This window comes from Mustelus asterias, chromosome 2 (genome assembly GCF_964213995.1).
Source record: "Mustelus asterias chromosome 2, sMusAst1.hap1.1, whole genome shotgun sequence".
NCBI classification, from domain to species: Eukaryota; Metazoa; Chordata; class Chondrichthyes; order Carcharhiniformes; family Triakidae; genus Mustelus; species Mustelus asterias.
Window position 1 is genome coordinate 105,428,918 of NC_135802.1, and position 125,734 is coordinate 105,554,651.

A 125,734-nucleotide genomic window follows, 5' to 3' on the forward strand; every position below is an offset into this window, starting at 1 on the left:
GCTGCTCGAGTTTAAGAGAGGGCATCAGTTGGAGCACTGCACTCCAAAAGGGCAGGGCCGCGCTTAAATCAGTGTTGCACCTGATTGACCTCATGATCTGCCTGCTCTACATACTTCCAACAGACATTAGTTGTGCGCGTGCTAACACCCTCATCAAGATAGAATAAGCATCATTCGTGAAAAGTGTGCATACAGTGGTCACCAATTTGGCCCTCGAATGCCAACTGCAGTCAAATAGTGGATGCTGCTGAACACAATTTCACACCCAGATGTCGGAACAGTGCTCCTAAATGTTATGTAATTAAAAGAAATTAAGTTTAGGTAAGATAGCTTCACACTGCTCATACGATTTTCATAGAATCAAGAAGTCCCAGAATGTTATAGAATAGAAGGAGGATATTTGGCCTGTCATGCTTGTTCTGATCCTTTTAAAGAGCTGTCCAATTTAATTCCACAATCCAGCTTTCCCTAATAATCCTGCAAATTAGACCCCTTCAAATACATGTCCAGCTTTTGAAATTCCGATGAAATTTGCTTTCAGACAGACACAGCAAGAAGTCTCATAACACCAGTTAAAGTGATCAGGTGAAGGGGCAGCACCCCGAAAACTCATGCTACAAATAAACCTGTTGGACTTTAACCTGGTATTGTGAGACTTCTCACTGTGCCTACCCCAGTCCAATGACGACATCTCCACATCATGGCTTTCAGATCTAGATTCTAGATCTTACTAACCAATAAACACAGGAAGGACTATGTTGGAGAGTGTATTGAAAAGGATTAATTCAATGTCGAGTCAGCTACAGAAAGAAAAATAATGGGAGAGTCAGAAAGATTGGATTAAGGGAAAGTGATAAAAAAAAACAATGGATAAATGTAAATTAAAAATTCAACTTTTAAAAAATTTGCCTGAAAAATTCAAAACCTTAAGAAATGACATTCCAGATTTGTAATAGTTAATTTTTGGGGCCAGGGGTGTTGACTGATAGTCATCAACATTTATCATATCGTTAAAAGGGTATGTATGTTTGTAACTACTGGCTCTAAATATATATATGGTAGGTTCTGTTTATATTTACTGCTCAAATACTGCAACTTTGCAACATTCAATGCATGGGGTGGAAGCAATTTGATGCTGTTCTTGTGAACCTAAGAATGCAGTTGCACACTGCAGACAGCAAAATTTGGACATTTGCATTCTCCTGCACATCTGTTGCTCACCTGAATTTGCTAGACCATTTAGGCAAAAATAGCAATGAGTGTCATTAGCCTCACAAGTTATTTTGACAGTAAATTCTGGCCTAATAATTCAAGAAATTTAATGACGCAGAGCTCCAGTATCAGTGTTATTAAGCCAGAGAATTTGAATTGAAGCATGTACAGACCTCCTCTGCAACCCATAACAGAGTCAGATTGCCCTTTATGACATGATGTGAAATCCATATACACAACTGACTTAGTATTCCAGTGTTTGTAGCTCTGATTACCTTACAGCTACTTTTAATGCTAATAGTTCTACTTCAGTCTATAAATCTAATGTAAAAATAAGGAACCAGGATTTATTATAACAGGTGAATGAGACCTGTGTTTATAGGCCAGGGCAAGCAACAGTGAAGTATTGTGAAATGAACAGCATAGAGACTGAACCAGGAGTGTAAGTTAGAACAGCAACTTCAATGTCAAATAACGTATTGAATAAAGGGAGGGAAAGAAAGACTGGATTAAACAAGAGAGAGAAAAGAGAGGCAAAAAAAGTCCAGATCGCACTCTATATCTTCGACAATTAAACAATAAAGAAATAAGATTCTGAAATTTTCAGAACTAGAGAGGCAGTAAATAAGACTTGTCACACTGTTAACAAGGATACTTGGACTGGAATGGACAAACCCTAACTTTCAGTAATGAATTTAATTTGTATCTGCTATGTAATACGCAAACATCATGTCGTTCAATATATTTGATTGGTAATTAAGACAGTGAGATGTGATTTTTGCAAACCTACATCCTGGACAGTGACTTCTGGATTTTGGCGTTTAACCACATCTCTGTCTTTGCCTGAATTTGCTATGCAAATTGTGGCAAATAATGGTGGCAAACACCATTAATCTCACCATTATTGTGACAGAAGATTCCAACCCATTAAGAAAAAGAATGGAGGCCTATTTCAAACATTATCAGGGAAGGAGTTGTGGCCAGTACCTTTCCCCTTTAACCACATTATCCTAGATTAAGGACCAGATACTAATGCTGTCAGCCCTCTGTAGCATACTGCCTCCATCTAGTGGTCACTGTGCAGTGATTCCAATTTCCTCCAGTCTGATACCACATTTGCTGATATTCAAATTTCAATTGAAAGCACACAGGACCATGTTTTATCGAGTTTGCAATAAATTCTTTAGTTTCTGCACTCTACTTTCATCTATAGGTAGCGCTAAAATATCTAGGAATAATCTATCTTGCACAGATTATAAATGGTGGTTACCTATGCTGAAGGTTTATTAATTCACAATACTTTGCTGATACCGAATATACATTGAGATATGAATTGTTTGCTCATGTATAATCTATAATTAATAACCTATTCACTTGTGCTGCTTAGCATTTATCTTGGCTTAAAATGAGGTATATCTCAAATCTCTGTAATTAAGGGGGAGAATGTTCCCACAGTTTAGGCATTTTAAAGCTAAAAGTAATTTTTGTAGTGGGATAATCTGGCAGAAGCCATATCTGTACAGTTTTTCTGCACTTTTTGGTCCTTCCTGGGGCCTGTCTTCTACATTTCTGACAATGAAAGCCACTACAGTATTCGGGGCAATTTTAACTAAGAATTATGTGGTGTTGCTACTGCTAGCACTAAGTGGAACAGGTATAATGGCATTATTTCTGATTTGGAAGAGTCTGAAAAGCCTCACTAATGATTTCTGTAGCAGGGAAATACTTTTTGGAGTGCTATGTTCGCCATTCAGACCTGAATTTACTCCTCACTATTTCTGTTTTTAAAGTTTAGTTTATTAGTCACAAGTAGGCTTACATTAACACTGCAATGAAGCTATTGTGAAAATCCCCTAGTCACCACACTCTGGCACCTATTCGTGTACACTGAATTTAGCATGGTCAATGCACCTAACCAGCACGTCTTTCAGACTGTAGGAGTAAACCGGAGCATCCGGAGGAAACCCATGCAGACATGGGGAGAATGTGCAGACTTTGCACAGACAGTGACTCAAGCCAGGAATCGAACCCAGGTCCCTGGTGCTGTGAGGCAGCAGTGCCAATCACTGTGTCACAATGCCTCACCTTCTAACAAGGTGAGACCAGAGACAGAACTTAGCCTTGCTTACCTACTGTAAGAGCATAAAAGGAACAGGTATAATATTTGCTACCATTATCATGGAGAAAGACATGGGAACAGGAGGAGGTCATTTAACATCTTGAGCCTGTTCCTCAATGCATTTTCAGCGATATAACTCCATATTTCACCTTTGCACCATATCACGTAAAACCTTTGAGTAACAAAAAAACATCAGTCTCAGATTTAAAATTTACAACTTATGTAGCATCGACTGTCATTGATGAAAGAGAATTCCAACCTCCTACCATTCATTGCTTGGAGAAATGTTTCCAACTTTCACTCCAAAGACGTCTGGCTTGAATTTTTATACTATGCTCCTATTCTCGGTCCTAGACCACCAAACCGGGAGAAATTGTTTCCGCCTAGTTTATCTGTTCCCCTTAGTATTTTGAGGACTTCATTCAAGTCTGCCCTTTAATGTTCTAAATTCCAGAGAATACAACCTTAGTTTGTACAATCTCTCCTTGTAATGTAACCTTTGGAGAAGGTATCATACTGGTCAATCTATGCTGCACTACCTCCAAGGCCCAAGGTGTGGTGCCCAGAATGGTTCACAATACTCCAGCTGTGATCTAACCAGGGATTTGTAAAGCTACAGCATAACTTACATTACCATGTATCCAGTCCTCTAAATATAAAGGCCAGCATTTCATTAGCCTTTTTGATTATTTTTGTACCTATTCACAACATTTGAATGATCTATGGATCCACATATCTCTTTGGACGTTCAGTCTTGCTAGCTTTTCACCATTTAGAAAGTGTCTTGTTATATCCTTTTTAGGTCCAACTATCCCATTTATCTATGCTGAAATTAATTTGCCACAGTTTAGCCCATTTAGTTAAGGGATAGAGGCATGAGATGCATTAAAGAAGAGGCAGGCAGCATGTGAGTAACCCTTGTTAGCCCTTTAATTGATAGGGAGTGCACTGCCAATATTCATGTGCACCCACCAACCAAAATATCACGAAACAGAGCAATGAACATTGGGAAGCCCTCACAATATCATCACCCCCATTTTGCACTGCGCCGGGACTGCTGCACACCCGCATTGCAAACATAAAATTCTAGCCATGGTCAATGATGGGTAAATGCTGCATTGAGATGACTGAATGGCTCCATCACAGTGCCATTCCAGCAGGGTGGTATTGCACATTTACACTGCCTCAGAGTGACCAGCACAGATGTGCCATGAAAAGGAGGGACACTATGTATATCTATGCTTACAGAAGAAACACATTCATAATTCTAGGGAGCATCAGACTAGGGAAGGTGGACTGTCTTTCATTGTTGTGGTGACATTGATGAAGGAGGGGCAGACCATGGAGATTAGATGGGTCACAGTGAGCAAGCCTGTCATTGGTGGCAAGGCAGGTTTAGAAGCTATGGAGAGTGAATAAAATAATGATTGCATCCATCATTTCCTTGACTATGTGTGAATGGTGGCACCTCTGTGGGCCTTTAATGGCACTGGAAACTCCTGATCAAGGGGGGTGCCAGGGGTTGGTTGAAGGAGCAGTTGTTTCAGTTAAGTTCATGTCTCTCTAGCTGGTAGAGTGCTGAAGAAGAAGAGATGAAGGCTCCAGCTACAGTAGAAAACTCAGAAGATGCAACGCCTTCTCAAGACAGTCCATCACTTGATTCCTGCACATCTTCCACCAGCACAGATATACTCACATTGATGGGCTTTGTTGCACATTTAGAACAGGTGACACAATCTGGTAAGAAGGAGGTAACAGAAACTATTTCCTTTTGGAGGAGTGAGGAAAGGCTCTTCTTCATGCAGATGGCGAGTCTCTGGTATCGTCAGCAAACCTGCAGATGGTTCATCAGCAATGCCAAACGCGTGAAAATCTGTCAAAGTTTCTGGAGACTACAGGAGGAGCAAAGCCATGAGTGGCCTCATTTCTCTGGCCTGTCAGTATTTTCCACTGAGAGTGGTGACCCAGAGTCAGTTCAGGGGTGAGCACAGACCTACATAGGATTCTATGAAGGAATAGATGGGCGAAGTCAGCCAGCCATGCAACTCCCTGTTGCCAAGAGCTGAATCAATCCAGGCAACCATGGGAGTGCATCCGTGTCCTGAAGTGGCTGAGGAAAGGCAGGTTGAGGCCAATGGGGCCTCCATTCAAAGCCATTCAATAGTTGAAGACAGATCCTTGGTCCCTTTGAAAGTGACACTAATTCTGGATGCCGGTCTGATAACTGAGGCAGCCGCTGCACAGATGCACGGGGTCCCAAATGTGCTGGGCCCCAGTAGAGCTCAGGCACTCAGAGGAAGTAAGCAATGGTTATCTAATTTACCAGAGTAAGAATGGCAGCAGCTCACTTCCACATCAACTCCATGCAGAGCAGAAGTTACCACAAGCGAATCCATAAATGCATAATACTAGTTTTGCTAAATGTAGAAACTGTTCATGTTTTATGAGAGATGAAAGTCTTGACACTCAATATATATTCAGTACTAAGATGAGGAAAAATGTCTTCACTCAAAGGATAGTGAACGTGTGGAATTCTCTACCACAGAAGCCTGTGGAGGCCAAGTTACAATGTATCCAAGAAAGAGATAGATAATATTTTAGATTTTAATGGCATCGAGGGGTAGGGGAGAAAACAGGAATATGGCATTGAGTTAGAGGATCAATCATGGCCATATTGAATGGCGGAACAGTCTCAAAGGGCCGAATGGCCTACTCCTGCTCCTAATATCCATAAAGGTGAGCACCTCATTGAGGGCTTGTGGGAACAGAAGGCCTTGGCATATGGATACAGAGATGATGAGGGTTTCTGATGAAAGATCAGCAAGGCTGCTTCTGGGAGGGAACTTCTTTGTTTCATGCCACTTGCACTTGTATTCATGAGAAGCATCTGCTGTTAATAGAGTTGTGAATCTCTCTGCCCTGTGAACACCACAGCACCATCTGTACTGGTTGGAACCTTTTGAGTTGAATCATTGGGGGGTGAAGCGATCTTATCGGCTCATCACGCTGGTCAATCAGCATGGTGAGCCGGTAAATCGTGAAGAGAGGCGAAAGCCAGATTTGCGCCCGGTTTCTCGCCTCTTGCGATGATACCGGCCCTGAATTGCCAGCGTGATCAGCCTCTCACCCAGTAAGGGCACAAGGCCGATTTTAATAATTAAATTTAAATTTTAAAATATTCAATGACCCCATTTCCAAACCCTTCTGAGGCAAAGAATTCCAAAGTCGCACAACCATCTGAGAGAAAATGTTTCTCCTCATCTCGATGCTAAAGGGTGACCCCTAATTTTTCAACAATGACCCCTAGCTCTGGACTCATCCAGAGGAAACATCCTTTCCATTCCACCTCGTCAAGACCGTTCATCATCTTATATACTTCAATCAAGTACATAAACTCGAGCAGAAACAAGCCCAATCTGTCCAATCTTTCCTCATAGACAACCTGCTTATTCCAGATATTAATCTAATAAACCTTTGAACCATCTCCAATGGATTTACATCCTTCATTAAATAAAAAACTGCACACTGTATTCAAGATGGGGTCTCACCAATGACCAATATAATTGAATCATAATATCCTTATTATTATGTTCAACTTCTCTCATAACAAATAATAGGATTCCATTAACCTTCTTAATTACATGCTGCATCTGCATACTAACTTTTTGTGACTCATGGTCGAGAACGCCTAGATCCCTCTGTGGCCTGTGACAAGCGGTGTTCCACAAGGATCAGTGCTGGGGCCTCTGTTGTTTTTAATATTTACAAATGATTTGGAGGAAAATGTAGTAGTCTGATTAGTAAATTTGCATTTGATATAAAAATTGGGGGGGTAGTGGATAGTGAGGAGGATTATCAGAGGAAACAGCAAGATATAAATTGGCTGGAGCCCTGAGCCGAAAGATGGCAGATGGAATTTAACCCGGACAAATGTGAGGTGATGCAATTTGGAAGGTCTACTGCAGAAGGAAAGTATACAGTAAATGGTGGAACCTTTAGAAATATTAGCATCCAGAGGGAACTTGGTGTGCAGATCCACTATTCCCTGAAGGTGGTAACTCAGGTGGAAAAGGTGGTCAAGAAGGTGTATGGCATGCTGGTCTTCATCGGTCGGGGCATTGAGTATAGGAATTGGAAAATCATGTTGCAGCTGTATAAGACTTTGGTTAGGCTGCATTTGGAGTATTGTGTACAATTCTGGTCACCACACTACAGGAAGGATGTTGAGGCATTGGAAAGGGTGCAGAAGAGATTTACCAGGATGTTTGCTGGTTTGGAGGATATGGACTATGAAGAAAGATTGAACAAACTTGAATTGTTTTCATTGGAACTTTGGAGGATGAGACTTGATAGATGTTTACAAGATTATGACAGGGTTGGATAGGGTGGATAGTCAAAATCTTTTTCCCAAGGTCGAAGGGTCAATTACTCAGGGGCATAGGTTGAGAGTGAGAGGGGGAAAGTTTAAAAGAGATATGGTGGTGGAGCTAACATGGATTCCTCAACTGACACTAATTGATAGTATTACACAGCACTGGAGGAGGCCATTTGGCCCATTGTGTCAATGCTGGAATAATCTGGTCATTTATTTCATCTGTTTTTTTGGAAGCTTCCACATACAAATCAGTTGCTGTGTTCACTACGTTTGCAACAGTGACTAGACTTCAAACATTCTTCAGGCGGCACAGTGGTTAGCACTGCTGCCTCAGCATCAGAGGCTCAGGTTCAATTCTGGCCTTGGGTGACTGTCAGTGTGGAGTTTACATGTTCTCCCCTTGCCTGCGTGGGTTTCCTCCACAGTCCTAAAATGTGCAGTTTAAGTGGATTGGCTGTGTTAAATTGCCCCTTAGTGTCTAAAAAATGCACAGGTTGGATGGATTAGCCATTGTAAACGTTTGGGGTTGCAGAGAAAGAATGGGGGGGAAAAAGGGCTTGGGTTAGAGAGTCGGTGCAGACTTGGTGGGCTGAATGGTCTCTTTGTGCACTGTAGGGATTCTATACACATGATGTTCTCTGGTTCTTCCTCTCTGCAACTAACGACACCACCCCCCTTTTACACATTTGCTCACTTCAAAAACCATTGTTCAGTCAGCCTAATTTCTGCGGTTTGTAGATCCAGAATATTTATATTACTGCCAAGTGACTCAGGTTTTTCTGTCAAAGGCGCTATATCAATGCAAATGTTTTTTGCTGTTAATCTGCTCTGTAGTATCAGAAAAGGGCACTGCAGAGATTGTGGAGGTTAGTTGTGTTAAAATAGCCAAAGAGTAAGCTGACCCCTGCTGGATAACCTGCTGTCTCAGTCGCTGCTGCCCCGCTCCTGGTTTCGCTTCCCTGCCTTGTGCAATCTCCCCGGCCCGGGACACAGGAAGAAGCGGCGAACTGAAGAGGAAGCTCAGAGGAAGAGGCCGCAGCTGAAAGCCGGGTGAGTTTGCTGCTATCCGGGGGGGGACCCTGTCTCTGCCAGAGGTGGGGGTGTCTGGCATCGAGAGCTCAGCCTCACCCAGTGAAGGACTGATTTGAATGTGATTTAAAGGGGCAGGATGCGGCTTTTAATTATCAAGGGCTAATAACTCAAGATTCCCAATTCCTGCCTGTTTCATGTTTCTCTGTTCCAGATAGCAATACTGTCCTGGCTGCACCATCTCAAGCTGTTCTACCCTTTTGAAACCAGACCCGGAAAATTGTACGGTTATGTGGGTGGGAGCTGATATATGGACCCGGAAAATTGTACGATTATGTGCAATTATGTGCTGATACATGCACTCATTGACCGCTAGGTTTCTTTCCCCCCTGTCCACTCGACGATTGGATTGGAGTCAGCCTATTGTGCTCTTTTAAATTGCTGTGCAAAGGATCTCTTCCTGGAGAACGGGAAATGATTGTCTATTATAGACCTCAGGTGTGCCTTCAGTAGTGGAACGGGGCCATGTGTTGGGAATGCATTAGAACGCGTGCTTGTGCTTAAAATTTAAATACTGCTGGGGGAAAAGACAAGAGTTGCATTTATTTAGCAGCTTTCATAACCACTGGACACCCCAAAGCATTTCACAGGCAATAACGTTTCGAATTATAGTTACAGTTGCAATGAAGGAGAAGTGCAGCCAATTTGCCTGTAACAAACTCTCACAAATGGCAATATGGTAATGACAGTAAGAAGTTTAACAACACCAGGTTAAAGTCCAACAGGTTTATTTGGTAGCAAAAGCCACACAAGCTTTCGAAGCTCTAAGCCCCTTCTTCAGGTGAGTGGGAATTCTGTTCACAAACAGAGTTTATAAAGACACAGACTCAATTTACATGAATAATGGTTGGAATGCAAATACTTACAACTAATCAAGTCTCTAAGAAACAAAACAATGGGAGTGGAGAGAGCATCAAGACAGGCTAAAAAGATGTGTATTGTCTCCAGACAAGACAGCCAGTGAAACTCTGCAGGTCCACGCAACTGTGGGCGTTACAAATAGTATGACATGAACCCAATATCCCGGTTGAGGCCGTCCGCGTGTGTGCGGAACTTGGCTATCAGTTTCTGCTCAGCGACTCTGCGCTGTCGTGTGTCGCGAGCAGAAACAGACAAGACAGCCAGTGAAACTCCAACGCCGGCATCTCCACATCATCAATATGGTAATGATCAGATAACTTGTTTTTGTGGTGTTGATTGAGGGATAATTATTGACCAGGACACTAAGGTAATTTCCCTGTTCCTCTTTGAAATAATTCCTTCATAAAAGTAAGTGTCACGAGGCCAATTTGTTGCCCATCCTTAATTAATGTCATAGGATCTCTTATGTTTGTTGTACAGGGCAGCTGGGACCTTAATTTGAACATGTCATTGGAAGCTGGCATTCCGGACACGATGTGGAGATGCCGGCGTTGGACTGGGGTAAACACAGTAATAAGTCTCACAACACCAGTCCAACAGGTTTATTTGGTAGCACTAGCCAATTGAGTTTGTGTCTTTATATGCCCTGTTTGTGATCAGAACTCCCACTTACCTGATGAAGGAGCAGCACTCCGAAAGTTAGTGGCTTGTGCTACCAAATAAACCTGTTGGACTTTAACCTGGTGCTGTGAGACTTGTTACTATGTTTACTCCGGACACTGCAGCATAATGTCAACGTGGATTCTTCTGCATTCAAGCCCTGGAGCTTACTGAGCCCCATGCCTAGGGTTAAATTTTAAAAGCAGTTTGGCTACAATGAAGGCCAGTAATAATGCTACTTGAACTAAAACCTAGCATTACAATGGTAATCTGTGAAAGTACAGTACTATGTTTCTAAACTATTTTCTTTTTGAAGGTGGTTTCTCATTCTGGTGAATGTTTCTGAGTGCCCCCAATTCCTGTATATTTTGTTCAAGTTTTATTAAGATTACTAAATCTGGTTGAATCTAATGCTGGATGTTTCATTATGTGGGCTGTGATCATATGAACCTGATCATGTGATGCTTGATCACATCATTTCATCATGTGACATTTGCTCACTGTTGCAAATGTTGCTGCACTTACCAACAGTAAATTTCCCAGTCCCACCAATTGCAAAATAAAATCATTTTTTTGCTTTCATAGAATCATAGAAACCCTACAGTGCAGAAGGAGGCCATTCGGCCCATCGAGTCTGCACCGACCACAATCCCACCCAGGCCCTACCCCCACATATTTACCCGCTAATCCCTCTAACCTACACATCTCAGGGGCAATTTTAACCTGGCCAATCAACCTAACCCGCACATCTTTGGACTGTGGGAGGAAACCGGAGCACCCGGAGGAAACGCACGCAAACACGAGGAGAATGTGCAAACTCCACACAGACATTGACCCGAGCCGGGAATCGAACCCAAGACCCTAGAGCTGTGAAGCAGCAGTGCTAACCACTGTGCTACCGTGCCGCTTTGTAGAATAGAAAGCAATCAGTGAAACAAATTGCAACATAATTGATAAAGGAAGGACACAAAAGAGATTTAACCATAAGTATAAAAGCAAATTACTGCAGATGCTGGAATCTGAAACCAAAAGAGAAAATGCTGGAAAATCTCAGGTCTGGCAGCATCTGTAAGGAGAGAAAAGAGCTGACGTTTCGAGCCCAGATAACCTAACTCAGGAGCTCTTAGGTCATCTTAGGAGATGACCCTTTGACAAAGACCCTTTGACAAAGGGTCATCTAGATTTGAAATGTCAGTTCTTTTCTCTCCTTACAGATGCTGCCAGACCTGCTGAGATTTTCCAGCATTTTCCCTTTTAGTTTAGCCATAAGTAATTTTACAATAAAAATTATTTCTGATGTTCGTACCCTGTCAATTGCAATGGAAAATACCAAATAAATTCAGCTGAAAATTCAGGGGTGACACGGTGGCACAGTAGTGAGCACTGCTCCAGGGACCTGGGTTCGATTCCTGGCTTGGGTCATTGTGTGGAGTTTGCACGTTCTCCCCGTGTCTCCGTGGGTTTCCTCCGGGTACTCTGGTTTCCTTCCACAGTCCAAAGATGTTCGGGTTAGGTGGATTGGCCATGCCAAATTGCCCCTTAGTGTCAGAGAGACTAGCTAGGGTAAATGCATGAGGTTATGGGGTAGGGCCTGAGTGGGATTGTGGTAAGTGCAGACTCGATGGGCCGAATGGCCTCCTTCTGCACTGTAGGATTCCATGATTCTGTAAAAACATAATTGACATAAAATTGTACAAAATCTTTAGTTAGTACTTATGAATTTTACAAGACAAAGCAGCTTTGATTTGTCACATTGCTTGCTCAACATGCAAAATTAGATGAGCAAAAATTTCCTCCAACTAAATATTGGAAAGGCCAAAGCAAATATGCACAATCCCAGCCATAATTTCCATTGCCTAGCCATTGACTTCATCCCAGGCCATTGCAACCTGTGTCGTAGTTGATCCTGAACTAAGCTTCCAACCTACATCTCTCCATCACCAAGATTGCTTACTTCCATCTCGATAATATCAACTGTCTCCACTGATCTGCTTCGAAAGCCCAAATCCATTCTTTTGTTACGACTACTCTTTATTATTCCAATCCATTCCTTGTCATACTCTTACATTGCATCCTCTGGAAAAATGTGCTTATCCAAGACTCTGCTGTCTAACTCACATAAGTCCCATTCACCCATCACCCGAGACCATGTGGCAACACCGCGATTTTAAAATTGTTCTTGTTTTCATATCACTCCATGGCTATGCTTCTCTCTTTCTCTGTACCTGCTCCAGCTATACAACCCCTCCTGAAAGGTCTCTGTGCTCTTCCAATTCTCATTTTTTGCATATTACCAAATTTAATCACTTCCATTAGTGGCTGTACTTCTACAGCTTCAAGCTCTAGAAGTGGCTCCTTAAACCTTTACACTTAGCTATTTTTTCTCCTTTAAGCTGCTCCTTAAAATCTATCTGTTTGACTAAGTTTTTGGTCAACTTTGTTAATATCTGCTTACATGGCTTTGTGTGAAATTTCATTTGATAATGCACTTATGAAGTGCATTAGGAGTAGTTTACTATTTTAAAGGCACTACAATAATGGAAGTTGCTATTGAGCTATAGATTGCTTCATTAACATGCTGTATATAATTATGCAGAGCAAGAATTCTGATATTTAATAACATTTAATCCCTATTTATGCCAAGTGGCATAAATCATGGCTTTGAATTTCAATCCTGTGACAACTGTGGTTCAGTTGGTAACATTTTGGTCTCTGTGTCGCAAGTTTTCAGTTTCAAGTTCCACTCCACTCCAGGGATTGAGAACAAAAATCAAGGCTGAAGCTCCAATGCAGTACTAAAGGAGTGCTGCACTGTTTGAGGTGCCATCTTTTGGATGAGATTTTAAAGCGAGGTACTATTTGCCTGCTCAGGTGGATGTAAATTATCCCTACTTTGAAGAAGAGTATGGCAGTTATTTATCCCACTGTCCTGGCTATTTACCCCTCAAACAAAATCGCAAAAACAGAGCATCTGGAAATTATTACATTGATGTCAGTGAGAGTTTGTTGTGCACAGATTGGTTGCTGCATTTCCTACATTATAACATTGGTTGTAAAGCACTTTAGGAATCCAGTGTCCATGAAAGGCACTATATTAAATGGAAGTCTTTCTTTTCTTCTATTCATGTACTCAAATACAAAATATAAACAAAATTAAAGTTCTCTTCAAGTTGATTTTTTTTCTTAAAATTTTCCCAGACTGTTAAGTTTTTGAGTTCATTAATAAGGATGCCTTAATTAGGGCATTGCTTCCTGTTTTGTCTTTCAGCAATACTCAGGATCATATCAATTACAACAAACTTTTACATGTTATTCTAATTTATAGATCGTAGTTCCCCTTTTCTTGTTCACTCTGTACTATGTGGTATCCTTCCACCCCCACCATATCTTCATTAGAAATGGAACAAGGGTCTATGGAATGCTGCTTGGTTACCAATCATGCCAGCCAGGGACTGTGTTGTGAATCATGTTTTTTCCTGGGTTGACCAGGGGACCAGTCACCCATTCTGGGATCTCCTGGGCAATCCTGGAGGGTTGGCAATCTCAAGTCTTCCAAACATCAGAGTGTTAGACCCACTCCTTTAAATTACAGACTTTTCATAAAATTAAGTATGAATTAAAGCACTTGAGATTCAAGATATGCAGTAGGCCTTGCTGAATAAAAGAGGAATAACCATGCGGTTACCACAGGTTGTGATGACTGAATATATACATTTGAAAAGTTGACATTTTGGCCAGAATTCTCTGGTCTCGTTTGCCCTGCCAGTGAGAGTGGAGGATTTGGCGCTCAGCTAAATCTCCATTCACAGCAGATGGACTGGAGAATCCCATCAAGGTCGGTGAATTCCAGCCTTTGTGATCCGAACAGCACATTTTTCTATTTAAATACCTGTTGGTATTCCCTGAGAGCTGTATGTGTCACAGGACTGTGCTTCCATTTCACAGTAAAAGTATCAGGATTGATGCTTGGCACGACAGTTAAAACCTGGCAATGCAAAGTACCCACATGTCTACTTGTTAATATTGAGTGTTAAGACTAAAATGGGAGGAAAGGACATTACTGGCATTGTCAGTTTAGTACAAAGGAATGGCTTATTGAGATTGCCACTTGTTTAAAACTTGGTTTGTATTGGAGTTATTAGAACAGTGTAATCTTTTATGTTGTTCGTTTAGCTGTGTAAAACTGATGGTTGCAGAATTACAATACCATCTCTTGAACATTATTGTGTATTCTAATCTGAAGCTTCAGATCTAATTATTGTATTATTTTGAGGAACCTTTTGTGGTTTTAAGTGGCTAGAATAGTGCAACTGAACATTGCAACATTGAACTCTCCTCCGGTGGTGACATCCCTGGTGTTCTTATTTATAGTATTGTTTTGTTGCGTGGTAGCAGTTTTAAAAAGGGGCAGAATTTTATGCTCCTCCCAAAGCGGGTTCTGAGGCGAAGAGAGCATAAAATTGAATGGACGGGCTTCCCCTCCAAGGAACTTGCTGTCAAAACCCAGACACAATGTCACGCTTGGACAAGCAGCGCTTCAGGTGGCCCTTGAGACCCTTAAACGGCCAATTAACAGCCACTTAAGCATCAGATCCCGCACAACCTCTATTTTTAGGCTGGCAGGTGCAGGTAGAGGTGGGGTGGGGTGGGGGGGGGGGGGGGGGGGGGGCGGGGGAGTGACATTTACACGTTTCTCCATGTCGGGCCAGAAAAGGGGGCCCCTGCAGAAAAGGAGTTCCTCAAAATAATACAATAATTAGATCTGAAGCGTCAGATTAGAATACACAATAATGTTCAAGAGATGGTATTGTAATTCTGCAACCATCAGTTTTACACAGCTAAACGAACAACATAAAAATATTACACTGTTCTAATTACTCCAATACAAGCCAAGTTTGAAACAAGTGGCAATCTCAATAAGCCATTCCTTTGTACTAAACTGACAATGCCAGTAATGTCCTTTCCTTCCATTTTAGTCTTAACACTCAATATTAACAGGTAGACATACCAGGACTGTTGTTAAGCATCAGTCCTAATACTCCTCCCCCGCCACCTCCCCTACTTTCCCATCCCCGGAACTTACTTTTTTAAATGTCCAGGGACTTAGTCCTTGGTAGAACATGCAGTACCATTTCTAATGCAATGCTGCTGTGCCTCGCCAAGCTGAAGAGCCGGGACATCGCTGTACAGTTCTCGGGCACAGCCCCCTGGCATTGCCGACTTGGCAATGAAAGGTTGGAACTGTCAATGTGTGAGAGGGCAGTGCCAGGTTGGTTCTGCCAAGGAGGTGGGCCTGAAGTGGGTGGAGCCTTTGGTGACTCCCATTGCAGAATGTTGCTCACTTTGGGGAGAATGATGCAAGAATGGGGGAGGGGGGTTTGAGTCACCTGCATTGTGGGGAGGTGGATGACCCAAGCATTCAGTGGTCTGTGGGTGGGTTGAACTCCCTCTGTGTTCTGAAAGATTGGGGTGTTCCCCTTGTCTGCAAGGGGCGGGGGGGGGGATGGGTCATGATGAATTTGGGGGTTGGGGCGAGCTGTCACTGTTCTTTGAGATCAGGGCACCCTCTGAGGAAAGGAACCTGTCGCATGTTTAGACCCTGCCCCCCTTGAGGCCAGTGGAAATCACGCCCCTCTCCAAAAAATTTCCAAGTGCTGATTAGTGCTGCCAGGGCCAATGGGAATGCATTGACTTTTCCACTGGTGGTAGCACTTTGTTTTGGGGAATTGTGGGCAGAAGTTTTATGTAGCAGATCCACTCACAGCACTGGGTGTGGAGGGGAGCCAGCAATAGGTGGGAAATAAGTTTGCTTCAGCAATGGGATTTGTTGTGACTGTCTAATCAAACTAAACCCAGTTTCTAAGCAGAGTAGGGGCATGAGGGTGACCCACACCTGTAAATTGAAGAATCCCTTTTTAAAGTGACATTGGCAGGGGTCAGAACTACTCCACTGAGATTCTTTGTTAAGTATGCAGTAACCAGAAGGATGGGAAGTAACCAGTAACCAGCAACTTGGGAAGGCTGTCTCTGGGTTTTCTGATGCTTTCCCAGAATTTATGCTATGGGTTGACAGCAGGGTCAGGGAGAGAAATCATGTTTCCAGGCCCCCTTATCCCTGCCCACTTTAACCATACCTCTCACATCCTTCAGCTGCCCATATTTGTGAACCAAAGTCACAATGGGGTTGAATTGTTTCTTATAGGTTTAGCAAAACTTCTTGGCTTTGTACTGTATGCTCCTATTTATAGAACCAATCAAAAACTCAGGTTTCTGTATGGTGCACAACCATGACTTTATCAGACAATTACACATAACCACATATTATGCAACCAGTTCACTTCTTTGATCCTGGCCTGAACCAATAATCCCTTTACAAATAAGAATATCTTGAACTAACAGTGAACTATTTTACTGGAGTAGTATTTCTAAGATTTCCAGTGAATTAGCATTTAACCAATTCACTGGTGCTGGAAGCTGATCCTGGAACAGAGTGCCCATCATGTGCTTGTTTGGGGGCAAAATAAAGCGACTGAAGAGAGGCATCAATGCTGCCCAAGCCCAGGCCCCCAGAAGGCATAGGCTGATTAACACCCTCCCCCGCTGCCTTGCGTCCTGGCAGTGAGCACTCAGAGCAAAGCATTGGTCTCTTTGGATAAGAAGAAGAGGCCAGTCTTGCAAACCAAACAGGTGAAGAAGTAGCTGAAGAAGTAAGGAGTGCAGTGCCTTGCAGCTGAATTCAGTGCCCCAAGAAGTGCAATGGCCTCATTAGGGAAGGAAAGGTGAGTGGGGGTCCCATTTTCAGACTCCAGCCCTCAAGCCTAACTCCTGAATTCCTCAGCATTCCCCAGCACTCCTCAGCAGCACACATTGTGGCTCCACTGATTCCTCTTAATCAAGGCATCTCATCATAGAATCCCTACAGTGCAGAAGGAGACCATTCAGCCCATCGAGCCTGCACCGATCACAATCCCTCCCCACTGCCTTTCAAACATCTCTCCCCAAGAAAGAGAAAGAAAAAATACTTGCATTTAATATTGCACCTTTCGCAATCAGCGGACGTCCCAAAGCTCTTCAAAGCTAATGAAGTACTTGAAGCATAGTCCCTGGTGTAATGTAGGAAATACAGCAGGCAAATTGTGCACAGCAAACTCCGACAAAACACAGGTCATAATGACTTGATAATCTGTGATGTTGACTGAAGAATAAATATTGGTTAGGACACCAGGGATAACTGCCCGACTCTTTGAAATAATGCATTGGAATATTTTCCATCCACCCGAGGTGTCAGACAGAGCTTTGGTTTAATGTTTCAGCTGAAAGATGGCACCTCTTACAGTGCAGCACTGGGCTATCAGCCTTGATTCTTGTTCTCATGTCCTGGGGTGGAACTTGAGCCCACAACCATTGAATTTGAAGCCAAGTGTGCTATTGATTGAGCCAAGGCTGAAAGTGCCCACTACCATCATCTTCATTAATGTTGAATGATTAAGCATCCATTCTTTATTTTATAATCTTATAATTAACAATTCAATTATATCAAACTGTTTAACTACAATTTAATGTATAACTTCACAGCTTCAAAGAACAAAAAAAGTGAAACTTTTTCTCCTAAAACTGAACAACGTTTCTGTCCATTTGCTTTAGGATGTGGTACACACGACTCTTGGTCATTGCACTCACTTCCATTCAGATCTGTGGTATCTCTGGAAAGTTCACTTTTCTCCGCTACATGTTTAAAGGTGTCAGAGTTTCTACTCCATTAAAGGCAGATCCTGGGAAACCCCTCTTTCTCACTCCTTACCTGGAATCTGGAGAAATTGAGAAAGGTGAGAATAAGTAATGACCTATACTCGAAAGAATTGCAAATCGCAACTTGTTTAACTCCAACTTGAAAGGTTACATTTAGAATTTTCCTATTCCCTTAATTTTCAAGTTAGTTTCTTTTGATTATAATTAATTATGAAAAATCTTTGAATGTGAATTATAGACTAATGGGTTTTTAGCAGTCCATTTCATAATTCTGGTATTCAACTGAGTATTTCAATGGCGAGCTAAAATGAATGAAATTGGAATGTTTTATTAATGTTGACAGACTCCAAAGATTGAATTATTTTCACTTAATTCATTTTCAGGTAATTGAAAGGAGAAACTGTAGCTCATCTGGCCATTCCCAATACCCCATTTGTTGTGTAGTTTAATACTTTAAAACAACAACAACTACATTTAAATAGCATCATTTATGTAGCAATATATCCCAAAGTACTTCACAGGAGCATTTTGCGTCAAACAAAATTTGACACAAAACCACGTAAGGAGACATAAGGACAGATGACAAAAAGCTTGGTCAAAGATGTAGGTTTTAGGAAGTGTCTTGAAGAAAAGTACAGTAGTAAAGTGGGGAGATTTAGGGAGAGAATTCTTAAGCTTGGGCTTGGGCAGCATTGCTGCCTCTTTTAAGTGGCTTTATTTTGCTCCCAAACGGCTTGGATAGCTAAAATTGGGACTGCATAAAAAGATCAAAGTTGTAGGACTGGTGATGTTTCAAAGGGTGGGAAGGCTGGAGGAGGTTACAGGGATAGGGAGGGATGAGACTGGACAGATTTGAAAGCAAAGATGACAATTTTAAAATTGAGGTATTGCTCGATCAGGAGCCAGTGTAGATCAGCAAGAGCAGGGATGATGGTTAAATGGAACTTGGTGTGAGTTAGGATATGAAGAGCAGAGTTTTGGATGAGCTTAAGTTTATGGAGGATGGAAGGTTAGAGGCCAGCCAGGAGTGTACTGCAACAATCATTTCTGGAGGTAACAAAGACATTGATTAAGCTTTCAGCAGCTGTTGAGTAGGTGAATCCCTTCTCTTAAACTTTACCCTTGGTATCTAATTGTAGAATGTGATCCCAAAGCACTAATTTGAAAGTCCTGAAATTCAATGTAATAAAGTGGAATTTACCTTACTTAGTGACCTCACAACAAAGGCCCTGGTTGTGGGACTTTATTTAAGGCTGTTTTCCAGTTGTGTAGTTTGAACTGTTGGCTTACTTTGAGTTTTGTAAATTGAAAACTGTGAAGAAATTATGACCTTTCAATAAATATAGAGTCACTTTAGGCTATTGTGTAAAAGTATTAACTTTGTTCACTTTTTCAGCTAGGGAACTGAGTTTAGTGGGCCCTCTAGAAGGTCCACCTGTGAAGAGCTACTCTGGATTTTTGACAGTGAATAAGACCTACAACAGCAACCTTTTCTTCTGGTTTTTCCCTGCACAGGTAAATATTCAGCATAGCATGTAGCAATGAAAAATCTTTCTCAAAATACTCCAGAAAATGTGTAACAAGAGTTGAGTGTCGATTTTTTTTGACTTGTTCAGATTTGTATATCAAAACTTTGATAAAAATTCCAAGTTTAGAAGGGTTGAAAAGGAAACTTGCTATGCTGACATTGAAAGTAATAATCTTCTTACAGTGTACATAATGCAGGGAATGTTTATCTGGGAGTGTTGAAGTTAGGGGAAATTTTTGACCACTTTGCAGCTGAAGTAAGAAAAAAAATCACCCAGGTTAATGTCAAAACTGAATAGTGGTAAAATTTAGAACATGACTTTTTCTTTCTTGCAATGTGTATTTTCTTGTTTAAATAGTTATTTAACTTTGCCCTTGTTAGTTCCTCCTTACGATGCTTTTATCTACCACATGGGCTGCGACCCTGAAAAAGACAAGGTTCACTGTATCTAGGAAGTGAATATCTGTAAACTATGAAGTTATCAGACCTCTAGCCAAGGTCACTGTCAGCAATTGCAGCGTTTCAAGAGATTAGAAAGCTCAGATATCAAATATTTGCATAACAATTGTTGCATTCACCAATTACGAACATGCTAACCAATTAACATCTGGTGACCTGTACATATGTTATGCAGTAATATTAATCCAGATTTTTAACCTGACCTGCATAGGGAGAATGGGACAGATTTGGAACCGATGCCTGATTTACACTCTATCTGATTTTATTCTATGTTGACTTTAATGATGTGTATAATCAGATGGATTGTAAGTATCTCACATAACCCAACTTTTTCTCGCTGAGCAGGTACAGTTCAAATTGAGGCTATAGTATTTAACTTTGTTCTTGTAATCTTGAATGAATTCTAAAAACAATACTGGAAATCTATATTTTTTGAAAGCCAAATAATTTTACATTTTTCAAAGAGCCAATGCATGAAATGATGCATGATTTTAAAAAAATTGCTAATCCAGAGGGATAGTATAGCTACACGAGCATAATATAACTAGTTTTGTCAACCAGTTATCTGGTTATGTAATATAACATGTGGCTTTGTAAAACGCCAGCACTGACAGAACATTGGCCTGGAGTTTTGTGAGGATATTTCAGGTCAAAACCTAAGTAATTCAGCCTGAGTAATTCAACACAAAGTGTGGTGGAATTTCAAGTGCCGATCACATCCGTCAGAAATTGTGTTTCTGTGATCTTCATGATAGTTTAAAAAGCATCACACTGGATGCCAGCCAGCCACAGTCCCACCCACTAAACTGACCACAACCCCAGTCCATATAATCATCATGGACAAGTTTCCACTAATTGCACCAGTTTGTGAGCCTTTGAGGAGGATCTTCAAATTAGGCTTTTAGGTTGCAAAGGTATTGTTAGGCCTACTATTCTTTTTAATTTGCTAAGAACCTGATTACAGGACACCAAAGAAATTAATAAATGGTTTTGTATAGTCTTTTAAAGTCATTTTCAGTATTTCAAATTGGGGTATTCATAGGTTGTTAAATGGCCATTAATTAATAAAATAATAAATCTATTGTCAGCTGTATTACTAAATCTACACCAGGTTACCACTCTGAAATAAATATATCAATATATGTAATGCAATTTTTTTAGATTGATTTCTAATATATGTTGCATGATTGTGCTGGTTCATGACAGATTTTTACATTGGGTAGTGCATAAATGAGATTGAACAGAGACTTGAGCAAAAAACTCTGTGCAAACTAACTCAATTTTAAGTGCAGTTTACACCCAGATTGCTGATTGTGCCCAAAATGGAAAGCCTTGGTATAAGTCTATAAGCAATGTAGTCATAACAATTTTTTTTTTTTTATACTTTTCCAATTCAATCAAATCAAATCCAATTCAGAGTCTCAACAAGTTGAGACATTTCAGATCCAGGCTGACAAGACAGGACGGGAGACCAAAACCACCCTGTCCTGGGCCTGATCTACATGAGTCAAGCTGATTGGAGAAGGGGGAGGATCCTCCTCCAAGACTTGAGCTCATTTGCATCTTAGCCAAAAGGCCGAGATGCCGCTTTTAAAAATTGCTTCATATGAAACATATGAAGCCTCAGCGTAACCCAATGACCTCAACCAAGTGCGGCCGACAATGGGGTGCCGACACTACACTTGATCTTAGCCAAAAGGCCGAGAAGCGTAACAATTGCTCAGGCAATGTATGGTTACAACACTCTAACCTCTTCCTTCTGCATTCATTCTCTCTCTCATGTAGCCATACACCACCTCTCTCTGATATGCAATTTTGCGTTCTTCTGTAGGATATTAATTAGAATTTTGCATTCTGCTTTTGAAAACAAGAAATTGCATCTATAAAGTGCTTCACATTCAATTAATTACTTCTGAAGTGTCGCCTTGACAACAATAGAGTCAAGTGCAGTAGCCAATTAGCATGTGCAAAGTGGAGCTACGTTCAGGGAAATGAGTTGTTTATTCTCAATTGGAGAGGTGTGTGATGATGAGTTAGAGCTGAAATACAGTGGTGAACTTTAACCCTCCCCCCCCCCCCCCCCCCCAAACAGGTCAGGTATGATGTAAAAATTTAAAACATTTCAAACCTGACTCCAACCAGCCCCTTCTGGCATTAATGGAGCCAGGACAAGGGGTTCGCAGCCAATTTAAATACTGTTTTTTAACAAGAGCAGCAGTCTCTGAATTAACCTATTTTGTAGGTTTAACGTTGTTTGCCCATGTTTCTCATACTGTGGCAAACTTGGAGGCTGAAGGGTGGCAAGGACAGCTTTAGGTGAGCACGTAATTGCCTTTACAGTACTGCCTATGGACCAAGAATTGCAGCGGTACTTCCTCCCATCCCAAAGCTCCATCTGCATCAAACATTCCCGTACAAAGACCTCTGAGATTGAGGAATAGGGCCATATATCCCACACTGGGGTCCTAGTAACAGCGACAGATTTTCTGCCTGCTCCTGTGGTCTGCCGTGGAGTCCAAGATGCCCAACTCTCAATCAAGCTGACTTGCAGGCCGGGGGGAGCTTGTCAGAGAGACAAGTTGAAATCTACAGCAAGCTGAGAAATCCACAATCCGCTTTGTTAACAATGTGACTACAGATGCAGGACTGTTTAATTTTGCTCATACCACAATTTATACATTTTAATGCTGAACTGGTAATCAGAGTTAATCTATGCTTCTAAAATTGAAACTGTTTATTTCTTGTATTGCACAAATAGTCATGATACTTTAGGTTTAATCTATAAGCATAGAGTGAGCGCATGCTTTAAAAGAAATCCAGGAATATCACCTTCAGAAGAACAAAATTCATTTCTTCAGTCTTGCTAAACTTTCCACCAGAGGGCAGTAATAGGTTACTCCCATCACTAGGGCACATGCCCTACAGCTTTTGCACAATGATTTGCTTCCCAGACATTATAGGCAATTGCCTATAGTAGCTTAGAGCTCATATGTTTGTCTATTTATATTTATAATTCACACAATATATTAAAAGATATTTTTAAAATAGATTCCCTTCCTGCCCGTGGTATCTCCGGTCCAACCAAGGATGATCCTCCGTGGTAGGTTCCCAGCGTTGTCGTAGCCCCCTGCCAGTGAGGTAATGGGATTCCCATCATTCATCATTTATAATACATTTGAATTTCATTATCAGGCCTCTGTCTGAATCATCCACTCTGTAAGAAAATCCATTTACATCAGCGTGAGGGCAGACTAGTGTCTCACATGGTCTCCCATGTTATGCGCCATGCAAATGCATCGCTTGGGAGGACAGGGGGCAATGCCAGGGCAATGTGTAGGGGGATGGTGGGGGGTTCTATATGGCAGAGAAAGCTGCTGGCAACACCATTTTTCCCACTGCTGCATTCTGCCAAATACAGGCAAACTTCTGCCCATAATCTCGGACCTAACATCCTCAGTTGTCTTTGTATCATTTTCCACTTCATTTTGTTTCTTCTGTCTTCTCACCTCTATTTCTCTCCTGTTTCATCTTCTGTCTTTTCTCTGCTGCTCATTTTCTTTATTATTCTGCTATCTTGCATGGGAGTTGGTGGATAGCATAACATGGAAGGGAGTCAGTAAGGGTGCAGTTTGTACTGAACAGATGTGGGCTGGGATTCTCCCAAAAAAAAATTCCAAGTCTCCAATTCACGTGAAAACGGGAGTAACTCCTGCCGATTTTTTATTTTCAGCATGATTTTCAGAATGAATCTCCGATACTCTGTGCATCAGAATGCCCTAACAGGATTTCCCTTGAAAATCTGTGGGTGGGACCTATTCCCACCCAGGGCCGGCAGCACAGTGCTGAATGGGCCACTCCGTGTGCGCCAATCTGTCAGCATCAAGGTCGGCGCATGCGCAGTGGCCCCACACTGCTGGCCTCCAGATCACTAACCAGTCCGACTCTTTCCCCCCCCCCCCCCCAATCCCTGGCCCCCTGGTCATTCCTGGGCCAGCCCCATTGCCTCCCTCTGCCAATGTTTCTGAATGCAGAGTGGCAATGGGACACCCCCACCCCCACTGATTGCACCCCCCAATAGGCCCTGTCCCCTTGGCACTGCCTGATGCCCAGTGGTGCCCGGCTGGCACTGCCCAAGGGGCAACCCCCCATTGCTCTTGACCTCCTGGGAGTGGGCCTCAATGGCCTCTGTTCCCTCCAGTGGGGTTGGCCACCCGTTCCCCATTTGTGGGGAGCAGTTGTAAACCCATTGGAGTGAACCACTCCTGGCAGAGGTGGGGGAGATGCTAGTGAGCCTGGAGACTTCAGTCCTGGGGCCACTAATGACATGGAAATGAAGATTTCCATATTGTAATCAACTCTGCACTGATTTCTGGCGTGGAGTTGATGACCTAGAAATCTTCAGCTGGGAGCTGCGCGGAGGCCCAGATGCCTAGTGGGTATCTGTGAAACGGTCTCCACTGATGTCTTCCTAGAGAGCAGTGCAGCGGGTCAGGAGAATCGCCCCCCGTGGTGCATATGTATCATTCTCATCAACTCCCTTCTCATCCACTCTAGTGTCTTTCCTACCTCTAACCCACTACCTTTCCCATCTTTTAGATTAAATATTAATCTGAGGTCTTATCTACCTACTTGGATTCCACAGCATTATTGGAAGAAGAGCAGGCACATTCTCCCTGGTGTCGAGGCCAACCAACATCATTCAAAATCAAATGATCTGGTCATTCATCACATTTATGCTTGTGGAACCTGACTGCACAAATTACTTGCTACATTACACAATGCCTACACTTCAGAAAGGTACTTCATTGGCAGTAAAATGCTTTGGAACATCTGAATGTTGTGGAAGTCAATACATAAGTGCAAATATTTCTTTTTATTACTATCCCCTTGAACTACATGCTTATCCCAACCCAACAGCCCAGTTGAAATCCATCTTTGCCTAATGGGATAAAACAGATGAAGTGTTCTGACATAAAATTAGTTTGGGGCTTCTTGAGCTAGATTCTTATGCACCTGGCTGTATCTTACCCACGCAAGGGCTGCTTGACTGAATGATGAATGTGGGACTGGGTGGTGAAGAGAAGTATTTCACTCCACAGAACTAATATCTTTCAATCTGATCCACAAAAGCAAACAAAAATCCTATTATTGACTGCATGCTATGGTCAATCCTTCCCCATAAAGAAGCACTGAAATTTGCAGAGTCTATAAAGCCTCTTTTATGTGTTACACTCCTTTCCCAGGTTGCGAATTAAACTTACTATCTGCTAGTTCCTGTCCATTGTCTTCAGGGGTTGTTTTGAAGAGTTCTTTTGTAGATGCAATTTAAATAGGTTTTAATGCTGCACAACCATTTCTTCCCCTTATCCTCAAAGGCATTTTCTGCAAACCCTGTGCTGTTCATCATTTTAGTGTTTTTATTTGTGATTTTAATGATAACTATATATATATATATATGCTTTTACAGACACTCCCACAGAATGCCCCTGTTTTACTATGGCTTCAAGGTGGCCCTGGAGGCTCATCAATGTTTGGGCTTTTTGTTGAACATGGGCCATATGTTGTTACTAAAAATCTTACATGTAAGTATAACTTTGATCTTATAAGGTGGATGTGTTGACTCAATATCCCAAAATCTAACTGTTATTCTTTTGAGATGTGTATTTTTTCCATGAATGCTTTGAAGAGACTGTTCAGTTATTTTTGAAAAATCACTTGTTTGACCTTTTCAATTTATTCTGAATTATTGTTTCCTGCTTTAATGTAAAATGCTAAGCTGAAATGTATATAAGTCGCTAACTAACTTTGAATTATATACTTTTTAACCATGTTGTTCAGGAAAGGAGCTACAATAATTATTTTTTTGTAAGTGCTTGTTTTCTGTTTGGACATTGCTCTTTTTAAAATTCATCTATGGGATGTGGGTGTTGCTGGCAAGGCCAGACATTTATTGTCCATCCTTAGTTGCCCTTCAGAAGGTGATGGTGAGCTGCTGCCTTCTTGAGCCGCTGCAGTCTCTGAGGTGTAGGTACACCAACAGTGCTGTTAGGGAGGGAACTCCAGGATTTTGACTCCGTAACAGTGAAGGAACGGCGATATATTTTGAAGTCAAGATAATGAGTGACCTGGAGGGGTATTGATGTTCCCAGATATCTGCTGCACTTGTCTTTCTCAATGGTAGTGGTTGTGAGTTTGGAAGGTGCTGCCTAAGGAACCTTGATGAGTTCCTCCAGTGCATCTTGGAGACGGCTGCCACTGTTCATTGGCGGTGGAGGAATTGAATGTTGGTGGAAGGGGCAGCAATCGGGCACACTGTTTTGTCTTGGATGTTGTTGAACTTCTTGAGTGTTGTTGGAGTTGTACACACCCAGGTAAGTGGAGGTATTCCATTACACTCCTGACTTGTGCCATGTACAAAAGCAGTGCAACATGATACATTTTTAATTTGTTTGATGTAGTATAAGTGAAGAACTGTCATTCACTCTACATCTCCAACACTGCACCCCCCCCCCCCACCCCCGCAACCACTCACTGTTGAAAAAAATATAATTATAGAGACTTTGGGTTTTGTTGACGCTGTGTCTTCGCTAACAAGTGTATGCTTTTTCAGATTGGAGGGTAGCAAATGTGACTGATTTATTTAAGAAAGGAGAGAAAATGGGGGACTACAAATCTGTTAGCCTGACATCTGTAAAAGGGAAAATGCATGAATCTGTCCTGAACGATGTGATAACTGGGCATTTAGAAAATATTGGTGAGATGGAGCAGAGTTAACATGGAAGGGAAATTATGTTTAACAAACCTGTTGGAGATTTTTGATGATGCTACTTGCAGGATAGATAAGGGAGGACTAGTAGATGTGGTGCATTTGGATTTTCAGAAGGCTGTCAATAAGGTCCCACACAGGAGGTTAATAAGCAAAATTAGAGCTCATGGGATTAGGGCATATAAACTACCATGGATTGAGAATTGGTTAATGGACATAAAGCGGAGTTGGGATAAACAGATCATTCTCAGGTTGGCAGGTTGTGATTGAGGTACCGCAAGGGTCAGTGCTTGGGCTGCAACTATTCATAAGCGATATCAATGATTTGGATGTGAAGTTCAAATGTAATATTTCCAAGTTCGCCGATGACACAAACTTTGTGGGAATGTGAGTTGTGAGGAGGGTACAAAGCAGCTTTAAGGAGATTTAGACAGGCTAAGTGAGTGGGCAAGAACTTGGCAGATGTAATATAATGTGGAAAAATGTGAAGTTATCCGTTTTGGCAGGAAAAACAGAAATGCAGACTACTTCTTAAATGGAGTGAAATTGAGAAGTGTTGATGTCCAAAGGGACCAGGGTGTCCTTGTCCACAAGTGGGCAGCATCTTCCAAACTCACTACCTCTACCATCTAGAAGGACAAGAGCAGGAGACACCACTAACTGGAGGTTCCCCTCCAAGTCACTCATCATCTTAACTTGGAAATATATTGCTACTCCTTTACTGTCGCTGGGTCAAAATCCTGACATTCTCTTCTCCACAGTACTGTGGATCTACCTGCTACACCTCAGGGACTTCAGCGGTTCAAGAAGGCAGCTCATCACCTTCTGAAGGGCATCTAGGGATGGCAATAAATTCTGGCCTAGCCAGTGACCTCCACATCCCGTAAAAGAATTTCAAAAAAAGAAAGCTCATAATGTAGGTACGACAAGCAATTATGAAGGCAAATGAAATGTTAGCCTTTATTGCAAGGGGATTTGAGTACAGGAATAAGGAATTCTTGCTGCAGTTGTGTGGAGCCTTGGTTAGAGCACACCTGAAGTATTGTGTGCAGTTTTGGTCTCCTTACGTAAGAAGGCTATACTGGCCATAGAGGGGGTTCAGAAAAGGCTCATTAGACTAATCCCTGGGATTGCCCAAGAGGAAAGATTGAGGAGACCAAGCCTGTACTCTCGAGAGTTTAGAAGAAAGAGCGGCGATCTTATTGAAGAGTACAAAATTCTTTAAGGGATCAACAAGGGTGGCTCTCGGAAGGATGATTCCCTTGGTTGGGGTTTCAAGATCCAAGGGACACAGTCTCAGAATAAGAGGTAGGCTATTTAGGACCGAGATGAGGAGGGATCTCTTCAGTCAGAGGATGGTAAATCATTGGAATCGCTTTCCCAGAAGGCTGTGGAGACTTAGTCATTGAATATGTTCAAAGCAAAGGTTGATAGGTTTCTTGATACCAATTACAGGATACAGGGAGGATGCAGGAAGATGGTATTGAGGTGGATGATCAACCATGATCTAGTTAAATAGCGGAGCAGGTTTGAAGGGCTGAATGCCTACTCCAGCTCCTATGTTCACATTCTTCCATGTTCATTAATTAATTTTAAGAGTATAGAACTCCTTATATGTGTGAAAAGTATAATACTGTTGGGGCATATATCCAACAACTAGGGGGCAATTCTCCCAACCTGCCACGCTAATTTTCTAGCGCAGCGTGCTGGGACAATCTCATGTCCAAGCATGCACGGGATTCGCGCATGCATTCCCGCCATGCACGCATCTCCCAGCATCGGATTTCCAGCACCGGAAACCAGCAGGAACACCAGGTAAGTACTTTACATCTTATTTTAATGTGATTAGCGGGCCCGGGATTGAATTTTCCAGGCCCACTAGCATCTCTCACCCCGTCAGGAGTATTTCACTCTATAGGGGTTCAAACTAGCTCCCCACTTCCGGGGAACTAGAGGCCTGACCCTGCTGGAGTGAAGGAGGCAACTGGGGGCCCCCCCGGGGGTTTGGTGGCGGGGGGTGGTGCCCTCTGGGCATGGGTACCCTGGCAGTGCCAGCTTTTGCCCACGGAGCAAAGTGCCCATGCTGAGGGGGTTCCTTGGCACTGCCAGCAAACGGGGAGGCCTTCAGTTCAGGGCTATTGGGCATGCACAGAGGCCCGCTGATTTCAGCCTCTCCCAGCGTGAATAGGCCCCACCCCCTGAAATTTAATGATATTTGCGCTGGTGGCCTCTGCATTGCACAGGGTGTGGGAGATTCCAGTGTGAACTCCCACTGAAAAAAACAGCATGAATTACTCTAGTTTTCCCACGAATTCGACACTTAGAATCTTTTTGAGAGAATAGAAACAAATGCTCCAAATTATGGTGCAGATTGGGAATTTCAAGTTGCAGAAATGCAGCTGGTGCCGGTAGTATTATCCACATTTGTGAATCTTTATGAAAAGCTTTCATTGCAGTTGAATATAAGGCTACTGCCTTAAAAATAGTGGTGTTGAAATTCAGGAGCTGATCTGAACTTTGCTGCTCTTTCCGTTCTTGGCAATCATTTTCTTCATGGGATTAGTCAGGCTGGATATTAGCATATCGACACATCACTGGGTGCAAAACTGGATTCCCCAGTTAAACCTTAGGTTTAAGTCATAAGTCCTCAAAAGAAATTTGACCAAACTTATAAAAATGTAAAGAACCAGCAATTGTGTTAGCTCTGATAAATATTCATCAAGGACTAATCTTTCAAGTTTTAAAATCAGTGATTTTTGCTTGCTAATAATTTAAAAAAATATTTGTGTATATATATTATGTTTACATCTAGTGGAGGCCCGAAAGGTACCATGGACATCAAAATATTCAATGCTGTATATCGACAATCCCGTAAGTTTTCTTACTATTATATAGTTTTAGTTGCACAATTTACTTAGCGGCAGGTTGTATGTCCAAGAGGTGGTTTTATGAGATGAGATTGTATCAAGAGCTGCCTAAAACAAAGTGGCGCTGAAAGAAAATCATGTTGTGACTCTACTTGGGAATTTTCTTGATTGATGAGAAATCCCTGTTTCCAATTTCCTGCACTTCAGTCAGTATCCTTCAATATCTTAATTAAAGCTCTGCAAACATCGGCTGTGGTTTACATTACAATCCTGGTGCTTCAAACTATAAAAACTGCAATAATGTAATAAATACTGCAATATTTGGTATATTAGTGGCATTCACAACTTCTTACGTGCTTCTCAAATTTAGAATTCGACCAGCTGATAAAGCAAAACCCCCAAATTTACATTTATTTCAAAATCTGAGTGAAAGTGTAACAGATAGCAGACTTTACAGTTACACCTTAAAATCAGCAGGTTGGAGAGAAAAACATCTGCATCCATGTTACTGAGCTTAACTGTTAAAGGTTTCCTTCATCAATGTTGCAGGAAAATATGTTTACATAGAACGCAAGCAAGTCAAGTATCCAGAAAGTTAAGCCAGAATTTTCCGGGTCCTTCAAGAGCAGGCAGGAAGGTATGAGAGCTGACAAAATAGCAGGGTAAGACATGAGATGAATGCCCAATGTCTTCTTGCTGTCATGCCATACTGCCAGCTGTGGCAAATTGGTGCCTGCTGTGTGGTCAATTAAGGATTACTGTCCACCTCCAGGGTCATTTTGCCAGTGGGGAACGGGATTTATAAACTACTCCCACAAGTAACTTCTTAGCTTTGCTATTCATTATCTCTTCCCAAACTGACTATGGGTGGAATTTTCTCCAAAAAAATTCGAAGTGTTGAACGGGTGAGAAAACAACAGGTTTTCTTGCCATTTTTTCAGCGAGGTAAGTAATGGGAATTTGCAGCATTCTGTGCACAACAGAAACTGTAATGCAAATCTCGCCAGTGTAGGGGCGGCAGAGGGATGGGCTGGGAGCTTCAGCTCACCTGAGAAACCAGCTGCTGAGCTCTAGGGACATGTATACAGTATATTGGGAGATTTGTCGCCCCAGCCCCCCTCCCTGATTGCTGCCCAGTCAATTCCCTCCCCTCCCATGGAGCTCCCTGCTTCACCTCACAGGTCCACTCCCTTGGTGTCAGGCTGGCACTGCCAGAGTGCCAGGCTCGCACTGCTCCATGGGCACTGCTTCAATGGCCTTCAGTCCCACCAGTGAGGCCATCATGCCTGGTCCCCATTGGTCAAGGCCATCTGTGTTGCAGTTGAGAACCACGATCGGTGAGGTAAGTAAGCCTGGACAATAGCGTCCGGGGTTCGTAAATGACATGTTATTAATATTAAAATCAGCCTTAAACCCTTCCTGGATGTGAGGCTGATTTCCCTGGCAAAATAGGGCCGGCAAGATCGCGAGAGGTGAGAAACCGGGGATGAACCCGGTTTTGTTTTTGCCTCTTGCCCTATCTTACTGGCTCACCACGCTGGTCGATTGGCATGGCAAGCCAATAAGATCGCGCCCCACACCTTGATCTTTAGAGCCAAGTTCATCTCTCACTATCGTACTAATGTCACCCTTAATTAACAGAGCTACCCCAGCACCTTTTCCTAGTTTACTCTCCTTCCAGTATGTCAAGTACTCTTGAATACTTTGGTTCCAGCCTTGGTGACCTTGCAGCCAAGTCCCTGTTGGCCCTCAGACCATCCATATTTATTTCTATATGAATTGACAATTCATCTGTTTTGTTATGAATGCAATGCACATTCAGATACACAGCCTTTAGTTCTGTCTTTTTAAATGTTTTTGCAACCTCTGGCCTTATCTGCAGGTGCACTCTTAAGTTTGTTTGCTCTGTCCCTTTCTGTTGCACTGCTACCTTGCTCTCTTGCCTTGTCCTCTCCCTTTTATCACATCTAGCTTCACTTGAACCCTCACCTCCCACTATTTAATTTAAAGTCCTCTCTACCAGCCTAAGTTATATCACTCATGAAAATTGTGGTTCCATCATGGTTCAGGCGGAGGCTGTCCCAACGATACAGCTCCCACTTTTCTCAGTACAGATGCAGTGCCCCATGGATCGAAACTCATTTCTTCCATACCAATCTTCGAGCTATGCATTCAACTCTCTAATTTTATTTACCCTATGCTTATTTGCTCGTGGCTCAGGTAGTAATCCAGAGATAATCTTTGAGATTCTGCTTTTCAATTTATCCCCGCGCTGCACATACTCCCTAAATTAAACCTGTTTCCTATGTTGTTGTTACCTATATGAACCATGACAACTGGATCCACCCTCTCCTACTGCAACCTCCTCTCCAGCCCTGCAGATGTCCTGAACTCTGCACTGGGGAGGTAACACAGTCTTCTGGACTCTTGCTCTTTGCTGCAGAGAATTGCGTTTATCTAAGCAGTTGTTAGTCCATTTGCTAATGAAAATGGGAACCTATTACTTGTTTGAGGCACCACTGCAAGATTGGTTGGGAAAACAAGGGCTACAGGTGACCTAACGGATGACCTGCAGTCAAAAAGAAAAGCTATTAAAATGTGTTTACTTCAATGTGAAACCAAGAGGAACAGTCCTCCTTATCCAACATTCAAGGAACCTGAGCCCATTCCACTACTGCCCCTTGCTATCCCTATCTCCACCATCAGCACAGCACCGCTTCATCCCACTCCTGGGTTTGACATTTCGCTCTGATGCGGGTGTTCAGAGTCAGGAACTCTCCCAGCTCACTGCACCTACCTTGGGGAAAAAAAGTGGGGGGTGGTAGGTGCGGAATGGAGTCGGGCCTACCAGCCCTGGATGCAGATTGGAGGTGACAACAGGCTGCTTAGAGCCAAGCCAGGTTGGTTGATGAAGATGAGCCCACCTTCATCACAGTTGCCTTCATAAATATTAGGCCCCCTTAGCATGACACCTCACACACCCTCGCCTCCACCCACTCCCCCATCCCCATACATGCCAACTTGTGCCAACCAATGTTCCCAATTGCCCCCATGACCCCTTGTAGCCCCTATGCCAATTCATTCTCTCCTACCAATTATACCCTTACACCCTATGCTAACTCGCCCAGTATCCACCATGGCAGACCTCAGGAGCCAATCTGAGATTAAATTAAACAAAGTTCTCAATATTTATTATAAACTTCACTGTGTTAAAAACACTCATTCATGTAAGCCTATTTAATACATCTAAATCCCCTCAAATACTTAATCCCTTATAAAAACAAACATTTATATTCATATTTCCATATCAAAGATAGCTAATCGTTTAATAACTCTTTTTTGACTGTGAATCAAACTGAACATAAAAACCCCCAATATTGACACTGATGAGTTGTAGAAAGCCATCAAGCAGTAATAATCCTATATACTTAGGGTTATGTCAACAAAACCTTGTTGAAACTGCTGATATTTTGAACTCCCAGCCACAGGCAGCCAGTTTTTTCAATTCTAGTAGGGCAACTTTTTAAAATGCACTGCAGAGATCACTAGCATTTATATCATTAAAAATCTGAGGGTGTGGCCTATTCTCACTGGAGAAGCTGAAATCAGCGCGCTGAGCAGGTCACTGCGTATGCACCAATCTGTAAGTGCCGAGGTTGGTGGCGCATGCACAATATCCTGCACTGCTGGCCTCCTGATTGCCAGTCAACTCAATCCCCGGCCCTTCGCACCCCCCCCTCCTCATGGTCGATCGCTAGCCCCGTAGTCCTCCTCAGCTGCTGGCCCTTCGATCATTCCCAGGTTAACTCCAAACTTACCCCACCCCTCCACCGGTCAGCCCCGATCTGCAGCCCTCCCCCGATCGCTGGCCTCCCTCCTTTCCTCCCCCCATCGATCCTGTCTGCAGAGTGGCTGTGGGATCCCCCACCCCTACCGATTAGCACATCAGGTCCCGCCCCTTGCCACAGGCCCCACCCCTTGCCACAGCCCCATGCCTGATGAGCACTGCCAGAGTGCCCCCGGGAATTGGCCTTTGCCCTTGGGCAGTGCCAGGGGGCTCAGGCTGGTGCTGTCAAGGTGCCAATGCCCAGGGGGCATCCGATTGCCCCCTTTCACCCCAACACGGTTGGGCTGCTAGTTCCCTGTTAGTGGGGAGCTACTCTTAAACCCCACTGGAGTGTACCACTCAGGCTGGGGAGGGGGAGAGATGCTTGCAGGCCTGGAGACTTTAGTCCAGGGCCCACTAATTACATTTAAAGTATATTAAAAATGACCATTTAAATGGTCTTGGTGCCGCCCTGTCGATTTCCAGCGTGGAACTGACACCGCCAGAAATCCGGCGCTGGGAGACGCAATCAGGGCGTGAATGCATGCGCGAACTCCGTGAATCAGCCGACGCGAGAATCTCCCGGATGGGAGAATCACTCCTCATATCACTCCCCTGGCTGGGAATAAAGTCATGATGTGGAGATGCCGGCGTTGGACTGGGGTAAACACAGTAAGAGTTTTAACAACACCAGGTTAAAGTCCAGCAGGTTTATTTGGTAGCAAATGCTACCATATTTGCTACCAAATAAACCTGTTGGACTTTAACCTGGTGTTGTTAAAACTCTTACTGTGGGAACAAAAGACAGGTAATTTGATATTGGACAATACAAACACACTTCTGAGCAGAATACTCTTGAGGAGTTTCAAGTGCTGGTGTAGCTTACAGAATATATTCAGCTCACTGGACATTTTAAGGATTACCCAAAACTGAACATGATAATTCCATGTGTCAGTGGGGAAAAAAATCCAATTTTTAAAAATTTTCCTTGTTAACTATGTAATAATGGAGAATTTGTGCCGTATTCATTCCATGATTCGAGAACCCTCTTTATAGTAGGCTCCCCATGCTGGTCCTGCTGTATAATATAAAAGGAAATTACTGCAACGCTGGAATCTGAAACAAAAGCAGAAAATGCTGCAAAATCTCAGCAGGTCTGACAGCATCTGTGGAAAGAGAATAGAGCTAGTGTTTGGAGTCTGGATGATCCTTTGTCTGAGCTAAAGACAATAGAAAATAGGATTTAAAATTATACTGTTAGGGTGAGGAAAGATGTCATAGACAAAAAGACAAAGGGAGTATAAATAGTGGTGAACATGGCTAAGAAGGGTGCTGAGAGTGGCACATTAAGAGATCAGAATGTGTTAATGGCAGAACAAAGGCTGGAGAAGTAATAATAGGAAACAAAGCAATGGCAGAGGAACTGAATAGTTACTTTGCATCAGTCTTCACGGTGGAAGACACCAGTAGGATGCCAGAGCTCCAGGAGAGTCAGGGGGCACAGGTGAGTGTAGTGGCCATCACTGAGGAGAAAGGTCTTAAGGTGGATAAATCACTTGGATTAGATGGACTACATCCCACGGTTCTAAAAGAGGTAGGTGAGAAAATTGTGCAGGCATTGATGGTGATCTTGCAGGAATCACTGGAGGCAGGGAGGATCCCAGAGGACTGGAAAGTAGCGAATGTAACACCGCTGTTTGAGAAGGGAGGGAGGCAGCAGGCGGGAAATTATAGGCCGGTTAGCCTGACTTCGGTCAATGGCAAGATTTTAAAGTCCATTATTAAAGATGAGAGCGCAGAGTACTTAGAAGTGCATGATAAAGTAGGACTGAGTCAGCACGGCTTTGTCAAGGGGAGGTCATGTCTGACAAATCTGTTAGAGTTCTTTGAGGAGGTAACAAGGAAGTTAGATAAAGGAGAGGCAGTGGACGGGATTTATTTAGATTTCCAGAAGGCCTTTGACAAGGTGTTGCATAGGAGACTGTTAAATACATTAAGAGCCCATGGTGTTAAAGGTAAGATCCTGGCATGGATAGAGAATTGGTTGACTGGCAGAAAGCAGAGACTGGGGATAAAATGGTCTTTCTCAGATTGGCAGCTGGTGACTAGTGGTGTGCCTCAGAGGTCAGTGCTGGGACCACAACTTTTCACAATATACATTAACGATTTGGAGGAAGGAACTGAAGGCACTGTTGCTAAGTTTGCAGATGATACAAAGATATATAGAGGGACAAGTTGTATTGAGGAAGCAGGGGGGCTGCAGAAGGACTTGGACAGGTTAGGAGAGTGGGCAAAGAAGTGGCAGATGGAATACAATGTGGAAAAGTGTGAGGTTATGCACTTTGGAAGGAGGAATGGAGGCATAGACTATTTTCTAAATGGGAAAATGCTTAGGAAATCAGAAACACAAAGGGACTTGGGAGTCATTGTTCAAGATTCTCTTCAGGTTGACATGCAGGTTCAGTCGGCAATTAGGAAGGCAATTGCAATGTTAGCATTCATGTCGAGAGGGCAAGAATACAAGAACAGGGATGTACGTCTGAGGCTGTATAAGGGTCTGGTCAGACCCCATTTGGAGTATTGTGAGCAGTTTTGGACGCCATATCTAAGGAAGGATGTGCTGGCCTTGGAAAGGGTCCAGAGGAGGTTCACAAGAATGATCTCTGGAATGAAGAGCTTGTCGTATGAGGAACAGTTGAGGACTCTGGGTCTGTACTCGTTGGAGTTTAGAAGGATGAGAGGGGATCTTATTGAAACTTACAGGATACTGCGAGGCCTGGATAGAGTGGACGTGGAGAGGATGTTTCCACTAGTAGGAAAAACTAGAACCAGAGGGCACAACTTCAGGCTAAAGGGATGATCCTTTAAAACAGAGATGAGGGGGAATTTCTGCAGCCAGAGAGTGGTGAATCTGTGGAATTCTTTGTCACAAAAGGCTGTGGAGGCCAGGTCATTGAGTATCTTTAAGACAGAGATAGATAGGTTCTTGATTGATAAGGGGATCAGGTGTTATGGGGAAAAGGCGGGAGAATGGGTTTGAGAAAAAAAATCAACCACGACTGAATGGCGGAGCAGACTCGATGGACTGAGTGGCCTAATTCTGCTCCTATGTCTTATGGTCTAAGATAGGCAGTGTCAAAGAACAACCTGAGACATGTAACAGATATCCCAAGTGGAGTGGGGAGGGGAGACAGTGGTGGGGGGCAGATGGAAAGTGAAAAAATGAAACGATGGAAGTAATTGAAATAAATAATAAGTTAAAAGAAATGAAAGAAAATAAGATGGGAATGGAGGAGAGAGTTCACGCTTTGAAGGTGTTGAAATCAATGTTAAGGCCAGAAGGTTGTAAAGTGCCTAATTGGCAGATGAGGTGCTGTTCCTCCAGTTTGCGCTGGGCTTCATTGGAACATTGCAAGGACGGATATGTGACAAGAGAGCAGGGTGGTGTGCTGAAATGGCAAGCAACAGGAAGGTCTGGGTCCTTCCTGCGGATGGATCGAAGGTGTTCTGCAAAGCGATCACTCAGTCTACAGACGATTCTCTCTCCACAGATGATGTCAGACCTGCTGAGATTTTCCAGCATTTTCTGTTTTTGTTGCAGTCCAATCAATGTCTTGTGCAAATTCAACATTGTTTCAGTATTCAATTGTCTGTTTATCAAACACCAGGGGGAAATGGATCTTTGGCAGTAATGCAAAATTGACAATGAAATGGCAGCCAGTTTTAACATTTTACCCGAATTTCTCTTCCATTGTGTACAACAGCTTTCTAGTTTCAACAAAGGCCAATTTTGCACCACCTATCCGCATTTCCTTTGCTACCTACACGCCCACCTTTTAAAGATCTGTTCATCTTTTCATATCTCTGTCCCTCATTTCTATTAAGGATCTTGCATTAAGGGTAACAAAAATAGAGGCCAAACAGCTGCTATTGTGCACAATTCTCCAAATGTCATTAATAACCATTAAAGCCTAAGTTACTTCAGTATTTATTTAAACTTCCTGCCCCGTAGTTATGACTTGTGGACTCCCCTGAAATGGATTGGCTGGTTAGCAGTTAACTACTAAAAATTGCACAAGATCCTCAGACTGCCTGTGAACAATGCAAATGGAGATCAGTTTTTATCATCTAATACTTCCAGATCTTGTCCCTTTAACTGCAAACAAAAAAGGGTGGATGTGGTTTGTGCTGTCACTCTGGTGGGGTGGGGACTTTTAGATCTGGGAACTGGCTCCACTGAGATCGAAAGGGCGTCCCAATCACAGAAAGAAATATTAAATTTACCTCTTTCCACAACTAAGGTATCTGTGGCCTTCACCACCATGCTCTGATCATCGCCAGCATTCCCCCCCCCCAAAACTTACTCCACAACCCATAACATCACGTGCATCCCTATCACTCTCTGTGACTGCTCCCCATCCCATCACAAATAGATCAGTCCCTGCACATGACACTCCCTCTAGGGCCTGCCCCAGCACAGTTGGCACTGCCGGGTTGCTAATCTGTGCCAGGGCACTGGCACTGTCTCCGGGGCTACACTGACCTTTGCATCACTGGAGGGATCCCCTGACAGATTCATGTCTGGGTGGACCTGTTGTAAACCGCTTCAATGTGAGGTTTGAAAATTGCGTGAGGAGACAAAATCTGGTGAGGGGGTCTTTAATTAGATTAAAATTAATTGACATGTAGTGAAATCAGCCTGATTACATAGCTAGCAAAGGCAGCAAAAATCTGGCCAGATTTGTGATTTCCAGGTTTCACTCGCCCCCGCTGGCGATCTGATGGATTGAGAATGTGGGCTCAAGATCCCGTCCTTACTCTATAAAGTACAGTTTCTTTGATCCTGATCGCAGACCAGTGGAGTTCTTTACCCCTTGATTGTTGGTCAACTGTTCCACTGCCTTTCTGTGTCCTACTTTATTCCCCACACTGCAACCCTTGTCCTCATTTACTAAGTATGGGTTCAGCATACTATACAAAAGTAATTTTCTGAATTTGAATACAGATCATTCAGATGAAGATTATGGACAAATGATGTGCAATCAGATGACTTTTAATCTTTGCCCTGGGGGCACAGTGGTTAGCACTGCTGCCTTATGGTGCCGGGGACCTGGGTTCGATTCCCCGGCTAGGTTCATAGTCTGTGCAGTGTCTGTACGTTTTTCCTCTGTTTGCGTGGGTTTCCGCCGGGTGCTCCTGTTTCCTCCCACAGACTGAAAAATGTGCTGGTTATATGCATTGGCCATGCTAAATTCTCCCTTAGTGTACCCGACTGCCAGAGTATGGAGACCAGGGGATTTTCACAGCAACTTCATTGCAGTGTTACTGTAAGCTTATTTATGACACTAATAAATAAACCATACCCCGACAACCTACCTTTTCCAGTGGTATGAAAGTTTGGTATTTTCTACTTTGGATTAATTGTGAAATATTGTTCATTTCTATCAAAATTACGAAAGAGATATTCCCCAATGTAATATAGAATTTAATGTTATATTAACTGCATAAAATTGTTAGAACAATCTTAGGCTAGATCTCTTGGAAAAGGAAGCGGAAATATGGTTTTATGAGCTTAGGGCCCTGTTAAAAACAGAATATGCTAAACACTATACACCGTTATTAGAATTGTCACAGGGCAGCTCAAAAACAATTTATGACCATTTGTGGACCTCAGCATTTGTAATTGCCCATGGTAATGATAATGAAAGCATGAAAATCAAATTCCAATTTATCTTTTCCGTAATGAATCTGGTTTAGTATGTATTCTAAAATAATTCTTATTCCCTCACCACAGTAATTCTAAATCCCTCAGCACACTTGTGTGTCAGTCCAAGTGGGGTGATAATTCTTACTGTTCTCCACTTGGACTGGTCATATTCTACTATCTGCATTAAGAAAGGATCTCTGGCTTTATTTGAGTTTGAGAGCATTGCTCCACAAGCAGAGTTGGAATGCATGCAAAATGTGTGCTTAGTGTAGGAAGCCAGGGCACCAGATGTGCATAATCTAGTTGCCAAATACTGGGCGGTATTTAATGGTGAGGGCCCTGCATCACCACTTTTAAGGAAGATCCACCAAATTAAGTGCCAGTTAGGCATTTAACTGGACAGCATTGGCATTGGTACGACACCCACCCAAGGCCTAGTATCATCACTGGATCTCAGGCTAGAGGTGAGTGATGCAGAAGGGGATGGGGGAGTGATTACAGGATGGGGTTGTGGGAGAGGGTGAGGAGGCTCAGAGCAAGGGCAGGGAGTGACTCTCAGCTGGCACCCCTTTCTAATGCCAGGTCACTTAATCAGCTACTGAGTGTTTTTGAATGAAGTTTGCCCCTGCACAGTTGTCCGTCATGATCCCCACATGGCGAGTATCCCCTTGGCCACTGGTTAATACCATTGGGGGTTGAATGAAGACTTTAAATGGGCATTAATTCTCCAGTTAACAGCCTCAGTTGACGGGGCAGGAAGGGCTTCCATGGTCTTTTGTGTCATGGACTTAATTGAGGTGGAGGTCGGAAGGCAATGGTCTCCACACCTGCCACCCTTGTTTCCAGGCATCCTCCCATGAGATATAGAAAAAACATGGAGTTGAAAGCCAGTGACTCAAATTAATAACAAGAGAGACAAGGCTAAATAAGCAGGTCCTGTATGTCGTTAATCAGTTAACCTAATCTTTTAGCAATAGGGCAGCACCCACCTTCCTTCTCCCCACTCCTTCACACATTGCCTACAATATTGATTCAAAGAATATGAGCGCCCATACAACATCTGTCTGTCTGTCAGAGAACCACGTGGCCATGAAGAAAGTCTGAGGCACAATAAAAACTGAAAAGATGCCTTCAGTTATTCTAATAACTCAGGCTAAGGACCCTGAAGAGGGGAATCACACCAGATTCCAATTTTTCCAACCTTAGTAGTGGCCCAGACTGGTAAGCCTGTTTCTTTCCATTCTCTCTACCCTTCCCAACCCACAGGCGCATGCACTTTATCCATTGACTCAGTCAGTACATGTACCTTCCAATGTAGTTCTGAGCCAACTGCCTGGATTTGATCCCTGACCTCTGCTTAGCTATCAGATCTGAGCTAAGGTGGTAACAGTGATGCTGCAGTTGATCTCAAAACCCCTGTTCCTTCTTATTTCAATATTACACGCATGGCCTATTGAAAGCTCTAAGACTTGTGAGATCCTTTTCTTTCACCTCCCCACCTCCTTCTCTCTAAGACCATATGGCGCGCACACATTCAACTATTCACATTCCCTTTCTAATCTGAGCTTCCCCCACACACAGGGTGACATTGCAGAAGGTGAAAGCAAGGGATTGAAATGAAGGCTTGTTACTGCAGCCCATGCAACACCAGACTACCTCACTGATTTTTCCAGCCCTCATTTCAGGTTTTGAGAAGTTCTAACTCCCTCCATTTCATTCAATATTTAAAAGCAGTGACTGGGCTATGACGATGAACAGAGAAGCAAATAAAAACTTGCGGAGATGAATCTGTAAAAGTCAGTGTTATGAGGGGAACTTGCCCAAAGGACGTTGCAACTGGTGTCCAGCAGTGGGAACTGTGCACGTATTGTCTTTGTGTCTGAGCCTATTCCAATCATCCCAATACACTGGGGAGCAGGCAAGGCAATGGATCAAACCAACTCTCAAATCCCTGGAAACGTCTCATGGACCGCCAGTTGAGAATGCTAATGTATAACATGCACATTTTGGATTCTGAGACATTATTAGATTGGAGCCAACAAAATATTACCGTTTGCCAGACTATCTATTTGAATAGATTTCAGTAGAGATGATGCAGCTGATATGGAGCTAGGTTCAGCTGTGATTTTTCTACTATATTCTGCAAGGGTATAAATTTGATGAGAATTTTCAGTGCAGTGAATCATGTCAAATTTCATATTGTGCTGATGCAGGGATCTCCCTGTGCAGCTGAAAGTTGAACTGCAATTGGTCCTTGGAAGCAATAAGACTTCAGAATCTTGCATGTTACTGGCTCTTAGTAACCTGTAATCAGAACTCCAAACCAAAAAAAATCTTCAAACATATACCACCAAAATCATAATTAGAATATAATTTGGGAAGGACATTTTAAAAAAAATCAACTTGTCAACATACTTATTGTCAACTGAAATATATGGATGTAAACCAGGCAAGCAAGCAACAGAGTAGCAGGAAATGCATAAGTGTATATATTACAGGAAATGAAAATAAATGGTAATCTTCTGTGGCATTGCACGTGGAAAGTCTCAATCAATTAGCAACATTTCCAGCAATTTGGGAAGCAGAGAATCAGAGTTAGTTGAAGCATAGGAGTTTCCCTGGACCAGGAAAGTGCAAAACTGAGGTGCCACAGCTCTATTGCGGGTGGAGATTGGAACTAAAATGTGACAAGTTTACAAAAGTAATTTCCATTATTAATGTGCATGTTGGAATTCAGAAGGGGAAAATTAACAACAGGGTAAAGACGCACAATTGTTGATGTATTAGCATAAATATCCTCATTAAACATTCTGTGTATAATGGCTTGTTATTCAGAGCGTGGTTAGAATGTGGAACTTGCTGGGGGTTAAAATGTGGAAGTCGAGGTGAATGGCATTGATGAAGTTAAGGGCAAGTTAGATAGGTAAGGGGAGGTGGTGTTGTGGTGTTTTGTCATTGGACTCGTAATCCAGAAACCCAGGGTAATGCTCTGGGGACCTAGGTTTGAATCCCACCACACCATAGCAGATGGTGAAATTTGAATAGGATAAAATCTGGAATTAAAAATCTAATAATGACCATTCATGCCCTTTAGGGAAGGAAATCTGCCATCCTTACTCCTGGTCTGCTCTACATGTGACTCCAGACCCACAGCAATGTGGTTGATGCTGAACTGACCCAGCAAGCCACTCAGTTGATCTAACCAGTACAAAGACAATTTAAAAAAATGAAACTGGATGGACCACCCGGCATTGACCTAGGCACCAGAAATGACAGTGGCAAACCCAGCCCTGTCGACCCTGCAAAGTCCTCCCTCCGCACATATGGGCACTTGTGCCAAAGATGGGAGAGCTGTCCCACAGACTAGTCAAGAAACATAGTCTTAATCACGAAACATACTTGACAGATAATGTCCCACACTCCACCACCATCACCATTCCCACAAGCAGGACACACCTAGCAGAGGTGGCGGCATAGTGGTATATAGTTGGGAGGGAGTTGCCCTCTGAGTCCTCAACATCAACTCTGGACCTCTTGAAGTCTCATGGCATCATGTCAAACATGGGACCTCCTGCAGATTACCACTCGGTTGAACTTAAACACCATTTGGAGGAGGCACTGAATGTAGTGAGTGGGGAACTTTCAACATTCATCATCAAGAGATGCTCGGTAGCACCATCGCAAGCTGAGCTGGCCGGGTCCTAAAGACATAGCTGCTAGACTGGGTCTGTAGGCAGGTGGTGAAACTACCAAGAGGGAAATAAATACTTGACCTCATCCTCACCAATCTGCCTGCTGCAGATGCATCTGTCCATGACAGTATCAGTAGGAGTGACTGCCGCACAATCCTCGTGGAGACCAAGTCCCCTCTTCACATCAAGGATAGCCTCCATCGTGTTGTGTGGCACCAGACTATACTAAATGGGATAGACTTTGGACAGATCTAACATTTCAAGGTATCCATGAAGTGCTGTGGACCACCAGCAGAATTGTATTCAACCACAATCTGTAACCTCATGGCCCAGCATATCTACCATTACCACCTAGCCAGCGGATCAACACTCGTTCACTGAAGTGTGTACGAGGACGTGCCAGGGGCAAAGTTAGGCATACCTAAAAATGAGATGTCAACCTGGTGACGTTACAGCATGATGTGGAGATGCAGGCGTTGGACTGGGGTAAACACAGTAAGAGTTTTAACAACACCAGGTTAAAGTCCAACAGGTTTATTTGGTAGCAAATGCCATTAGCTTTCAGAGCGCTGCTCCTTCGTCAGATGGAATGGAAATCCACTCCATGGATTTCCACTCCATCTCCATGGAAATGGATTTCCACTCCATCTGACGAAGGAGCAGCGCTCCAAAAGCTAATGGCATTTGCTACCAAATAAACCTGTTGGACTTTAACCTGGTGTTGTTAAAACTCTTACTGAAGTTACAGCACACAGTTCCTTGCGTGCCAAACAGAGTAAGTGGGTGATGACAGATCTAAGCAATTCCACAACCATCTGAACAGCTCTGAATCCTGCCACATCCAGTGGTGGATGGTTAAACAACTCACTGGAGAAGGAGGCAGCACAAATATCCCCATCCTCAATGATGGAGAAACCCAGCACATCAGTACAAACAACAAATCTGAAGTATTTGTGACAATCAGATTGAAGTCAATGATCCATCTCAGCCTCCTCCAGTGTTTGCCAACATCGTAGGTACCAGTTTTCAGCCAATTCGATTCACTCCACACGATATCTGGAAATGGCTGAAGGCACTGGATACTGCAAAGACTATGGTCCCTGACAAATTTCCAGCAATAGTACTGAAGACTTGTGCTCCAGATCTTGTTGCACTCCTAGCCAAACTGTTCCATTAAGGCTGCAGCACTGGCATCTACCCAGTAATATGGAAAATTGCCCAGGGCTGTGCTGTCTACAGCGCAAATCCAAACTGGCCAATTACTGCCCTATCAGTCTAATCTCGATCATCAGTAAAATGATGGAAGGGGTCATCAGAAAATTTATCAAGCAGCACATGCTTAGCATTAACCTGCTCATTAATGCTCAGTTTGTATTCCGCCAAGACCACCCAGTTCCTGATTTCATTGCAGCCTTGGTTCCAAAATGGACAAAAGAGCTGAACTCCAAAGGTGAGGTGAGAGTGACTGCCTTTGACATCAAGGCGGTATTTGACCAATGTAGCATCAAGGAGCCCTAGCAAAACTGGAATCATTGGATTCAGGTGAAAATCCTCCACAGGTTGGAGTTATACTAGCACAAAGGAAGATGGTTGTGGTGGTTGGAGGTCAATCATCTTTAACAACTTCTTCAATGATCTTCCCTCCTTCATAAGGTCAGAAGTGGGAATGTTCTCTGATGAATGCACAATGTTCAGCGCCACTCACAACTCCTCAGATAGTGAAGCAGTCCATGTCCAAATGCAGCATGACCTGGACATTATCCAGGTTTGGGTTGACAAGTGACAAGTAACATTCGCACCACACATGTGCCAGACAATGACCAAATCGAATAAGAGAGAATCTAACCATCACCCTTGATATTCAATGGCATTGCCGTCACTGAACCCCCTACTACCAACATTCTAGTGGGTGTTACCATTGACCAGAAACTGAACTAGACTAGCCATATAAATACTATGGCTATAAGAAGCTAGGAATCCTGCGGCGAGTAAATCACCTCCTGAGTCCCCAAAATCTGTTCACTATCAACAAAGCACAGGTCAGGAGTGTGATGGATTATTCTCCGCTTGCCTGGATGAATACCGTTTCAACAACAGGAAAGAAGCTTGACACCATTAAGTTTGAATAGCACTCCTTCCATGAACATTCATTCCCTCCACCACTGATGAACAGTGGCAGCAGTGTGTACAATCTACACTGTACACTTCAAGAACTCACCAAGGCTGCTTAGGCAACACCTTCCAAATCCCCAACTGCAACGATCTGAAAGGACAAGGGCAACAGATACAGGGGAACACCACGATCTGGAAGTTCCCCTCCAGGTGGTTCAACATCCTGACTTGGAAATATATTGCCGTTCCTTCATTTTTGCTGGGACAAAATCCTGGAACTCCCTCCCTAACAGCACTGAGTGTACCTACACCTCTTGGACTGCAGCAGTTCAGGCAGCTCACTACCACCACCAGAAGGGCAGTTAGAGATGGTCAATAAATGCTGGCATAGCCAGCAAAACCCACATCCCGTAAATGAAAAAGGTGCAAGAGGGAGAAAGCAATAGAAAGATATGGGGGTGGGGTGAAATGCTGTAATGTGGGAGGAGGCTCATGTGGAACATAAACACGGCCATGGATCAGTTGGATTCAAAGGCTTGTTTCTGCACTACAATGCAATGGGAATAGCCACTCAAAATTTACAAAAATAAGGCTGAGAGAATTAATTTTTGTCAGGTGAAGTGGAGTACCTGGTGCCATGTTACTTTAGTGTCTGTTATATAGAGATAATATTTCATTATTCTCTGACATTAGGTTGGCACTGGCTTCAGCTTTACTGGCCAGGATGAAGGCTATGCACGAAACGAAGATGATGTAGGAAGGGACCTGTACAGGTCAGTCATTTCTTCTATTTCATTGCACATCTAAACTTTACGCAAATAGACTTCTATCTTCCTATTCCTTAAATAAATGCATGCAAGGTGACTTCTTCAATTTATATTGCTGCGACGTTCTGCATTGTTTGTACACTCTTCTTATTGGTATGGGAAAGGACAAAGTGTCTTCATTAGATCAGGCCTATGTCTTGAGTACATATTCACTTTTTCAGTTAATTCTTTCTATCATACACAATTAGTTTTTTAGACCAGGATTCACAATTTGTGTCAAGGGTGGGATTCTCCCAAAAAATTCGAAGTGTCGAATTTGCGTAAAAACTGGAGTAAATTCTGCTGGTTTTTTCAGCGGGATTTTCAAAATGTATCTCCCACTCTGAGCACTGCAGAGTACACGAGCGTGATTCATGCAAAAAATCAGTGGGCGGGGTCTATACCCAACTGGAGAGGCTGGCAGCATAGTGCTGAGCGGGCCACTGCGCATGCGCCAATCTGTCAGCGCCGAGATAGGCACATGCGCAGTGTCACCTATCTGTCGGCCTCCCAGTCACTTGCCAGATAGATCGTCGGCCAGCCTCGTGACCCCCACATCACTGGCCGTGTGACCCCCCCCCCCCCCCCAAAAGGCTTGATCAATGGCCCTCTGAACATGTGAGCCCAGCCTTGAATCCCGCCCCCCCCCCTTTCTTCTCCCCCACCACCGGAAATCACGACCCCTCCCCACCCTGCAACTGCAAACCCCCCACCCTGATGGCCAGCTCTGATCGCTGGCCTCCCTCCCTCCCTCACCGATCCTGACTGCAGAATGGCAGTGGTACCCCCCATTAGGCCGTGCCCCCTTGGCATTGTCCCATGCCTGATTGGCAATGCCAAGGTGACCCCTGGGCATTGGCACTTTGCCCCTTGGGCTGGCACTGCCCAGGGGGCACCCCCCCCCCCCCGCCCCCCCCTCCCCCGCGTCCGACCCCCTCCACATGCCTGAATGAGTGCAGTTCCATCTACACTGAAGAAGCTTCAGGACAAAGCAGCCCACTTGTTTGTCACCCCGTCCACAAACTTTCACTTCCTTTTCCACTACACATTGTGGCAGCAGTGTGTACCATCTACAAGATGTACTGCGGGAACTCACCAAGGCTTTTTAGACTTTCAAACCCACAACTCTACCATCGAGAAGGAGAAGGGCAACAGAAACGGGAACACCACCACCTGGAAATTCTCCTCCAAATCACTCAGCATCCTACACTGTTGCTGAATCTGAAGCCTGGAATTCCCTCCCTCACAGTACTGCTGGTGTACCTACACCACAGGAAGTGCAAAAGTTCAAGAATCCAGTTCACCACCACCTTCATGAAGACAATTAGGAATGGACAATAAATGCTGGCCTAGCCAGTGACCCTTGCATCCCATTAATGAATTTAAAAAACTTTGATGCTGTACTTTTTCTCATGCTGGTCAAATGTTAGTAAAGATTTCCTGAATAAGATTTAACTGCATTGTTTAGTGACAACTTCAGAAATTTGTGATAAATGGATGACTGCACTCAACTAGCAACTGTTTTCAAACCTATAGTGAAATTGCCGCACTTTTCTACCAGTATAGATGGGCTTGAGCCTGTTTACAGCTGTAACCTTCAAAAAAAATGAGTGAAATGCTGTACTTGAACTGTTGGATGAAAGGTCCAGCTGCAGGCTTAGCAAAAATGGATTATTTAAATTGTCTTTCTTTGCAGTGCCCTTATCCAGTTCTTTCAGATATTCTATGAATATCAGCAGAATGATTTCTATGCTACAGGAGAGGTAGGTAATCTAATTTTGTAGTTTCTGTTCACCAAATCTTTACCTCCATTTCAACTCTGTTCTTAAAAATAAAATGGGCAGAATTTTCCATTTTTTTTCGGGGCGTCTTGCGTGCTGCCTGAAAAAGCCTACCATATCTTCTGCCCATCAGGCGGTTAAGTGGACGGTGGTGGGCCTTTTTCTTGACTGAGAATCCCAGAATACGACAAACTGCCTGCCAATCAAAGGCCATCAGCTTTTTCACTCGACTGTGCCACAGAGCTGGAGCAACACCCCCGGAGTCCCAGGATCATGGGATGAGCCAGGATAAAGTGCTGTTGGAGGGGGTGGGGGTGGTGACACAGGGTGAGGTTCATGGGGGCGAGGGGGGGCCATGGTGGTCAGCAGCAAGCACGGGGGGATGGTTGCCAATGGTCATTTCCCTGCCCCATGTCCATACTTTTAATCATGTGCAGATTAGTTACAATCAAGAAACCTCCCCCCTCTCTCCAGCTGACGAGCAGCGTCTTACCAGTTGAGCATGACAGCCAGGAGTTGAGAAGATTGTAGCAGAGGTGGGAAGTGGTCCTTAAGTGGTCATTAATTGGCAACTTAAGGGATTCATGCAGCAGCAGGGCAGGAAGATTAACCATAAACCTTTCCGCCCAGAACTTAAATTTCTGATGGTCTCTGTATTTGTAATTTCAAAGTGCAACCTGGAACATTGTGAGGAGGATGCATTCATGTTCAAGATGCTAGATAAAATAGATTAGAGATTGGCCTTCTATGTTGATGCAAAATTCTTATAACTGCTTTAGAGATTGCCAGTATTAATTAATGAAATCGTGTAAACAGTTTAAAAACTTCACAGCTAGTGTCTGTATAAAGTAATATATTACTTTTCAGAGCTACTTCAATGATTTTAGTTATCCTTGTTTGGAAAATCTGTCTTGACTTGACTGTGCTGTTACTGCCAGCTTATTTTCTGTTATTTCTTTTCTGGAGTCCATATCACTCAGTTAGCAGCACTCATGTATCCAACTCAGAAAGTGGTGATTTCAAGCCCTTCTCTAACCTAAATGGATGGAAAATTAGCAGGCGCCCTTACAGACATGCAATCCTCCACACTTTGTTTTCTCTGTCCAGCCCACCCCAGCAATTATTGACAGCAAAGCACAAAGAGGAAAAAAAATGCCTTTGATAATCTAAACTGAAAACTTTAGTCCAGCACTGCATGGTTAAAGTGCGCTCTTTCAGATAAAATGTCAAGCCAGCTGGATGTAGAAAATCCCATGGTACTATTTGATTAAGAGCAGGGAGTTTGCCTCGGTGTCCTGGCCAACATTCCAACTCTCGACATCACCAAAAACAAATGAACATCATTCATTCCATTTCTTGATTTTTTTTTGAGCTGCTACATCTGCTTAAATAACAGCCAGTATACTGTAAATAATTTACATAGTGTGTACTGAGAATTGGATAAGACACTGTATATATATATATATATATATATACACACAAGCTGGTCTTTATCGCTTGGTTTGAGGTAGTCCACATGGATTTTAGCAAAGCTTGTGATAAGGTGCCGTATGGTAGATTGGTTAGATAACTAAAAGCCCATGGAATCCAAAGTAAAGTGGCAAGTTGAATTCAGTGGTAGGAAACAAAGGGTGGTAGCCAACATGTGTGATTTGTGACTGTAAGGCTATTTCAAGTGGGGTTACGCAGGGCTCAGTAATAGATTCCTTGCTTTTCATCACAAAAATGGATAACACAATCTACCGCAATGATTTAGACTTTTAAGTGTAGCAACAAATTATATTTATATAATGCCTTTAACATAATGCCACACCCCAAGGTGCTTTTTCAGAGCACGGTAAAATATAGTATCACACTGAGCCACATTAGGAGGTATGAGGTCAGAAGCTTTGTCAAAGAGGTAGGTTTTAAGGAGTGTCTTAAAGGAGGAAAGTGAGGTGAAAGACTTAGAGGTGTAGGGAGAGTATGCCAGAATTTGGAGCCTAGGCAACTGAAGGCAGAACCACCAACATTGGAGCAATTAAACTTGGGAATGCCATTGAGTAAGAGTTTTTTAACAACACCAGGCTAAAGTCCAACAGGTTTATTTGGTAGCAAATGCCATTAGCTTTTGGAGCGCTGCTCCTTCGTCAGATGGAGTAGATATCCACTCCATCTGACGAAGGAGCAGCGCTCCGAAAGCTAATGGCATTTGCTACCAAATAAACCTGTTGGACTTTAACCTGGTGTTGTTAAAACTCTTACTGTGTTTACCCCAGTCCAACGCCGGCATCTCCACATCAATGCCATAGAGGCCAGCATTAGAAGAGTGCAGACATGTTGGAGGGTTGTGGAACTGGAGGAGATTGCAGAGATAGGGAGGGGAAAGGCCACGGTGCGATTTGAAAACAAGACATTGCATGACCGGAGCTAGTGTAGGTCAATGAGGTGATCGAGAATAGGGAACAATGTCCTCGCAGTCAGTGGAGCAGTGAAGCAGTCTGGAAATGGTGTCCTCACCATAGTTACCGGCACAGTGAAGCTGTCTGTGAACAGTGTCCTCGCAGTCAGCGGCACAGTGAAGCTGTCTGTGAACAGTGTCCTCGCAGTCAGCGGCACAGTGAAGCTGTGTGGGAACGGTGTCCTCGCAGTCAGTACTAGCTGAAAAAATTAACTGAGAAGTAAAACTCAGGGCCAGCATAATAAAGTGAAGTAATAAGTAATACAAGGGTAAGTAGGCCGAAGTAGAATTAGTCAAGGAGACCAAGTTTAGGTACGTGAGGTATCTTTTAAGACTAAGTATGCTTAAGTTTAAGACTTGGCAGATGAAGTCAGCTGAGTGGAATGTGTGACCTGTTATATGTGGGAAGTCATGGACAATACCAGCATCCTAGATGACTACATAGGGAGGAAGTGCTCCCAACTGCAAAAACTTGAGCTCTGGATTCGGAGCTTGAGAGTTGGCTGGAGACACTGTGGCACATCTGCAAGGCTGAGAGTTATGTGGCTAGCGCGTTTAGAGAGGTGGTAACACTGCAGATGAAGGGACTGGAGGGAAGAAGGGTAACCACGAGTTCAAGAGAAACAGGAAGACAATGCAGGAGTCCCCTTGGGTCTGGCTCGCAGATTGGTTTTCCATTTTGAAAGCTGATGAGGCTGTTGGTTCTTCAAGAGAGTACAGTCAAAGCCAAGCTTCTGGCACCACAAGCGGCCGGACTTTACAGGAGGGGAGGAAGAAGGAAGGAAGATCAATCGTGATAGGCAGGCAATTCATTAGTTAGGGGAGCAGACAGGTATTTCTGCAGCCACAGATGTGACTATAGGATGGTGTGTTGCCTCCCTGGGACCAAGGTCAGGAATGTCACTGACTAGCTGCAGGGCATCCTAAAGGGGGAGGGTGGTAAGTCAGAGATTGTGGTACACATTGGTACCAACAATATCGGTAGAATGAAGGATGAGGTCATGCATCAAGAATTCAAGGAAATAGGCAGCAAATTTTAAAGCATAACCCCAAAGATTGTAATCTTTGGATTACTCTTGGTGCCACGTGCTAGCGAGTACAGAAATAGGAGAATAGGGCAGATCAAGGTGTGGCTCAAGTTGGTGCAGGAGGGATTCCTGGATCATTGGGATATTTCTGGGCAAGGTGGGACATGTACAAATGGGATGGTCTACACCTGAACCAGGATGGGACCAACATCCTGGCGGGTGGGTTTACTAGTGCTGTTGGGAGGAGTTCAAACTGGTTTGGCAAGGGGAGGGGACACAGCATTCATAAAATAGGAACACAACATACTCTCGTAAAGGACCAAGACACAGAGAGTTCAATCATGTTGAGTTCCAAGGGAGTAAGGTGAGTTTGGATGGCCTGTACTTTAATGCTGGGGGTATTATATGTGAGACTGATGAATTACGGATGCAGATTGAAACATGGAATTGTGACATTGTTGCCATCACAGAGACATGGTTGAGGGAGGGGCAGGACTGGCAACTCAATATTCTGGGGTATGGGATCTTCAGGTGAGACAGGAGGAGGTGGTGTTGCATTATTAATTAAGTAGTCAGTTATTGCAGTCAGATGGGCGATATCATAGAATCATCATAGAATCCCTACAGTGCAGACGGAGGCCAGTCGGCCCATCGAATTTGCACCTACCACAATCGGTGGACCCACCCAGGCCCTATTCCCGTAACTCCACATATTTACCCTGCTAAACCCCTGACACTAGGGTTAATTTAGCACGGCTAATCAACCTAACCTGCACATCTTTCCGAAAGATGTGCTGGTTGGGTGCATTGGCCATGCTAAATTCTCCCTCAGTGTACCCAAACAAGTGCCGGAGTGTGGTGACTAGGGGATTTTCACAGTAACTTCATTACAGTGTTAATGTAAACCTACCCTGTGGGAGGAAACCGGAGCACCCAGAGGAAACCCACGCAGACACAGGAAGAATGTGCAAACTACGCACAGACAATGACCCAAGCTGGGAATCAAACCCAGGTCCCTGGCACTGAGAGGCAACAGGGCCACCGTGCTGCTCATTGCCGCTGTGCTGCCCATAATCTTCAGGGTCTTCAAATTAGGTTTTGTGGGTAGATCTTAAGAGTATAAAGGGGACAATCACATTACTGGGAGTGCATTATAGGCCCCCAAACAGTCAGCGGGCAATAGAGGGGCAGATATGTAGACAATTCACTGGGGTATGTAAAAATAATAATAATATGGGATTTCATTAATTGGGATAGTCATGCTGTAAAGGGTCTAGAGGATTTGCAGAGGATGGATTTCTTAAAGAGCTCTGCTGAATGCATTTCATGTCAATATGTAGAAGGTCAAACAAGGAACAGTGAAGTGCTGGATCTAATTCTGGGGAACAAAACCAGAGAATCTCCTCTGCACCCCCTCTGGGGGAGAAATTGCTCATTCCCAGACAGAGATTGTATTTTGAATATATATATATATATGTATATACACATCAATATTTTATTAAAGATCTTAGGTAGGGTCCACAACTTTTGATCATTTTTCTGTCAACATTTACCACTGTATTATGATATGTCAACATTCCCTGTCAAATTTTGATATGATGTGGAGATGCCGGCGTTGGACTGGGGTAAACACAGTAAGAAGTTTAACAACACCAGGTTAAAGTCCAACAGGTTTATTTGGTAGCAAAAGGCACACAAGCTTTCGGAAGCCAAATGTCACAAGGGAGCTGTGGGCACTGGAGTGAGTTTCTGAAGTTTGCCTCCAATCTCGTCGTTACCTTGTGATATAAGAAATATATATATCAACAGCATAGGCAGCTTAATATCTAACTGTGGCCTTGTTATTGAATGTTGTAATTTTGTTCTAACATGTCCATGGCAGCATTTTTTTCTGCTTTCACTTCAGTCTGTTTTCAAAGTTTTAAAAGCTACTGGAGAATTGTGTATTCTTAATGTTAATTTACATAATATCTATTGGACTTTCTTTTAAAAGCATTAACTTTATTACAGGAATATAGGGAGTTAGGAACATCAATGTAAATAGTGAGGTTGTGAACGGAATAAACATGTTTTACTGAAGTCCTTACATATGTGTCTTTTAATATGTGAACATCTTCAGTCCTATGCTGGAAAGTACGTGCCTGCAATTGGTTACTATATCCATATCCACAATCCGACTGCCAAAGTAAAGATCAACTTCAAGGGAATGGCCATTGGCGATGGACTGAGTGATCCCGAAGTAGTAAGTGGCTTTGTTATAAATTAAGCAGAATGCTTGAGTTGTAATTTAGTTTTATCATGATAAAAGGAAGTCAGTTCTCAGACTACTTCCTCATAACTTCAAGACGCTAATTTTTACCATATGTTCATCTTGCCAGTAACTACTAGATTGCTTTAAATTATACCTCACTGACCACGCTGATTGCAGCCTTTGACTTTGAAAAATCGCTCTTCAAATTCTGAAATTGAATTTTTGTAAGGCAACAAAGTTACTCCTTTGTTGTGTGTCTGTTCCACAGATGTTAGGTGGTTATGCGGAGTTCATGTACCAGATTGGGATCATCGATGAGAAACAAAAGCAGTACGTCCAGCATCAGACAGACATAGGAGTGCGTTACATCCAACAGAAGAAATGGGTGGAAGCCTTTGAAGTATGTACCAGAGGCTTGGTCTTGGTCTTAAAATTGGAAACATCTGAGTAGTGTGAGGGTCAGTGGAGAGCATGATGGGAGGTCAGAAGTTTGTTGCTTGATGGCATGTTGTTCAGCTTAAAAGCAATCAGTGTTCTGATATTCGAATGAATGCTCTCCCTTTCCAAACCTTTTCAAAATGTAATACAACTTGTGCTTTTCAACAGAATAATTCTGAATTATATGTTAGTGTGCAAAGTGGAATCCTTTTGTACTCGCCTAAACTTGTCACTAGATCAGTGAGTTAATGACAACTGAAAGGCATACGGAAAATGATTTAATATTGTAATCTAATGTTATGAATCAAAAGTTCTGATTAAATGTTCCTTGTTCCTGCAGAAATAAGAGTAACTTGAGTTAAATCCTATTCTATTGATAGGCAGCCTTTCCTTTTCTAGTTCAGTGTGCTATTTATTACCACAAATGTGGTGACAATCATCTCTACAAAATCATACTGAGCTGTCGAACTACCCTTGCAGTTCACTCAGTTGGATCATTTCTACTTCCTGAACTGACACAATTCTTTGTTTGACTAAGTTCCAATGAACTGAACAAGTTATTATACCAGGATGTTTATTATTCTCTTGCAACAACTCCACAATTTTGTAATATGCCTGTAGTTCATGAACTCTCACAATAACTCTGTTTATTAACTACTTATGATGCAGACATTATGAAGTATTTCATTGACATCTGCATTTGGTAACACCATTTATTTCCACTGCAAAATAAGTATTTCCCTTCCCCACTGTTATTTCTGTCCCAGTTTTCTGCTGTATCTCCTCATTCTGTAGTTTCACAGGTATCTGCTGTCCTTCACAACCCCATCATGTTTAACATTGGGCTGTGGGATGCATTGCAGCTAACCCTGATTTTATCTTCACCTAACTTTTACAGAATCTGGGGAGGGAAAATTGCCAATGTTTTATCCTTTCTCGAACTCGGTGACTTTGGTGCTAATTGTAGCACTCTTACCTCAAGCTTCCCTCTAACACGACTGAGAACTTCCTATTCTGCTTGATTCACTTCCTTCATGTGTTCATTTAACCATTCACTTATGTGTTTATGTTTGTCCAGCAATCAACAGATTTTTCTTATACAAGTGAAATATTATGAATGTATACACGCCTGGGTGTTGAAATGCACATCAGTTATTGGACCCTATAGAACCTTTGTTTAAAGAGGACATTTGCTCAGGCAAAGATTTATTAATAAATCTCCAAACAGAGAATCGTTTCTGATCCCTTCAAACTTTGATTTTAACCATAAGCCATAATAAGCTATAATCTCTACATATTTTAAAGGCCAGATTTATGCTATTTTATTTCATGGACATACCCTGTCTCAAAACAGGCCAGATTTTTGGTCACTCCCATTACCTTCTGTTAATGGGAGTTTATTAAAAATTTGGTTTGCTGACTTAACCAGAAATGATGGACTAGGTTAAATGTTTGGCTTACACTGTAAGCTGCTTACAGGTGGTATCTGTAGAAGTATTCACTATAGATATGTATTTACAGGATGGTATTTTGCTGGAAAAATGGGTGGAATTTTCCCCCCAAATTTCTGTCATAACAGTGAGAAACATGGTTGAACTGTGCCAGTTTCTCAGGCGTGCTCCGTATCACAGTCTTTCAACAGTCAGTCACTTCTTTGGAGAGTTGGGAGCTTGGCGCAGTATGGGGGGGGGCAGAGCCTAGGCATGACGGCAGAGCCAAATTCAGAGTGCTCAGCTGCCATTTCACAAGGGCACCCCGATCTCATGGTGCACTGGGAGACCCCCTCCCACCCCCCGATATCAGATCCATTGGCGGCATATTCTCCCCCACCCCAACATGGGTTGCCACATTGTGGCATCAGGGCTCCCCTGATGGATCCCCTGGCTGCCCCCTGACATACCCCCGTCATGATCCCCTTCACGATCCACCTCTGTATAGTCCTCAGTGCCCTCAGTGTCATTGTCCCCACCCAGGCCCCACTCCCCGGCACTGCCTCTGGCACATTAGCGGTGTCTGATGTCCCCTGCTGGGGTACCTGGTAGGCACTGCTGGGGTGTTTGGTGGGCACCACCAGGGGAGCAATGCCTGACAACCACTGTCCACCAATGCCCCTGACCACTAGGGTGTTTCGATGGCCTCCCAAGCCCCATAGCATGACCAGCTCAGCAGGTCTGCGGTAGCGCAGAGTTGTACTGAATCGCGCCAGCGTGACATCCTGTCGGAGAGGTGGGAAGCATCTGAGAAGGGAGGAGCATGTGTACTGAACTCCCTAATGATATTGAAATCCAGTCAATCTCTTGGGAAGCCTAAGAAATGGTTCGCGCCACTTTAAAGGAGTCAGGAAGGTAGCAAACCATTTCGCATCGTGCGCCAATCGGATTTTTAGCCTTGTATCCTATTTTCCCAGTTCATCAAGCACAGCGAGGTGGTAAAATCGCACCCAATATGTTTCGTTGCTTAAGAAGGCCTTTTTTTGAACTTGTGTCATTTATAGAATTTTAAAAACCTGCAGCATCAAATGAACCTATTTTTAGCATTTTCAAAGAGCAGTCTAGTTAGTCCCAATCCCCTCACTACCCCATATCCCTGTATTTTTTTCCCTCTAGTTCCCTTCTGAAAGCTACTCTTGAATCTGTATCAATCATCATATCAAAATCCTAAACTTAAAAAAAAGTTGTCACATATCGCCTCTGATTTTTTTGCAACCATCTTTGGTCTGTGCCTTTAGTTATAGACTTTCAGCCTTTGGAAACAGATTCTTTTTATTTTCTCTATCTAAATCCTTCAGGTAAACTGTTCCTTACAATGTTAATCAAAGCAATTATATGAGATTGTTCCTCTTTTAATCATAAACCACATGCAAAATAATAGTTTCCTATAGCAAATTAAAGTAATTATCTTTGCATTTATCTCTGCATGTGTTAAGTATTGCTTATATTTCAAATAGTGTAAACATTATGCCACTTGAAATACCATAGAATAGATATGTGTTACAGCTGCTTTTAGTTAAAAGGCCAACAAACATCAGTTACCGGATAGTCAGGGAGCATTTGCATTTCCAGAAGAGGAATTAGCATACTTTTTATTCCTGGAGGTTAATATGAGGGTTGATTTATTCCATAATGTGTCAAAATTTGTAGGTGGGATTATTTATTTCAAATTATGCTGTAGGTAGGGAGATCTTAATGAGAAGAAATGCTTCTTTTTGACAGAATCTGGCATTGACTTGATTGATTCTGTGGTATAACATGCTAAGATTCACAAATACAATGCTCCTTTACAAGAGACATTGCAATACCCTGAGAACAAGATCTTTAGGGGATACAAGCAACTCAGTAACGGTAAGCATGTCAAATGACTATATGTAACTGGAACCTGCTCTGAGTCATCATCCTTACAGTTTATGGCAAGGATTGTCGTATAAATCTCAGGAGTGGGAACCCTGGCTCGCTCTTTCTCCTTAACCTGATACATTGATGTCACTTTTAACCCCTTACATCCTTAATTTCTAAACTGAGACCATCTAATGAAGTCCAATGGTCAATTCTGGAACCTCTTGGTTTGCTGCGACTTGTTTCTTCCACGCAACATGATATATTTACTCAAAGAGCCACCCAGGAACCTTTTGACAATTGTTTGCCCCTGTTATCATATTTTAGAAAATCAAGACTTTATATATTTGATAAAATTTCAGTTCTAGAACAAAGAACAATACAGCACAGGAACAGGCCCTTCGGCCCTTGAAGCCCACGCCGCTCCCTGGTCCAAACTAGACCATTCTTTTGTATCCCTCCATTCCCACTCCGTTCATGTGGCTATCTAGATAAGTCTTAAACGTTCCCAGTGTGTCCGCCTCCACCACCTTGCCCGGCAGCGCATTCCAGGCCTCTCTGTGTAAAATACATCCTTCTGATACCCGTGTCAAACCTCCCCCCCCCCCCCCCCCCCCACCCCACCTTGAACCTATGACCCTATTGAACCTATTTCTACTTTAGAAATACATAATTAATTTTGATATACAGCTGACAATATTTCCTATTTTCCTGTTTCATATTTTCTGCATTTATTACTCTCCTTTAGGTGTTTGATACTTTGATGAATGGTGACACAGTTAAATATCCGTCCTTCTACAAGAATGCCACAGGATGTACCAACTATTACAATTTTCTACAGTGCACAGTGAGTGACTGGAATCTTAAAGACCTTCTTATCAGCTTTGTGCATTTTACAAGATCTTTGCATTTCAGTGGAGGAACTGAGAAGGATGTATAAAAAATTACCTGATGGCATTTTGCATCCGGGTAGTATTGTGGCATAGCATGAGACACTTGAGTAAAATATCTCTAAAGTATAACCATTCGTACATCTGAAAAATTCTTAGTGTGATAATCAACCATAAAACTATAGTTCATGAAACCTACTGCAGTGCACAGAACCTATTATCCACTCCACTAATATTATAATACTTTAGTGTAAGTTAGTACTTACAAAATCAGCAACCTGCTGTCTGAGTTGCTCTATTTTAAGTCTTAATCTCTGAGTGGTATTTCCTGGCACTGGCCACAGCCAGGATCATTCAGTTCCGTCAAAAACTGGTGGGGTTTTGGCTGGCCTGTTGCATTCCTCCAGGGTGGGTTCTGCCACAGTGGGGCCAGAACATCCTGGCCTCTAGACTTAAAAATTAAACAACCTGGAGTTTCATTTCATCACAAAAACAGAAAATGCTAGAAAATCACAGCCAATCTCTCAGCATATGTGCAGAGAGAATAGAGCTCTAACGAAGAGCTATCCAGACTCGAAACGTTGGCTCTATTCTCTTTCCACAGATGCTGTCAGACCTGCTGAAATTTTCCAGCATTTTCAGTTGTTTTTTCAGATACCAGCTTCCGCAGGAGTTTGCTTTTATCTTGGAATTTCATTCCTTCAAAATTCAGTTATCTTTAGAGATTAAAAAAATAATTTTTCCTTTTTGTCTCTTTTATCTTTCTCTTAATCCCCCTATTTCTCCTCTCTTTATTTTATTTTCTGTCATGAATTTTACATTGAAAAAGCTATTCTAACTTACACATCCTGCTTCAGACTTTGCATGCTTCAGGAATAATATGTCAATCAAATTGGTTAAGGAGTTACACAGTTGCTTTCCCAGTTTACACAGGTCTCAGACCTCTGTACAGGCTACTGTACCAAAATATGTTTCTATTCACAGCAGGTTCCAGTGAAAAAAACATTGGAAGTCTGTGGACCAGTGTCAGTGTAATGAATGGCTAGCACCATTCGTTCCCCGCAGACTGCAATATCTAGACCAATATCGTTTTGATGGTTACTGCACACAATACTCCATATGCAGTCCACCAAACACCTTGCATAGTACCAATATGCTTTTAATGTTACAATTAAAGCTGTTCTCTTTAACACAGTGCACAGAATGCTTGTCTTTCACAGGTAGTCAGAGGTATATAGTAAGGAAAAAGGCCCTTAGGTAGTGCATAAAGATTACCAGTTGTTGACTGATGCCCAGCTTTATTCCTAAAATTTATTCACTGCAGTAGAAATTGGGAACATGCTTTGGAAATAACTAGCACTAAAACATTCTACACCCCTTTAAGTCCCACTCCCAGGCTAAAAAGATTGGCAGGCAAACTCTTCTTGGCCCTGTACCAATGTGCCTGTAAAATGAGATGCTGAGCACACGGAGGGGGGGGGAGGGGGGAATCCTTTGAATCATCTTGAGCAATAATATCCATCCTACAATTAGGTGACAAAGGTTGTCAGAATACCATGGCACCTTTTCCTCCAATTCTATTTTGTTACCATCTTGGGATGTGCCTAATTTCCAACTTCTGAAGACCAGAAACTGAAAAGTGTTTGGTGAGTGGTGTGTGGAATCTTGGGGGAACATACTGACACCCATATAACACTGAGCAAACTGCCAACATAACACATCCAATGTAACAGTCCTTCAGCAAGATTAGTACTCTGGAACCCTACTGATTCACTGCCAAGGAATTAAAAGCTGAAGCCGATGAACTGACTCCATCATTTACATCAGCTCTGTTTCTGACATTTTTGAATCATACTTGTGAAAAGTGGAACTTGTGGCAGTTTGAATGTTTCATAGTATTCAAACATTTGCTGCATTTAAAAAAATATATATTTTGTTTTCTGCCACATTTACAAATTACGTTGCACTGTTTAGTTTACTTGCAGAATAAAATATTTTGATGGGTCAAAAATGCGACTGTAATAAAATATGTTATGATCTATTACTAAGCTGATAATGTGCAGCAGCTTGTAATTTTTTTAACCCCTTACATCCTTAATTTCTAAACTGAGACCATCTAATGAAGGAATGATGCCATATAAATGTTATAATATCTGAGCAAAAGTAATGTTGACAAGTGCAAACATTGCAGTGATATTACAAGAAATTATTCTTGGATGATCATGTGCAAATGTTAAAATCAAATTTCTTTTACCATCTATATTTTCTATGAATGTCAATTGTTCTCCTGTGGGTTGCACATGGTCATGAAAAGCCAAGTGCAGTCTTCAAATCAAGTGGAGTTGGAGGATAAGATAAATGGGCCAGTACAGAGGGAGAACATGGGAAGCCAGAAGAAGTCAAACAGGAAAGGTAGAGAAAAGCTGGGAGGTTGGAGATTGGAGGGTGGGAAGGGGAAGAGGGAAGTTGGAGCAGGGTTAGCGGCGGGGGGCTGATGATCATAGAGTCATACAGTGCAGAAAAGGCCCTTTGCACTGACAATAACTACCACTAAAGTTGCGCTAATCCCATTTTCCATCTCTTGTCCCATATCCTTGAACGTTAGAGTGTTTCAAGTGATGGTGGTGAGTGGGACGAGGACACTTTGCTGCAGAGGTGATTTTCCCTTGCAATTTGCAAATTGGAATTTTCTAACAAATGTCTATTAAGTTGAAGAGTATTCAAAGTGAAAATATTGAAATGCTTAATCCTTGCCTTTAACTAAACTTAATATACCTTACAGGATTTTAAAATCTGTGAACATGAGATTACTTGATAATTGCATGATGTTACTTTATGGTTCATGCATTTCAGAATATACCTTTCAATTTTAGCATATAAATTGTACTTTTAAGAATTCAAGTTTTAGCTGTAGAAAATGGGGTAAATGCAATGTAAACAAGCTGGGAGATTATTGCAATTAAAATATTAGAATAGAAGAGATTGAGCTATAAAACAGCTGGTGGAAGAAACTTAAACAATGCATGACTTCACTGAAAACAGAAACTGAAATGGAAACAGAAAAAGGAAACATAGAATGGAAATTGACCATCCCAGTTTCTAAGGAAATAAAAACTGAACCTGAGATTTGGAAACCAAAACTTCTGGGAAGACTGAAACTAGTTAAAGCTATATAAAGAGATGCAGAACTATCCAAGTAGTGGTTGCAGCTTGAAATTGGTGTGTCAAATTGAATTGCACCAAAAAAAGATATCCAAAGTAAAGTTAGATAGACCTGCACTGTAAGCAGACTAAGCAACTAACTTCATCATTCACCATATGGAATGTGGGTGAGACTTTAATCTCAATTTCAATTTTGTGAGGGAACAGAAACTGGAAGATCACCTAATTTAAAAAATCTATAGTGGTCCCCACAGAGTCTTGTGGCAAAGAAAGAAACCAGTAGATTATCTTGGACGTATTAGAAAAGTACCAAGAACAAGGGATTGAAGCATCAATGGCCAAAAGATGGTAAATTAAGTTCTACATCCAAGAATAGCTGAACTGAGGAGAATTAAAACTAGAGTGGCAAGGGATGGGAAGCTCACTGGGGAGCCAAAAGAGAGGGCAGCAAAGATATACATGAAAGACAGAGAAGTAGAGAGCAAAAGTGGAAGGCAGAGGAAACAAGGGCCAGCAGTAAATAGGGCCAAAGTACAAAAATAAGTCATATAAGTTTGCTGGAAAAAGTGGCAAGTCTGAGGATTGGGAGCAGTATAGTATAAGTACGTAAAAGGAAAAAAATTAGTGAAGACAAATGTAGGTCCTTTACAGTCTAAAATGGGAGAATTTATAATGGAGAATAAGGAAATGTAGAGCAATTAAACAACTGCTTTTGTTCTAGCTACATGGAGGAAGATATAAATAATTTCCCAGAAATGCTAAGCAACCAATTGTCTCGTAAGAATTAGGAATTGAAGGAAATTAGTGTTACTAAAAAATATTACTGAGAAATTAATAGGACTGAAAGCTAATGGGGGGGGGGGGCAGTTTACTAAAAAATGGCAGAATGTTGTTTCCAGTGAGAAAACTGGCAAGTTTCTCTCCAGAGAAACTGATCGGTTTTCTCTCAGATCTTAGGACACTCTGCAAAATAAACCAAAGGGACATGTTTCACACCATCATACAGGGGGTGGGGCCTAAATACACCAGCAAAACCCAACTGCACAGAGACCGGGGCACCATCTTTAAAGGGCGCCCCAATCAGAACCTGAGTAAACTTCTCCCCCAGCCCACCACAGAGGTCTCATCGGCCTCCCTCCCGACCCCGATCAGAGTCGGCACTTCTCTCACCACCAATCTTTTGCCCCATCCCCCACCAAGGGCCATCGATGGCATCCCCTGTTCCACCATCCATTCTCGGCCCATAATCAAATCTGAATGAATTCCCCCCTCCCCCATGAGGCTCCCAATGAAGCCAAGCCCCTGGCATTGGTTGGCACTTGTCAGGTTGGCACAGCCAGGTTGGCAAAGATATGGTGCCAACTAGTACCAAGGGGCAGTGCCGGGGGCATTGCCAGGCCATTTCCTGTCCATGTCCCTTTCTCCCGGGAGCTATACTCACTTTTAGGCCGCAGGGAGGACCCCACGACAGGTTTACGTCTAGGTGTTGTAAATGCTGTTGGCATGACATCACGTCGGCACCTACTGAATATCCGGTGGTGGGGGGGAGCGGGGGGGAGGGAAATGCCCATAATGTCACTAATGAAATGCTAATGTGGTCCTGCTGCACATTTCGCACCACTCCACCGGTGAGGGGCCAGTAAGATCGGAACTCAGAAACTTGCCGGTGCAAATTGCGCTCTCCAGATTTTGAGCGGGTGCTGCCATTCCCAAAAAGGGAGACTGAGGGCTCAAAATTGCCTTTGATAAATCCACAGGGCCTGATAATCTACATACAAGGGTGCTAAAGGAGATGCTCATGGAAATAGTGCCTGTGTTGGTTCTTCACTCAGAGGGTGGTGAACCTGTGGAATTCTCTATCACAGAAGGCTGTGGGGGTGAAGTCACTGAATATATTTAAGAAGAGATCAGTTTCTAGACTCTTAAGGCATCAAGAGATATGGGGAGTGTGCGGGGGTATGACATTGAAGTAGAAGTAGTGGGCGGCACGGTAGCACAGTGGTTAGTACTGCTGCTTCACAGCTCCAGGGTCCTGGGTTCGATTCCCGGCTCGGGTCACTGTCTGTGTGGAGTTTGCACATTCTCCTCATGTCTGCGTGGGTTTCCTCCGGGTGCTCCGGTTTCCTCCCACAGTCCAAAGATGTGCGGGTTAGGTTGATTGGCCAGGTTAAAAATTGCCCCTTAGAGTCCTGAGATGCGTAGGTTAGAGGGATTAGCAGGTAAATATGTGGGGGTAGGGCCTGGGTGGGATTGTGGTCGGTGCAGACTCGACGGGCCGAATGGCCTCCTTCTGCACTGTAGGGGTTCTATGGTTCTAAGATAGAGGATCAGCCATGATAATATTGAATGGCAGAGTAGGCTTGAAGGGCCGAATGATCTATTCCTGCTTCCATTTTCTATATTTCTACAGTAGCCTCCAGAGGACTCTGGCATACTTACACGGATAGTCCCTATTGAAGTAAATAGCTTTTAAGATTGCTGTATCTTATAAACAAAATTCTTAGGGGAAGTAAGAAGTAAACCTGAGTGCATAACATACATAGTTATGAACCATACTGTTAAACTGCTTGTTTTGTTTCAGTTTTTATATACAATAAATGTTGTGTTTTTGTTTAAAAACGAGATACCTTGTGGCATAGTTCTATTGACTAAAACAAACTGTTTGGATTTCTCCAAGTGTTAATGGTCACTAACCATTCATAACAATAATCTTATATTTAACAGGAGCCTTTGGATCAAGTTTACTATGATGCCTATTTATCACAACCTGAAGTGCGAAACTCAATTCATGTGGGAAATCTGACCTTCCATGATGGATCAACAGTGGAGAAACATCTTTTGAAGGATTTTATGCAATCAGTGAAGCCATGGTTAGCCATATTAATGAATAATTATCGGGTAAGAATCACTTCTGTAGAAATGAGGCTAGTGGAACAAATTCTCAAAATACAGATTTTGGTATATTTATTCTGGATTTATAGAAGTTGTACTTTGCGAGTACAACCACAATGTTTTGGCCAAATTGTAGAAGACAATAGAGTGGTGGAAGATAAAACGAGAACAGTAACCATTTATTGCACAAAGCATTTCAAAAAGCTTCACACAGGTGTAATGAAAAAAAGACCACTGAGCTAAAAAAGAACATAAGGAGTGGTTAATCGGATGGGTTTTTAGGTGGACCTTGAAGAGGAATAGGATAAGGAAGTGGAGAATTTTAGGGAGGGTATTCTAGAGCTTGAGATCATCAGCAGAAGCCATGGTCCATCTGATGAGGTCAAGGGAAGGAGCAGTGCATAAGAGAACACAGTCAGAGGAACATGGGGGAGTGGTGGTTACGATAGGGGCGGCACGGTAGCACAGTGGTTAGCACTGCTGCTTCACAGCTCCAGGGTCCTGGGTTCGATTCCCGGCTCGGGTCACTGTCTGTGTGGAGTTTGCACATTCTCCTCGTGTCTGCGTGGGTTTCCTCCGGGTGCTCCGGTTTCCTCCCACAGTCCAAAGATGTGCGGGTTAGGTTGATTGGCCAGGTTAAAATTGCTCCTGAGATGCGTAGGTTAGAGGGATTAGCGGGTAAATATGTGGGGGTAGGGCTTGGGTGGGATTGTGGTCGGTGCAGACTCGATGGGCCGAATGGCCTCCTTCTGCACTGTAGGGTTTCTATGATTCTATGACCATAGAATCCTACAGTGTAGGAGGAGGCCATTTGACCTATCAAGTCTGCACCTATCACAATCCCACCTGGGCCCTATCCCCATAACCCCATGCATTTACCCTAGCTAGTCCCCCAGACACTAAGGGGCAATTTAGCATGGCCAATCCACCTAACCTGCACATCTTTGGGCTGTGGGAGGAAACCGGAACACCCGGAGGAAACCCACGCAGACACAGGGAGAATGTGCAAACTTCGCAGAGACAGTGAACTAAGCTAGGAATCAAACCCGGGTCCCTGGCACTGTGATGCAGCAGTGCTAACCACTGTGCCATCGTGCTGGCAAAAGGAATGAGGCTGTGGAGTAATTTAAATAGTTTTATTTAAAGTGAAGGTGAACTGAGAGCCATTTTAAAAGTAACTGGACAATATCTGAAGCAGGGAACGATTTACAGTGTCAACTAGCTTGAGGGGCAGGAATTAAAATGGGAATTGTAGTGAGCAAGAGACAGCTCTCATAGATGAGGTGAGCTTTGAGTAAATGGGAGAGAAACTAGAAAGGGAAAGAGATGCAATTCAGGGTTAGTCTCTTGGCGATCTGAGAGGAGGTTGGCTTAAGTGAGCATGGGGAAGGGAGGAAAGCAGTAGATGTAGCTAACATAGTTCATACAGATCTTGTGATGATAGCTAACATGGATACATTCACTCTATACCTTTTGGATTTGAGGAAAACAAAGGTATGTGTCATACCAGGATTGGTGGCCAGGTTAGAAGATAACATTGAGCTAAATATATATAAATGATAAGTGATATATATAAATGATTTGGAAGAAGGTGTAACTGGTGTAATCAGCAAGTTTGCGGATGACACGAAGATGGCTGGACTTGCGGATAGCGAAGAGCATTGTCGGGCAATACAGCAGGATATAGATAGGCTGGAAAATTGGGCGGAGAGGTGGCAGATGGAGTTTAATCCGGATAAATGCGAAGTGATGCATTTTGGAAGAAATAATGTAGGGAGGAGTTATACAATAAATGGCAGAGTCATCAGGAGTATAGAAACACAGAGGGACCTAGGTGTGCAAGTCCACAAATCCTTGAAGGTGGCAACACAGGTGGAGAAGGTGGTGAAGAAGGCATATGGTATGCTTGCCTTTATAGGACGGGGTATAGAGTATAAAAGCTGGAGTCTGATGATGCAGCTGTGTAGAACGCTGGTTAGGCCACATTTGGAGTACTGCGTCCAGTTCTGGTCGCCGCACTACTAGAAGGACGTGGAGGCGTTAGAGAGAGTGCAGAGAAGGTTTACCAGGATGTTGCCTGGTATGGAGGGTCTTAGCTATGAGGAGAGATTGGGTAAACTGGGGTTGTTCTCCCTGGAAAGACGGAGAATGAGGGGAGATCTAATAGAGGTGTACAAGATTATGAAGGGGATAGATAGGGTGAACAGTGGGAAGCTTTTTCCCAGGTCGGAGGTGACGATCACGAGGGGTCACGGGCTCAAGGTGAGAGGGGCGAAGTATAACTCAGATATCAGAGGGATGTTTTTTTACACAGAGGGTGGTGGGGGCCTGGAATGTGCTGCCAAGTAGGGTGGTGGAGGCAGGCACGCTGACATCGTTTAAGACTTACCTGGATAGTCACATGAGCAGCCTGGGAATGGAGGGATACAAACGATTGGTCTAGTTGGACCAAGGAGCGGCACAGGCTTGGAGGGCCGAAGGGCCTGTTTCCTGTGCTGTACTGTTCTTTGTTCTTCCTTTGTAAATAATACTGACGCAAGTATACTGGGGATTGTCCAGGCAGTTGAGAGTTTAATAGTACAGTTGCAAGCAACTTTCAAGGAAAGCTTTTCCAGGAGCAGACACCAGTAAGTGAAATTGGAAAAGAGTCGGCAGATACAAGAAATGTGCTTTTTTGAGTTATCTGCATGCAATTTGGTTAAACATTAGGGCCCTTTAAATCTTTTTATGCAACTGCATAGGCATGTAACTTAAAGGAGCCAACTTGTGTGTGTGGCCTGTGTGGGGAGTTTCAGATAGTCGTACAGCTTAGAGGTGACATTGGATGCAGTCAGTTAAGAATAAAACGAATACAAAGACCACGAGGCCATGGGAAATTACGAGTTTGAGTGGGAGACCATAAATAAAGACAGGGAGTTCATATGGAATAGGGGCTACAATGAGGGCAAGAGGTTAGTGAGTTCAAGGAAGATGGGCAAGGTAGGCTCAGACGTAGATTGAAAAATCGCTGAAAATGAAGAGTCACTTCATGAAGCAGTTGAGCGAGCAAAGGAAGGAGGACATCGCAGGGTAAAACTTGGAGTGAGGGTTGAGGAGCTGGCAAACAATAAGGGATTTCAAGGTGAGCCAAGAGACAGGCAAATTGCTTGAACAAGAATGGAGTTGTGGAAAGAATAAGGGAAGAGTGAGATCTGATAGGATGATTCAATTACACAGTAACTGTGGTAGTTTAGGTGGGGCAAGTGGTGGAAAATGTAGCCAGACTTTAATAAGAGGAAAGGTATTGCCAAATGAAATACATGATGCATAACGTGTAATAACATACTCAAAACAATGATAATATTGGGTTATGTTTGAGTAGGTTTATGGTTTTGTCTTTAAAAGCACTCATCACTCAAAGATGCATATTTAACTTTTTTTTGGATAAAACCGACAGTGCTGCGCAGCTCATGGCTAAGTAAACCACACAACAGCTAATGAAATTGGAGAAAAGCATCATTTTACAGTTTGACTTCCATCCTGTTAAGGTGACTGCAGTGATACAAATTCAGTTGAACTACTGCATAAAAATTGAAATCAGGAACTTCTATTGTTTCAGTTTTTAAAAAATTCTTATCCGGAGTAATTTGACAAGGATGTATACTCTGAAAGATTTGACATTGGGAAGTTCCAAAAAACAAAGGGATGTTGGCGTGTTTGTTCATAGATCTCTGAAGGTGGAAAGGCAGGTTAATAAAATGGTGAAAAAGGCATTTGGCACACTTGCTTTTATCAATCATGGTTTAGATTACAAAGTAAGAGTTTTAACAACACCAGTTTAAAGTCAAACAGGTTTATTTGGTAGCAAATGCCATTAGCTTTCGAAACTCTTACTGTGTTTACCCCAGTCCAACGCCGGCATCTCCACATCATAGATTACAAAAGCAGAGAGGTCACGCCACTGTTTAAAAAAGGAAGTAGACAAAAGGCGGGTAACTACAGGCCGGTTAGCTTAACGTCCGTAGTTGGGAAGATGCTGGAGTCCATCATTAAAGAGGAAATAGCAGAGCACCTGGATAAGAATGGTTCGACCAAGCAGACGCAGCATGGATTCATGAAGGGAAAGTCGTGTTTGACGAATTTACTGGATTTTTATGAAGATGTGACTAGTGCGGTTGACAGAGGGGAACCGGTGGATGTGGTGTTTTTAGATTTCCAGAAGGCATTCGATAAGGTGCCTCACAAAAGGTTGCTGCAGAAGATTAAGGTACACGGAGTTGGGGTTAAAGTGTTAGCGTGGATTGGGGATTGGCTATCTAACAGGAAGCAGAGAGTTGGAATAAATGGGTGCTTTTCTGGTTGGCAGTTGGTGACCAGTGGCGTGCCGCAGGGATCGGTGCTGGGGCCTCAACTGTTTACCATTTACATAGATGATCTGGAGGAGGGGACTGAGTGTAGGGTATCAAAGTTTGCTGATGACACGAAGATGAGTGGGAAAGCGAATTGCGTGGAGGACGCGGAAAGTCTGCAGAGAGATTTGGATAGGCTGAGCGAGTGGGCGAGGATCTGGCAGATGGAATATAACGTTGGCAAATATGAGGTTATCCACTTTGGAAGAAATAATAGTAAATTGGAATATTATTTAAATGGAGAAAAATTACAACATGCTACTGTGCAGAGGGACCTGAGTGTCCTTGTGCACGAATCGCAAAAACTCAGTCTGCAGGTGCAGCAGGTGATCAAGAAGGCGAATGGAATGTTGGCCTTTATCGCGAGGGGGATAGAATATAAAAGCAGGGAAGTCTTGCTGCAACTATACAAGGCACTGGTGAGGCTGCAACTGGAGTACTGTGTGCAGTTTTGGTCCCCTTATTTGCGAAAAGATATATTGGCCTTGGAGGGAGTGCAGAGAAGGTTCACCAGGTTGATACCGGAGATGGGGAGCGTAGCTTATGAGGAGAGATTGAACAGATTGGGTCTGTACTCGTTGGAGTTTAGAAGGCTGAGGGGTGATCTTATAGAGACATATAAGATAATGAAAGGGCTGGATAGGGTAGAGGTAGAGAGATTCTTTCCACTTAGAAGGGAAACCAGAACTAGAGGGCACAGCCTTGAGGCTGTGGGGGCCGGTTCAGAACAGAGTTGAGGGGGAACTTCTTCTCTCAGAGGGTAGTGAATCTCTGGAATTCTCTGCCCATTGAAGTGGTAGAGGCTACCTCGTTGAATATGTTTAAATCACAGGTAGATAGATTTCTGATCACTAAGGGAATTAAGGAATATGGGTAAGTGGAACTGATTCGCTTCAGATCAGCCATGATCTTGTTGAATGGCGGGGCAGGCTCGAGGGGCTAGATGGCCTACTCCTGCTCCTATTTCTTATGTTCTTGTGTTCTTATGATGGAGTTGTATGGAACTTTGGTGAGGCCAGAGCTGGAGTACTATGTGCAGTTCTGGTCACCACAATACAGGAAGGATGTGATCGCACTGGAAGGGGTGCAGAGAAGATTCACCAAAATGTTGCCTGGGATGGAACATTTAAGTTGCAAAGAAAGGTTGGATAGGCTTGGGTTGTTTTCTCTGGAGCAGAGAAGATTGAGGGGGTGACCTGATTGAGGTGTTCAAGATTATGAGGGGCATGGGCAGGGTGAAGCAGCTGTTCCCCTTAATTGAAGAGTCAGTTATGAGGGGACACAAGTTAAAAGTGAGGGGTGGGAGGTTTAGGGGGGAATTTGAGGAAAAACTTTTTTAGCCAGAGGGTGGTGACGGTGTGGAATGCACAGCCTGGGAGGGTGGTGGAGGCGGGTTGCCTCACATCTTTAAAAAGTACCTGGATGAGTACTTGGCACGCCATAACATTCAAGGCTATGGGTCAGGTGCTGGCAAGTGGGATTAGGTGGGCAGGTCAGGGCCTTTCATGTGTCAGTGCAGACTCAATGGGCCAAAGGGCCTCTTCTGCACTGTAGTATTCTGAGTATGGTAACGTAGTGATTATGTTACTGGCTAGTAATCCAGAGACATGGAGCTGGATGTTACACTCCTTTGCCAGCATTTTGGAAGACGGGGAGCCTTGTAAATATGGAATGTGGCCTGCCTGCTGCCTGTGCGGCACGGTAGCACAGTGGTTAGCACTGCTGCTTCACAGCTCCAGGGTCCTGGGTTCGATTCCCGGCTCGGGTCACTGTCTGTGTGGAGTTTGCACATTCTCCTCGTGTCTGCGTGGGTTTCCTCCGGGTGCTCCGGTTTCCTCCCACAGTCCAAAGATGTGCGGGTTAGGTTGATTGGCCAGGTTAAAAATTGTCCCTGAGATGCGTAGTTAGAGGGATTAGCGGGTAAATATGTGGGGGTAGGGCCTGGGTGGGATTGTGGTCGGTGCAGACTCGATGGGCCGAATGGCCTCCTTCTGCACTGTAGGGTTTCTATGTTTCTATGTTTCCTGCCAGCCCCAACTTGTCTCCTGTTTTACAGGGGGCATTAGAGGTGGTGGATGAGTTTCCCCTACTTTCCCATCTTTCTCTGCATTCAACAAATCATTCTCTGACATTTCTGCCATCTCCAACATGATGCCACCACCAAACAAATTTCTCCTCTCCACTTTCAGCATACTGAAGCAGCTGTTTCAGAGTTTTACAGCACGGAAACAGGCCCCTTGGCCCATTGTGTCCGTGACGGCCATCAAGCACCTATCTATTCTAATCCCATTTTCCAGCATTTGGCCTGTAGCTTTGCATGCTATGGCATTTCAAGTGCTCATCTAAATACTACTTAAATGCTCTCACTTCCACCACCCTTTCAGGCAGTGAGTTCTAGATTCTCACCACCCTCTGGATGAAGAAGTGTTTCTTCATATTGCCAATAAATCTCCTGCCCCTTAACCTAATTCTATGCCATCTGGTTATTGACCCCTTTGCTAAAGGTAAAGTTCATTCCTATCCACCCTATCAATGCCCCTCATAATTTTATACACCTCAATCAGGACCCCCTTAGCCTCCTATGCTCCAAAGAAAACAACCCCAGCCTATCCTGTCTCTCTTGATAGCTGAAACTCTCCAGCCCAAGGAACATCCTGGTGAATCTCCTCTGCATCTTCTCTAGTGCAATCACTTCCTGCCTTTAGTGTGGTGACTAGAACTGCACACAGAACTCCAGCTGTGGCCTAACCAGCGTTTTATACAGCTCATCATAACCTCTCTGCTCTTATATTAAATGTCTTGGTTAATAAAGGCAAGTATCCCATATGCCTTCTTAACCACCGTACCTGTTCTGCTGTCTTCAGAGATCAATGGATATGCACACCAAGGTCCCTCTGATCCTCTGTACTTCCTAAGGTCCGACCATTAATTGTACATTTCCTTGTCTTGTTAGTCCTCCCAAATTGCATTACCTCACGTTTTTCAGGGTTAAACCCCAGTTGCCACTGTTCTGCCCATCTAACCAGCCTGTCTATATCATCCTGTAATCTTAAGGCTTTGCTCCATACTATTTACCACACCACCAATTTTTGTGTCATCTGCGAACTTACTTACCATTCCTCCTACATTCAGGCCCAATCATTAATGTATGTTACAAACAACAAAAGACCCAGCACCAATCCCTGCGGACACAAGCTTCCAGTCACAAAAAAACCTTCAACCATCATCTTCTGGTTCCTGCCATAAAGCAAATTTTGAATCCAGTTTGCCAATTTGCCCTGGATCCCATGGACTCTTACATTCATTATAAGCCTCTCATGTGGGACCTTGTCAAAAGCCTTAATAAAGTCCATGTAGACTAAAACAACTGCACTACCTTCATCTACACACTTACATCCTCAAGAAATTCAATCAAATTTGTAAGACCTGATTTCTCTTTGACAAAACCATGCTGACTATCCTTGATTAATCCTTGCCTCCCCAAGTGGAATTAATTCTGTCCCTCAGAATTCTTTCCAATAGATTCCCTACCACTGAAGATAGATTCATTGGCTTGTAATTTCCTGGTTTTTCCCTACTTCCCTTCTTGAACAATGGTACCATATTAGCTGTCTTCCAGTCCTCTGGCATCTCTCCTGTGCCACAACACCAGGTTAAAGTCCAACAGGTTTATTTGGTAGCACAAGATTTTGGAGTGTCGCTTCTTCTTCAGGTGAGTGAGGCGTTGTGTTCACAAACAGGGCATATATAGACACAAACTCAATTTACAAGATAATGATTGGAATGCTAGTCTTTACAGGTAATCGAGGCTTAAAGATACAGGCAATGTGAGTGGAGAGAGGGTTAAACACAGGTTAAAGAGATGTGTGTTGTCTCCAGCCAGGACAGTTAGTGAGATTTTGCAAGCCCAGGCGAGTCATGGGGGTTACAGATAGTGTGACACGAACCCAAGATCCTGGTTGAGGCCGTCCTGATGTGTGCACAACTTGGCTATCAGTCTCTGCTCAGTGATTCTGCGTTGTTGTGTGTCATGAAGGCTGCCTTGGAGAACGCTTACCCGAAGATCAGAGGCTGAATGCCCGTGACTGCTGAAGTGTTCCCCGACTGGAAGAGAACACTCCTGCCTGGTGATTGTCGAGTGGTGTTCATTCATCCGTTGTCGTAGCATCTGCATGGTCTCCCCAGTGTACCATGCCTCGGGACATGCCCTGTTTATGAACACAACTCCTCACTCACCTGAAGAAGGGGTGACACTCCAAAAGCTTGTGCTACCAAATAAACCTGTTGGACTTTAACCTGGTGTTGAGAGACTTCTTACTGTGCTTACCCCAGTCCAATGCCGGCATTTCCATATCACCTCTCCTGTGGCCAGAGAAAATTTGAAAATTGTCAGAGCCATTGAATTTCCTCTCTCGCCTCTCACAGCAGCCTAGGATACAGCTCATCTGGGCCTGGTTATTTATCCATTTTTAGGCTCCTTAAAGCCATTAATACCTCCTCCCTCTCAATGTTAAGTTGTTCAAGTAAATCACAATGCCCCTCCCTGATTTCTGTACCATCCTTCTCCATCGTGAACACAGATGCAAAGTACTCATTTAAAATCTCACCTACATTTCTGGCTCCACACACAAATTGCCATGTTGATCTCTACTGGATCTTACTCTTTCCTGGTCATCCTCCTCCCCTTAATATACTTATAAAACACACATTTGGATTTTCCTTTATTTTACCTACCAGTGTTTTTTCATGTCACCTATTCACTTACCTAATTTCTTTATCAAGTAACCCCTTGTTTTTTCTGTACTAATCTAGGGCTTCCGCTATTTTGAGCCCTCGGTATCTGCCATAAGACTCCCTTTTTTCCCTTACCCAACCCGATATCTCTTGACATCAAGGATTCTCTAGACCTGTTGCTCCCACCCTTCTCTTTCGCAGAAACATGTTGGCCCTCTACTCTATTTCTGTTTTAATGAATCCCACTGCTCTGATGTAGAATTTTCTATAAGCAGCTGTTCTCAGTTAACTTTGGCCCAGATTCTGTATTATCCTATTAAAATTGGCCCTCCCCAAATTCAGAATCTTTATCACCGGTCCATCTCTGTCCCTTTCCATAACTCAGTAAGAAGTCTAACAACACCAGGTTAAAGTCCAACAGCTTTATTTGGTAGCAAAAGCCACTAGCTTTCGGAACAGGCTGTTCCTTCGTCAGGTGGGTGGGAGTTCTGATCACAAACAGGGCACAAAGACACAAACTCAATTTACATGAATAATGATTAGAATGTGAGTTAGACTTCTTACTGTGTTTACCCCAGTCCAACGCCGGCATCTCCACATCATCCTTTCCATAACTACCATAAATCCTACTGAGTTATGGTTACTGTCACCAAAATACTCCCCCACTGAAACTTCTACCTTTTACCCCACTTCATTCCTTAAACTCGATCCAGCACCCTGCCCTCTCTTGTAAGACTTTCTGCCTATTGGCATAAAAAGCTCTCCTGGATGCATTTTAAGACTTCTGCCCCCTCTAAGCCTTTCACATTTTGACTATCACAGTTAAGATTGGAGAAGTTGAAATCTCCTACTATTATTACCCTATTATTCTCAGAGATTTGCCTACATATCTGCCCTCCTATCTCTCCCTGACTGGGGGCCTAAAGTACATTCCCAGTATTGTGATTGCTCCCTTTTTGTTTCTAAGTTCTACTCATATGGCCTAATTTGACAAACCTTCTGAGATATTATTCTTCCTTACTGCAGCAATTGACTCCTTGGTCAATATTATGATGCCAGCTCCTCTTTTACAACCCCCCTGTCTCGCCTGAAGATTCCATACCCTGGAATATTGAGCTGACAATCCTGCCCCTCCCTCAACCAGATCTCTGTGATAGCAATAATATCATATTCACATGTGTTGAGAAACACCCTCAACTCATCTTGCCTTACTTGAAAAACTCTGTACATTAAAATAAATGCCATCCAGCCTTGCCCTTGTACCTTAACTTGTCTAAAATCACTCTGCCCTCCAGACTGACTAGTTATTTATTTTATATTTTGGCTGTGCATCACACCCATATCCCATCCACCTGCTAAATCAGTTCAAACCCCTCCCCCCTCAACAGCAGTAGCAAAACTGCCCGTAAGAATGCCTGTCCCGTTGCTGTTTAGGTGCAACCCATCCAACTTGTACAGGTCCCATCTTCCCCAGAAATTGACCCAGTAATTCAGGAACATAAACTCTTCCTTCCTACACCATCTCTTTATCATAGAATCATAGAAACCCTACAGTGTAGAAAGAGGCCATTTGGCCCATCGAGTCTACACCGACCACAATCCCACCCAGGCCCTACCCCCATATCCCTACATATTTACCCGCTAATCCCTCTAACCTACGCATCTCAAGACACTAAGGGGCAATTTTAGCACAGCCAATCAACCTAACCCGCACATCTTTGGCCACACATTTATCTGCTCTATCCTCCTATTCCCATACTCGCTGGCACATGGCACTGGGAGTAATCCAGAGATTACATCCTTTGAGGACCTGCTTTTCAGTCCGCTACCTAGGTCCCTAAATTCCTGTTGTAGGACCTCATCCCTCTTTCTACCTATGTTGTTGGTACCAATGTGAACCAAGATCTCTCTCTGTTTGCCCTCTCCCTTCAGCATGCCCTACAGCTGTTTGGTAACATCCCTGACTCTGGCACCAGGGAGGCATTGTCTGTGGCCTCAGAAACACCTGTCTACACCCCTCGTTATTGAGTCTCCTATCACTATTTCTGTCTACTTTTACTCCACTCCCTTGTGCAGCTGAGCCACCCACAATGCCGTGAACTTGGCTCTGGCTGCATTTCCCACAGGAACTGTTGTCTCACATTTTCCAGCATAGAAAAATGGTTCTTGAGTGAGATGCACTCTGAGGCCTTCCTAACTACCTGACTGCCTCCCTTCTTCTGTTTGGTGGTCACCCATTCCCTCTCTGACTGCACTTCCTTACTCTGTGGGGTGACCACGTCTAAAAACTTGCGACCCAAGTAACTCTCAGCCCCGCAGATGTACTCAGTGCCTCGAGCCGATGCTCAAGCTCTGAAACTGGAGCTCAAGGTGGTCAAAGCTGTGGCACTTCCCGCACACGCAGTCATCCAGACTGCAAGGAGTGTCTATGAATTCCCACATGCTGTAGGCAGTGCAACACACAGGACTGAGCTCCCCGTCGAAACAGAAAATAGAAGCAGGGGTAGGCTATGCAGCCCTCGGCTTAAAGACCCTTACATTAAATTTATGCCCAATAGAAATTTATTTAAGGTTTTTTTTCCAAAAAGCTGGAACTCTTAATGTAGCTTTAAAGTGGAGAAAACAACTTAACCACTCCCTACCGAGTGTGTAGGGAGTGCTCTGCTCTGCCCCACTGCTCCCCCACAGATCAGCTCCTGTGGTTGTAACTTAATTCTTATTATCTATATTACTCAGTTTTTATATACTATTGTTTTCACTTTTCGCCGAATCCCCAGTCTCCAAATTCCCAATTAAGCCACTCTGTTCAGATACCATTCCATTCCAGATCTTCTCTGTTCAGAACCAATCTGCTCAGGCCCTCTTGCTCTTTATACTATTTCCAAGTTCCCAGTGATGACTAACCTGCCCCAGACCTGGTGATTAGCACCTGTTCAGAAACAAATGCTTGCAACTGATTGACAGTTAACTGCCACTGGCAGGCAAGTTCTGTTACCAGAATTTTTAAAGTTCTAAGTCGAGCTGCTAAACTAGGCTTCAGTTTTTACAGATTCTACTTATCAATATTTACCAGAACTTCCTACTGTCTCCAAGTTCCCAATTAAGTTACACTGTTCCAGAACCACTCTGTTCCCTCTGTGACCATAGTCCATTTCTCAAACGCCCCCAGTGTCTACTTCCTTTCACATGTGCAAGTACAGGAGTAGCAACACATATCCTTTTGCCTTCTCCCTTCCCACTGGCCAAGGTGGCAAACATTCCTTCCAGGTGAAGAGATTTACTTGTATTTTTGTCAATTTAGTATCGTCTGTTCAATGCTCAACAGTAAGAAGTTTAACAACACCAGGTTAAAGTCCAACAGGTTTATTTGGTAGCAAAAGCCACACAAGCTTTCGAGGCTCTGAGCCCCTTCTTCAGGAGACATGCAGTCTCCTGTCCATCGGAAAGACTAAACATAGATTGGGTGATCGCTTTGTGTGATACCTCCATTTAGATTGTAAGCGGGACCCCAGGCTTCCGGTCACATGTAATTTTAATTTTTGGCCTCAATCCCACTCTAGCATATGTCCTTGGTCTGTTACTGTTGAAACTCAATGAAAGCTCAAAGAGCATCTCGTCTTTCAATCAGACCCTTCACACCCTCCTGGTCTCCATTCATTTCACATCATTTCCTCTTTTCCCATTTTTCAGAGAACAATTGTTGGGGGATTCTGCTGTTTCCATTTATACCTTTTAGGCCTAATTTTTGTTTATTTACTTGCGTATTACCATACCAATTTCACTCTAATTGGTTTTGTCAGCACGGCTCTCTGGCTTTTCACTGTGCCATAGGCCTTCCTGGTGTTCTTTCTCCATCTTCCACATTTTCCTTGCAGCTTAACTTAGTTAAAATCTATTATATCTCCAATTTTTCCTGGTTCTGATTAAAGTTCATTTGACCTGAGATATTAGCTCTTTTCTTCTTGCCGCAGATGCTGCCTGAACTGCTGAGTATTTTCACCACTTTTCCTGTTGTTATGCAAGTCCTGGAGTTGTTCTCAATTGGTAAATTGGTCATTTTAAAATTGGATGTTAGTAGCATGTTGAAGTTTGTCACAACTTTCCTTCTGCTGTTTGCTTTCTGCTTAAGAGGGAAGCAGTTTCAGTTACACAAGGGGAGAGTTTCACAGAAACAAAATTATTTCTTTAAAAAGTCTAAATTTATTTAATATGATTTTAGGTGGAAACTTGTCAGTTCCTGAAAGTAATTCATGGATCCTTATCTGTACTAATTAAGCCTCTCAAGCCTGCAGTGTGTAATGTACTTTAGTTTCTGCTTTGTGTTAGGGATCACTTGATTATTTCCACATTGCAACATGCTTGCAACAGCTGTGAGGGTTTTGTATGGAACGCTTGCTTGGCAATTGTTCTGTCCTTCGGATAAGATTCTTAAATATACCATAGGTTTTATGAAGCATAAGAAAATGCCATTTGATCTAATTTATTGGTTTATTTTAACATGAATTATGCAGCGTGTTTAAATACGTTGTATGGCAGAAAGTGGGCTAGCAAATTATCTGGCAAATTGTATAGTGAAGTGTCATGATCGAGGTAATGAATAAAAAACAACGAAAATTCTTTGCCATGGGCAAAGGCTGGTTACATTTAAAGTTGTCAACTTACAGACTTAATAGACTGGATTTTCATTCTTGAGACAGGTAGCAGGAGTCGGGAGAATTCCCAATTTGGCCCACCCACGTCAGGAGAAATTGCCTGCAAGGATGGGATTTCATTGTGGGGGGGAGCAGAGGTGGGTACAGGCTCTAGTCAGGCCCGCTGACCCAGGAAAACATTGAAGTCAGCCACAGAGGCTACTGGGTGCCGGGTTCGGCTGTTTAAATGGCCTGTGGAACTTTACCCTAGTTAAAATGAAAACATGCCCCTCAGCCCTCACATCCCTCTACCCCACACACTACCATGCTACCTCATGGCCTCCACCCATCCCCTAGGACCCATCATGCACCAATGCCAAGATTTGCCCCCCCCCAAACAACCTCAATGTCCCTCATGCCAAGCTATGCTCCCAAGCAATCTCAAGGCTTGTCATGCTCCCCAATAAATCACTATGATCCCTCATGTCCCCATGCCACCTCTTTCCCCAAACAACCCCTTTGGCCTCTCATATCCTCCATGCCAAACAATGGTACTTCTCTGCCCATTCACCCATTAAACACTGTTTGGAACCAATTAACCCTATAGTGACAGTAGCATGTGCAAAAAAAGTTTTAGAAAGTCATTCATTGATACCTTTCCACTTAAATAAATAAATTTTTTCTACCAGTAAAATGTCAACTCACCAGACCCTTTAAAGTATCAATGACAAAAAATACCAGACCTTGAAACCATGTAACCTTGTGTAAATAAACATTGTAAAATTGACAGCATACATCAGAGAGCCACAGCTGTCAATCAGGCAATGCATTCTATCGGGTTCAGGTGTTTTAACACTCCTGTAAATGGCTGGATTCTCAGCCAATAATCCATTTTGAGGCTTGGCTTGAGCCTAGAAATCTATTAGCCTATTGAATCGCCTGAGCACCTGGGAGAACACTGCTTGATCAATAGCTCCAACTCTCTAATCTATGCTGTCAATTACACAGCATTTATTTACATATGGGATTTCAGTGTTTGCTTTAAAGGGTCTAGGCAATTGACACTTTTATTATCCTAGTTAAAAAGGAATTTTTTTAAAAATTGGAAAGTTATCAATGAATGATTTTTCAGAAGTTTTTTTTACACTCTATTGTCACTATACTGTTCATCGTTTCTATACAGTGTACAGTAAGTGAATGGGCATGGAAGTGCAACAGTTTAGCATGGGGGGGGCATGAGGGGCCACATTGGCTATTTAGGGACAAGAGGTGGCATGAGGAGCCATAGGGAATATTTCAGGGCATAGATTGGCATGGGGGGCATAAGGAGGACTTTTTGAACTTGCCTTTCAAACGATAATCTCATGCAGACTATGCTGAAGGGCCATAAACTCCACGACACTTTGAAAAGCTGGCCTGACCCCACAGAAATTACAGAGGATGAGGACATGCCTAGCCCTGCGATGGAGCTGACCTGGCCAGCAATTTAGAATGCGGGATTTTGACCTGGACCAGCTCAGACCCTTAAAAGGCACTCCTGAACATCGGAAACCCCGAAGTGGTGTTGGGAATCCCAGAATGAGGTCCAGCCCACCATTTTCAAAGGGGTTCTGAGTCATCCTGACTCGGCAAAAATCCAGTCAAAGTTAAAGGAAACTTTGTTGAGAATGTTGGAGAACATTCCAGTTCCTTCAACATGGGTTCTGTTCAAATATAGTGGATACTTGTGAATGTCTTTCATATTTACTTATTTGGATTTTCTTCTGTTAGGTACTGATGTATAGTGGACAACTTGATGTCATTGTAGCAGCTCCTTTAACTGAACGTTTTCTGCTTACTGTGCCATGGTCCAAAGCTGAGGAATTCAAAAACGCAAAGAGATACTTTTGGTTCATCAATCCCAGTGACACTGAAGTGGCTGGCTACGTTCGAAGAGCTGGTGACTTTTATCAGGTACCATAATCACAGTAGTCTGCTGAATCTTTTGAGACGCCAAAGGGTATTTGCTGGCTTTGAATTCTTGGGCAGGATTTTCCCCATGGACTTCAGGACCCTGATGACAGCTTAAAATATCTACACATTGTGAGGAACCTAACACTGGCTGTGATTTTCCCCTAGATTGCCCAATTAATGGCCAGAGGGCTGGCTTGCCATCCAGTTGAGAATGGCAGGAGCATTCTTGAAGCTGGAGGGTCATAAAGAGGTCCTGTAGCTCAGAAGAAGCAGTAGAGTGCCCTTTCATGTAACTGAGAAACTGCGCACCAAGATTGAGATGGCCTCTCTCCAACTTTTTTAGCTGTCAAATAAAAAATGCCCTTAGTCATAGATTCTCCATTCCATTCAGCCCATCGAGTCTGCACCAACTCTCTGACAGAGTATCTTAACCAAGCCCTCTCCCCCACCTTACCTCTGTAGCCCCACACATTTACCATGGCTAACCCATCTAACCTACACATCTTTGGACTGTGGGAGGAAACCGGATCACCCAGAGGAAATCCATGTAGACATGGAGTGAATGTGTAAACTACACAGTCACCAGGCTATTCTTAATAGAGAACATTCCAGTTGGTCTCTGACAATAGTGGCTGGATTTTTCTTGCATTTGGCAGATTCCAGAGGCCTTTAAGGATGGTGGGCGGGACCTGGTTGCGAAGGTCCTGCCTCTATTTCCAGCAGATCCAATATTTTGCCAGTGGGGGGAAGGGAGCAGGGCGTGAATCACACAGGCCCGAAACCCAAACTTAGCATGGCCATTTGAAATGAATGTTCAGTTCAAACAGACTCCATTTTCACTGTTCCAAGGCCTTAATCTGCAGTGTAGGAACAACAAATTTATGGAGGAGGCATAAAAGCTCTTGAAGGGCAGGTGAGGTCTGTTTAAGGTCATGATCTGAAGTTGTTTAAATGCCTATCCCTTTAAACATGAAAAAAGGCTATAGCCATCAGTTATAGTAAAAAATCAAACATTCATAGCTTAAGTGCATTGGTTGACAGGATATCTTGGGTAATTTTGAAAAACAAATAGCCAGTTTCAAAAGCATTCATTGTTGACATTTCCCAAGGACTGTTATCACAGCTGAGCACATTATTAAATCTTGGCTGAGTTACAAAAGATCCCAAACCAATTATCTCAACAGGGGACTGAGCTCACATTTTGATTGAATGTTTTAAGAGACTATTAAATTATTAGTTGCCTTTGACATGGTTACTGAATAGAAATTTGCTTATTTTTACAAAAGATTGTCCACTTGATGGCATTCAATATCTTGAGCTTCATGAAGGTTTTTTTCAGTATCAAGTATGTAGGAGTGAGAGTCCTCTTAGATTGTTAGAAGATTTTTTTTCATGTACACTAGACTCCTGAGGTCTGCCGGTAATGGCTATTGCATGAGCGGCTACAGTGATGGCATGGGGTGTTTTTGTGAGAATGGGGATGTGGGGTGGCATGAGGCATATGAGGGCATGGAAGTGACAAGTGGAGTGTGAGACAGGATGTGGGATGGGTTAAGGGTGTTAAGGGGCGAGGAGTGGAGGTTCTAAGAGCTTTATGTACAAATTGACTAAAGTTTCAAAGAACCAAGGTGAACCTTTTCTGCCTGTTTTGGCACTCACCAACTTCCATGGCTGCCACCAAACAGCCTCTGGAGGTAACGAGCCATGTCCCTGCTCTCTTGGAGTGAAAATCATGCATGTGGGCGTCGTTTCCATGGAGATGGTTCTGCTGAATTGGGAGATTTGCTGACCCCAGCTTCCGGCATCAAAAATCCACCCCAAGGTCTAAATAAGCCTTTAAAACACCCTTATTAGCTTAATGTTTCTTAAATACTGTGGATGTTGGAAATCTCAAATCAAACAGAAAGTGCTGGAAATATTCAGCAGGTATTGCAGGATCTGCGGAGAGAGAGAGAGAAAAACAGAGTTATGTTTCGAGTGGAATATAACTCTTCCTCAGAACTGACTCAAAATATCAACTCTGTTTCTTACTCCACCCTGCTCATGCATGGGTAGCTTTGTTGTCTCCTCAGTCCCCAACCGCCCCCCACCCCTCCAAATACACCTTCAGGAAATTGGCCTGGTTGGGGGGTGGGATGCTGCTAAAAACTGGCATTTCAACTTCAGCTGCGCAAAATTATGGATCTTCCCATTCACCTCCCTGCTCGCCCACATTGAAACCTAAAAATTCAGCTCATTTTCTCTAAATGTTTCAACAGCACTTCCTGTGAATCCTTCTTTTCTGTCATCTGTTATTAACAGAACAGTTTACTTGAAGATTAATAATTACCCCATTTGTAACAGCTGTAACTACTTTCAGGATTTAATACAATCGTGGATAACTGCATACTGCATATTAGACATGAACAAGTGGTTTTCAGACTACAGCAACTAGGCTACTTACTTATAACTAAATAATGATATGGAACACAAAAATAAAGCAAGCGCAAGATCTATATAAAGAGCCGTACAAGAAAAACTACATAATGAAGTTAATTATGCTACATAGTAATCTCTTTGAATGGAATACGAGTATCTCTTCAGTTTTGTTAGCTCTGGTCACTGACTGTACAGTTGGTATGCCATCTGTTAATATCTTTTATGCTGGAGTATTGTGTCACTGATGCTGGGAACAAGAGTCTTTTGCTTGATCAGATAATGAAATTTTATTTAGGTGGCAAACCTCAACTTTCAATATGTTATAAATGCATTTCCTTGTTTGCTTTTTTTGACATAGTCTTTCAAACTCACCATCCTCATTGATCTCTAAAATTGCCATCCCTCATGCATTGGGCAGGATTTTCCCTCGGCCTGTAGGACCCAATGACATGACAAAATGGCAGACCCAAGCCTACATTTGCCAGGAGCCAGACGAGGGGAGCTATGTTCCCAGAAGTGGCCTCCTGATTAGCCACCTCCGTGTTCACCTTCCAACTGAGGATAGCAGGTGGGCTCCCAATGTTGTCAGGCCAATCACAGGGCTGGGAGCTTTTGGGCCTTGGTAGCCCTAATGGGCAACAATGAGGTAGGCCTCATTGAGGGCATCTCAAAATGGAGCCCCCTTCAGAGAAGTAAAAGTAATTAAATATTTTAGAGAATAGAAGGTGACCTGCCCCACAGAAGAGAGGGGAAAGCTCTCTAAGGGAAGCAGAGGTGCTGTGGGGTGGAATTTCCTTTTTCCTGATTTGATACTAGGGTATGTACTCTCCGTCACTAATGGCCTCCTGGTCTGCTGCAAGGAAACCACCTCTATTGAACTGACAGCATCCATGCAGCAGGAGGGCGACATGCCGCTCCAGAAGAGGGCCTGAAAAATCTCCCCTAATTTAGAGCCTTAATTATTTAAATTAGCCACCCACCTCCATGGAGCAGGAACTGATCCACTTCTGAGAATCCTTACAAGCCACAGGGATGTGTTGGAGAGCCAGCCCAATATTTTCCCAGCTCCACCTCCAACCCCATTTCTACTGGACTGGGAAAACTCTGCCCTTGATCTCAAAATCTTGGCCCTCATTCATGAATCCTACTGTTGTCGCTTCTCTCCCTACTTTGCAACCTCCTACTGCCTGAAGTTTTAGTATTCCTATTCTTGCAGATCTGCATTCTTCCATCTGCTTTTGCACCTTGCATAGGAGAGCCATTGTCACCTTTGCTGAATCATCTGGAATTCATCCTAATAGCCATTCCAACCACCAAGCTCACTCTTCATTTTCAAAAGCTTATTAAAAAGCCGACTCAACCATGTCTTTGCCATTTTCCCTATGATTCAGTGATAGCGCTCTTGCCTCTTAAATCGGAGGATTGTGGGTTCAAGTCCTTTGAGAGAGACTGGAGCTCATAATCTAGACTGGCATGTCATTGCATGACTAAAGTAATGTTGCACATCAGAAACCACACCTTCTCCTTCGGGTGAACTTAAATCAGCCTACATCACCAAAATGGATTGTCTGTTCAATATTTCATTGGTTTTTGCATGCAAATTGGTTCCTGTGTTTCTGCTATTTGAACAGTCACTACACTTTAAGAATAGTTGGTTAGCTGTAAGGTGCTTTGGAACAGTCTGAGGTCCTAAAAGGAACTATATAAATCTTTGAGGAATAATTTGTAGGTTAATTGCGTAGAAATTTTAATTCAGGCAATCATATAGATTAATTCCAACACACTATGCACTCTTTGTTTAAGATCCTTTGATAATTTGAACTGTAAAGATTCATCTGTAGTACTTTATAGACAATCAATTTCATTAAAATTAAAGCAGTTATAGCCTAAATTATGCAGCCCTCAGAAATCATGTTTCATTACATTTGTGCAAATTCAGAAGCCCACAGATGCCTCAAAACTTATCCAGATGGCAACTGCTATGAAACAGGAAGGAGGACGTTTGAATTTTTTTGTTAAACCACAGGCAGAATGCTGCCATTATATTTTCACTTTTTTGATCACAAATTTGCACATGTGCAAAGCATAGTACTGAGTGGTGTCGGAAAGAAACCACAGCTTGGAAGCTGAATTAAACTTAAACCATGTAAAGGGAGTGTTTCCTAAGTTCCGTATACAAGTATAAGCATCTCACTACAAACTGAAGTACAGGTTATTAATGTCGAGTGCCTAGATTATTCAACACATTGCTTTTGGGATCAGAATTTGAATAAATCAAATCAGTGCCAATCAAAACAAAAACTAACAAAAATGCTGAAAATACAAGTCAACATCTTAGGTTAGGCTGATTGACCATGCTAAATTGACCATAGGGTCAGGAGGATTAGCAGGGTAAATATGTGGGGTTACGGGAATGGGGTCTGGGTGGGATTGTGGTCAGTGCAGACTCAATGGGCCAAATGGCCTCTTTCTGCACTGTAGGGATTCTATGGTCTGAAAAAGAAAGACAAGTCCATGTTTCAGATGGAACATTTTATCAAGTAGTTCTTTTTAAATTGTGCAAAGTGTTGAGTTTAATTGTGACTTGTTCGACAAAACATCATCACTACAGTAATATAAAGCAAAATACTGCAGATGCTGGAAATCCAAAATAAAAACAGAAAATGCTGGATAAACTCAGCAGGTCAGGCATCATCAGTGAAGAGAGAACAGAATTAATGTCTCAAGTCTGTATGCCCAGCTGTGAGAGTCATATGGATTTGAAATGTTAACACTCTTTCTCTCTCCATAGATGCTGCCAGACCTGCTGAGTCAATTAGATTTTATCATTATTACAACATTTAAAAGAAAGAAAGACTTTTATTTATTTGTTCCCTGAGTGCACCCATTAATTTTCTGATCTGCAGAATTTCGACCGATCATTTATTGCTTTTTCTTGGCCATTGCTGGTAAAATGTAAGGTGGGATATTCACTACCAATTGCAATTAGAATACACAGGCACAAGCAGAGTCCTGGTATATTGAAGTGCAAACTGCAATCATATCTGGCCAGATACATTAAAAAGCAAGTCCAGTAGCAGGACAGGATAGCCGTCTGGTCAGGATTCTCTGCATAAACCGCTGTTTAAGAAGGGAGGGAGGCAGCAGACGGGAAATTATAGGCCGATTAGCCTGACTTCGGTCATTGGCAAGATTTTAGAGTTCATTGTTAAAGATGAGATCGCAGAGTACTTAGAAGTGTATGATAAAGTAGGACTGAATCAGCATGGCTTTGTCAAGGGGAGGTCATGTCTGACAAATCTGTTAGTGTTCTTTGAGGAGGTAACAAAGGAGTTAGATAAAGGAGAACCGGTGGACATGATTTATTTAGATTTCCAGAAGGCCTTTGACAAGGTGCCGCATAGGAGACTGTTAAATACATTAAGCACCCATGGTGTTAAGAGTAAAATCCTGGCATGGATAGAGGATTGGCTAACTGGCAGAAGGCAGAGTGGGGGAATAAAGGGATCTTTTTCAGGATTGCAGCTGGTGACTAGTGGTGTGTCTCAGGGGTCAGTGCTGGGCCCACAACTTTTCACAATATACATTAATGATTTGGAAGAAGGAACTGAAGGCACTATTGCTAAGTTTGCAGATGATACAAAGGTCTGTAGAGGGACAGGTAGTATTGAGGAAGCAAGGGGGCTGCAGAAGGACTTTGCCAGGTTAGGAGAGTGGGCAAAGAACTGGTAGATGGAATACAATGTAGAAAATTGTGAGGCTATGCACTTTGGAAGGAGGAATGGAAGCATAGACTATTTTTTAAATGGGAAAATGCTTAGGTCATGAGGGATCTGGGAGTCATTGTACAAGATTCTCTTAAGGTTAACATACAGGTTCAGTCGACAGTTAGGAAGGCAAATGCAATGTCGAGAGGGTTAGAATACAAGAGCAGGGATGTACTTCTGAGGCTGTATAAGGCTCTGGTCAGACCCCATTTGGAGTATTGTGAGCAGCTTTGGGCCCCATAACTAAGGAAGGATGTGCTGGCCTTGGAAAGAGTCCAGAGGAGGTTCACAAGAATGATCCCTGGAATGAAGAGCTTGTCGTATGAGGAACAGTTGAGGACACTGAGTCTGTACTCATTGGAGTTTAGAAGGATGAGGGGGTATCTTATTGAAACTTACAGGATACTGCAAGGCCCTGATAGAGTGGACGTGGTGAAGATGTTTCCACTAGTAGGAAAAACTAGAACCAAAGGGCACAACCTCAGGCAAAAGTGATGGTCCTTTTAAAACAGAGATGAGGTAGAATTTCTTCAGCCAGAGAGTGCTGAATCTGTGGAACTCTTTGCTGCAGCAGGCTGTGGAGGCCAGGTCATCGAATGTCTTTAAGATAGAGATAGATAGGTTCTTGATTAATAAGGGGATCAGGGGTTATGGGGGAAAAAAGGGGATGAGAAAAATATCAGCCATGATTGAATGGCGGAACAGACTTGATGGGCCAAGTGGCCTACTTCTGCTCCTATGTCTTATGGCTCAAAAAGAAACAGTTGTTTAATGTCTGGACTGTTCTGTTTCCTTGAGCCTTTTTATATTAGCCAGTCCACTTTTCTGAATTTCCTCACCAGTATGGCACAGATGCAATGTTCCCTTGATCTTATGTTTGCTGTGTGAAGCTGGCTTGTTGCATTGCATTGTCCCTTTAAGTTTGACCATGCATGTGCACATCTTAAAAGGAAGGTTGTTTGTAGGTGACCAGTGTGTTCCCCGTGTGGCACACTTCTGATTGCTATACATCCACATACCGTGAAGCTGAGTGTGAACATTGAGGTGAAGTCGCATGGGATCAGAGGTGAGCTGGTAAGGTGCATACAGAACTGGCTCTGTCATAGAAGACAGAGAAGGTAGCAGTGGAAGGGTGCATTTCTGAATGGAGGGCTGTGACTAGTGGCATTCCCCAGGGATCAGTGCTGGGACCTTTGCTGTTTGTAATATATATAAATGATTTGGAGGAAAATGTAACTGGTTTGAGTAGTAAGTTTGTGGACGACACAAGGTTGGTGGAATTGCGGATAGCGATGAGGATCATCAGAGGATACAGCAAGTTATAGATCAGTTGGAGAACTTGGGCAGAGGGATGGCAGATGGAGTTTAATCAAGACAAATGTGACGGAATGAGTTTGGAAGGTCTAATACAGATGGGAAGTATACAACAAATGGCAGAACTCTTAAGAGTATTGATAGGCAGAAGGATCTGGGTGTACAGGTACACAGGTCACTGAAAGTGGCAACCAGGTGGAGAAGGTAGTCAAGAAGGCATATGGCATGCTTGCCTTCATCAGCCAGGGTACTGAGTTTAAAAATTGGCAAGTTATGTTGCAGCTTTATAGAACCTTAGTTAGGCCGCACTTGGAATATAGTGTTCAATTCTGGTCGCCACACTGCCAGAAGGATATGGAAGTTTGGAGAGGGTACAGAAAGATTTACCAGGATGTTCCCTGGTATGGAGAGCATTAGCTATGAGAAGAGGTTGGAGAAACTTAGTTCGTTCTCACTGGAACGACGGAGGTTGAGGGGCGAACTGATAGAAGTCTATAAGATTATGAGGGGAATGGACAGAGTGGATAGACAGAAGCTTTTTCCCAAAGTGGAAGAGTCAATAACTAGGGGGCATAGGTTTAGGGTGCGAGAGGCAAGGTACGAGGCAAGTCTTTTTACACAGAGGGTGGTGGGTGCCTGGAACTCGCTGCCAAGGGAGGTAGTGGAACCAGATATGATAGTGACTTTTAAGGGGCGTCTTGACAATACATGAATAGGATGGGAATAAAGGGATATGGTCCCCAGAAGGGTAGGGGGTTTAGTTCAGATGGGTAGTATGGTCGGTGCAGACTTAGAGGGCCAAAAGGCCTGTTCTTGTGCTGTAATTTTCTTTGTTCTTTGTTGTACAGATGCCTTAAGTGGGGACTGAAGACTAAGGCATAAAACTGGCAATACTAATTGTTTCTCAACTGCCAAGTTAAAATTTGCAAAAACACATTGTACTCCACTCTTAAATGGAATTGTGGAGAAAATGTAGCCCATTAACTGATCGTATTTCAGATGCTAATTGGATAATTCAACTTTATTTAAACAACAGTCGTATTCGCTACAATAAATAGCTGGTTGGCACTTATAGTCCTGTTTAGAGTATTATCCTGCTCCCATTAAAATTTAGTCATCTGTACTAATTTATTTTGTGTGAAAATGCAATTTCTGGTTTTAAGACTTGCCATGGCATTATCTTTCCTAGATCCTTCATTCCTTAGGATATTTTAAATGCCACATGTAACATAAGAACTAAAATGGTAAAACAATAAAAACAATTATTTAGAGCTTAAGTTCATGGCTAATTTCCTTGTTTATCTTTATTTATGTATTTTCTCATTTCCTCACGCACAGGCACAACTTTCAGCTATTTGATGTTTCAAAGGGTCCAGACTTCAACTGTAGCTACAGGAGAATTCAGATTTCAATTAGGGCTTCCCTTGGGAATCAGAGTTGGTGGTGGCAAGTTTCTTCAAATAAGCCCAAATAAGAGCTCTGTAGCTGGATATGTATAAGCTGCAATTTTGCCTGTGTTTCATTCTTTGTGTGATCCTCATTCTCTAAAACCTACAAATGTGCCCTTAAGAATACCATATCTTCAAAAAAAAGGAGCTCTAGTTACAGCTACAGTACAGCTTTAAAGAGCTATTGGGAAGACCAGAGCAAGCTTCAATAAGTTATTTTGTTCTAGAAGACCAAAGCAATGCAGATACGATTTTATTTTAGAGACACAACAATAACATCATGGAGCCAATTGAAAGGACAGGCCTTCAAAGCAACCTCCTAAAAGTAATGGCCTCTCCTTCTGATTGCATTATTGGGAGAGACCTTCATTTAAGTAAATGTGGAGACCACATTAAACCTTGTGCATAATATTCACATGAACTCAGACCTAGTGGTGGATGTAAAGTTAGTGTGACCTTGTGCGCAGTTTCATTTTCGGGGCCCTTGATAATTAATCTCTAATTGTCAATAACAAATGTTGATTAAGTAACAGGGAAACATTCCTGCACTATTATCAGATACTCTACAAGGAAAGGACATATTGTCCCATCAATCATTTCCCTTTGTTTCTAGAGAAGTGATTGGATACTACATACCTGATTTTATAGTTACTTTAAAGAACATGTCTTGTAAATCAAAGAACTGTTAGAAGGGTGAATTGTATATCACTCCATAAATCTTTTCCACAAATCCCATGCTGAACAAATTCACTTGAAAGAAAACAAAAATGTTTTTCCTCTAATTTGTGATTCGTTGGGATTTTATGAAATGAATATTGAAATGGTTTATTTGATTTTGTGGAATTCTTAGTTAGTAGACATTTTGCTTAATTTTAAATCCATCGGAATCAATTCGCTGCGATGTAAGTTCACTCAGAGTGTTGAACCCTAGTCAAAGCTGCAGTTAGTGCCAAATGAACCTGTTCATACATTTTTGACACAGATCTTTTTCAATTGAATTGTAGTGTAACCGCTATGTGATACAGTGACTGAAATATTTTAAATTGTTTATTCAGCTAAGGAGTGTTGAACAAGGATTGTTAATATTGCACAGTTAAATATTAAATCGAGGGTAATTAATGTTTCTTTATGTAGTGTAATTACGGTTATAATTAATATCAATTGCACTCTCAAAAAATGAGGATCGTAAGAGTTCCAACATCCCCTGGGGATTTGTTGTATTTTTGATAAATTAGTTGCTTTATTTGGAACTGTGAACTTTTAAATTCAAATCAAGTTTTCTAAGGTGCACATTTATATGTCCATTATGTATATTATCGTGAATGTTTGTCAGTTTCTTCCCAGATACTCCATATATTTTTATACAGGATCATGTTGTATGCAATGAGATATCGGGTCAAGTTTCTTAATCTCATTTCATACACTCTATGATCGCTTTGCGTTCAAAATCATTAGGATCTGGATAGAATAAACTGGGAGAAACTGTTCCTGCTCATAAAAGGATCAAGAAGGAGAGGCCACAGATTTTAAGTGATTTGTAAAAGAAACAAATGTGATATGAGAAAAAACTTTTTCATAGCGAGTGACTCGGGTCTGGAATGCTCTGCTTGGAAATGTGCTGGAGGCAGCTTGAATCGAGGCTTTCAAGAGGGCATTAAATGATTATTTGAATTGAAACTACGGGTATGGGGAAAAGGCAGGGGAATGACACTAAGTCAGCTTGTTTGCAGAGGTGTTACTGTCTCCTTCTGTGTCATAAGAATTCTGTAAAGCTGCATTCAGTGACTTTGACCGTTTGTGTGAAATTGGATTATTGAAATTTTTTTCAATCAGGTTCTTGGTGCTTAACGCTGAACACTGACTTCTAGTTATCTGCTCCTACTACTTCTTGGACTGAGTGTCTGGAAGAACTGCTGACCCTCTGCAGATACAGGACATCTCTCATCCTTTATCTACCCAGGAGACCTCCAGTACTCTGTCCAAAAACCTTGGAGCCCACTGTTTCCAAGATTGTGCCATTCTTCACTGATTTCCAACACATTTTCACTTCCTGCATGACTTCCAGCAGTGCTGCCACTACGTATGCACCTCCCATTTTAAAAGGTGCAGGCTTGCTTTAAGTGGTGCTAGGAAGTTACTATGTTGGGCCCCATGCTGATGCATGCAGCCAAGGAACAGTTAGCACTGGCTGCACACACCCCAAGCATTGTAATGAATAGGCAGCACAAAGCTGGCATATTTCCTGTTTTTCAATAAACCAGCACAGATTAATCATGCATTGCAATCTCTGTGGCTTTTTGGGGGGCTCTGAAATTTAGCCCCTTTCTGTTTTGCTTTCTTACATGTTCTTACAAGAAGGATGGAAGGTGAAAGGCTGTTTCCCCTGGCTGGAAACTCTGAAACTGAGAGGGTCACAATCTTGGGATAAGGGATCTTCATTTAGGCCTGAAATGAGGAGAAAATAGGATTGTAAATCTCATGCATATTTTACCCTAGGATGTCAATGCTTGGTCGTTGAGCATTTTAAGACAGAGCTCATTAGGTTCCTAGAAAATAAGAGAATTGAGGGAATAGGGCAGGAAAATTGATGTGAGGTAGAAAATGAGCCATAATCATATTGAATGATGGAGTGGACTTGAGGGGCTATATGGCCTATTCCTGCTTCTATTTCTTATGTTCTTATAATAGGAAATGCCTGTCTTATTTTAAATTTGTTGGATGCTAGTGAACTTGTTCAATGTATATGGAGCTTTCCTTGTTGACCTCCCTAATGAATAGTTACAAATGAAACCCATGACACCTAGCTAGTGCTTCCTTTTTATAAAATGTTAATAATTAATAGCAAGAGCTAAAATGCTGCTTTTGGATAACTGGTTCTGAATTTTCAGCCCTCCTGATTGTTGAATTATATATAACATATATATATATATATATATATATATACAACATAAATGATGCCTTAAAATTATGTTGTGCCTTTAATTTAGAAAAAAGCATTCCAGCATGCCAGTATATTTTAAAGTGGATTGAGCTTGAGGGAGTAGGGAGGGGGGGAGGAGAGGAGTCAGCAAGGGCAGAGCTAATGCGCGAGTGGAACTTAATATGTGACTAGCATGGGCATATTTTTAACAAGTTGGGACTATGTAGCGGTTAGAGGATATGTGGTCATTAAGGAACGTGTTGGAGAAATCAGGCCAAACCTCATCTCGCCTCATAATTTGTTTCGTTCATCTTCAAATAAATGGTGGCTTCATGTTCATGTGACTCAAATCTTTGGTCCAGAGCTCAAGGTGCAGTTATTGTTGCATCCCTAGGTTACAATATTGTACAAGTGGATAAGGTAGTGTGAATCAGCTCTCAATAGTATAAGTTCAACAGTATGAATTAAGGGAGCAATGGTACTACAGAACCAGAGGTTATCTATGGCAGACCAGGATTTGTATCAATTTTCTTACTTCCTTGTTTTCTTCCTCTTCTTGTGCTGTTAATTGTCTCCTGAGGAATTCCCTTCTTGCATCCTTGTTCAAAAACCACTTGAAAGTCATTGCGTGGGGGTGTAACATGGTGCTGTTCGATTATTTCCCTCAAAGATATCTTTTCTTTTTTTTCCTCTTCCATCTTTGGAAAGATGCTTGGTTTTAGACTAGGAATGAATCATGTCACAATATCCAGCTTTGCAACCACCTTTAACCAGAAGTGCCAAGTGGATGATCCATTTCGATTTCCTCCTGAGGTCCCCAACACCACAAATGCAAATTTGATTCATTCCAGCTAAAATAAAGAGATTACTGAAGGCACCAGATAACCAAAGGCTATGAGCCTTGACAATATTCTGGCAATAGTACTGAAGACTTGTACCCAGGACTAGCCGCACCCCTAACAAGCTGTTACAGCACAGCTAAAGCACTAGCATCTATCCAACAATATGGAAAGTTGCCCAGGTATATCCTGTGCAAAAAAAGTCTGAAAATCCAACCCTGGCCAATTATTGCTCCATCAGCCCACTCTCAATCATCAGCAAAGTGTTATCAAGTGCTATCAAGCAGCACTTACTCAGCAATAACCTGCTCACTGTCGCTCAGTTTGGGTGCTGCCAGGGCCACTCAGCTCCTGATGTCTTTACAGCCTTGACCCAAACATGGAAAAATAAAATGAACTTTAGAGATGAGGTGAGACCGACTGCCTTGACATCAAGGCAGCATTTTACTGAGAGCGGTATCAAGAAGCCCCAGAAAAATGGAATCAATGCGAGTTGGGACAGTAGGGGAGGGAAATCCCCAATAGCTAATCATACCTAGCACTAAGGAACACATTTGTGGTTGCTGGTGATCAATCATTTCAGTCCCAGGACATCGCTACAGGAGTTCCTCAGGGTGATGTCCAAGCCCAACCATCTTCAACTGCTTCATTAATGACATTTCCTCCATCAAAAGGTCAGAAGTGGGGACGTTCATTGGTTGCACATCACTGTATCTCCCACTATCAACATCCAGGGGGTTAGCATTGAAACTGAACTGGCCCAGTCCTATAAATACTGTGGTTACAAGAGTAAATCAGAGGCTGGTAATTCTGCAGGGAGTAAATCACTTCCTGACTCACCAAAACCTGTCCACCATCTACAAGGCACAAGTCAGGAATGTGATGGAATATTCTCCACTTGCCTGGATGAGTGCAGCTCTGACAAAACTCAAGAAGTTCAACACCATCCAGAAGAAAGCAACCCCCATGATTGGCACCTCATCCTGCACCTTAAACATTCACTCCTTCCACCTCCAATGCAGTGACAGTGTGCACCATCTATAAGGTAAAGTTTATTTATTAGTCACAAGTAAAGCTTATATTAACACTGCAATGAAGTTACTGTGAAATTCCCCTCGTTGCCACACTCCGGCACCTGTTCGGGTTACTGTACCTAACCAGCACGTCTTTCAGACTGTGGGAGGAAACCGGAGCAACCAGAGGAAACCCACGCAGACACACGAAGAACGTGCAAACTCCACAAAGACAGTAACCCAAGGCGGGAATCAAACCCGGATCCCTGGTGCTATGGGGCAGCAGTGCTAACCACTGTGCCACCCAAGATGCATTGCAGCAACTCACCAAGGCTCCTTTGTTAGTGCCTTCGAAGCCAGCGACCTCTGCTGCCTCAAAGGACAAGGGCAGCAGATGTTTGGGAACACCACCACTTGCAAGTTCCCTTCCAAGCCACTCACCATCCTTCACTGTCACTGGGTCAAACTCCTGGAACTCCCTCCCTAGGAGCACTGTGTACCTATGCTACATAGACTGCAATGGTGCAAGAAGGCATTTCAGCAATAGCTTCTCAAGGACAATTGGGAATGGGCAATAAATGCTGGCCTAGTCGGCGTCACATAAATGAATAAAACAAAAAGTATTATATACTGATGTTTCCAGTGTGCAAAGCCTGCTGTGCCACCTCGCTTAAGTCCCCACCACATCCCAGAATCTATTCCATTGCATATTTTAGCTTTTTCCCCCTTCAGCTGCTGTGTCACAGTCAACTGTAATGGGTTCAATCTGCTCAAAATTAAACACTTTGGGTCAAAATTGTGAACTGGTTGGTTACTAAAAATCTACAGTTGCACTCCAAATAGAACATTCCCAAGTTAAGTAAAATTTTATTATATACAGTCTATATCATGATAGTATTTTGTGTCTGGCTCCAAGTTCTAAGATGTAGCTTTGGTTAACAAAATGTCCTGTATGAATACATGCTTGTTGTACAGCTGCATTCAGTCTCTCATGAGAAATGCTGCAATAATTTGTGCAAGTTTTGTTCTCATTCAGATTATTGTTAACCACAAGAATTCATTCATCTTGTGCTTTAATTTCACACAGATCTATGTGGTAATCTAATATGTGAAAGGGATGTGGTTAACCCTTGAAGAAAAGGGACCCAAAGACGAGATTCTCAAAATAATGCTGAGATAGCAAAGCATACATATTTTCAGGACACTTTGACCAGAAAATATACACCAGAATTTGTGAAAAAATTGGGGGAGGATGGGGAACAACAGCTTTGATATAACATTAAATATAAGAGGTTGTAATCAGAGGATAGATGAATGAGTCAAGCCACCCTAGCATGAAAAGCAAGAATGGGATAATCTAACACTGATAATGGAACAATTATGGCATTTATGGTACACTACCTGTGTTCCTGAGAGGAGAGGAAAGAAAGACTTTAATTTATATAGCATCATTCACCTCAGCACGTTTGCACATAACCAGCTCCTACAAATGGTAACATGATAATGGTCAGGTAATCTCTTCCTGTTTATTGAGGGATAAATATTCATCAGGAGGCCTGGGATAACTCCCCTATTCTTCCCAAATAGTGTTATGGGATTATTTATTTAAGGCTGATGGTGTGACAGCTCATTTGAAAGACGCCCAATCGTTGGGGCCTGTCAGCCCAAACCCAGTAATTCCCAACCCTATTTACCTTTCTTTAAAAGCACTCGGCCATTAAGGCACTCTTTCCTTGGAACTACAGCCTCAGCAACAGCTAGGGCTGGCAGGAGTGCTGCTGAGCTGGTGGTCCTCTGGTCCAGCAGGTCTTGGGGCAGGCCATCATCCTTAACTGGCCCCCATTGGCAGTATGCCTCCCCGAGCCCTGCCTCCAGTTGAAGAAAGGTTGCCTCCTGCTTTAGGCTCCGGCAGTGAAACTTCTGCCACTTCTACAAAATTCAGCCCAATGGCTCTGAGAATTACAGGGAGAAAGAGTGAGGGAACAGGCAGAGGGAATCCAGGTTCTGATGAAAGATGATCCACCTGAAACCATAACTCTGATTCTCTCTCCACCGATGCTGACAGGACAGCTGAGTATTTTTAGCATTTCCTGGTCTTATTTCAGATTTCCAGCATTCGAGTTTTTTGGTTTAGTATTTTTTTTGTTGTTGTCATTTTTAGAATCAACTTCCTGGTCAAAACCAGGCAGATTCAGAGGTTGTCTGATGGGTATACCTACAGCATTAGACAATAGTCAAGAACATAGAGGAGGAAGATAGAATGTGACTGGCTCGTATTTGTGCTGGAGCAGAGATACAGGCCGGGATTCTCCCCCCAAAAACAAAAGTGCCCAGCAAACGAGAGATTTTCCCACCCATTTTTTGGGTGTACTTACCTGAACGAATCTCCGGCACTCTGGCTTATCAAATTCCTCCCCTTATATAAAAGACTAATTTGACCGACGTGAAACATTTTTCCATTCTACATTAAATAAGAATAGTTTCTGTATTATGGAAACAGCTGCTAAGTCTCATGTCCTATGGTTCATGAAAGCCCTTTCTGCATAAGATCATCCTTTTGAGCAGGCCACAGTCCAAATATTGTTTTTTTTTATTATGTCAACTTTAATGCAATCCTACAATCTTGTGTGAAAAGAAGGAAATAGTTTTGATGAGATAGTAGTTTACGTTTGAGTGGGGCTTTCTATGAGGTCACCTGTATACATTTTGTGTGGATAGAGGTCAGCGGCTAAGGAAATGCCCATTTTCAGACATAGAACTGTAGCTATGTCCCGCAGATAAGCTGTTAGCCCTTCAACTTTCATAAATTAGTCTGATGAGTTGTCCAAGGGAAATTTAGAATCCCTTCAAATTTAAAATAAGGCCTCCTGCTATGATTCTCATTTTGGAAGGAGGAAGTCTAAATTTAAAAATTACCAATGCATTCATTAGAGACAAATTCTGCTTTATTTTATATTTGCTTTCACAATTAATGTACAGAAAGGGTCAAAACTTAAAATATATTCAATATGGAATAGGAATGTTCTTTCTGTCTGATTAGTTTATGTACTAAATCTTTTCTCAAATTTTTGTTCATAATGTAATTTGATTTTTAATTGTAATTTTATATTTTCCTTAATTGAGATTATTTTCACTGCTGTACTGAATGTTTTTTATTACTACGACCATTTCGAACAACCTTAGAATTATCCTGTAACATCATAGAATCTCTACAGTGCAGGAGGCCATTCATTGAGCCTGCACCGATAACAATCCCACCCAGGCCCTATTCCCATAACCCCATGTATTTACCCTTCAAATCCCCCTGACATCAAGGGGCAATTTAGCAAGGCTAATCAACCTAACTTGCACATCTTTGGAGTGTGGGAGGGAACCCATGCCGACATGGGGAGAACGAAAACTCACATACCTCACACTTTTAAAAAATTCATTCTTTGGACATGGGCGTCACTGGCTGTCCAGCATTTATTGCCCATCCCTAGTTGCTGTTGGAGGGCAGTTGAGAGTCAACCACATTGCTGTGGCTCTGAAGTCACATGTAGGCCAGACCGGGTAAGGACAGCAAATTTCCTTCCCTTAGGAAAGTTAGTGAACCAGATGGGTTTTTCCGACAATCGACAATGGTTTCATGGTCATCAGTAGATTCCTAATTCCAAATTTTTTTTATTGAATTCGAATTCCACCATCTCCCCTGGCGGGATTCGAATCCGGGTCTCCAGAACATTAGCTGAGTTTCTGGATTAACAATCTAGCAATAATACCACTAGGTCATCACCTCCCATTGTAGACAGTTTTCCCGACAAAATATGAAGTTAGGTTTTACATCCTTTAAATTGTCTTCCACATCCATCTAATATCGAATGGTTTTAAACTATGAACTGGATGGAAAAGCAGAACCATAAAAAATCTCCAGAATACAATGAAATCCTCTGGGAAGAATTGCGAAGCGCTGAAGCTATAATTGCATATAATGTGACAGGGTATATGTAAGAGATAAGGACAGGAGTAGGGCATATGACTCTCAGGTCTGCTGCACCATTCAATAATATCATGGCTGATCTTCTATTTCCACTTTCCAACTCTATCCCCATTTCACTTGATACCCTTAGTGTTTAAAAATCTATCAATTTCTGTCTGGCACCCCCTTACCTACCCTTCCAGTTACATCTTCAAAAAACTAATAGATGTGTTGAACATGATTTCTCTTTCATTAGACTATATTGACCCTGCCTAATCAAAGTATGCTTTTCTGAGTGTCCTGTTACCATGTCTTTAATAGTAGATTCTACCATTTGAACTTTAACTGATGTTAGGCAAACCTTTATTTATATTCTTTCAAGGGATGAGAGCATTGCTGGCTAGGCCAGCATTTACTGTGCATTCCTAGTTGCCTTGGAGAAGCTTTTAGACCAATTAATCTCTCCAATATTTTTTCTTTACTAATATTAATTACTTTAAATTCTTCATTCTCATTAGCTCCTTGGTTTCTCACTATTTTCAATATGTTTTTCTGTCTTCGACTGTGAAGACAGAAAATATTTATTTAATGTCTCTGCATTTACTTATTTCCCCATTATGATTTATCCAGTCACTTCCTTTCAGGGACCCACATGTACTTTTGCTATTCCCTTCATCTTTCAAAACTCTTGCACAATTTTTTATAATCTTTTTATATTTCTTGCTAGTTTATTCTCATGTTCTGCTAACTCTCTGTTTATCAATTTCTTGGTTATTCTTTGCTGATTTCTCAATCTTTCAGGCTTTACACTTTTTGTCAACATTGTAAAGTTCTTTTAATTGTTACTGTCCTTAACTTCTCTAATTAGCCATGGCTACAACTTTTCCTGTAGAATTTTTATTCCTTCAGGGAATGTACAACACTAACTTCTGCTGCTGTGAATGCATACTTGGTACACAGTGCAGTCTTCAGCAAGTGTAAAATTGTTCCCAATGCCTTTCCAGTCGGCAACCTTTGCTTGATTTTAAGATGGTTTAATCAGGAACTGGTAGTGAAACAGGCTGAGAAAGTGAACTGATACCTCATGCCTCATTTCTACTGCAGCCTGGACCTAAGAAAGCTTTGAAAGAAAAACAACTACGTCTACAGAGCGGTTAAAGCCCGCACACAGAACATTTGCCACAATCCATAAAAAGCAGACCATGAACATAAACAAAATATATGAATAATATACAAGCAAAATACACAATGCTATTTTCTCCCTGAGCATATTAAAGCTTTGGGAATTTCATTCACTGAATTTCCTCATTATATATCTTCATTATTTACTGAATTATCAGAAGCACGTTTTGCAGAGATACAGTTGCTAAATTATAAGTAAACATGATACAAGAACTTGCAATTTGTTAAAGACTGCACAGATTTAAAATTGAATAATTTGAACTTTATTGTTAGCCTGTGTCAAACCAACCTGTTTGTTTTAATGCACAGTAAGGAGTCTAACAACACCAGGTTAAAGTCCAACAGGTTTGTTTGGTAGCAAACGCCACCAGCTTTCGGAGCGCTGCTCCTTCGTCAGATGGAGTGGAAATCTACTCTCAAACAGGGCACAGAGACACAAAAAGATGCAGCCAGCTGATGTTCTGGCTGGAATGATATGGCTGTTCACGCTGGCGGGATTTTCCCATCCTGTTGCAGTGAATGGAGATTTGGCTGGGCACCAAATTCTCTGACCTCGCTCCAGTGGGAGCATGGCGTGAACAGCCGGTAAGATTGTGCCTTCTGACACTGCAAATGTGCTGGAAGTGCTACTGCTAGTATTACGGCACAAATTCACTCCTTTCACTAGCAGCTGGCAATTAAGCAGCCGTTATCAGAACCGCCGGCCCATTAAGGATGGCAGCCTACCTCTTCAAACTGCAGGCCCAATCAAAGGATCAGCAGCTTATCAGCCTTGTGAGAGTCACTGATGCTGAGGCTGCAGGGAGAATAAGGCACCCACAAAAAGCCAGAGAACATTTTTTTAAAATGCTGTGGGGTCTGGCAGGCAATCCCTGGTGATTGAACCCTGTAGTCAGAACTTTGCGGGGGGGGGGGGGGGGGGGGGCGACCATTATTGCCCTCCCCTGTGGGCCAATGCCCACTGTTAAATAAGGGCACCCTGATAAGACACTGGGAGGCTGCCACAATGTATTTGGTGGTCTCCCCTTACAGCGGGGGAGAGCCGCGCTGTCATTGGTTTACTTGCTTCTCTGGATTCTCTCCCTATACCTCCTGCCACACATTCCGTCACTGAATGGCTGGTAAAATTCTGGTGGTTAATTTTGTCTCTCTCTCCACACATGCTGCAGAAAATTAGGAATTAGTATTTTACCTTTTTGCAATTGTTTTATAAAATGTACATTGCTTTATGTCAAGTTTTTTTTTAAATACCAGGGCTTTCCTAATTATAAACCAGCTTTAGATAAATAGCCATGGTTTCAAAATCACCTTCCTTAAATCCTGATCCTTTAATATAAATTTTTGAAGTGACATTGATGTCCAACACTGTTACTGGCACTTTTTTAAGTAAAGGATCTAGCTTAGTACAATGACAACAAAATGCAAAAGTGATCCAACTCATCATGGTCCAGAATAATAGGTTGGGGTTTGGGGTGATTCTCCCAAAAGTGCTGAATTGGTGGGAAAACGGTTCTAGATCACGACTGTTTTGTCAGTGCAGCTTCAGACCTGAATCTCCCCACTCTGTGCACTGCAGAGGTAACAATGCTGAATATCATTAAAAACCCAGGGGGCGGGCGGGGCCTATTCGCACCAGAGTTTGACAGTTTTGGAACTCTGTGCAAGCGCAGTGGCCCCGATCTGTCAGTCTTCCCGTTTGCTGGCCAGCTCAATCGCTGGCCAGCCCGGGACCCCCACAGTGCTGCCCCCCCACCCCCTCCCCCCATGGCCCGATCGCAGCCTCCACAACAATTCCCAGGCCAGCCCTGACCCCCCCCCCCCCGGCCAGCCCCGGAGCACCCTGATGTCCAGCCCACCACCTCCAGCAGTGGCGATATCCCTCCCCCCCCCCCCCCCCAGCAGACCATCCCACCAATCGCCCCGAGCCCTGCCCCCCCTTGGCACTATCTGATGCCTGGTGGGCAGTGCCAATGTGTCCCCTGGGCATGGGCACTTTGCCCCTTGGGCAGTGCTGGGGGCACAGGCTGGCACTGCCAGGGTGCCCATGTCCAGGGGGCACCACCCTCCTACCCAACCCCCTGGGGAGCCCCGATTGCCTCCCTTCATTCCAGCGGGATCTCCCACTAGTTGCCCGAACGTGGGGAGCTACTCTAAACCCCGCCGGAATGAAGTACTCCTGGTGTGGTGGGAGATTCAATCGGGCCCGATAAGTTCCCGATAATGAAATGCAAAACATATTTTAAAAAGATTCAAATCATTTACCTGTCTTCTCGCCGGTTTCCAGCGTGGTCTGGACTCCAACTGTTCTCCGACTCTGGGAGATGCGCATGTTCCCAGCGCGTGCGCAAATCCCGGAAAAAGGCCGACGACATTATTCTTTCAACCTGACCCGCCAGAAAAGTTGCGGGTCACGATGGGAGAATCGGGCCCTGCATTCCCTCTCTTGCCATTCTCACATTTGCCACTGGGAGATTCTGCCCCTAGCCACATTTTTTCCTCCCACAGAGGAGAGAAATTGGACGATTAGTCATATAGAATATCTTGCAATATCTTCGTGGTCATCTTGTGGCATAAGAAGAGACCTGAGCTGCATCAACTGAGAAGTACTGTATGGCACAGTTTGAGTCCCACCCCAGGACTTGATGGCCAAGGAAGGTGCGTTTATAACATGGTCAAACAGGTTGAGTATCAACCTGCAAATCTTTCTTACACACGCAGGGGTAAGATTGGGAGAGATTCTTGATCATCCATGTGTTGGAAAGAAATTTGGGTCCTCCGCCATGACTATCCATAGCTCCAGCCTACAACATGCATGGAAAAGTGCATGTTACCCCAGCAACTCAGATACCCTGGATGGGATTCTCCGGCCATTCACGTAAGCGGAATTCTCTGGTCCCGCTACAGAGAACAGAGATTTGGCTGAGCGCCAAATTCTCTGTCCCCTCTGGCAGTGCCGCTGGGGCATGAATGGCCAGAGAATTCTGGCCTCTGTGAACTGTAACACATTATCACCATGTGACACACAGCACTAAAAAGAAAATCATAAAAGCCTTTATAAAATTAAAAGAAAGAGACAACTTTGTTCTTAAAATTTCTGTGAGATCCGTACTTTAGAAAAGATTTTGCCAACAAAATTAATTTTATTCTTCAAGCTTCAGAGTAGGGAACATTATCAACAATAAAATCTATAACCAGGCAAACTTCAGGTGCACTGATCTGTAATCTGCATCAAGTGCACTCATAAGTTAAACCCAGAAAAGATTTGGTATGAATGTTAGCAACACGTTGTAATTTTTATTTTGTTGTATTTAAGTTTATTAATGTGCATTTTATATTTTCTGTTCAAGGTAATTGTACGAGGTGGAGGACACATATTGCCATATGATCAACCTGAAAGGGCATTTGACATGATTGACCGTTTCATCTCCAAAAATGGACAATTCCTCTGAACTGTTTGATGGAATTAGGTCACTCTCTTTTCTTAGCTTATTATATCTTATACTTTGATATCTCTTCTAAAATGTGAACGCATGTGGAATTTCCCTTGAATATCCCCATAGACATTTTGTGGCATGAGAAGAGATCTGAACTACATCAATATTCTGATGAAAGGTCATCAATCTGAAACATTAACTTTGCTCCTCTCACTATGGCCTTACCTGCTGAACATTTTCAATACTTTCTGCTTTTTAATTTGGATTTTCAGTTTCCACTCTACTTAATTTCAGATTTCCAGCTTCTGTGTTATTTTGCTTTTGGAAAGGTATCAAAAATGTTGTGTGACTTGGTGTAATTTTTAATCTCAATTCTTGCAAGATACAAAATGTGAATGAAGAAATAAATGCCTTAATGTTGTTGATTTATCATTGTTCGTCATTTCCCAGTTTTGTGCACCAAATGTTCCAACCTCCTCTGCCCAACAGCCATTGTCTTAAAAACATCAGTGAACATTTCCTCAAGGGGGGAAAATCAAGTAGACTTTGAATAAACAATTTTCGCATTTACAATGAAGTATGCAGTTTTTTTTTGGAGTTATACGTAACATTTTCTCTCTGGGGGTGGCTACATATTTGAGGATCAATCACTTTAACCCCTGGTGATCTAAAATGTCTGCCCTGAATATTCATTTAAAAAACTGGTAGCCAAAATGAAAGGAAACAGTAAGAAGATGAGGAGAAAATGACTGTTGAAAAAAGGGTTCAAACCACTTACCGATGAGCAGGGCTGTATTTTACTCAAATAAAGGAATGTTGAAGATGCTTAATAACTATCTTGTCTGGGTTTTTATAGAGAAAATTAAAAATTGAACTGTAGGCGAGCTGAACAAACCATTACTGGAGACAAATATTCAATTTAAATTAGGACCAAAAGTAGGAAAGCCACCAGGCCAAGATCGAATTCCCAGACTACTGAAAGCAATTGAGAGCCGACAGCACTAATTTTCCAAAACTGTTCAGAAACATGAATTGTGAAAAAAGGACTAGAGAATATCAAGTATAGATTCCCTATTAAAATAAATGGAATGGCATAAAGCAGGGAATTATACACAAGTTAGGGCTGGAATTTTAGCACTCACCTGGGCAGGAAATGGAGATAGAAGGGCAATGAATTTCACACCACTGGCCTGCATGCTGGTTCTCTGGCTCAATCCACCAGCCAGACCATTTCCCCAGAGGCGGGTTTTGGTGGGTGGGGGAAGAGGGCAGGTCTACTCACCTGCAAACAATAGATTGCCAACTAACCCAATTAAAGGCATATTAAGGTCTGTTAATGAACACTGACTGGAATTTTCTAGTTGGTCTCCAGGTTTCCAAAAGTGATGGGGACTGCTCAGCTGAATGGAGGCAACCTCCTGGTGACAGGCAGGCAGGGGTGAAGGACAGCACTCCAGATAAGCTTTGAGGCACTTCCTGCCTGCCTAGGTGCAGCTGCAGACACAAGCTGCCCTATGGAGGGGGTTCCACTTCCTCACTCCAACAAGGCCATTTTTGATTTAAAGTTGAAAAGGTTACTTACTTACCATGGCATCCTGCAGGTATTTCCAAGCTAGAAAGCCTCTGATTTGTCCTCCATCTTGAGAGTGCATCCAGCATCCTTAATTAGATGACATGCCTGCCCTCTGCCATTAATTAGCCATTCTGAGGGCAACCACATTGAGTGACTGTTTCCAATTCAGTGTAGGATTTGACCCCAATTTAGACCTGATGGGGAAGTTCAGAATCCCTCAGGTAGATTCCTGCAATTAGTTTTCTGTGTTTGGTTAAACATCTATAATTCAAAACATGGGTTGAAATCAGTCAACATGGGCTAATTACGGACATATAACAGTGGGGTGGTAAAGAGATGGTCATGCTCGGCCAGTTGAATTTTTCAAGGAAATGAATGGAGCTCATTTTTGCTTTTAATGATGGACACAATTGAATGATAACTAATGGATTGCCAATTTTATACCCCACCCAAATTTAGTTGCGGTGGAAATCAGGAAAATTGGGAGCCATGTAAAATGTTATTCCAATATACCAGTTATTTTTCAGACATATCTGTGTCTCTGCAGCCATTACTTAGTCAATCACAACCCACCAACAGTGTATGAGCCGGCTCTCTGAACAAGCAGTTCACCTAGTACTATTCTCTCGCCTTCTCCCCGTAACCCGGCACTTTCTTCCTTTTCAGACAAGAGTCTAATTCCCTTTTGAATGCTTTGATTGAACCTGCCACCACCACACTCTCAGAGGGCGCATTCCAGACCTTAGCCACTCGCTGGGTAAATAAAGGTTCATGTGCTTTTCCTTCTTTTGTCAATTATTTTAAATTTATGCCCTCTTGTTATCTTTTCACAAGTGGGAGTAATTTCTCCCTTTCTACTCTGTCCAGATCCCTCTTTACTTTGAACACCTCTATCAAATATCAGCCTTATTTTCTCCAGGAAAACAATCCCATTGATTCATCATCCCTGGAACCATTCTTGTGAATTTTCTCTCCACTTTCTCCAATGCCTTTACATCCTCCCTAAAATGTGATGCCCAGAACTGAACATAATACTCCAGTAGAGGCCAAAATAGTGTCTTACAAAGGTTCAACATAATCTCTTTGATCTTGTACTCTATACCCCATTAATCAAGCCGAGAATACTGTATGTTTAACTACTCTCCCAACCTGTCCAGCTACCTTCAATGACTTATGCACATACACATGCTGATCCCTCTGCTCCTGCACCTTCTTTAGAATTGTATCCTTTATTTTATATTGTCTCTTCATGTTCTTCCCACCAAAATGAACCACTTCACATTTTTCCACATTGAACATCATCTGCCACCTGTCTGCCCTTTCCATCAACATCTATATCCTTTTGGATTTCTACACTGGCCTTTTCCGAGTTCACAATGTTTCCAAAATTAGTAATCTCCAGATTACTCCCACACACAAAGAAGTATAGAAATATAATAGCAGATTAAAGGAATGCCCAAGAATATGGGGATAGATGGATAGCACAAGAATAGGGAATAGTAAGTCAATAAATCAGACCAGAGTAAGGGAGAAAGAAATAAAGCCTAAATCACTTGTATCATCCACAAACGTTAATATTGTTCTCTATACATCAAGATCTAGGTTGTGAAGAACAAGGATCGCAGCACTGACCCCTGGGGAACTCCACTACAAACCTAGCTCCAGCCTGAAAAACATCCATTCACCACTATTCGCTATTTCCTGTCACTCAACCAATTTCATGTTGCTTCTGTCCTTTTTATTCCATGTGCCACAACTTTGCTCACAAGTCTGTTGTGTGGCACTGTATCAAATGCCTTTTGGAAGTCAAAGCACTGCTCTCATCAACCTCTTCAAAAAACTCCCAACAAGTTAGTTAAACAGCATTTTCTCTTAAGAAATCAATGCTGGCTTTCTTTAATAAATCCACATTTTTCCAGTAGACTCTTAATTTTGTCCCGAATTCCTGTTTTTTTAGAAGTTTCTCCACTGCCGAAGTTAAACTGACTGACCATAGTTGCTGAGCTTAGCTTTACACTCTGTTTTGAAAAATAGTGTAACATTTGTAATTCTCCAGTCCTCAGGCAGCACTGAGCATAAGGAACTGAAACTTATGACCTCCACAATATCCATCCTCACTTCCTTAAGTATCCTTGGAAACATTTCACCCAGACCTGATGGTGCCTTGTCAACTTTAAGTATGATGTGGAGATGCCGGCGTTGGACTGGGGTAAACACAGTAAGAAGTTTAACAACACCAGGTTAAAGTCCAACAGGTTTATTTGGTAGCAAAAGCCACACAAGCTTTCGGAGCTCCAAGCCCCTTCTTCAGGTGAGACTCACCTGAATAAAATTTAAAATATTATGATCAAACCAGGTTCCATTCTAGGGTCTGAATTGTCCAGTAATAACATCAGCTGGGATCATAACACACTTACTAGGCCTCACATCGTTCCATATCCAAGCTACTGGGGTCATTTTGAGATAGAACCAGGTTTTACATTAAACATAAGTTATCTAGATCAGAGCTAATAACCATTCTGAAAAATTTTTTGATTTATCTTGGATCCAATTAGCTTACATGGGAATTACTTTCCAACAGAGTTTTACTTTGTCCCGCAGGGAGACAAGCCATTCTGTGAGCTAATTCTGCGGGCTTTCCTCAGGCCTAACATTTGAGAATTGGTTCATAGGTTCATAGTCACTAATAATCATAAAATGCTGTTCCCTCTGTGGTATGAGTACAACAGCAATTGAGGGGAGGGTGATTAGATAATCTGCCCCTTAGAATTGTCAGGTTTATTTGAGGCAAATCTTTCAAGGATTTGAATTTTACCTTCTTATTTTTAGAAAGTTAAGTCCATTTCTATTTATTTTTGGAAATATTTTGCATTAAATGTGTGAAATGTATGACCTTGTTAACCACAACCGTTCTAGGCATTTACAGAATATTTTGGGTTTCTACCAACTGCAGTACACAGGTCCCCCTCCCTCAGGCCCCCTCTTTACCTCCTCAAGTTTCTCCTTTCCCCACGTACCCCACTAACAAAAGAACCCCCCTTTTCCTTTTTTCCCCCACCACACAAATACACCCCTGTCCACCACTCCACACAAAAAAAAAGACTAACATGAGTAAAAATGGAAAAGCTCCATGGGACAAGACAACAAGCCACAATACAAGGGCAAGGCATCATAAGGGGCAACAATGGTTGGATGTGAGCGAAACAAAAAGTGGCAGGACAAGAAGGAAAAGGGGAAATGTCCTCTCTCTGTCTGACCCCAAAAACCTAATGTTTCTGTTAGTTGTTAGATCTTATGGTCACTTAAATTAGGTTGAGGAAAACTAGTGACTGGCCTGTGCACTATAGGAGACCAAACATACTTTTCTCAGCAGAAACCAGAGGGTTAATGTCCCTGGCTCGAGGCTGCTGATATTTTAACTCCTCCCTCAAAGACGGGCAATTTTTTTTTGCATGTTTTGCTGGTAATACTACTACTCCCTCTGAGAGGGTCAAGCTCGTCTGTGCAAGCAGACTAACTCTAAGTTTCCATTAAATTCTCAGTTGAGAAACTATAGTTTTCTTTCCTGGAAAAAGAAACCCAAATAATTTCAAACTTATTCTGTGCTGACCTTTCAATATTCCTTTTTCTCTCACCTGTTTCCAGTTAAGGCGCTGCTGCTGCTGTGCGTTTTCAATGTCTCGTTCTTTATCTCTGTTCCATCAGCTTGTGCTGTCTAATGAATAGCTGTAATGGAGAGTGTTATTATCCCATGAGTGGTGTTACCAATTCATTAGTCATCACCTTGTTCCTTAGTTTGCATCTGTGAATATTTCGGTCTAAGAACAGTTTCACTTTTTGGTGCATAATTTGTCTTAAATGCGGTGTGTTTGGAGTTTCTTTCAACAGGGTTTTCACCAAGAAACCTTTAGTTCCTCAACTTTGGTTGAATTGATTGTGGTGTCCATGTGTGATCTGTACTATCACTAAGTTTCATCCCTTCAACCTTGTGTTGGCAACATAATACTGCTCTTGAAAGACACATCCTTGTCCTGCCTAAGTTTATAATCAAATCTTTCCATTTTATTTTCAAGTCCCCTGGCTTAGAATCTCTTCATTTTGAATGGTTCATCTCATGTTTATTCTTACCGGTGGTCACTTTCTTTGAGTTTAGTTTTCCCTTTCAATAGATTAATTTATTTTTAGGTTAATTGCTGCTTTGTTGTTATTTGCTTTATCTTTTTACTTCCAGGTTATTCAAAAATATAATTCTGTGCATTGATAAGTTTCTGACAACTTAGGCTCAAGTTATGCAGCAATGCCTATTTTTTAATTGCATGTTGCATTTTAATAGCAACAACAATTCTAAAAATTCTGCAAGGAGTGGGTAATTTTAATGTCCCTCTCCCCCCAAAATGGGCACAGGAATTATGATGCTGGATTAACACAGACCTGTTGTTTCTGATAAAAGCAAACCGGCAGCTTTGTACTGTCTGCTATTTAACATGATTCTTATCTTGGCCTCAATTCCACTTTCCTGCCCTTCAACCCATTACTAATTAAAAATCTATTTCCTCTTTAAATTTACTCAGTGTCCCGGCATCCCCCACACGCTGGGTAGTTTATTCCACAGATTCATGACCCTTTGAGAGAAGTAATTTCTCCGCATCTCTGTTTTAAATCTGCTACCCTTAAACCTATAACCTCTCATTCTAGTTTGCCCCACAAGAGGAAACATTCTCTCAATTTTTACTTTGTCAATCACTTTATTATCTTATATACCTCAATTAGATCGCCACATTCTTCTAAACTCTAGACGTTTCCTCATATGATAAACTCCTCATATGATAAACTCCTCATCTCTGGGATCAATCTAGTGAACCATCTCTGAACTATCTCCAATGCAACAACTTCCCTTCTCAGGTAAGGAGATCAAAGCTGTACACAATTCTCCAGGTGCAGTCTCACCAATGCTTTGTACAGTTGCAGCAACATTTCACTACTTTTATATTCTATTTCTTTAGCAATAATTGCCAAAATTCCAATTGCCTTCCTCATTACTTGCTGTACCTGCATACTAATTTTCATACACAAGGACACCCAGATCCCTCTGCACCGAAGCACTCTGAAGTTTCTCTCCATTTAGCTAATAAATTGCCTTTCTATTTTTCTGACCAAAATGGATAACCTCACACTTATCCACGTTAAACTCCATCTGCCAAATATTGGCCCATTTAATAGCCTATCCATATCCATTTGTAAATTTCTTATCTCCTCATTGCAACTTACTCTCCCACCTATTTTAGTGTCATCTGCAAATTTGGCTATAGTACCTACAATCCCTGCATCCAAGTCATTAGTATAGATTATAAATAGTTAGTGCATGACAACTGAACCCTATGGCACCCCACTAGTTACATCTTGCCAACCTGAAAAAGACCCATTTATCATGACTCTCTGCTTTCTGTTGGTTAGCCAGTCCTCTATCCAAGTTAAAAATTACCCCTAACCCCATGTAATCTTATCTTGTGTATTAATCTTTTGCATGGCACCTTATCAAATGCCTTTTGGAAGTCCAGATAAATTACATCGACAGAATCCCCATTATCCACTTTGCTTGAAACATCTTCGAAGAACTCTAGCAAATTAGTCAAACATGATTTACCCTTCATAAAATCATGCTGATTCTGATAGATTGTTTGTCTTTCCAAATGACCTGTTATTACTTACGTAATAATGGATTCTAATAATTAAAGTTAAAGTAAAAGTTTATTTATTAGTCACAAGTAGGCTCACATTAACACTACAATGGAGTTACTGTGAAATTCCTCTAGTCGCCATAATCCAGTGCCTGTTCGGGTCACTGCACCTAACCAGCACATCTTTCAGAATGTGGGAGGAAACAGGAGCACCCGGAGGAAACCCACACAGACACGGGGAGAATGTGCAAATTCCACACAGACAGTGACCCAAGCCAGGAATTGAACCCAGGTCTTTGGCGCTGTGAAGCAGCAGTACTGACCACTGTGCTGCCCCAATTTCCCAACAACAGATGTTAAACTAATTGGTCTATAGTTTACTACTTTCTGCACCACCCCCCCCCCCCTTCTCTATTTGAATAAGGGTATTATATTTGCATTTTTCGAATCCAATGGAGCCATTCCCATATCTAGGGAATTTTGGAATATAAACAATGGATCCACTATCTATACTACCACTTCTTTTAAGATCCTAAGGTGTAGGCCATCAGGCCCTGGAGACTTGTCTGCCTTCAGTCCCAATATTTTGCTCAGTACTTTTTCCCTAGTGATGATGATTGTCTAAGTTCCTCTCTTTCCATAACCTCTACATTACCTGTTACTATTGGGGTGGTACTAGTGTCCTCCACAATGAAAATTGAGGCAACAGACTGATTTAGTGTCTCCGCTGTTTCTGTGTACCCCACCATTATCTCCCCAGTCTCATCCTTCAAGGGATCATCATTCACTTATGCTAATCTCTTCCCTTTTATATGCATATAGAAACTTTTCCTATCCTTTTTTATATTTTGCACTAGTTTTCTTTCATAATTTACCTTTGCTCTTTTTAGGACTGAAATGAGGAGACGTTTTTTCATCCAGAGAGTGGTATGCCTGTGGAATTCGCTACCACAAAAAGCAGTTGAGGCCAAAACCTTGTATGTTTTCAAGAAGCAGTTAGATTTGGCTCTTGGGACAAAGGGGATCAAAGGATATGGTGGGGACAGTGGGATTAGGCTCTTGACTTGGATGATCAGCCATGATCATAATAAATGGCGGAGCAGGCTTGACGGGCCAAATGCCTACTCTTGTTCCTATTTTTTATGTAAAATTTGTTTGGAGTGAATGCTTATTTTGTGGTGGCTTTTATTTTGCATTGTGGGCAATCCAACACTGTGATGGTCAGTAACAGGGAATGTAATGTAATGTGTTGTGATTGTGAGTATTGTTCTTTTGTGGCCACCATAATTGTCTAAAGGAGCATGTACCAGTAGAGGGCGAAAGAAAATAAAGGCATCCTAGTTCCAACATCACTTGTAATTCTGCTTCAGAATGTTTCTTACCAAAAACTTCACAGGTAAAGTGTGGTGCTGTTGGTGAATAGGGAATTGAGGTTTTGTTAATTGGTACCTGAGTTGGATGTATTGTTCATGGACAGACTGGCCTTGCCTCAACTCCTCTTCCTGCTCCTTCTCCTCAGCGGCTTGTCCTGTAGCTGCTTGTGGCATGATTGTGAGGTTGTCCAGACTACCAGAAATCTTGACACTTGCTCTGCCAAGTTCTGCACAACTCCTCTAGGGAGGTTTAAGCTGCGGAAGCATTGTTTCAGCATGCCAAAGGTCTGTCATATAAAATTTTGTATGGCAGCATGGATTTCATTGTATGCATGCTGCTCACACGTGCAAAGGTTATGCACCAGTCATCAATCACGTTGTCAACAACAGCCCTTCTCGCCCAGTCACCACCCTTTAGTTTGCTGCAGTGGCTCAAATGTAGGTGGCACGGTGGACTCCTGCAAAATGAAGACATCATGGCTGCTCCCAGGATATCATGATGTGGAGATGCCGGCGTTGGACTGGGGTAAGCACAGTAAGAAGTCTCACAACACCAGGTTAAAGTCCAACAGGTTTATTTGGTAGCAAATACCATAAGCTTTCGGAGCAATGCTCCTTCGTCAGATGGAGTGGTCTCTGTTCTCAAACAGGGCACAGACACAGAAATCAAATTACAGAATACTGATTAGAATGCAAATCTCTACAGCCAGCCAGGTCTTAAATGCACAGACAATGTGGGTGGAGGGAGCATTCAACACAGGTTAAAGAGATGTGTATTGTCTCCAGACAGTACAGCTTGTGAAATTGTGCAAGTCCAGGAGTCAAGCTGTGGGGGTTACTGATAATGTGACATAAATCCAACATCCCGGTTTAGACCGTCCTCATGTGTGCGGAACTTGGCTATCAGTTTCTGCTCAGTGACTCTGCGCTGTCGTGTGTCGTGAAGGCCACCTTGGAGAACGCTTACCTGCAGATCCAAGGCTGAATGCCCGTGACTGCTGAAGTGCTCCCCCACAGGAAGAGAACAGTCTTGCCTGGTGATTGTCGAGCGGTGTTCATTCATCCGTTGTCGTAGCGTCTACGACAACGGATGAATGAACACCGCTCAACAATCACCAGGCAAGACTGTTCTCTTCCTGTGGGGGAGCACTTCAGCAGTCACGGGCATTCAGCCTTGGATCTTCAGGTAAGCGTTCTCCAAGGCGGCCTTCACGACACACGACAGCGCAGAGTCACTGAGCAGAAACTGATAGCCAAGTTCCGCACACATGAGGACGGTCTAAACCGGGATGTTGGATTTATGTCACATTATCAGTAACCCCCACAGCTTGACTCCTGGACTTGCACAATTTCACAAGCTGTACTGTCTGGAGACAATACACATCTCTTTAACCCTGTGTTGAATGCTCCCTCCACCCACATTGTCTGTGCATTTAAGACCTGGCTGGCTGTAGAGATTTGCATTCTAATCAGTATTCTGTAATTTGATTTCTGTGTCTGTGCCCTGTTTGAGAACAGAGACCACTCCATCTGACGAAGGAGCATTGCTCCGAAAGCTTATGGTATTTGCTACCAAATAAACCTGTTGGACTTTAACCTGGTGTTGTGAGACTTCTTACCCAGGATATCAGGCATTAATGGACATGATGCACTGTGTATGATCATATATATACTGGATGTTGAGGAGGGGAATCCCTTTCAGTTGTCTGTTTGGGTTTTGGAAATGAAATCCTGTACTGACTAGCTTTCCATAGTTATGTGACTCTGCCTCTGGAGGCAGACATCTTAAGATCAGTTCAATAAGGATCTCTCACTGAATACACGCGAATGAAGATTATTGTCCTTATAATTGAAGCATGGTATCAGAGAGTGGCAAAAAATAAAATTTTGGACCCTGAAAAAGATTCAGAGGAGACACAGAGAACTCAAGAACACAAAAAGGTTCAAAATTTGCAAAATAAAACTGCTGAAAAAGACAAAGGAAATCAGAAAAAACTGCAAGTGAGACAGCTCAAAAAGGTATATAAAAATGTTTGAATCTGCAAACAAGCTGCTGAAAAGGATAAAGGCTGCAAGTAAACACTGAATGAGTAAAAAATGGCTGCAACAAATTCTCCAATCACATCTCCAGTAAAATTGGATGGTGTTGCACGGCAAACTTCACAGTTTTTCCACCTATAATGGCAAAACTATGAGCTGGAATGTACTTAACGAGCCTGAACTGATAAGTGTAGTCACACTCCTACCACTGCTGGGGAAGGATTGCTACAAAGTGTTTACCACTCTAAGTCTAACAGACAAGCAAAGAAAACAGACAACAGAGATTTTGAAAGCCTTGAATGCACATTTTGAATCCCAAGTGAAAGTTACATATAAATATTATGTATTCAACACTAAACTTCAGAGTGAAAATTAAACCATTGAACAGTATGTTATGGCAGCAATGCAGCGAGCAGAATCATGTGAATTTGGACAGGTAAAAGTGATCAAATTAAAGATGAATTGATCCTAGATGTGACCAACCTCACGGTGAAAGCAAGTCTACTGAAAGATGAGAAATTGATACTAAAGAAAGTGATAGATTTGCATCAAAATGTTGAAGTTTTGAAACATCAGGTAGAGCATATGTATGGCAGAGCAGACCAGGAGATATATTATGCTGAGAGACAGTCCAAGCAAAAAGAGCAAAGAAATTTCAGACTAAGGGCAGGATGCAAATACTGTAGTGGATAGCATGTGAAGGAAAAGGATTGTCCAGTATGGGGAAAGCAGTGTTTAACTGCAAGAAGCAAAGTCATTTTGCATCCAATTGTTTGGCCAGAAAGAGAAAAAAAAGCCTATACAGATGGCCATCGGAGAGAATTCAGCAACAAGTCTGATGAAGAACTATACATAATACAACAGGTTGAATCAGTCAATTCTGCAGGAGACAAATGGTTTGTGGAGAAGGAGAAGGAGAGTATCAAGTGAACGGGAAGTGTCAGATAGACACTGATATATCATGCAACATAATGATCTTTACAGGTTGTGTGAAGTGGCTCAACTTGGCTATCTGAAAATTAAGTCCTTGAAAGTAAGATTGAGGTTATATGATGGCACAAAACTCATATCAAGAGGACAAATTAGTCTTCAATGCAATGGCAAGAAGAAAGATCTTGAATTCTAGATAATAGATGGGGTGCAATGGCAACTCATCTCAGTTGGAGCAAATCTAAAGCTTGGATTGGTAACCCTGAAGATGCAAATAGAGAAAGAGCAACAAAAGACCCTGGAGAAAAGGCAAGAAAAGACCCTTGAGAAAGGGAGATAGAAGACCCCAGAAAGAGGAAGACAATATTCATGTAAACCAAGAGATGGTTGGCAACCACACCAGTGCAGTAAAATGCATGAGCTGAAGGTAAATTTTCTACAGGAAAATGTTCACATCAGAACTGAACTGGAAGCTTTGAAGAGCAAGATTCCAGCTGGGTATATACCATTGAAAATGCATGATAAACTTAAATCTTAAATGAACCAAGCTGTGAACAATCTGACCAAACAAGTTTCAGGAACAACACAAGAACCAGGAGGAAAGAATGACCTACAACTGCACAGTTGGCAACTCAAAGCAGGAGTTGAAAGAACTCAACCAGATATACAGGTGTAACCACAGGTATATGCACTCAATTAGTGAAGCTGTTGCTTCACAGCAATTGGCCAATCAAGCAGAAGGGATGCCACCAGTTGTACTGAGGACAGAACTACCCATCAATGCCAGAGCTCTATGAGTCCCCAACAACGATGATGGAACAAAAGTCATCAAGGACCATAGGAATGATACCCTCTGGACAAAGAACATCACAGTAAGAAGTCTCACAACACTAGGTTAAAGTCCAACAGGTTTATTTGGTAGTACAAGCCACAAGCTTTCGGAGCACTGCCTCTTTATCAGGTGACTCACCTGATGAAGGAGCAGTGCTCTGAAAGCTTGTGGCTTGTGCTACCAAATAAACCCATTGGACTTTAACCTGGTGTTGTGAGGCTTCTTACTGTGCTTACCCCAGTCCAACGCCGGCATCTCCACATCAAAGAACATCACCCAGAAGAACAGCCAATGTCAATGCACATGTATTAAGAGACCTGCATAATTTAAAGACTATGTACGCAATGCATTTGTAGAAACTGATGTGTAGAACAAACAGTTAATGCATGAGAACAGTGGGTATATGGTGGGTAACTTGGGCAGCTCACAGTTATACAGGGTCGTGCATGCAAATATGTCTTTTGTTCCCTGAGAAAAAGGGATGCTTAATCAAAAGAGAAAATGCTGGAAAATTTCAGCAGGTCTGGCAGCATCTGAAAGGAGAAAAAAGAGCTGACGTTTTGAGTCCAGATGACCCTTTGGTTCCAGCATTCGCAGTAATTTGCTTTTATGAAGGGATGTTTATCCTTTCTTTTTTATGAAGAGGGGGATATTTGGGTTTTGGAAGTGCACTCCTATACTAACTGGCTTGCCATAATCATGTGACTCTGCCATGAGCTACTCTGCCTCTGGAAGCAGACATCTTAAAATCAGTTCAATAAAGACCTCTTACTGAATACATTATTAAAGACTGCTGTCCTTATAATTGAAACATTGCCATACATTGCCATGGTTGACAGAGTACTGGCAAAGCAACACATGTCTGTAGGCAATGGTAACCCTGCACCATGAGGAAGCCGAAAATCCAAAGCCATGAGTCTGCTTCACCTGCTGCTGTCATGCAAGACAGAATGAAATGCAGTCACCTCACTTTGAAAAGAGAGCCTTAGTGATCTCATGTATATAACATTGGATGGCAAACTGTGGAATGTTGCAAAATAGCTCTAGTCTGGGAGCAGCTAGATGCATGAATGTTGTTGGTGACAGTGACTTTCACAGCCTCTGCTAATGTGCTCTTCACCCTGCCATAACTCCGTTCATTTACCATGGCTAATCCGTCCATCTTTGGACACTAAGGGGAAATTTAGCATGGTCAATCCACCTAACTTGTACATCTTTGAACTGTGGGAGGAAACCAGAGCACCCGCAGGAAACCCACGCAGACACGGGGAGAATATGCAAACTCCACAGAGACAGTAACCCAATGTCAGAATTGAACCGAGGTCTCTGGTGCTGTGAGGCAGCAGTGCTAGCCACTGTGCCATTGTGGAATTGTTCCTTGAATACTCTGGGCACTATGACATCCTGCTCCAGAGGCTCTGTTCCTTCTTCCAATCATGATGCATTCCAAGGGAACGATAACTAGTGCATCTATATCTGGGAGTAATTGATTTGTGTAGAAGCTGTGAAGTCAGGAACTCCTTCACCATTACTCCCTGTAGACGTTAGGAACATTAAAGAATTTGAGAAAGCACCAAACGTTTTAATCATCAACTAAGTTGAAAGTAATTGACGTTTCCTTTAACTATCATTGGTGGTTGGTCTTTCCGGCTGCTGAGCACATGTTCAGCTTTACCTGATTATGGACATGGGAACCCTGCATCCCGCCTATCCCCCATAACCTATCACCCCTTTGCTTACCAGGAATCTATCCACCTCTGCCTTAAAAATATTCAGAGACCTCCCACCACCTTTCAGGAAGAGAGTTCCAAACACTCACTACCCTCTGAGAGATGGCATTAATAGTTAATTTGTTGAGTTCAAAAATGGCAGCGCCGACGTTAAATCAGTGTTCCGCTGCTGTCTACAGACTTCACTGTGGACCTTGCACGAAGAACGCTCTCGTTGATACCATGTCCTGTGTAAATCGCACCAGGAATGTGTGCACAAGTCACACACGCTATTTAGACCGCCAAGGTCACTCATTACGGAAAACTGATCCAATTACTTCACCAACAATCTAAGCTGGAATACTTCACCAGACGTGGTGTCCACATCGACTTAATCTAAGTTTAACCATTGGTTGGGAACTATACTTTTGATTCTCCGTGGACTTCGCCTTTAAATTTACTTGCAAAACGCAAATACTGTCAGAGATGCTTGCTCTTTGTAGCTCCGCCCCAACACCAATCTGCTGTTTGCAGCTGTTAACCCTTAGTAAATAGACAAAGGCACGCACGATAAACCCTGAATGTATGCAGTCGGCAATGCAAAGCTTCTGCCATTAACTGTCTTCAGTCTTTGAGTTTTTGGCAAGTTTTTAAATTTACTGCATTGCATTTCACAACTTAATGTACTTAGTTAACTTTGTACAGTTTCGCAAACTAACATCACAAAATTCATGCAGATCTTTTAGGCTAAAATTCCACTTTCCAAAATCCCAAAAAATGGTTCAAAGTTCAATTTTTAAAAAAAAACTAATGAGCCCCTCTATTTTGGATAGAGTAACACTAAATTCTGAACAAATGTGAGATAGATTGTGAAATTCCAATCAGTAAAAGAACAACAAAATAAATTCCCCCTCGATGAACGGCCCTTATTAAAAGGTTGGAATGGACTCTACCATTTATATTTTGGGTTTGTTGAATGCTTCAGTTCCAATTTGGAATGTCCCAGATATCCCAGTCAAAATGAAGCCAGTGTCTGAGCCAAACCATTCACATCAGGACAGCAGTACACCATTGAATGGAATTAACTTGCCTGATTCATCAACAATGAAACCTGGCACAGAGCCAGATGTATTAGCTAACAAAGACTTGTAGACAAGTATCTTAATAACTGAGCACCATTAAATGTAATTATAACCTTTTTTTGCGTTTTCTTTTATTTCAGCCTAAACTTGAAATCAACCGACAAATGAATAAACGAATCAATTACATTTGGCTGGAATTTCTAGTGGAATTATCAAAATCTGGTAGTCCAGAAATTCCTCATTTCAGGACAGCAGCTCGGCCTGCTATTTGGCAAAACAATTTTAATGTCTGGAAGATTCTCCTGAGTCTATATCTTAATTTATAGCTTAACGATTTAACCATCCGTAACAATTTTATGGCCACAATTTCTGTCAGCGCTTTGTACATTAAATCTGACATTAACCTCGTAAGTAGAATCATTTGTTTCCGACTTGTATTAATCCGAGTGTTATAATGTATAACATTTAATCATTTCTATTTACATTTATTAGAGAAATTGCACTACTTTCTAAAGGGTAATAACAATGGATTGGAGGGAACGGTGACTGTAACAGAAACTTCCAAGAAACATCCAGACTGCGGAATTAGATCGAGGGATGGGGTTCCATCCAAAATTGCAACAATAGATCAGAGGAAATAACAGCTTGCACTATTTCCAAACATTTGAGCTAAGCTTTCGCAGAGAAAAATGTAATACGACTCTTCAGTGATTTATTCTGAAGCACGCTGCTGTACGTTTGCTGATTCCCTGAAGCCACCGGCAGTGAAAGTGTCCTGGACAATGTATCTTGATATTATACCCCTCCCACTCCCTTCTCGGCCTTTGCATAAACACATCTGCGTTTTGGCTGAAGTCTCTTGAGGGAAATGCAGGGAAGTACAAATTTCCGGCTGTTTTCTTGGCATCTGTTAGTGCATTTTCTAAATCTGCCACTGTCCAAAGTTGCTTGTTTGCGTCTTGGTACTTGTAGGATTGCGAGACTCAACAATTAGGGGCACTGTTTAGAGTACAATTCTGAAGAGACGGTAGGGATTGGGGGGGTCAATCTCTGTTGATGTTGGCCGCCAAGATTTCTCTTCACAACCGGAGGGGATTTAATTGTATTTCCAAATGCAGTCTGCAAAAGAAGTTAACTAAGTGCCTTCATCGTTTTGCATGCATGTAGTAAAGGATAAATGGACGAAGCTATCTGCTTATGTTACCATCGCTCGGTCTCTCGTCTCAATCGGCAGGCTTAAATCAGGCAAAACCCCTGCAAGGAAGAGGGAATGCAAAGGATAATAAAAGCCAAGGCAGCTGACCATTGGGATGGAAAGTTTATGGATGGTCTGGCTGATGTTTCTTTGTTTGATCTGTTCTGCTAAACCTTTCTGTCCCGAGCAATGTGACTGCCAGCATCAGAACCTCCTCTGTACAAATCGAGGTCTCCGCACAGTTCCGGAAGCCCAGCAAAATGCTGCGGACGTCCTGACTTACAGCCTAGGGGGCAACTTTATCAGCAATATCTCGGACTGCGACTTCACTCCTTTCACCAGGCTGCTTCGATTGGATTTACAGTACAATAAGATTCAGCATATTCACCCGAAAACCTTTGAGAAACTTTCGAGACTGGAGGAGCTGTACTTGGGTAATAACAGAATCTCAAGCATACCTGCCAATGTTTTTAATGATCTCCGGAAACTGAGGCTATTAAACATGAATAACAACAGTCTGAAGAAGCTGAATCAAAATGTCTTTTCACATCTAGATAATTTAATTAAGCTGAGACTTGACGGCAACTCTTTGGAAATCTTGCAGGATGCAGTTTTTAAACATCTGGGAAACCTGCTTTACCTGCGGTTAGAGTCGAACAAGATCCATACCATCAGCGGGAATACTTTTCTAAATTTAAGGAAGCTTACCTATTTAAACCTCGCCAGGAATAACCAGACTTCCATACACAACAGCGCCCTGTTCGTCCACCTCAGATCATTGACCATTTTGATCCTTGACGAAAATAATATCAAATATCTCGGAAACCGAGTTTTCCAAATGCTACAGAAACTCTCCAGACTGTCTCTCAGCAAGAACAGAATTTCCTACATTGCCACTGAAGCCTTTGGAGGTCTGAGTGGGCTGAAGGAGCTGCTCATCAATAGCAACTTATTGAGAGAAATCCCCAGTAAACTGTTGGATCCTTTGGAGAAGTTGGAGCAGTTAGATCTCAGCCAGAACCACATCAGCAGTGTCCATCCACAGGCATTTAAAAAGCTGGCAGCTCTCAAGGAGCTAAAGCTGAGAAGCAATCGCCTGACCTATTTACCTGGAGAAATTTTTGCGTTTAGCAACTCCCTGTATAGCCTCGATTTGAGGGATAATAACTGGACGTGCAACTGCCGGCTCAAAGGCTTAAAACGATGGATGAGCTTGGCACATGAGCAGGGAAGGCTGCTTACTGTTTTCGTTCAGTGTAATAGCCCCCCTGTTTTGTATGGAAGATATCTTGATTATTTGACAGACTCGGAGATGCAAGCTGCAGGCAGAGCCGACCTCTGTTATACTCAGAAGGCACAGTCTTTGTCAAACTTTTCCAAAGGTGCTCCAGATGACATGGCGCTGGCCGTGGGCCAAGTCGATGTTCAGTCAGATCAAGAGCGTTCCCTGGACCCAGACAGAATGCAGACTGAAAAAAACATACACCAACAAGAAATCGACCATCGGCAGAAGACACCGTTTTTGCCGACAGTGGTCTCCAGCCTACGGCCTAGAAATAAACACACCGTCTTGCAACCTAAACCAACCAAAGAAGTTACAGTCAGCTCGAGCCTTGGAAGTGTTGGAGAAGGTCCACAATCACAGACAGTGGCACGGGAGACATTGGAAGTCTTTACTCCTTACACCACTCTCCTGGTCTCATCCAAATCAGAGCGTTATTATCTCCTAAAGTCTAAGGACAAGTTGGTGCAGAAACCCCTGATAACAGATCCATGTGAGTTTAATAAGTTCTACATTACCAACCTAACAGTGGATGAAGTCACCTCATCCACAGCAACTATCAGATGGAAGGTAGCTCATCCTGGCTTCAGAAATGCTGTGCATTTTCGTGTGCTTTTTGACAGGTTTGGCCAATCCGTGACATTTCATCGCTTCATATATGTCAAGGACAGATTGGAATGGGTCACTCTGAGAGAGCTGCGGGAGGAGACTCCTTACATTGTGTGTTTGGAGAGCGTCATCTCTGACCATGTGTGCCAAGTGGCTTCCCGCGATCACTGCCTGGGCGTCCTCACCTTGCCTCTAAAGAAAGGTGCTCTTGATGTGCAGCATTTTATTTTGATTTTATCCGCTGCCAATGCTTTCCTGGTCTTCCTAGGACTCACAATCTGGATGTCCAAAGTCCTGAGGAAACTACGAAGAAAAAGAGCCCCAGTCAATGTGCGGCGAATGTACTCCACACGGCGTCCGCTGCGCTCCATGGGCTCTGGGATTTCAGCAGGAGACTGCGGAGGTTTCCAGTCCAACAGATCACGATCAGTCATGTATCAGCTCAATGAGGCTGATCTGATGGACTTCCAATCAGATCGGCTCATGGACATCAATTTAAGGAGGGAAGACATTGGGCAACGATATGCTGATTAGTGGCCACAATCAAGAAAATCATTGTAAGTGGATGGCAAACCAAAAAGAAAATCACCTGATGCCCCATTGCTAGATTGATCTGATAACTGGATCATCCAGATTGGCAGCGAAATACTCTAAACCATGCAAAAACCCAGAATTTTGTTGGAGTGCCTTGTGTTTATAGTGGAATAGCAGTAACAGTATCAACAGTGTGCTGTTAATTTTGGCTTGATAAAGAATGAACTTACATTGATAAAGTGCCTTCGGGCTGTTCCAAGGTACTTGACAGCCAATGAAAATTTTCTGAAGTGTAGTCACGGTTATAATGTTGGGGGGGCGGGGGGACGGGGGGGGGGGGGGGACGGGGGGGGGGGTTCTGCAGCACAAGGATGGCATAAATAACCAAAAATCTGTTTTTATGATGTTGGTTGTGGGGCAAGTATTAGCCCAGGACACAAGAACTCCCCAGCTTTTCTCTGAAAGGTGTAATGGGATCTTTTCCATCCACCTGAGAGGGCGATTGTGGCCTGAGTTTTAAGTTCTGATCTGAAAAAACAGCATCTCAGACAAGGTTTGGCTCCCTCACTGCTGTACTGGTCTGTCAGCCAAAGTTTATCACTCCAAACCTCTGAATTGGGGCTTAAACCCACAAATCTTCTGACTCCAAGGCAAGGGCTTGGCATTGAGTCAAGTCTGACACTTTTGAAGCAAGATTACTGCACTTTGGTTTTTCCTGCATCAAAACTAATCCATTAAACTGACACTCAGTCTGCCTAACTTTTTATTCCTTGCTATCTTTGCAGTTAATTATCATTTTTCAGAACACACTGGCACCTCTCCAGTCCGGAATGCTTGGAACAACTTATTTCTGGATTTCAGAATTTTCTGAATTATATAATGATCTCAGAATACCTAATCACAGGTGTGTGAACCAGAAGACATCACAGATATAAATAATTGTCTGAAACACAAACAGTGATAAGAACACAAGAACTAGGAGCAGGAGTGGGCCATCTGGCCCCTCAAGCCTGCTCCACCACTCAATAAGATCATGGCTGATCTTTTCGTGTACTCAGCTCCACTTACCCGCCTGTTCACCATAACCCTTAATTCCTTTACTGTTCAAAAATTTATCTATCCTTGTCTTAAAAACATTCAATGAGGTAGCTTCAACTACTTCACTGGGCAGGGAATTCCACAGATTCACAACCCTTTGTGTGAAGAAGTTCCTCCTCAACTCAGTCCTAAATCTGCTCCCCCTTATTTTGAGGCCATGCCCCCTAGTTCTAGTTTTACCTGCCAGTGGAAACAACTTCCCTGTTTCTATCTTATCTATTCCCTTCATAGTCTTTTAAATGTTTCTACAAGATCATGAGACTTATATGTTTCTATAAGACCTTGGTTTCTATAAGACCAAGATAAACCATTATAAAGCAGGAATAAAAATTGTTTAACTTATCCAAATACTGTAACTTCCATGTTTCCACTCCCAGAATATTGTACTAAATGATGCTAATGACCTCAAGAGAATGCTTGTGACCGCTTAAAATAATTGTGAACAACTGGTGTTTCCAAATAATACATTTCTGGACTGGACAGGCTACTGTGTAGTATAAAGGGTGCTTTAAAGCAACTTCAAAATTGATCATTTTAGAAAAATAATTTAGAAGGTATTCTTCTCCTGTGTAACTGGGTGGCCGTTATTATAATGTATATTTTCCCACAATTTATTTTTCAGGATTGACAACAACCAAGTGGTAAAGTAATTTTAAGTTACAAAGTGTACAATCGCTTCAATGATTCATCTTGTTTCAAAAGCAGGTCAACGAACTTGCCTTATCTGACATTTTTCTGCCTAATTAGAGGTTTTTATCCATGGAAATTGAATGAATAGTATTTTTACACATACATTAGTCGTTGTGATGTACTTTAAATGCATATACACTGTACTGCCAAATTCCCACAGAATGTGTATGTATCTATTTATCTATGTATCCATCCACATAAGTGTTTTCCAAAGATCTGTCATATTTCAAAGTATTGTAAGTATGACAAAAAGAAAATAAATAGTTTTGTGCTGTTTTCCTCTGATGTGGAACCAAACATTTGCAATCATCTTCAGATCTGTAAATTTCCTTCACCAAGTGGCAACTTAACTGATTGACCTCAGACTCTTAGAAAGACAGGGTGCAGCTTGAATAGCTGTGTTGAAGCAGCAGAAAGGATTGCAGAGCCATTTGGTCCATGATGCTTCTGCTGGTTCTTTGAAAGAGTTATACAATTATTTAGGAGTTACTATTGAATATGCTTCCACCACCTTTTCAGACCATACATTTCAATTAATAACTTGCTATGTGGTAAAGTCTCCTCAATCCATCCCCGGTTCTTTTGTTACTTATTGTAATTCCATGTCCTCTGGCTTCTGACTCTCCTGCCATTGGAAACGGTTTATTTTTATTTTCTCAATCCAAAACTCTTCTTAATTTTGAACACATCTATCAAACGGTCCTCTGATGATTTAAAGTGTTTGTAATAGCCATACAATGTTTTGGATCATTAGGGGCTTTGACAGCACACTTTTGTCTTTTCACAAGATATTGGAGCTGCTGGGAATCTGAAATAAAAATCAGAAAATACCGGAAATGCTCAGCATGTCTGTCAATGTCTGTAGAGAGAGAAACAGAGTTCATGTTTTAGGTCAATAACATTTCATCAGATGATTAGAACTTCAACCTGAAACATTGGGTGTGATTTTCCCAGCCCACTGCATTGCTCGAGTAGCGTAGTGGACCGGGAAATGGTAGCGGAAGGCCAAAAACAGGAATCACAACCAGTGTCCAGCCAGTTGTGATCATCCTGGGCATTTTTTTTCAAAGTAATCAGCCTCATGCCGGGGAACAGTGTGAGGCTGATTACAATATGCAAAGTGATTTGCATCTCTTTAGCAAACCCGGGATGCAATCGTCCGGGCTCAATTATGTTTCTGACCCTGCCAGTGGAGGTCCACACAAGTGGGGATCATGTATGGTCCACAGCAATGGGTGGGACCGGAGACCATTGAGGCCCCTGGGAGGTCGGAGTGCAGGGGTGTCCCTTGGGCAGTGCCAGCCTGACACAGTGGCAGTGCCCAGTGGGCACTGGACAGAGCCAAGGGGGGCGTGGTCCCACAAGGGACAGAGTGGAGCCAGACCAGGGAATAGGGGGAGGTAGGAGGGGAGGGAAGAGGGGGAGTCTGCATTGGGTTGTGCGGGCTGATGATGAGGCCGGGGCAAGCCATAAGGAGGCCGGCCATTGGGATGATGGGGCCCGCAACCTGGGGGGGGGGGGGGGGGGGTGCGTTCGAGGCTGGCGATTGGCTCAGGGGAGGAGGCGCATGTCAACCCATCTCCCAGTAAACTTGGAGGTCAGCGCATGCGCACTGGCTCCCTCAGCTCTCTGCTGCCGGCTTCTCAGGTGGGATTAGGCCCCGCACCAGCATAAATCCCGTGACGGCCTCTGTCTGCACAGAGTGCTGGAAATTTATTTAACTAAGCTCGCCCAAAAAACGGGCGGGATACCTCCTGTTTTCCAGCCCATTGGGCACTTACCTGTGTTTCCACCATTTTGTTTTTATTTTAGCACAGCTTCCTTGCTTTTGTATTCTACTCCTTTATTTATGAAGTCCAGGATCCCATATGCTTTTTAACAGTCTTCTCAGCTTATATGCGATAATACATTATGAGATACATAGAGTTACGTGAACATCAGCCAATGTATCATGGGCAACACCACATGGCTAGTTTCACAAAACAATTTCTGTCATTATTAATCACTTTGTGAACACATTGTATCCTTTAGATTCAAAAGGATGTTTTTCAGTATACACTTAGGATTTCTCAGGTATGTCAGAAATATGGAATATTGTGACAAATCACTGAGAGCTATTGCATTTTTATATAGTAACAGGTGCAATTTCAGTGATATGCATGTTGGTACATTGGTACTTGTCACAGGCTTGTTGCTGGCAACCACAGAAAATATTGATTTGAAGTGTGATAATACTGTGCTATTTTGATATATTTTATGTGTAAGATGGGGTTGCTTTATGCGGCAGTGTTGTGTTGCAAGAGTCAATTTGTCTGGTAAACATGCAGCAGATGCTAAGTATGCAGGCTAATAATTGATTTTAGCTAGGGATATGTTTCTTTGTAGAGTTAATGGACCTTTTGTTTATTTAGGTTTTCCTGGGATTTCAAACTAAGTATACAGTCATCTGGTTAATTGGAGGAGCTAAGTTTAGAGGGAAGAAATATTCTGTTTCATTTTAAAATAAAAGCAGTTGTTGCCTGGGCTGCCCGAAGAAACAGATGTCTCTCTGTCTCTCTTTCTAAAGTTATTCTGAAAGCTCCAAAACTGTTAACCTAAGGCAAGCAAGTGTGCCTATGTCTTGCTAACTAATTTTAAGTCTATAAGAGGAATATTGCTTTAATTGGAACTCATAGTGATAGGTTAGCAGTTAAGACTTGTATCTTGTCATGTTTAAGTATTGTTCAATTGTTAAAGGTTAACCAAATCATTTGTTATAGTTAAATGGTGTTGTTAAATAAAGTTTGTTTTGATAAAAGCTACCCAGAATCACATTTGGATTGAAATAAGTTATCCTCACACTAATGCCAAAATAGAAAATTGCTGGGGTCTCGCTTGGCTTCATAACATACCTTGGGATTTCTGATCTGGTACGCTAACAGAGGTATTTCAATAAAATGTGTAAGCATTGGATCTACATGGCTTCTGCAAATTGAATTAGTTAGCAAATGTCAGCTGAATTCCTTTTTTCAGTTTACTTATGCTGAATTTCAAAAGCTCCATAGAGTTTAAAGCCAGTTGCTTTGAAT

At 42.5% G+C, this 125,734-nt stretch overlaps 2 protein-coding genes across 2 annotated transcripts; both read left to right on the forward strand.

Annotated features, from left to right (window-relative positions):
* Positions 1-8,697: 8,697 nt before the first annotated feature.
* On the forward strand, positions 8,698-102,618 carry cpvl (carboxypeptidase vitellogenic like). Its single transcript, XM_078239746.1, has 13 exons — positions 8,698-8,756; positions 17,961-18,142; positions 19,462-19,580; positions 25,520-25,634; positions 29,631-29,689; positions 45,716-45,795; positions 47,525-47,591; positions 53,197-53,319; positions 53,597-53,728; positions 57,847-57,945; positions 63,875-64,048; positions 79,566-79,748; positions 101,955-102,618. The coding sequence occupies exons 2-13, from the start codon at positions 17,962-17,964 to the stop codon at positions 102,054-102,056; spliced, it is 1,434 nt and encodes a 477-aa protein (XP_078095872.1). The 5' UTR covers positions 8,698-8,756; position 17,961; the 3' UTR covers positions 102,057-102,618.
* A 14,748-nt stretch (positions 102,619-117,366) lies between these two features.
* Positions 117,367-121,174, forward strand: LOC144510260 (TLR4 interactor with leucine rich repeats-like). Its single transcript, XM_078239758.1, has one exon. The coding sequence runs from the start codon at positions 118,569-118,571 to the stop codon at positions 120,876-120,878; it is 2,310 nt and encodes a 769-aa protein (XP_078095884.1). The 5' UTR covers positions 117,367-118,568; the 3' UTR covers positions 120,879-121,174.
* The last annotated feature ends 4,560 nt before the right edge of the window (positions 121,175-125,734 follow it).

Coding starts and splice junctions, on each gene's coding strand:
- cpvl (XM_078239746.1), top strand. CDS start 17,962: ATGTGGTACACACGACTCTTGGTCATTGCACTCACTTCCATTCAGATC. Junction 29,690..45,715: donor TGCTGTATATCGACAATCCC/GTAAGTTTTCTT, acceptor CTCTGACATTAG/GTTGGCACTGGCTTCAGCTT. Junction 47,592..53,196: donor ATTTCTATGCTACAGGAGAG/GTAGGTAATCTA, acceptor GAACATCTTCAG/TCCTATGCTGGAAAGTACGT.
- LOC144510260 (XM_078239758.1), top strand. CDS start 118,569: ATGGAAAGTTTATGGATGGTCTGGCTGATGTTTCTTTGTTTGATCTGT.